Source organism: Nicotiana tabacum, chromosome 4, assembly GCF_000715075.1.
Source record: "Nicotiana tabacum cultivar K326 chromosome 4, ASM71507v2, whole genome shotgun sequence".
In the NCBI taxonomy this organism is placed as follows: domain Eukaryota; kingdom Viridiplantae; phylum Streptophyta; class Magnoliopsida; order Solanales; family Solanaceae; genus Nicotiana; species Nicotiana tabacum.
In genome coordinates this window covers 7,315,286-7,459,464 of record NC_134083.1, presented here as the reverse complement: position 1 = coordinate 7,459,464, position 144,179 = coordinate 7,315,286, and the positions used below count along the sequence as shown (strand labels likewise).

The 144,179-nt window shown below is 36.4% G+C and overlaps 6 protein-coding genes and 1 pseudogene across 10 annotated transcripts; 2 read left to right on the top strand and 5 right to left on the bottom strand.

Annotated features, from left to right (window-relative positions):
- Positions 1 to 18,392: 18,392 nt before the first annotated feature.
- Positions 18,393 to 19,698, bottom strand: LOC107830619 (acid phosphatase 1). Its single transcript, XM_016658241.2, has 3 exons — positions 19,254 to 19,698; positions 18,858 to 19,067; positions 18,393 to 18,778 (listed from the first exon to the last, which is right to left on the bottom strand). Exons 1-3 carry the CDS (start codon positions 19,640 to 19,642, stop codon positions 18,604 to 18,606), a joined length of 774 nt encoding a protein of 257 aa, XP_016513727.1. The 5' UTR covers positions 19,643 to 19,698; the 3' UTR covers positions 18,393 to 18,603.
- A 19,463-nt stretch (positions 19,699 to 39,161) lies between these two features.
- LOC107830622 (acid phosphatase 1-like) lies at positions 39,162 to 40,182 on the bottom strand. Its single transcript, XM_016658243.2, has 3 exons — positions 39,808 to 40,182; positions 39,520 to 39,729; positions 39,162 to 39,432 (listed from the first exon to the last, which is right to left on the bottom strand). Exons 1-3 carry the CDS (start codon positions 40,131 to 40,133, stop codon positions 39,255 to 39,257), a joined length of 714 nt encoding a protein of 237 aa, XP_016513729.1. The 5' UTR covers positions 40,134 to 40,182; the 3' UTR covers positions 39,162 to 39,254.
- Positions 40,183 to 43,800: 3,618 nt separating this feature from the next.
- Positions 43,801 to 46,805, top strand: LOC142179780 (uncharacterized). Its single transcript, XM_075250654.1, has 6 exons — positions 43,801 to 43,954; positions 44,368 to 44,629; positions 44,744 to 44,933; positions 45,282 to 45,553; positions 45,690 to 46,246; positions 46,723 to 46,805. The coding sequence occupies exons 1-6, from the start codon at positions 43,801 to 43,803 to the stop codon at positions 46,803 to 46,805; spliced, it is 1,518 nt and encodes a 505-aa protein (XP_075106755.1).
- A 14,716-nt stretch (positions 46,806 to 61,521) lies between these two features.
- Positions 61,522 to 65,623, bottom strand: LOC107830620 (pentatricopeptide repeat-containing protein At1g51965, mitochondrial-like). 4 transcript variants are annotated; one of them, XR_012708482.1, is made up of 4 exons: positions 64,724 to 65,623; positions 62,130 to 63,659; positions 61,885 to 62,040; positions 61,522 to 61,762 (listed from the first exon to the last, which is right to left on the bottom strand). XR_012708482.1 is itself a non-coding variant. In XM_075251332.1 (2 exons), exons 1-2 carry the CDS (start codon positions 65,492 to 65,494, stop codon positions 62,454 to 62,456), a joined length of 1,977 nt encoding a protein of 658 aa, XP_075107433.1. In that variant the 5' UTR covers positions 65,495 to 65,623; the 3' UTR covers positions 61,522 to 62,453. The 4 variants fall into 4 exon arrangements, 1 of the variants encoding a protein (XP_075107433.1); XR_012708483.1 differs by having other exon boundaries at positions 62,243 to 63,659; XR_012708481.1 differs by having other exon boundaries at positions 61,885 to 63,659.
- A 352-nt stretch (positions 65,624 to 65,975) lies between these two features.
- On the bottom strand, positions 65,976 to 77,861 carry LOC107830621 (uncharacterized). Of its 2 annotated transcripts, none has more exons than XM_016658242.2 (15): positions 77,074 to 77,861; positions 76,823 to 76,878; positions 75,448 to 75,506; positions 75,273 to 75,344; positions 74,239 to 74,322; positions 72,821 to 72,928; positions 72,434 to 72,496; positions 71,933 to 72,013; positions 71,272 to 71,337; positions 69,070 to 69,225; positions 68,504 to 68,581; positions 68,072 to 68,110; positions 67,807 to 67,889; positions 67,113 to 67,185; positions 65,976 to 66,333 (listed from the first exon to the last, which is right to left on the bottom strand). In XM_016658242.2, the coding sequence occupies exons 1-15, from the start codon at positions 77,694 to 77,696 to the stop codon at positions 66,163 to 66,165; spliced, it is 1,812 nt and encodes a 603-aa protein (XP_016513728.1). In that variant the 5' UTR covers positions 77,697 to 77,861; the 3' UTR covers positions 65,976 to 66,162. The 2 variants fall into 2 exon arrangements, with proteins under 2 accessions (XP_016513728.1, XP_075107434.1); XM_075251333.1 differs by having other exon boundaries at positions 71,879 to 72,013; positions 77,074 to 77,847.
- Positions 77,862 to 86,536: 8,675 nt separating this feature from the next.
- Positions 86,537 to 91,974, bottom strand: LOC142180181 (uncharacterized; annotated as a pseudogene).
- A 28,023-nt stretch (positions 91,975 to 119,997) lies between these two features.
- LOC107804567 (protein CHUP1, chloroplastic-like) lies at positions 119,998 to 123,404 on the top strand. The gene is made up of 4 exons (XM_016628484.2): positions 119,998 to 120,357; positions 120,466 to 120,566; positions 121,313 to 122,071; positions 122,154 to 123,404. Exons 1-4 carry the CDS (start codon positions 120,213 to 120,215, stop codon positions 122,991 to 122,993), a joined length of 1,845 nt encoding a protein of 614 aa, XP_016483970.2. The 5' UTR covers positions 119,998 to 120,212; the 3' UTR covers positions 122,994 to 123,404.
- The last annotated feature ends 20,775 nt before the right edge of the window (positions 123,405 to 144,179 follow it).

Genomic DNA, 144,179 nt, shown 5'->3' with positions numbered 1-144,179 from the left:
AAATGCCCTACTAGCATTCATGGATTTGATGAACCGAGTGTTCAAACCCTACTTAGATTCCTTTGTGGTTATGTTTATTGATGATATCTTGATCTACTCCCACAGTCGAGAGGAGCACGAGCAGCACCTTCGGATCGTTCTTCAGACTCTGAAAGACAGCTAGTTATATGCTAAGTTCTCAAAATGCGAGTTTTGGTTGAGGTAAATTGATTTCTTGGGTCATGTTGTATCAGCACAGAGTATTCATGCAGATCCTAAGAAGATTGAGGTAGTCCAGAACTGGCCTAGACCTAGATCAGCTACAAAGATCCGTAGTTTCCTGAGTTTGGCGGACTATTACCGTCGATTTGTGGAGAGGTTTTCATCCATAGTAGTCCCGTTGACTAGATTGACCTAGGAGGGTGCCCCGTTCAGGTGGTCAGATGAGTGTGAAGCGAGCTTTCATAAGCTCAAGAGAGCTTTGACCACGACACCGATATTGGTGTTACCCACAGGTTCAGGATCTTATACAGTATATTGTGATGCATCTCGTATTGGTCTGGGTGCGGTATTGATGCAGGGTGGAAAGGTTATCGCATATGCTTCACGGCAGCTGAAGGTTCACGAGAAGAATTACCATGTTCATGATCTAGAGCTGGCAACCATTGTTCACGCGCTGAAGATTTGGAGGCACTATCTTTACGGCATGCCATGTGAGGTATTCACTAATCATTGGAGCTTACAGTATTTGTTCAAGAAAAAGGAACTCAATTTGAGGTAGAGAAGGTGGCTGGAGATATTGAAAGACTATGATATCACTATATTGTATCATCCCGGGAAGGCCAATGTGGTGGCCGATGCTTTGAGTAGAAATTCAGTCAGTATGGGTAGCCTTGCATATATTCCAGTTGGTGAGAGACTGCTTGCATTGGATGTTCAGGCCTTGGCCAACCAGTTCGTGAGGTTGGATGTTTCTGAGCCCAGTCGTGTCCTAGCTTGTACAGTTGCCCAGTCTTCTTTGTTTGAGCACATCAGAGATCGGCAGGATGACGATCTTCATTTACTTGTCCTTAGAGACACAGTGCGGCACGGTGGTGCCAAGTAGGTTACTGTTAGAGATGACGGAGTATTGAGGATGCAGGGTCATATTTGTGTGCCTAATGTGGATGGGCTTCGTGAGATAATCCTTGAGGAGGCTCACAGTTCTCGGTATTCTATTCATCTAGGTGCCGCCAAGATGTATCATGACTTGAGGCAGCATTATTGGTGGAGGCGAATGAAGAAGGACATAGTTGCCTATGTAGCTCGGTGCCTAAATTGTCATCAGGTGAAATACGAGCATCAGAGACTCGGTAGTTTGCTTCAGCAGATGGAGATTCTTGAGTGGAAGTGGGAGAGTATCACTATGGACTTTGTAGTTGGACTCCCACGGACTCAGAGGAAGTTCGACGCAGTGTGGGTTATTGTGGACATGCTGACTAAGTCAGCGCATTTCATTCCTGTGAAAGTTACCTATTCCTCGGAGCGGTTGGTAGAGATTTCCAATCGTGAGATCGTCTGTTTTGATGGTGTGCCCATGTCTATCATTTCTGATCGAGGTACGCAGTTTACCTCGCACTTTTGGAGGTCAGTTCAGCGTGAGTTGGGTACGCGGGTTGAGTTGAGCACAACATTCTATCCTCAGACGGACGGGCAGTCCGAGCATACTATTCAGGTCTTGGAGGATATGCTCCGCGCATGTGTTATAGACTTCGGAGGATCGTGGGATCAGTTCTTGCCCCTTGCAGAGTTCGCCTACAACAACAGCTACCAGTCGAGCATTCAGATGGCTCCCTATGAGGCATTATATGGTAGGCGGTGTCGGTCGCCAGTTGGGTGGTTCGAGCCGGGAGAGGCTCGGTTGTTGGGCACAGACTTAGTACAGGATGCCTTGGATAAGGTCAAGATTATTCAGGATCGACTCCGCACAGCTCAGTCCAGGCAGAAGACCGACCATAGAGTTCGTGATGTTGCATTCATGGTCGGAGAGAGAGTGTTACTTTGGGTATCACCCATGAAGGGTGTAATGAGGTTTGGAAAGAAGGACAAGTTGAGCCCTAGGTATATCGGACCTTTTGAGATTATGGAGAAAGTGGGAGAGGTGGCTTACAGGTTTGCGTTGCCACCTAGTTTAGCAGATGTTCATCCGGTATTCCATGTGTCCATGCTTCGAAAGTATCACGGTGATCCGTCCCATGTGTTAGATTTTAGCTCTGTCCAGTTGGACAAGGATTTGACTTACGAGGAGGATGGCAATTCTAGCCTGGCAAGTTCGCCAGTTGAGATCAAAGAGTTACCCTTCAGTTCGAGTGCAGTGGAGCGGTCAGCCTATTGAGGCAGCTACTTGGGAGTCCGAGTCTAATATGCGGAGTAGATATCCCCACCTTTTCACCGGCCCAGGTACTTTTCTATGTCCGTTCGAGGACAAACAGTTGTTTTAGAGGTGGAGAATGTGATGACCCAAAAGGTCATCTTATGTTTTAGAACTCGAAGCTGCACTCTTAAGCCTTAGAAATCTCATTTTTACCCTCCTCGATTTGCGTGTGCAGTCCGGACAGGTTTTCGAAAAGATTTTATGTTGAAAACTAATGAAAATAAGAATTTTATCCTTAAAAGTTGATTTTAGTTGACTTCGGTCAACATTTTTGGTAAAGGGACCCGGATCCGTGCTTTGATGGTCCCGGTAGGTCCGTATCAAATTATGGGACCTGGGCGTATGCCCGGAATCGAATTCGGAGGTCCCTAGCTTGAGTTATGAATTTTTTATGAAAATTAAAAGTTTGGAAATTAATTATTTTTAAAAATTGATTGATATTTGGCATTGTTAGTATCGGGTTCGTATATTGGTTCCGGAGCCCGGTACAGGTTCAATATGATATTTAAGACCTGTATGTGAAATTTGGTGAAAAATGGAGTTGATTTGACGTGATTCGGACGTCCAATTAAGAAAATAGTAACTTTAAAGTGTTCTTGAGAATTTCATTTGATTTGGTGCTAAATTTAGAGTTCTAGGTGTTATTTTGGTGATTTTATTGCGCGAGCATGTCCGTATGATGTTTTTAGACATGTGTGCATGTTTGGTTTGGATCCCCGAGGGCTCGGGTGAGTTTCGGATAGGCTACGGGATGTCATGGATTTTGGAAATCTGGTTTTTTCTACATAGTCTGGGTTCTGGCATGTCCTTCTTTGCGTTCGCGGAGGTCCTCTCGTGAACGCGAAGAGTAAACTGATAAGGCAGGGATTTCTTCTTCACAAACGTGAAGTCTTGGTCGCGAACACAAAGCGATGGGGGCGTTACCCTTCGTGAACGCGACAAGCCCGTCGTGAACGCGTAGTGTTAGGCACTAGGGAGGGGGAGTCAGCCTTTTCTTCATCGCGAACGCGAACACTGTCTCGCGAACGCGAAGACCAGGGAAGGGTAGCCTACGCGAACTCGAGCACTGTCTCGCGAACGCGAAGGCTTGGCAGCCTATACTCTTCGCGAACGCGATGAACACTGTCGCCCAACACTTAACAGAATCCAAACACAGGATTTAGCCAAAAATTTATTTTTCTCAAAAACCAAACGGTGTGAGACGATTTTTCAAGAGAATTTCTTCCACAAAGTGTTGGTAAGTGATTCTAAACCATTTTCTTTCAATTACCCATTATATTTCTTGAATTTTCAACCTAAAATCTAGAATTTTCATGGTAGAATTAAGGGTTAGGGTAGAAACTAGGGATTTCGAGAATTTGGGGATTTAGACCTCAATTTGAGGTCGGATTCCAAAACCAATTATATATTCGGTCTTGGGGATGAATGGGTAAATGGATTTTGGTTCGAACCTCGGGTTTTGACCAAGCGGGCCCGGGATCGATATTTTGACTTTTTGGAGGTAAATTTGGAAAATTTAATTTATGCTATAGAATTGATTCTTTTAGCAATATATGATATTATTGAGTCATTTTTTATTAGATACGAGTGGTTTGGAGGTGAATTCCAAAGGAAAAGCTGTGATTGAGAATTAAGTGGCATTCGGAGCGAGGTAAGTGTTGTGTCTAACCCTGACTTGAGGGAATTAGGAACCTTAGATTACTTGCTAAGTGAAATTCATGTGAGCGGAATATATGTGAGGTGATGAGTAATTATGCACCGCCAATTTACCTATTTGCCATGTTTCTCTATTTTTCTTATATTGTCTCTTTCCGATGCCAAATTGTTACGTGTTATACTAGTGTTGTTCAATTTATCGTTCTTATCATGTTTACGGATTTTCTGGTGATAATTGAGTTTTTATTTCAAAGATGAGATCAATATTATGGAACCAAATGTTGAAGTAAGGTTTGTACTTGTTATTCTATCTCCATGTTGTTATTTATGCATTGCATTATGGTAAGAAAGAGTGTTAATGCACGAAGGGTGATGTCGTGCCATATTGTGAGTGTTAATGCACGAAGGGTGATGCCGTGCCATATTGTGAGTGTTAATGCACGAAGGGTAATGCCGTGCCATATTGTGAGTGTTAATGCACGAAGGGTGATGTTGTGCCATGATATGAGAGTTAATGCACGAAGGGTGATGCCGTGCCGTTTCTATTAATTTTATGGTGAGATTGAGAGTAAAAGCACGAAGGGTGATGCCGTGCATTTTTCCTTACTATATTCACTATTCTTGTTGATTCATGGTATATTGACTGCTTCGGTGATCATTATGTTTTAGTTCTTTATCTTGTATTCCCCTTAGTATGTTCCCTTCCCGACAATTCCTGTTTAGTTCTTCATTTTTGTTATTTGTATATACACTGTTAAATTGTACAGGTTGATTTGTAGTTGCTTTGCCTTAGCCTTGTCACTACTTCGTCGAGGTTAGGCTAGACACTTACCAGTACATGGGGTTGGTTATACTGATGCTGCACTTTGCACTTTCTGTGCAAATTTTGATACCAGCTCAGGTTGATCGAGATTTTGTTATTGGTCCGCTGTCCGGAGACTCAAGGTAGATCTGTCGGCATTCACAGACCTTGAAATCCCCGTCTATCTTTTATGCCATACTATTTTCTTTCATTCAGGCAGTTGTATATCCTTCAGACTATTACTTGTAGTAAATTCTAGAATGCTTGTGAATTGTGACTGCAGATCCGGGTGGCAGTAATTAATACAGTTTTATGATATTCTGCACTTATTATATTTCATCTTGGTTAATTATTGTTAATTACTGAATGGAAATAAGGAATTGGTTTACTGATTCTCTAACGTTGGCTTGCCTAGCAAGTAAAATGTTAGGCGCCATCACGGTCCCGTCGGTGAAAAATTTCGGGTCGTGACTTTACACCTCAAGTGCTCAATTATCACATCAATCACAAATTGCACTATAAGTGCTCAAATATCACAACATATCACAATCTACACCTCAAGTGCTTAAATATCACGTCATTCACAAATTGCACTACAAGTGCTCAAATATCACAACATATCACAAATTACACCTCAAGTGTTCAAATATTACAACTTACCACATAAATCAAAAATAATATTATTTTCCACAATAAGGAGCCCACGATTCGACCATAATATGCACAACATCTTAACAAAATGTTCGGGAGTGAACAACTCAACTGAATAATAGTTCGCAATTTGGCACTTTGCCTCAATATGATTCACGGCCTTTATAATTCAATACCAAGTTTTCAACAACATAAACTGAAAGGTAATTCATCAAGGAACAATACCTATTTTAAATCACAACTTCAGAAAATAAATAGATTTATTCATCTTATTAACTAAATTTCCCATTTAAATTATCTGTAGATAAAATCAATAATGAAAGTATTTTCCATAAAAATGACATCTCAAACAAACACAGAGTTCACATAAAGGTCAAGTGGCAATCACCAAATTGTCATATAAAAACAACCTCGGCAAACAAGGAATGAGGCATGACAAATAAGGGATTTAGTAAGTTCCAAAAATTTTCCAATTTAATATATAAGGGTGTCTACGAATTTTAACCGATATAATTTGCACATATAAACCAAGTACGTACTCGTCACCTTGCGTAGATGGTTTTTAATCACACAATTTTCACATAAGAGTCAATGCCTAAGGGGAAATCCCCCACACATGGTTAGGCAAGATACTTACCTTTTTGAATTTATGTCGATATTCCAAAATAGCATTCTTGCTTGAATTGACCTCTGTACAGCTCAAATCAATCCAAATTAATTGTATAACTTCATTAAAATTCATCGGAAATAATTCTAGATAATATAAAATCGATTTAAAATTTTATTTTAAAAAGTCAACGCTGGGCCCGACTCTTGGAACCCGACATAATTTTTACGAAATTCGAATACCCATTCCGATACGAGTTCAACCATACTAATTTTACCAAATTCCGATAACAACTCTACCTCCAAATCTAAAATTTCCGTTTTTTTTTTGAAAGATTTTGCAAAAATCTTTATTTCCTCCATTTAAATCTAAATCAAATGATGAATATAACCATGGATTTATGAAGTATATACACATTCGGATATAGGACACTTATTGGAGTTGAAAGCGTGAAGAAATCCTCAAAATCGCCCAAGAATCGAGCTCCCAAAATTCCGAAACGAAATGAAAGAGTAATTGATTTTTGGTGCCTTATGTTTCTATCCATTTCCGCTTCTGCGGATAAATTGGTTGCATTTGAGGGCTCGCTTTTGCAAGAAAAATTCCTCTTCTGCGAAGGTGCACTGTCCAACCAAAGGTTGCACCTGTGGACAGAGTGCCGCTTCTGCGCAATCGCAGAAGCGATGGCCAAACGCGCACCTGCGAAGCTCGTCGCTTCTGCGATCCAACCTCCGCTTCTGCGGTCCCGCAGGTGCGGAACATGCATCGCACCTGCGACCTCTGCCCAGACTACCCAACGTCGCTTCTGCGACCTCAACCTCGCTTCTGCAAGGTCGCTTCTGCGACGAGCCTTCCGCAGAAACGAAAACAACAGCAGCAGATTTCCAGCAGTTCCTTCAAGTCCAAAATCAATCTTTTAAACATCTGGAATTCACCCGAGGCCCTCGGGTCTTTAACCAACTATACCAACATGTCCCAAAATATAATACGAACTTAATCGAGGCTTTAAACCACATTAAATAATGCCAAAATTACGAATCGCGCATCGAATCGAATTATGAGTTTTCAAATCTTTCAACTTCTATATTTTGCGCCGAAACGTATCCAATCAATCCGAAATGACTTCAAATTTTGCACGCGAGTCATAAATGACGTAATGGTGATGTTCCAATTTCTGGAATCAAAATCTGACCTCGTTATCAAAAATTCAACATTCGATCGAACTTTCCAAAATCTTTTATTTTCCAACTTTCGCCAAAATGCGTCGAATTGTCCTACGGACTTCGTTTGCTCAAAAGTCAACTCTCCGATCAACTCTTTCCATTTAAGCTTCAAAAAAATGAGAAGTTTTCTTTAAATTTAATTCTGAATCTTTCTAAAATTAAACTCGACCACACCCGCGGGTCGTAATACATATTACGAAACTGCTCGAGACATAGTCGATGAATGGGGCATAAATTCTTAAAATGACAAGCCGGGTCGATACATTCTCCCCCTCTTAAACATACGTTCGTCCTCGAACGTGCCAAGAATTATTCTGATGACATTGAAGTTACTGAGTGCATTTTTTCACACATACTCATGGGTGATTCTAAGTCACCGTAAATTTAACAGGGGTCCGATCAATTTCTTTTATCCATACTTATATATTTTAAAGCCAATTCCTTACACTCCGATCAATTTTAAATTTCTTACATCAACACACGGTATTAGTCTCAACCGGTTATAGCAACTCGTGCGTACACACACATCATACGTATGTCCATAACCATATCTTTGGTCATAATAGCTGTTTATAATTAATTTCAACATCCTCAATTAATCTCATCTTAATCAAAATCTCATATCAAAATTTTTGCAACACTGACAGCAACACGCGAGGCATGAACACTTCATAATTATTTATTCGAATTAACGAGTCACATTTAACTCCACCTGTGCACTCACCTTATAGGCTAAAACTCAATGTTTACAGCACGAATATGGCTAAATATGCACAGAAACATATAAAAGCATTACCAAATAAGCCTAACAGGCATGACTCCCTATTAATACTATAGTACAAATTTAATTTCACAAAGGGAGGATTTAAACTCATAAATTTTATTTTTCACCACAAGGACCTCGTCCTTATATAACTTCCATCACGGCTTGTAGCCCAGTTTAAATATTTTACATCATATAAAAATGCGAGAATCTCGTCTTCAACTCCGAATCACAAGTATTTTGCACATTGTGCCAACTGAAATTTTCAATTTCATTTCTTTCTTCTTTTCAATAAATTTCGTAAATAATTTTCACAACACATAATGAACCCCCATTCCAATAGGGCATATAATTCATAAAATTAAAATTATTTATTCCGAAATCACATCAAAACCTAATGTAGTGAGTAATAAGAAGTCACTTTTGAACTTATAGCCCTCAATGGTGTACAAAAATAAAATGATAGACACGGGCTAACATCATCAAACCTCCCAAAAAGGATAAACATATAAGTGGGTCACAAAATTACGAAGCTCACCCATAAGCGGAGCATAATAGGAGGACTCACCTCATTATTCAGAATCGAATCAAATTAAGAAAAAAAATCCTTTTATAACAAATCAGGATCATACCTGTAACGACACCATCTGGTGTAGTGGCCTCAGTCACACCATAGCAAATATATCAACGGGCTGGGCCTCCCCCTCTAGGGCGCCCTCTACCCATCTGTCCTCCACTTCTAACTGGTTGTGCACGTGGGGTAGTAACTACATTGGGGCCCATAGACTGAGTGTTCTGATAAAATCCGCCCCTCCCAAGTCTGGGACAATCTCTCATGATGTGCCTAGTATCACCAAACTCATAACAACCCCTCTGAGGTTGTGGCTGTTTGTACTGAGTCTGTGCCAGATAACTAGAATAACAATTATAGGAACCTTGTGTCGGTGGTGCATTAAAAGAGCTTACTGGAGCACTCCGAGTATTCTAAAATTGTTTCCATGACCCCGCTGATACTGAAATATGGAATTATTAAGGACGCGGGAATACCGCAAGTCCCAACATCATCCTATACAAATCTCAGCTCTTAATCATATACAAATTTCGTAGAACTTTTCAATACCACATGAATACATCTCAGGCCAAAACTGATATAACACGTGACCCCGAAAACTGATCGTTGATAGTGGACTCCCTTCACTTGGCGCAAAGCCATAAGACACCTTCCGATGATCCACAATTCTAACCTTCATCGCTCGTACGACACCGGTCATAAGACACCTCAAGCCATTTATTTGGCGCATATCATCCTCATGACAGTTAAACTCGCTTCCTCCAGTGTCTTGGTTGCTAGTATGTACCCTTCGCTAAATAGAAGTCCGATACGAACCACATAGTCTCTAATACCACAAACTATCTTCAAATCTACATCCATCTCGTGATCCTACCACGATTGTGATGATTAGGCAACTAATTAAACCTTCTTAAGATCGTACTTATCAACCAGATGTCAGAACATGTTGCACCCCCATGTGCACAACTGAATGGTCTATCAATACTTCTGCATCCTCGATCTGGTAACAATGGTTGAGCAACCCTAGCTCCCTTATAACCCTTCTGTAGTAACACGAACCGTTGGCGCATAGTTGATACCGAGTGCGAAATTTCATACACGAGTGGATGCAAAAGAACATAAGACACATGCCTCAAGCTGAATTAATGTTGCATGATAAGGAATGAAAGAAGTGGAAATTTTCCTACTAGCTCTGAAGCCTCTCGAAGATAAGTATATACGTTTCCGTACCGATCCGCAAGACTCTGCTAAACTCATTCGTGACTCGTAGGACATATGAACCTGGAGCTCTGATACCAACTTGTCACGATCCAAAATCTCATCACATGCGCCGTGATGGCACTTAGTTTTTAAGACTAAGTAAGTCGATTATAATAACAATTCAAGCCTTTTTTTATACTCGAAACCAATAGTGGAAATAATGATACAACCTCCCAAGACTGGTAATATTGAGTCACGAACTCTAACTGAATACATAAAATGATCTCAAGGAAATCGAATATACAATACTGTTCGAATAATAATTGACAGAACGAAAAAATGGAAAGACTCCAAGGGACTGCGACGACCAAGCAACTCTACCTTGAATCCTTGCGATCACACTCTAACTCTGACCGAGTCTGATATCTCCAATACATGGCTCTGAATAAAAATGTGCAAAAGTGTAGTACGAATACACCACAGTCGATACCCAGTAAGTATCAAGACTAACCTCGGTGGAGTAGTGACGAGGTACAGTCAAGACACTCACTAATCAACTACCTTGTGCAGTGTAGAAGTATATAATAATAATAGAAACAAATAGCAATGATATAAACAACAAGGCAACAAGAACACCATAAATATTGCTTAAACGAATAAGGATCACAAATACAACCAATCAATCAAGTCCCTCAAATATACGTCTTTCAAATGTAAGTACTTCAAGTATAAATCTTTCAAATATAAAATTTTCAATAAAAATTCTTAGAATATAATCCTTTCAAATAAATATATACTTCAAATATACTCCCTTTCAAATAAATATCTTTCGAATATAATTCTTTCAAATAAAAGTCCCCTTGTGACACCTCATTTCATAATCATAAAAAATGGTCTCAGCCCACTTTCATATTTCCATGGCACCTCGTGCCCATATTTCTATCACGACTGCACGGACAACTCACGTGCCAAAAATATCAATATATAAAAATCTGCACGATCAATTTGCTTTAGAAATAGTTTGAGTGGAAAAAATGACATTTGCACTTAAATTAAAGCATCAGATAATCTACTGACTTGGATGTAAAACTTATTAATTTAAAAATAATAGTAACTTCATTTATTTAAAACAAATTAGTCATCGAAAATGAGTAAAAATCAGAAATATAAATCTTCAGAGTCTCATACAAAAAAGCCAAAGCCAACACAATACAACAAGGAGCACAAAACACATAATAATAAAGTCAACTAGTACATCACGGAAGAAGACAAGAATTTACATATCACGAAAAAACATAATAACCAAAGGCAAGTGCAGCCATAGAAAAATATATCAACAAAGGGCACTCCCAAGATACCGTCTCGTAGTCCCAAAAGTAAATGCTCAACAGGGGATCTCATAAGGTATCGCCTCATAGTCCCAAAAGTAAATGCTCAACAGGGGATCTCCCGAGGTACAGTCTCGTAGTCCCAAAAGTAAATATGCAAGACAAGGGGATATCCCAAGGTACCGCCTCGTAGTCCCAAAGTAAATATGCAAGACAAGGGGATCTCCCGATGTACCGCCTAGTAGTCCCAAAAGTAAATATGCATCAACAGGGGCACTACAAGTGCTCAAATATCACAACATTTCACAAGTTACACCTCAAGTGCTCAATTATCACATCATTCACAAATTGCACTACAAGTGCTCAAATATCACAACATATCACAATTTGCACCTCAAGTGCTCAAATATCACATCATTCACAAATTGCACTACAAGTGCTCAAATATCACAACATATCACAATTTGCACCTCAAGTGCTCAAATATTACAACTTACCACATAAATCAAAAATAATATTATTTTCCACAATAAGGAGCCCACGGATCGACCATGATGTACACAAATTCTAAACAAAACATTCGGGAGTGAACAACTCAACCGAATAATAGTTCACAATTTGGCAATTTGCCTCAATATGATTCAATGCCTTTATAATTCAATACCAAGTTTTCAACAACATGAACTTAAAGGTAATTCATCAAGGAACAACACCTCTTTTAAATCACAACTTTAGAAAATAAATTGATTTATTCATCTTATTAACTAAATTTTTCATTTATATTATCTATAGATAAAATCAATAATGAAAGTATTTTTCATAAAAATGGCATCTCAAACAAACACAGAGTTCATATAAAGGTCAAGTGGCAATCACCAAATTATCATATAAAAACAGCCTTGGCAAACAAGGAATGAGGCATGACAAATAAGGGATTTAGTAAGTTCCAAAAATAAATTCAATTTAATACATAAATGTGTCTACGAATTTTAACCGATATAATTTGCACATATAAACCAAGTACGTGCTCGTCACCTCGCGTACATAATTTTTAATCACACAATTTCCACATAAGAGTCAATGTCTAAGGGGAAATCCCCACACAAGGTTAGGCAAGATACTTACCTATTTGAATTTATGTCGATATTCAAAAATAGCCTTCTTGCTTGAATTGACCTCCGGACAGCTCAAATCAATCCATATTAATTGTATAACTTCATTAAATTTTATCGGAACCAATTCCGGATAATATAACTTCGATTTACATTTTTATTCTAAAAAGTTATCACGACCCAAATTAACCCTCCATAAGGTGTCGTGACGGCACCTAGTCTTTACGACTAGGTAAGCCTAATATTACGAAAAATAAAAAACAAAACACAACATTTTTAAAGATAAACAGCATATTGTGAATAACCAAAAGTAGTACCACTCGGCATATACAAAATAATTTTCCCAAGACCCGGAATATCACTAAGTCACAAGCCGCTATAATCTATATAGCTCTATACAAAATTCTGAAGATAATAAGGAATATCTCTAGGCGAGGGAGTAGAAGGAGACTCCGAGGATCTGCGGACACAAGCAGAAGTACCTTGAAGTCTCATAGAATCAGCAGCACACACTAATCCTGAGGCTCATAGCTCGCACCTGGATCTGCACATGAAAACATGTACATGAAAGGGTATGAGTACTCCACAATGGTACCCAATAAGTGCCAAGCCTAACCTCGGTCGAGTAGTGACGAGGACAGGTCAAGGCCCTACCGGAGTAAATATAATAAATTAAACAGTAAAAGATATAAGTAAAATTTATATAACACAGTTAACGAAATTTTTGAAAATTTAACAGTTAAGGGAGCCCTCGGCTCAGAACAAGGTAAACACAATGGGAAATCTCCCGGGATACCGTCCCGTCTTTCCGAATGAATATGCAGTACATGAGGGATCTTCCGGAATACGTCTGTAGTCCAAAAGTAAATATGCAGTGCTGGGGGATCTCCCAAAATACGTCTGTAATCCCAAAGTAAATATGCAAGACATGGGGATCTCCCGGAATACGTCTGTAGTCCCAATTTAAATATGCAAGACGGGGGATCTCCCGAAATACGTCCGTAGTCCCAATTTAAATATGCAACGCAAGATGAAATAACAGGTATGGCATCGAGTTATACAGTTTATACTGAACACAGATAAGGAAAGTAGGGACTTAACTAAGCATGGCACACAGAATGTCAAATAGGCAGTTAAAACATATAAGTATGCTTCTCTAATCTAAGCTAAACAATTAAACGTATTAGTGCAATTTAATAAGGGAAAACAGTTTATGATTTAGAAAAGAAAAATGGGATTTTGCAATAATAGCATGTGTACGTACCCTTCACCTCACGTACACGGCGCCCACACATCAATTAATATCAAACATCATAAGGGGAAAGTCCCCAACACAAGGTTAGGCAAGCCACTTATCTCGAACCGCTCAAATCAACTCGATATCACGTTCTTGCCACAAGTATCTGACTCCAAATGGCCCGAATCTATTCAAATTAATTGCATAATATAAATATAACTACAAGTAACTAATTTAACTAATTAATTGGAAGCTAAAACGTGAAATTAGGAAAAACGTCCAAAAAGTCTCCCCGAGACAACTTCTCGGAATCGGGTAAAAATCACAAAGTATGAACACCCATTCACTCACGAGTTCACTCGTCCAAAATTTATCCAATTCCGACACCTAGAACTCGATCAAAATCCAAAAATTCAATTGGGGAACTTTTTCCCCAAATTCCCACTCTTTCACTTAAATCCCTTGATTAAATGAGGAAAATTGCTATAGATTAATGAAATATACACGAATTAGAGTTAAGAATTGTTACCCACTGATTTTCTCTTCAAAACCCTTGCAAAATCGCCTTCTCCCGAGCTAAAATTCGAATTTGTGAAAAATGAGGAATGAACCCTCGAATCTGCCTCTTCAACCCAGCGATTTCCGCACCTGCGGTCATGCACCTACGGACAAACCCATCGCAGGTGCGAAGTCTACTTACTTGGGTTGGGTCCGCACCTGCAACCCCTGGGCCTCATCTGCGGTTCCGCTTCTACAGACAACCAGCCGCACCTGCGAGCCCAGCTTGACAACCCATTTCTGCACCTGCGAGCTCGCGGGTGCGGTCAAACTTGCGCACCTGCGCTCCATCACCAGCCCCACCAGTTACGCATCTACACACTCCCTACGCACATGCGGCTCACGCATTTGCGGCTCTCACACCTGCTGCCTCTCTTCCGCAGGTGCGAAATACCAGAACCAACAAAGGCACCGGATTTTCCTAAGTCCAATTTCATTCCGTTAAGCATCCAAAAAACACCTGAGGCTCCCGAGACCTCAACCAAACATGCCAACCAATACTAAAATACCATACGAACTTAGTCGAGCCTTCAAACCACATCGAACAACACCAAAATTATGATTAAGCATGGATTCAAGCCTAAGAATTTAGAATTTTCCAAATTCTACAAACGACGCCGAACCACATCAAATCTAGTCCGAATGACCTCAAATTTTACACACAAGTTACAAATGACACTACGAACCTACACCCACTTTCAGAATTCTATTCCGAGCTCGATATTAAAATTTCCATATCGGCTGAAATCGCCGAAAAACTAACTTTCGTCAATTCAAGCCTAAATCTACTACAGACCTCCAAAACACATTCCGGACGCACTCCTAAGCTCAAAATCACTCAACAGAGCTAACAGAGTAGACGGAATTCCATTCCGGATCTGTCTTCACACACTTTTGACTACGGTCCAAATTCTAAAACTTAAACTCTCATTTAGAAACTAAGTGTCCCAAAATACTCCGAAACTCAAAATCAATCATACCCGCAAGTCACAATAGCAGAAATGGATATGGGAAAAGCATTTACTAGGTGTTCGGGGCTCTAACTCTTAAAGCGATCGGTCGAGTCATTATAAAAGTCAACACAGGGCCCGCCTCTCAGAACCCGATATAATATTTACGAAATTCGAAAACTCATTCCGATACGAGTTCAACCATACTAATTTTATCAATTTCTGATAACAACTCGACCTCCAAATCTAAAATTTTCGTTTTTTGAAAGATTTTGCAAAAATCTTGATTTCCTCCATTTAAATCCGAATTAAATGATGAATATAACCATAGATTTATGAAATATAAAAACTTTCGGATATAGGATACTTACTTGAGTTGAAATCGTGAAGAAATCCTCAAAATCGCCCAAGAACCGAGTTCCCAACATTCCAAAACGAAATGAAAGAGTTACTGATTTTTGGTGCCTTATGTTTCTATCCATTTCCGCTTCTGCGGATATATTGGTCACATTTGTGGGCTCGCTTTGGCGAGAAAAATTCCTCTTCTGCGAAGGTGCACTATCCAGCCAAAGGTCGCACCTGCGGACAGAGTGCCGCATCTGCGCAATCGCAGAAGCGATGGCCAAACGCGCACCTGCGAAGCTCGTCGCTTTTGCGATCCAACCTCCGCGTCTACGGTCCCGCAGGTGCGGAACATGCATTACACCTGCGACCTCTGCCCAGGCTGCCCAACGTCACTTCTGCGAGCTCAACCTCACTTCTGCGAGGTCGCTTCTGCGACGAGCTTTCCGCAGAAGCGAAAACACCAGTAGCAAATTTCCAGTTGTTCCTTCAAGTCCAAAAATTAATCCGTTAACCATCCGAAATTCACCCGAGGCCCTCAGGTCTTTAACCAACTATATAAAAATACAATACGAACTTAGTCGAGACTTTAAACCACGTCAAACAATGCCTAAATTACGAATCTCGCATCGAATCGGATTATGAGTTTTTAAATCTTCCAACTTCTATATTTTGCGCTGAAACGTATCAAATCAATCCGGAATGACTTCAAATTTTGCATGCGAGTCATAAATGATGTAATGGAGCTGTTCAACTTTCCGGAATCGAAATCTGACCTCGTTATCAAAAATTCAACCTTCGGTCGAACTTTGCAAAATCTTCTATTTTTCAACTTTCGCCAAAATGCGTTGAATTGTCCTACGGACTTCCAAATCCAAATCTGAGCATACGCCTAAGTCCGAAATCATCATACGAAGCTATTGACACCATCGAAATTCTATTCCGGGAGCGTTTGCTCAAAAGTCAACTCTCCGGTCAACTCTTTCCATTTAAACTTCAAAAATGAGAATTGTTCTTTAAATTTAATTTCGAATCTTCCAAAAATCAAATTCGACCACACTCGCGGGTCATAATATATATTACGAAGCTGCTCGAGACCTATAATTACTGAATGGGGCGTAAATTCTTAAAATGACAAGTCGGGTCGTTACACATGTCCTGACAAATTAAGGTACGAGATGAAAAACTAAATGACCACATCTTGTTATGATTGATCAAATAACTTGACACTAACATATATACTATACTAGACATCGTGATATTTCTTCAAGAAGAAAATTTTGGCAAAAATTGTATGATAAATATAAGATGAGTGACACTTGTACAATGTAACTTATAAAGGTCTAGATTATATTAATTTAACAAGCATTCTAGCCATTGTAAAAGGATAAGTCTTGGAAAGCATTGGTATGCAATAGGGTCAATGGTTTGGTTCGACCTGTTATTTGATAAAATTTATACTATACCAAATTTTTGATTATTTTATTTTGTATAACTAAATTAAACTTTTCGAAATCGTCCCAATTATCTCGGTCTCTCTTCGGTATCGGTACGATTCGGTTAATTTTTCGGTATCTTTTTTAAAATATCATGCAAGAGTCGCTAGTCCAAGTTAGAATGCGATAATTTGTACTTGCATAGGACTTTGGCAAAACTCTCTCGATATTTTTATAATTTTAAAAGTGATAATCAAAGGAACATGAAAGATGTCTAGAATAGAGATTCATTCGAGTATTCTATGGTAGCGTAAAATAAATTAAGTAAAGATAAGAGAAATATAAATTATACGAGTGGAAAGATACTAATCAAGTTGGAACTCAAAAATAGAGTTTATTAAAAGATTATTATCCAACAAGAGAAATCTAAATCATACGAGCGGAAAGATATCCAATACCTTGTGGCTTATCACTGAAGATCGTTGGAATACCTAGTGGCTTGCTACTCAAGATGTTAGAACTAATTTAGTTTCGATGAGTAGTAAAATAGGTTTGAAAGTTGGAATTTCGGATATTAATCCCAAAACCCAAGGAAAAAAAACTTAATGCTTTGTTAATTTTAAACTTAATACATAAAATATATTTTTCGTATATAAATTTATTCGGTACAGTTATAAATTTATATTAAAATAAACCTAATAATTGGCTCGGTACGATAGGTTTAGTCGATTTTTAACTCAAATAGACGTCTACCTAATCTGTTAAACTAAAAATAACCGGTAGATGTATAATATTTATATAATTCATATATAATATATGTATAACCATATATATTCTATCTATATCGGCTATAAAATATAAATATTGAATTAGGCCGGCTATTTGTATAACAATCTCAATATCGAGAATATCAATCTCGGGGCTCATCTAATAGGCCTTTTACGCATCTCTTTCTATGAGAAAAATCCAGACGTGGGCCTTTAACGTGTACTGTACACTAGGAGGAAAATGCTAGCTAACCCTATTTTATTTTATCACGTAAAAGTAACAAATGAAAGACGAAAGGGAGGCCTCAATTGGAATAGTCTATTTTAATTTATTTGCATAAACGTGAACTTGAGATTTGTTCATGGTAATGTTAGTTACAAATATAATAATGCTACTTATATATCTTGAAAATTAATATTAAAAAAAATTAAATGTACGAATATATTATAAAAATAATAAATAAAATAGTATTAAATTATTTTAATTATAAGTAAAATACCTGGGTAAAAGTATATTATATAGCATATAATATAGATGTTATTACATAAATGAGAAGATTTATAATGTCAAGGGAATAATAGACTTTTCGGATGAAAAATTTATAAAATCTGACCAAAGTGATTATTATGATAATTACAGCATAGTAAAATAATATTTATTAACAAAAGAAAAAAAAATTACTTTGAATATTAACACAAAGTTAAATGACTTTTACGTAATAAAAAAAAGTGACTCTTAAAGCACAATTGAATTATCACCTATAAATTTACTCGATTTATTGGCACAATTGTTATGAATTAACTGCACTTGTCATTTCTTCACCCAAATGAGATTACACAAAGAAAACACAAAAAAAGGGGATTGGGGTGTAGAACATTTGAAGAGTCAAAAAACCAAATACATATCCTAATTAAAATCAGGAAAGCTAAATTACTTGACATTATTAGTATCAATCATGACATTCTGAAACATAGACCCTAATAATGTCGAAGTGGGTAATTAGTTTTTCAACCAATGTAGTACATTGGATCCGGCAATTTGAAAGTGCGGTCACCAACAAAATCACCAAGCAAATCACTCCACTGGTCTCCTATGTTGCCAACAATTCTGTATCCAGCTTTCACCAACTCTGCCCTTTTCCCGGACTTGTACATTACTGAGGATCCTGTATCATTTACTCCCCTGCACCCAAATACTCATGTCATATCAATTACAATATGCCTAAAATGCTCAGTTTTAGACAGTCAATTAATATTCTTACTTCAAGATGAGCTTCACCCAAGAATGGTAACCAACTTTCTTTAGGTTAGCAATCCTGACTTGTCTGAATTCTTCCTTAGTTCCCGTGATAAAGACTGGTTTAATACCCATAGCCAACAACGTTCTGTACAGAAACAGAGCGCCTGGAACTGCTGGTGCTTTTCCTTCTCTCGTCCACTCGTCAAACTTCGTCCCGTTGAATTTTGTTGCCCTGATAACAATTAAAAGTACACTTTATTAGTCAAGAACTTGAGTTTTACATGGCTACTTCAATAGAGACGATCCATGTGTTTACATCACTGAACCTATTGCGCATTTGTAATTATGGGTTCAGAACATAGTATTTGTTGAAATTTTACACTATATCTAAACAAAAGTTGTATTTACTAAAACTTACCCAAAGGCGACATCAGAACGAGCATAATAAGGAAGGTTAGAGAGAGTGGTTTCATCAATATCAAAGACCCAAACATCCTTGCCGTCTTTGGCAATTTTGAGGGTTTTGGCATACTGAATAGCCGCGACGACCACAGCGTTGCAGTCGTCGCGGTACTGCTTGCCAAGCATGTAGTGCCCCACGTAGCTTTCGCATTGAAGGGGCACTAATTTCCAGTTTTGGATGTTGTTGGTTTCAACTGCCAGACGCCAGCTCAGGCAGTTGATTTGAGGAACGTGGCGGCCGGCGGAACCAGCCGTCGGCCGCAGAGGGTGGATTTGGTTGGGAATAGACGCTTTGGCAGCTACCGCTGCCATGGAAATAAGGAGGAAGAAGAAAAATGCCCTCATGTTTTTGGTATGTTTGTTACTCTAATTAGTAAGTAGGAGGTACTAACATGGTTGTGTGATTGGCCCTTTATATAAAGTTTGAACTGACCTTTCATCTCATGACAAGTTAGTGAATTACATTTCTAGCATTTCTTCCGCGTGCTATTTATCCATATTTTTTACTCTTTTCGTTTTTGGTTTTCTAGTATATTTATTGTGACCGGCATTTCAAAAAAATAATAAGGGGTCGATTTGATATACATATTAGTTATGTGAGGATTATAATATAAAAATTATTTATATGTGATTAATATAAAGAGATTTTTATGCGATAATTAATAATAAAAAATAATATATTTTTTTTAATTACTTATGTTTAATCTCACAATACTAATATACGTATTTTTAATTTATATTTTATCTCGTACAAAATAATAAATAGATGCTTACATAACTTAATATAAGTGTTATTTAATACCATCTGCTAAATGTTACATTAGTTATGCGATAATTATTTTATTTCTTTTGTTATGAGACCAATCAAACTGTATTATCTTGCGAAATTTTAAACCACCAATCGAACAACCCCTAAATGAGAAGATCATTATATGAGCTAGAGTCAAAACATCCAAATTTTAATATGAAATGAGGCATCATCTTTATTATTTTTTTAAAGAGTAACATTTACATACTTAAAAGCTAACAAAGAGTACTTAAAATTACAGGTTATTATAATTTCCAAAAAAAATACATGACTTGGTGGTTGTGCTATCCAAATAAAGGTAAAAAGTGTATTAAATTATTGACTTTCAAGTACAAATTTTTGTAGTATTTTATGTGAATTCACGTGAGGCCTATAGTCAAACAGAGTAAAGACTGGCTCATTTTCCGTATTTTATCTGTCACTATTTACATCGTTTTATACAAGGTATGTAAAAGACGAAGTCCTTTTCTTTTTCTTTGTCCTCTTTACTTTTCCTGTAAAAAGATCATGAAAAAGGGATCTGGATTCGCTATGATAATCACCGTCTCCCCACTCTCGCTAAGCTGCATTTGATTAGAAATAGAAAGTTGCTATATATAGCCTTTAGGATCGGAGAGAGAGCTAATTAATTGTGTCAACTTAAATTTTGACTAATAAAGTAAAACGGACGGAGTATTTATAAAAGATAAATATCTTGTATTCATTGATTTAATGTAAGCATCAATGCAAGTAAGTGTTTACTATTTGACCTAAAATTTAGATATGGGTTTAGACAATTAGATTTACTAAAATAGAGTCAATCTTAGCAATATTAATGTTCAAAAAATATATTAACTAATTTTGTAGTAAGATAATACATATATTATCTAAGTACCAATAAATGTTGATAACACTAACAATATTCAATGATCCAAAAAGGAAGGGGATGACATTAAATAACAATAAATAGTAATAAATGACATTTAAGTAGATAAGAACATGTGAGTCACCCAAAAAGAGTGATATCCGTAGATATTCCTTCAGACACTGATGAATGATTGATGAGCCTTTGAATATTCATAATGTTTTTGGATCATGTGGAAAAGTTAGTCAAGAATCTTAAGAAAAAGATATATTTTGTATGTGTGCAATAAAGCAAGATTCTACAGAGAAAATCAATTTATTATCTTACAAGTGAATATCTCGTCCACCATAACTATGTCTCTTTTTATTTATAAGGGAACATATGTCTAAAACCCCTAATATTACAGATCCAGTCTTATCTAAAACTAGCCGTTATTATTCCTTTTTAAGAGGAGTGCTCGTCCTCGTCCTCGGCATGTGATGATTAGGGGCGGCTCAAGGGCATTTGAGGCCTAAGTCCAAAGTCAAATGTGAGGCTTAAGTATAAATTTTAAAAAAGAAAAAACTTAAATGATATGTATGGAGTAAAATTAATGAAATACCAAATACTAAATAAAAACAATACTAGAAAGATATTACCCGATTACTGATTCAAGAAGTTTGAAGAATGAAGACTTTGAGTCCAAAATATCTAGTTGTTGCTTGTCTACTTCAAATTTTTTGTTGTAAATCTTGAAAACTATACTATATTTCTTATAAAGTAATAGAAGTATAGAACTATTGAAATCTTAAAAATATTATTAAACACTTGAATTAATAAATTTTTTGAGAAAGAAGGTGAAAAATAAAATTTTGGAGAAAGAAAAAAATATTGGAGAAAAAATTCAAGAAGGTGAGCAAGAATAAAGAGAAAGGAAGAAGATATGTAGGTTCTGGAATATGAAGAGTAAAATTGAAACATTGGAAAAGAATGAGTAAAAAATGGAATTATTAAATCAACTCAAATTGAAAATTATTCATCTATCATTTTTAAGTAAGTCAAAATTTTATTTTATTTACTCTAAAAGGTTTTTTTTTCATTTATATAAAAAACACAAAAGTAGTAATACATATTATTTTTTTAAATACCTAAAAAATATATATTATTTCTAAAAAATAGGGTCCCTCAAAATTGGGGGCCTAAGGCACATGCTGGTGATTCCTCGACCAAATCCTTCGCCTCTCGTTAGATCACTTCGACCTTGAATTCGCTTCTTGCTGAAGTCATACCGAGGACACGCGTGGAAGCTCTCGAAGGCCCTCTTCATACTGATATGATATAATTCATAACTAAGTTAATTTTTGGCCATACATTTACCACGTTGAAACCATGTTTACAAATAAAAAGTATATATACACAATTTTTTTAACACCCTAAGTAAGAGATCGCTAACTTTCAAATTTATCTAAGACATAAAACTGGACAACCATTTTTGATTTACGTTTTCAATTTTACTGCTAGGAACAGCCCCCCTGTCCACCATATTTTGGCTTGGACGTACCTAATATCTACTCCATTCTCTTTATTTCACACCTCTCAGTTATTGCAGATTAAAAAAAAATACAATTAGCACAATTTCCTTGAGTTTTGCTTTTCCATTTTATTTTATCATCAAATAGATACAAAGTTAGAGACAAAGAATCGTTAAAAGATTTTTGCACGTTTATTAAGAAACGTTTTGTTTAATATTAAATTCATATTCTTATTTACAAGATTATACTTTATTTCCTCAAACATTATCTGAAAACTGATAAAACTTTTTAAAAAGTTGTAAATATAAAAACAATTAAGGCCTTGTTCGTTTTCAAGAATTATTTTAATTAAATATATTTGCCTAAAGCGATGGCCAATCGATGGGTCGCTCGCCACACCAACCGCAATAATCAATATTCCTTATTTTTGCAGTATCTTATGTGAATTCACGTGAGGTGTATAGTCAAACAGAGTAAAGACTGGCTCATGTTCAGTATTTTATCTGTCACTATTTACATCTTTTTATAAAAGGTAGGTAAAAGACAAGGTCATTTTCTTCTTTTTTTTCCCTATATACTTTTCCTGTAAAAAAAAAAAAAGGAAAAAGGGATTTTGTATATCAATGTAAGGAAGTGTTTACCACGTTGAAACTATGTTTACAAATAAAAAGTATATATACGCGATTTTTTTAACACCCGAATTAAAGAGATCACTAACTTTCAAATTTATCTGAGACACAAAACTGGACAACCATTTATGATTTACGTTTTCAATTTTACTGCTAGGAACAGCCCCTTGTCCGCCGTATTTTGGCTTGGACGTACCTAATACCTACTCCCTTCTCTTTATTTCACATCCTCTAAATTATTGCAGATAAAAAAAAACAAAGAGCACAATTTCCTTGAGTTTTACTTTTCTATTTATTTTATCATCAAATAGATATAAACAGTAAGGGACAAAGAATTGTTTGAAGATTTTTTGCACGTTTATTAAGAAAATTTTAAAATATTAATTCATATTCTTATTTTACTAGATTATATTTTATCTCCTAAAACATTATTTGAAAACTGATAAGACTATTAAAAAAGTTGTAAATATAAAAACAATTAAGGTCTTTTTCGTTTTCAAGAATTATTTTGAATCAAATTTATTTGCCTAAAGCGATGGCCGATGGATCGCTTCGCCACACCAACCACAGTAATCAATTATTATACTTAGAGAATAAGATACACAGTAATTATTCTTGTCACGACGACCAAGTCATCTTTTCCTTTTCGGTCTTTTCCACATTATTTAAATTCGATATTTGTTATTGTTCACAATAAGTGATCATTTTAAAAAAATACATTTACTTAATTAACTGTTACCCTAACACATTAAAATATATAAATAAGAATAAATTTTAGAAAAATAAAATTAATTCTTTTTCTTAATTATGTAAATGGAGGAAGGAGTAATAAATAACAATTCTCATAAGCTATAATGTATTTTATCACAAAAGTGAGTTACAATAAAGTAAGAGCCATGCAAGTCGCATGTCTCTGCTTTTGCGCTATACGAATAGAAAATAGAAAGTTGTATCTTCATTAAGAAGATTAGGGATGTACAGCGAAAATATAAAAATCTTACCAAACGGATAATCCGAATCAAATCGGAAAAAAAAAATACGATGTGGTTTGGTATTAGAAAATAAAATTCGACCATAATTATTTTGGTTTGGTTTTAACTAAAAAAAGTCAAACCTAAACCAAACCAACCAGATAGTATATTTACGTAATTTTAAAAATATTTTATACATATAAATTTTTATTGTAATGTAATTTATAAATATTTCTTAAACTTTTTCACAATTTTATCTTTTAACGTATTATTTCAAATTTAGAGTTAACATTCTTGAATGGTAAATAAATTTTATAACCCATAAATGTAATAACTCAAATAAAATTCAAATCAATACTAATGCTAACAAAAGAAATTCAATTCAATACTAGAAATGACGATAGTGTTGGATAATTATTTTAGTTTTATATTGGTTTAGCATAACTTAGATTATCTTTTTCTTTAGTTCTTAGTTATGTAATTAATATTGGTACTTATTAGCTATACTTATTTTAGCATGACATGTATAATATTTTTAGATTATGTTAATTTTTATTATGGCTTATTAATTAGCAATATTTATTTTATGTAATTTCATTATTTTATCTTTGTTATTGAATATTTTAGTATAATGCTATGACTTATCTCATATTATTGTGTTAGTTTCTTGGAAAATACATTATATAATTGTATTTTACTAGGACTAAAGAAATATTTGGAACACAAGTTACATATTTTATGTTATAAAGAATTTATCGGAAAAAACTCAAAAATCCGAAAAACCCCGGGAAAAAAAACTCGAGAAAAATCGAGATTGAAACCCCGACTTTGTTGGCTTGGTTTGCTTTATAAATTTAAAAACACCATTGATTTGATTTAATAATTGAAAAATATGAACCAACCCGACCTATGTACACCCATACTTACAAATTTGGACTAACTTAGTTCTAGTTTTTTTTTTCCAACGCCTCATCTTGCAAACTGAATATAGAAAAGAGAATTTATTTGATGACTATCGTGTGTAAACTTCTGTCGTTGAAGACCTCGCAAATAGTGTGGAGCATAAGCAACAAATGCGAAACGGGAATTACTAAGCACAATCGTTATGAATATTTAAGAATTGTGCATTTCAAGAATCAAATCGAAATAGAAGTCTTAATAAAAATACAGATAAAAATTGCTCAATTTCGAATAGTATGAGATATATTTAACCCTAATGAACACAATTACTTGTTTTTTGCTTTCTCCGTTTTCTTATCAAATAAATACGAAAGTAAGAATCAACTGTAATGTCGCTGTTGCTTGCAACACCAACCACTCTAATCAAATCCAAATATCAAATAGAATATTTCCTGGCCCATCAATTATTCTTGTCCACATTATTCTTCGCTTTTTTTTAGAATCTGTCACTTGTCCACATCATTGTTCTAATTTTCAAATAAAAGAACTATTCTTGGTAGTAGGATTAGTGGTGGCGAAATCACAAAAGAACCATTTTCTATCCACATTATTCATTAAAAATAAATTAGATAATGAACTTTTTAAACGGGTCAAATATGGGTAAGAAACATATTATCCACTTACAAAATAGATAACTAATGAGTTTAATTTTTATATTTATAAAACCTCAAATTGGAGGTTCCACGATTTTGGGAACTAAGAATTCTCTCAATAGTAATCATATTCAAGAGACAGAATACCTAAAAACCTCCCTAAACTTGATACGGATTATCAGTAACAACCCTAAATTATTTGTGGTCTTAATTAACCCCCTCAACTTGGCTTTTTGAGAGCCATTACTTCCCTAGACGCTGGTGTGGCAAAGAGTGTGGGTGCACTCTCTTTTAAGTGCATGGGAGTGAAGAAAAATTGAAAAATCAGCTTCCAAATAGATTATTTTTTAACTTTTAATTATCATATAGTCATATATAATGATTTATTTTTTACAACTATGTATTTCTTCTTGCTTCATCTTAACATATAATGTGGACTTTACTCTAACTTTTATTATTTTTAATTTCTTCTAAGATATAATGTCTATTTGTTCCAACTGTATATATATATATATATATATATATATATATATATATATATATATATATATATATATATATATATATATATATATATATATTTATTTGTTTTTGGCCAAATTTGTAGAACGTTTGGTAAGAACTCCGTCATGTTAGCCAAATAAAAAACTTTTAGCAAAAATAATGGAGTACATGTTGTGTATATTTTCTGTTTTTTTCTTTATATGTAATGTCTATTTATTTTAATTGTGTATTTTATTTTCGAGTCAAACCAATAAAAAAATTGGTCATAGCTCCATTATTTTTTACCAAATAAAAAAGGTATAGCTAAAATAATGAACGTGCAATTGTACACTCTTTATATTTCTTCTTTTGATGCAATGACTATTTATTTCAACTGTGTATTTTTACTTTTTTATGTAAAATCTGAAAACAAATATTTTAGAGCACCATAATTTAGAGCTATATAAAAAATTATAGCCAAAATAATAAATTTCAAGCTATGTATTTTTATAACTTTTTAGATGTCTTACTATTTATTTCAATTGTATAAATATTTATTTTCAGGTTAAATTCAAAAAAAGAATAACTAAAATTTTATTATTTTTAGCCAAATAAAACAAATTAGCCTAAAGAATGTAGTTCTATCCAAGTTTTATTGTAAATTTTATTCGAAAAAAATTATCTAAAAAAGTAACATACTTAAAAAGATAAAAATATATTTTAATTTTCAAAAAATGTCACATGGACAGAAAAATGCTATATAAAAAATTATAGCCAAAATAATAAATTTCAAGGTATGTATTTTTATAACTTTTTAGATGTCTTACTATTTATTTCAATTGTATAAATATTTATTTTCAGGTTAAATTCAAAAAAAGAATAACTAAAATTTTATTATTTTTAGCCAAATAAAACAAATTAGCCTAAAGAATGTAGTTCTATCCAAGTTTTATTGTAAATTTTATTCGAAAAAAATTATCTAAAAAAGTAACATACTTAAAAAGATAAAAATATATTTTAATTTTCAAAAAATGTCACATGGACAGAATAATTCACGTGACAGGCGAATGCATGCCACTTTCCTGATATGAGATCATCCAAGGGGGTAACAACTATCGAATAACCAAGTATATGGGGGTTTAAAGGTATTTATCCTATTCAAGAAGCCATAAAATATCGACTAACCTATTTTTTATCCATATTAAATATGGATCGGATAGAATGATTTATTCTTTTTTGCATTATACATTTTTTAGGCATCTCATATCCTATCCGACCCGGCCGTTTACCATGGATATACGAGTAGTTTTAAGTGGTGCCCTTTAACACGTGACTAATATGATTGACCTCACTGCCTAATGCTATATTGTAGTTTTTGTACTTTTGACAGCGATTCATAGCATGCTCTATTACTGACAATGCCAAAGGAGAGACACCAGTAATGGACTAACCACCCCTCCAGCGGATCGGAGGGAAGGCAATCAGGCTACGGATGTTCAGACTTGAGTTGGTGGAGTAACGAAATTTGATATTTCATTTTGTCTGTGAACTCTTGCTCGTGTATTGGTTTACTAGATACGATTAGCCCGGACATATGTGAACTCTTGTTCGTGTATCGATGTACTAGTTACGATTAGTCTGGACTTGCCCGGGCCCAATAGCAATAGACAAATATTTTAATCTATAAGTTTCAAAAAAAATTCTAAAGAAGTATTTTAAAATTAAAATTGATACAATCTTATTCAAGATCAACAATTCTCAAGAAAAATAAAAAGAATTAGCTATATTATCATTCCGAAAATAAATATTAGAAGATATCGATATTTTAAAAAAATTATTAATAATTTTGCATCTCAAAAGTTAGAACAATAGTTTTTTGGAGGAAAATTATTTTTTATTTTTTAAATTTAAGACCTCCAAATAAATTTTGACTTTAGGCCATTAAAGTGCTTGAGCTGTCCTTGTATCGTGGCACAGTTACTCTAATCTCAGTAATATCATCTTTTTTATTTGTTTAATTATAATTGACGTAGTAACATTTACTTTATAATTTTTTGAGAGTGCAATTTCAAAATAACAGCAATAGCTCAATGTGGATAGAGTTAAACGCAAATGTAACATTGACTTCTTGTTGACATCTTAAGAAATTAATTGGAGAAATATGATAAATTTGATTTCTCTTTTTAGTATACTATTAATTTCAAATCGTGTTTGCAGGCACGGAACAAAAGTTTCAAAATGTTGCAGACGAAGCGCTTGGATTAGCACTCGTGCTTTTCTCAGTTATTGCCTGTTTGAGCTGGGTATTTTCTAATTTTTGGAAATGTTATTCCTTTTTGGTAGAGTTCTAGACAATATATAAGTTCACTTTAATTACCTAAAAAATTAAATTCTAATATAAAGTACCAAATAAGGCAGCAGTAGTTAACTTTTATTTGGAGAGAGTTGGTTATGAAATGGTAAAATTAACTAGATTCATCAAAAGGCTGCTAGTAGAGCCCACTTTTGAGTAAATATGAAATGATCTTCAGGTGGGGCCCATAAGAAAAAAAGGTACTCACATTATTTTACTTAGAACATCATAACTTAGCACATCATAACTGAAGCATGAAAATATGTTGAAATTCCAGAAATACTCCTGATGGGCAAGCTAGCATTTTGCTATTCCCAAAATACCCTTACTGCCCCAAGCTCCTCTCTTTAGTAGCTTCTATAATAAGTATATATCTACCCACTAGTTAGGGATAGCCCGTGTTGAGTATGGGCCCAACAATACCATATATTAAACATGAGAAATTTTCAAAAATCACGATTGTTTAGCGGCTATTAACTTTCTATAGCTATCATATACACAATTACTTCTTATAGCTACTATTTAGTTGTTACGGTAGTGTATTCATATGTATTCGCGTTGTTGTATTCATGAATACAACAACAAAAAACTCCTAAAATCAGGGCAGTCCATCTGTACGCGCATGTATTCACATGTATTCGCGCCATGTATTCATGAATACAACAGTAAAAATGCCTAAAATTAGGGCAGTCCAGATGTACGCGCATGTATTCACGCTATATATTCATGAATACAACAGTAAAAAATACCTAAAATTATGGCAGTTCAGCTGTATGCGCATGTATTCGCGCTGGTGTATTCATGAATACAACTATACACGCATGTATTCACATGTATTCGCGCAACATATTCATGAATACAGTAACGACAATGCCTTAAAAATAGGTATGTCCAGGTGTCTAAGAGAGAGGAAAAACATAAATAGCGTATTTCATGCCTCAATGGTAGTATATACTATAAATTACTTATTTTGCTATAAAATATAAAAGGTAGCTATAGAAAATAATATTTTAAAATAATTTTGGTTTATAATAAATAGGGTGTATACCTTTGCTATAGGAGGTAAAATTTCCATTAAACATTAGTGTGTAGTTTAATTATATGTGATAATGTGCTTTTGTATTTTTACAAGATCTTCATTATCTCAACCACAACACTTCACATTATGTGATTCTTCTTTCTAATTTCTAATTAAGTTTTTAATTTGTTCTATATATACAAATAATTTTAAATTGCATGTATTTTGAGAACCAATAATTTCAACAACATTATGGTAACAACCATGACTACATTTAAATGCATTGTGATACTTAAACTTACCAGTAAACATTGATTAAAATAGCATTCGGTCTTTCTATATATAGAAGTGATATTTTTTAAATGCACTAATTAATTTTTTTCCACGAGAGCTTCTCACTACGGTCAAAGTTATGGGTGTTTCCAAATAACTACTATATAATGATATAATAAGTTTAAAAAAAATATACAAAGTGATAACTTGTCAAAATAGTGGATCTTTGAAAGAAACAACATGTAAACTGTAAATAGTAATTAAGACAAAGTGTATCAATAATTCTATAAACAAATATGATACACGCGGCATTTTCTTGCAATTTCTCAAATACCTACTTCAAATTAATTTTCTCAACAACTATTCATAAGCGATGATATAATATTTTGTTACATCATCTTTCAATTAAAAGAGAAGAAAGTATAAGATGAAAAATACTACTATGTTATTTGATTGTATGGTATACCATTTATACATATATGTACAGCAGATGCAATAACATGATAGACTTGAAAAAGATAATCCCTATCAGAAAAGAGCCTAAATAGGAGGAGAGAGTTACAACAACTTCCTAAAGATCACTAACTACAAAATAGAATTCTACAGTAATAAAAAATCTTAGAGTAAGCAGTAAATAGCCATTATTATGCCCCCGCAAGTTAGTGGTGTCAACAACACCTAACTTGAAAAATTGCTTGACAAACGAGGCTCTTTGAAGTGGTTTCATAAGTATATTTGCCACTTGATCAGCCGAGTGAAGGTGTTGAACTTCGATTTCCTTGTTTTGAACTTGTTCACGAACAAAGTGAAAGTCAATAGCTATATGTTTCATACGACTATGGAACACCGGGTTGGCGCAAATGTAGGTGGTACTAACATTGTCACAAAAGATCTGAGAAGTAGCTAATACACTGAAGCAAAGATCATGGAGTAAATTTCTTAGCCAGTTGGTCTCAGAAATAGTAGCTGCATCAGCTCGATATTCTGCTTATGTGGAGGAACGAGAAATAAATCTTTGCTTCTTAGAGGACCATGATATCGGAGAGTTGCCAAGGTAAATAACATAACATGCAGTGGAGGTTCGATCAAGAGGATCTCTAGCCCAGTCAGAACCCGAGTAGGCTAGAATACGATGATCACGTTCTTTAGCAATTCGGAGACCAAACCAGATGTCTGGTGAAGATACCGAAGGAGACGCTTTATGGATGTCCAATGAGATATTAAGGGTTGGTGCATGGACTGTGAGAGTTTACTAACAGCAAAAGCGATGTCCGGACGTGTAAAGGAAAAATAATGAAGTTTACTAATTATCCGCCTATAAAGAGAGCCATCTACTAGAGAATCTTCAACAGATTCTAGGAAAACAACACTAGAAGCCATTGACATTGGAACACCCTTGCAATTGTGCATATTAACTTCCTGTAATAGAACTGTAATGTAATTGTTTTGAGACAATAAAAGACCACCTCGATAAGAAAAGACTACAACACCAAGGAAATAATGAAGTGGACCAAGATCCTTTAGTGAGAATGGGGTTGCAATATTTTTAATAATGTTTTGAATACCACGAATTTGATTGCCCATAACATGTATGTCATCAACATAAACTACTATATATGCAATAAACTCATAAGTATGCATGATGAACAATGATGAATCATATTGGGATTTAATAAATCCCGAAGTAACAAGATAATTTTTGAGTTCAGTGTACCAGGCTCCAGGAGCTAGTTTGAGGCCATATATAGATTTTTGCATCTTGCAAACATGTGTAGGATATGTAGAAGCTTCGAAACCGGGTGGTTGACACATATAGACCTCTTCGTCAAGACGACTTTGCAGGAAGGCATTATTGATATCAAGTTGATGAATGGTCCAACTCTGTTGTGTCGCAATTGCAAGAATAAGTCGAACAATTGCGAACTTTACCACAGGATTAAAAGTACATTGAAAATCTAGGCCAGGTCATTATGTGAACCCTTTGGCAACAAGACGAGCTTTGTACTTTTCAACAGAACCATTAGGATGATATTTAACAAGAAAAAGTCACTTACAATCCACCACGTTTTTTGAAGGATCACATGGTACCAGATCCCATGTCCGGTTCCGAACTAAGGCTTCAAATTTATTTTTTATAGCTTCATGCCAGTATGGGACTTGTTGAGCTTGCTTAAAGGTTCTAGGTATGGAAGAAGTGGTTTGGACAATAATGTGAAATTGTTTGGGCTTAAGGCTGTTGGTCTTAGACCGAGTAATCATATGATGAGTGGGTCACTGTAGAGTAAGAGGCAACAGAGGAAGGTTGTGAGGCGATGGAAAAGGGGGACAAGTGACGAAAAAGATGATTGTATCATAGGGTTCTGGGTCAAAGGTCCAGTGGACTTATTTCAGCGCTGGTAAGGGATTATTGTAGATTGAGGCTGAACTTTTAAATGGGGAAAAAGGTGAACTGGTGAGGCAGAACGATTTGGTTGGGGGGAATCATGGTTGGCAACTGAGTTTGGTGTGGCTAGAGGAGGAGGCAATATAGATGTTGGAAAAGGAGAGAAAGTGTCAGATAAGCGAGAAACTGAATTACCTGATATGGTGGCACCTGTTGGGGGAGAGGAGACGAGTGAATGAGTGTCCACGGGTTGTACATTCTGAGCAGGAAGCTCATAACAGACTTTTGGACTCAAAGTATTATCCATTTGTGGTTGTTCAATTGAACAAATCTCTCAAGATACATTTTTATTGAGTGTAATTTTCAAATGGGAAAAAATATTTTCAAATGGGAACTGATTTTCCAGAATATATGACATCACATGATAAATAAATTTTGAAAGTTAAAAGATCAAAACATTTATGGCAGTAATATTTATTAAAAAATCCTAAATAAACACATGGTGTCGAATGAGGCTCTAATTTATTTTTGGCATATAGTCTGAGCCATGGATAGCACAAGCATCCAAATACTTTAATGGAGTCATACTTGGGAATAATTTGAAATAAAATTTCAAAAGGGATCTTATGTTGAATATTGGGTGTAGTGAGCCTGTTTATAAGATAAACAGCTTGTTGATAAGCAAAACTCCAAAACTGTGAGGGTAAAGATGCTTGATGTAGCAAGGTTCTAGTAGTTTTAATAACATGTCGGTGTCGTCTTTCGACTAGAGCAACTCTTTGCGGAGTATATGAGGGTGACACTAAGTGTTCTATGACATGTGTTTTGAGATAGAACTGAAAACTTTAAAATTCACCACCACCATCAGTGTAAAGAAATTGAAATTTGGTGTTGAATTTGTGTTCAAACAATGGATGCAAAGTTTGAAAAACTTCAAGCGTTTCATTTTTTTCTTTCAAAGTGAACAACCACATGTATTTTGAAAATTGGTCAACAAATAACACATGATATCTTCTTTTATCAATTGACAAAATCGGAGACGGACCCCATAAATCGCTATAAAAGATTTGCAGTGGCTTATTACTTTGCAATGAATTTTCGAAAAAAGTCAACCTATGTATTTTATTTGAATAACAGGAATTACAAATGGAACTAGCTTTAGGATCTGAAATAGGAAGGGAAACATTATTCAAGATAATATTTAAAACACGGCGACTAAAATGACCTAAACACTGATGCCACAGGTGAATTGGAACAACTACATTGCATTGAGGAGGACGATCTGCACAACTCGATGGCCACTCGTACAACCCATCTTTATTCTTCCCGCGAAGTAGAGGCGTCCCTGTACTCAGATCCTTCACAAGATACTGAAAAGGAAAGAATTCAATAGATGAATGATTATCACGACAAAACTTAGGAACAAAAATAAGGTTACTTTTTATGACATGAGGGCATAAGGTATTGAGAAGTTTGAAATTATGATTTGAAGCACTTATGTTAGAGTTACCGGCATGGGATATTGGTATGGTGTTACCATTGCCTATAGTTATCTCTTCGATATTGTGGTAATCATGTACAGTGGTTAGGCTTTGAACATCAGATGCAATATGATGAGTGGCTCCTCTATCCACGATCCACAAAGTCTGTTGAGGAGAAAAGCGAGCAACAAAGTTTGCCTGGGCTTGCAGACAATCATGTGATTGCGATTTACATACTCTAACAGAATGACCTACACGATCACATAGTTAGCAGCGAAGGTTTTTGTCAAAGGGCTACTGGTGGTTGTTTCTTTGTAGGCGCCATGATTGTACTTGCCATTGCTTATTATTGGCAGGTGCATTCAAATATGGACGACGATTGCTGGAGTTAGGATTATTACCCTTACGAGGAGGAGTTGGTGTAGTCTTTTGTGCTACATCAACGTTAATAGGTGTTGACAACGACTTCTTGTCTTCCTCGTGCTTTAGGAAAACTCATGTTCCAAAAGCTTTTCATAAAGCTCTTCATAGGAAATTGTAGAATCCAGAGCACAATTGGCAGCAGAGAGTTTGTGAAATTTAGATCCAAGTCCACTAAGTATTTTAACGATGAGTGCGGCGTTTGATCCAGGGGCACCAACAGTTGCAAGTTCATCATAGATCGATCGAACTTGATGAAAATAATCGGTGACCGGACGAGAGTCTTTAGTGAGGCGAGCCAATCGATCTCGCAAGCTGAAAATTCTTGTTTGAGATTTGTTGGCATACACACTATGCAAAGCATCCGAAACAGCTTTGGCGGAGACTGCAACAACAATAGTAGGGGGCAAGTGTAGGATCAACAGAGGCAAGTTATCCACATCTTGATTGTTTTGAGAGATGGTGCGTGTAGGGAAAAAGATGGAGCCATCGAGTTACCCATAGAGATTGTGACCATGCATAAGCATTGAAACTTGAGCTTTCCACAGGGAGAAATTATGACTTGTTTTTAATTTTATGGGCAGTTGCGTAAGGGATTGAGAATTGGACAATAGTAATGGCGTTGTTGACTCCATCAACATTGGTCACAGAAATATTGGTGGCCATTTTAGTGGTTGGGCTAATAAGCGGGAAAAAAGACAAAGGATCGACTCGTGGGAGTTTAGTGTCGCTCTGATACCATAAAAGAGAAGAAAGTAGAAGATGAAAAATACTACTATGTTATTTGATTGTATGGCAGACCATTTATATATATATTTATAGCAGATGCATCAACAAGATAAACTTGAAAAAGATAATGCCTATCAGAAAAGAGTCTAAATAGGAGGAGAGAGTTACAACAAATTTCTAAAGATTAGTAACTACAAAATAGAATTCTACAGTAGTAAGGAATCTTAGAGTAAGCAATAATTAGCCTTTATTATAACTCACCAAGTTGTAAGAAAAGATATACTTTACTAACACACTTGAGATATAGGGAATACATCACATTATAAGTGGAAGGTTAGTTACATGTTGTTGACCATACAATCTAAAATAATTAGTGAAGTTCTTTTCTTGTTTTTGTGGTGCAGTATGTTGAAATTTCTATGAGATTTTAAAGTACCAAATAGTTTCAGTAGATTTTCAAACAGAATCAATTATAATAGCAAAAGAAAATAAAGTCTTTGATGTTATGCTCCACTTTGCACAGGAAATTTTGGGAGAGAACAAAAATTGAACTCAAATATTTTTTTAACTTAGTCAAGCGAAACAACTCAACGAACCTTAAACTATTTCATCATCTTTCTTTTCTCTAACATTGAAAAATAAATCAAATCAAAGTTAAAGCAGGGAAAATACAAAATTCTAAAAAGAGCCAGGCATACAATTCTTTACAAAGCTAGGCATATATTGTTGAAAATCCAAAAGCTTAATGAAGGAGCTTAGTTGCATCAGCTTTCCAAAAGTGAAATTTTCATCAACTCAAAAGAGAAACTATAGTGTAGACTCATCCTTTTTGTGGACCCAGCGTAAAGCAGCTAATGCCACGTGGTAGAAGCTTTAAATTAATGGATACCAAAAGATCGACAAAATAGTCCGGCCGACAAAAGTTAATGGAAAAGTTACATTACCAACACAAAGTAAACCAATCAAAATTACACAAGAAAGTCAAATGTCGACTTTGTCCTGAACGGCAAGCTCTAACTCTCCCTTATTAATACTCCTCTGTACACGGTAAGTGATTTTTGATTGTTTTCACGTAGATTAAAAATTTTATTTTTTAATATTAATTAGTAATAAAATTAATTATATTATCCTTTACTATTTTTTTTTTTACATAAATACTCCTAACATATACTTCAATAATATTTACTTTAAGGACAGCGTAGAAAAAAAATAATTAATTTATTCTTAAAATTTGAAAAAATTACTTATTTTGAACAAGAAAGAAACCAAAAAATTACTTATTGTATAGTAGGAATACAAATAGGAATATAGTAAAGTAAGGTACAACTTAACCTTCAATACATTTAAAAACCGACATATTAATATTGCTTTCGAAAGGAGAGAAACCAGTACCCCACTAGTTTAAGTTTGAGTTTAAATGAGCCTTTTTGGAGTACGAAACTGACCAATTATTTTTTTAATGTGAATTTGAATATTTTGAAACAAAAAAATTTACTATAAATTACAATAGTTAAGTATTTACAGAATAAAAGAAAATCTTGTTTGATTCTCCAAATAGTTATAGATTCACATAAATTTGAATGTGGATACTGATTTATAGACAACCAAATTAATTAATTTTTTTTAAAGATGAACTTGAAGCATGAATAGTATCCAACTTTCTTTAGGTTGGAAATTCTCACTTGTCTGAATTCTTCCTTTGTGCCAGTGGTAAACACTGGTTTAATATCCAAATCCAACAATATATTATACAGACGGCAATGGTGTTGATTTCCCTTCGTTAATCCACGACTCAAACTTCCTCCCGACGTTGGATTTTGTTGCCCCGACCACAGTTGTATATATGTACACTTTATTACTTAAGTACTTGAGTTTTATATGTATAGTTAGTGGCATAGCAGGAATTTTAATAACGGAATTGGAAAAAAGAATTCAAGAATGCCACATTTGAAATCTTAACCACTTTGACACTACATTAGAAACCTTTCACTTTTGGTCTCTCGGTTCTTATTGGGATAGTACCACTCCTAAGTAAGCACATTTAACTTTTCAAAAATGTCTACATACTGCATATTCCTTACACAAAGGGACAAAAAATACACATTTTAATTAATTGAAAGTTGAATATGCTTAATCATAGTATACCATAATTAAGAATTATAATCATAAATTATCAATAATTTTGAAGGACCAAAATTGCTATCATCCCTTCCTTATTTTTAAAAGGTATCACTAATTGTTTTAATTACCGTATAATATTAATTCAATTGTGCGTAACTGAAATCATTGCTAAGATATGAAAGGTCCTGTAATTTTTTTTAAAAGTTACCAGTGCGCATCTATTGGCACATAAAAACAAAGCACAATTAAGCAAAGAACTCATGCAATTTGTAAGCAGCTTAATCTGATTTATTATGGAACCACTTTGAAACGTATTTATTTACACCGTATGACCTTTTTTTTTTATGCCATTCTTTAAGTTTTGTCCCGGTTAAGTCAGTGGACTAAATTTCACCTTTAAAATTAGTTGGATGATTTTTTTTTTTTTACTTTTACAAACAAATTTAGCCAACTAAACTTGGGAGGGATTGAATTTAAATAGTGGCTAAAAAGGCCATTTGTGCAAATATCCTCTTTGTAACATTTCAAGAAAAGAAATGTGTGATTGAGTCCACCTCTAACTCATGTTCTTCCAATTTGGCAAATAGATTCTTCTCTCGAGGCAATCAAATAAAATAATAACTTATCCGTATCCTTGTTTATATCAAATTAATGTATGGGATAAGGTTTGGTACACACTACTATCCTCCTCAGACCCCACTTATGGGATTAAACTGAGTCTATTGTTGTTGTTGCACATCAAATTAACGTATGCAATACATTTGTCTTTTATTCACATATTTATCACCTAATCATAAGTATTTTACTCTAATTTTAACTAATAAAGTTAAATTAATTGATATAATGTAGAGTAAGTTTTTACCGTAAAGTAGCTTAGCTCGTGGTAAGCCTAGTCCATAAATAAGAAATTAAAATTACATCGAGCAAGGAAGTAAACGAGTGGGCCATTAAAAGGAAAAAAACAACCAGAAAGCAGACCCTATCTCTTTGTTAAACAAAGCAAGCTGTAAAAGATCTTTGGTTATTTATTTAATCCCTTTAGTTCAAATTTTCATTTTGAGCTATATATATAGCGGAAGTGAGCAAGAGCGGATGCAACTTTACGTTATTGGGTTCATCTTAATTTAATACTTTTGACGTGAAACATAAATTTATATAATGAAAATTTACCAAAATTTTAACAAATTCTATGCTCATAATATTAAAAATATAATGAGTTCAAAGTTAAAACCTTATAAATTGAATTTATAGAGTTCAAATTTTGAATTCGCTGAGGAACTAGTACCTCGACAACGAGCCATCGTTTGGACTCCCTTAGTCCCTCGGATACCAATTCCCTTTTTACTGTTATATATCCTCACGATTATTGCATTTTTTACTAAAATATGCTAGCACAATGCGCGTGGTTTTCGTTTTCTAATTTATCTCAAATAAGTTATTCATCCCCTTTTTTATATGGTGTTATTTGTTTAAGTATTAAATTTAAAGAAAAAAGACTGGCTCATACTCGATCCAATTTAAATTATGTGAACTTAATCAACTTATTTCTCGTTTAGTTTGTTTGGAAAAAAATGAACTCTCTCTAGAGTTGTAAAGAATCGAACTTAAACTTTCATTGCCACACAAAATGCTATGGCATATTTAACATTACTTTTTTTCCCTTTATTTCTCACTCGGTATTTGATACATGCTTTTGAGATCCCGATTAATCTAGATTCGTGCCGCATAAGGATCATTAAAGGGGAAGTGCTCGCGCAGAAAATTTTCATTCTTAGGGATCGAAGCCGGGTCTTTAGTCAAGGGTGGAAGAATTTTATCATCCTACCACAATATTTGGTGGTTCTTTATAATCACATAAATGTTATAACATGTTTAATACCACTAGTATCAACAGATCTTTATTTTTTTCTTAAACTTCGTGACCAGTAAAATAATTTCACATAAATTGAAACAAATAGAGTAACAAATATACGCTTAGAACTTGTATCTTATATATACCATGATATTTTTGTGATTATAAATATATGTGATCATTATGTATATAGTCAAATCTCTGTATAACAGTCTCGTTTGTTCCGAATATTTTTGTATGTTATAGCGAAATGCTGTTATAGAGAACATATATTATAACATAACATGGAAATTGATTCCACAAAAACTTGGCTTTTATAGTAAAGTGTTGTTATATGGGGATAATGTTATAGAGAGGTTTGACGGAAGAATTTAAATAGAGTAAAAAAAAAGAGTCGCATAAAACGGATGAAAGAATACAACAAAGTGACGATCATACGCCTCAAATCTTTGCTTGACATTAATATCATGGCACTTTGAAACATTTCAGAGACACCTTATTTCGAAGTGGGTAATTTAGTTTCAACCCTTAAAAGTAGTACATGGGATTCGGCATTTTGAATGTGCGCAACAAGAAATCTACAATAATATCATCCCATCCTCCTAAGTTGCCAACTAGTCTGTATCCAGCTTTCACCAATTCTGCCCTTTTCTGAGTTTTCCAGTTACCTTTATGTTCTGTATATAATTCTGAATCATTTTTTCCCCTACATGCAGCCACAACATTAATTAATTAATAATATATATCATAAATATACCATATCCATATGCCTAAAATCAAGATTAATTCTTACTTGCAAATGAACTTGAACCAAGAATGGTAGCCAGCTTTCTTTAGGTTTGCAATTCTCAGTTGTCTGAATTCTTCCTTTGTGTCCGTAATAAAGATTGGTTTAATACCCAAATCCAACAATATTTTATACAGTAACAGAACACCTGGCACTGCCGGTGATTTTCCTTCTTTAATCCATGACTCAAACTTCTTCCCGCTTGATTTTGTTGCCCTGACCACATATAATGTATACACTATCTTAGAGGACAATATAATTTTTCAGCTAAGGAGATTCAATTGAACTGCTTACCCAAAGCCGACTTGAGGACGAGAATAATAAGGAACATTAGATAGCGTGGTTTCATCTATATTAAAGACCCAAAGGTCCTTCCCTTCTTTGGAAATGTTAAGGGACTTGGCGTACTCGATAGCAGCGATGACCACAGCGTTACAATCGTCGCGGTATTGCTGGCTAGTCATGTACTCGCTCACGTAGCTTTTGCATTGAGCGGGTACTGTTTTCCAGTCACGGATGTTGTTGGTTTCAACTGCTATACGCCAGCTCAAACAATTGATTTTAGCACCAGCTTCTGCTGCTCCAGTAGCTATAAAGAGGAGGAAGAGAATGACCTTCATGTTATTGATATTTTATGTTACTCTATTTCTTAGTAAGTGAGTATGTGTGTTGGTCCTTTATATAGAGTTTGAACTTTGAACTGACCCCTTACCATCTTATGATAAGTCAGTGAATTACTTCGTGCCATCTTTCTGTATTTTTTTTATTGTTTTAATAAGTAGTACTAGTAAATTATTGAAGGTGTTTGGTATGCTTTCTTCCTTAAAATTATTTATATTTATCATGATCGTACGGAGAAATAAATTATTGTTGTTGGTCCTAACAAAAGATGCCCAAAGGCAAAACGCAACCCCATCTTACAATTTTTGTTTGGTATCACTCTAAAAATGCAGCAAGCGGGTGTGGGGAGAACTTGAACCATTGGACCAGCACAAATACGAATCTAAAATTTCTATAATATATGTGCATTTTCAAAAAGGAAAAAAATAACTATTTTGTGGGTATTGAGTTCTCTTTTATTGAGTAACTCATCATTCAATTAAGTGTATCATTCTTCTTTTTTAGAGCATAATACTTCATCCATTTCAATTTAGATGATGTAGTTTAATTTAACACTTTAAGGAAAAAAAGTCATGGCCATAGACAGTACAAGGCCTTGTCCAGGGCACTGTCATTGGCGCCCCTGATAGTGCCTCGCGCAGAATCATTGGCGCCCCTGACAGTGTCTCGCGCAGAAACAGTGGCGCCCCTGACAGTGTCTCGCACAAAAATGTTGGTGCCTCTGACAGTGCCTCACACCGACACTGCTATCTGAGCCAATTTTATTTCCTCACTATTTTTGGACATGTAGACTTCGGCCCCAACCCTATAAATACCTCGTAAAGTTAGTGTTTGAAGGGTTAGACATCATTAGAGAGGCAATAGGCTACAGAACACTTTGGAAGCACAAATCACTCGAGTTTTTCACTCCGCCTTTCTTTAATTTATAGTTCAATGCTTTTAGATATTACTATGATTATTTACACAGTTATGAGTAGCTAAACCCGTCATCTAGGGTGGATGGAACTAATTGTTGGATGAAGTCTTGATTGCGTTTTGATAAAATTTAGCCGTTTTTACGCTTTAATTGTTCAACTATGTGTTTCTTATGGTTAATTGAAGGGTCCTTGATTAAACGTGTCTAGTTATCTTTTGTTGCTTGAGAGAGAATACTTGATAAGAGATTAATTACTTGAATTTAAAAGTATGATTAGAGATAACGAAACTTTGGCGCGATATTTATGAGTTATACGAATTATCATTTAGAGTAGTTCGAGAGAATACTTCTAGTAAATTATCGTAATTGATCGAGAGATAATTGCGGTAAACAAGAACTCATCATCTTTAGAGAGAGTTGCGGCGAGATTATAGCTAACGTGTGAGGAATTAATCTGGAAATTGGAGAAATCATAAATCCTAGATCTTTTTATCCTTGATTCAACCCCATTCTTGCTAGTTGATAGTTTTTATTGTCATTTCTTCTTAGTTAAGTAATTTTTGTTAATTCGCAAATCATATCTTGAACTCTGAAAGTTGTCTAAGCTTATTTTTAGTGATACTAAAAAGTTGTAGCAAATAGATTAGTTCTCTGTGGGATTCGATACCGGACTCTTAAACCAGATTATTTTTGCAACGACCGCTTAGTCCTTTTTATAAGGCATAGTTACTCGTGATCAAATTGTAGCATCGTTGCGGGGGAACTAACGGTGTTATTTGTTACAACTTGAAAGAATTGTTAGGATTTTTAGTTTAGATCAATTTTTCATGGTGCAAAAAATATTTTCATTAAAATTCTCACGTTTGAATTCTTCTGTGCCTCAAGTGCATGCCTAGAAGCTCCTTGAGAACTGGTGAACTATTTGAAAGTCTCTCAGATTCCGAGAAAGAATTGATGACATTGAATCGGGCTAACAAAAAGGGCAAACAGCAAAAACAGAACGAACAAATCGAAATTTAAATGGGTGACGTCGAAAACGTCAACGGGAACAATAGAAATAATCAAGTTGACCCAAACATCAGAGTGGTAACACCTATTGTACCAAAGGCTGCTTTATATGATTGGGCGCAACCAACTGCTGACAATCTGGCAACTGCAATTGCAGTCCCTCTGATACAAGCGGAGACTTTTTAAATTACAAATAACATGCTGCACTTGCTATAGAATAAAGGGATGTTCTCCGGGTCTTACATCAAAGACCCACAACAACATTTGAAGAATATTCTATCAATTTGTGTCACTCAAAGACAACCGAATGTGACACCCGAAGCAATCAGATTGTTATTGTTTCCATTCTCAATGACTGGGGATGCTCAAACTTGGCTGAATTCGCTCCCAATAAACTCCATTGCTACTTGGGAGGAACTAGTCAAGAAGTTTTATCCACCCAATAAGACTGCAAGGAAATTTGATGAGATACTGCAGTTCAGGTAGAAACCAACTGAAATTTTGCAAGAAACCTGGAGAGGTATAAGGATATATTTGTGAAGTGTCCACACCATGGCATCCCAGATCAGATGCTAGGACAGAGATTCTATATTGGTTTGGCTGACAGTCTAAAGGCCAATGTAGATGCTTCAGCAGTGGGTGCATTCTTGAGCAAATCATTCACAGAGTGTAAGATTCTTCTTGACAATATGGCTCAAAATTCAGGTTGGATGACGAGGGATACAACACTCACTCCAATAGTACATTCTGTTTCTCTTGACCCAAACAATACAAATGCATAAAACATAGTCACTCTCCTGACCCAGATGAGCTTGTTGACAAAGAAAATTGATGATATGAGCACGAAACAGGTTCATATTGTTGACACGTCAAATGGAGGCCTATGCACTCATTGCATCAATCAGTCGTATATTTGCTCGTGGAGTGGAGAAAATGATAACCATGGCTTCAGAGAAGACATGAATTACGTAAATAATTTTGGGGTTCAGAGGCAAGGTGGACAACAATGGGGACCTCAAAATCAGCAGTAGTGACCAACCCAGCAACATTACAATATCAATCCTCGGGGAGCACGACCACAAGGCTAAGTTATGCCCTATCAAAGGCAACAGAGTTACAATTAGCAGCACCAACAACAACTGGCTTACCAACAGCCTCATCAACAGCAGGTGACCAGACATGGCGACAATTATGTGATAGAAATCAAGGGCATATTGCAACAAATCATTGGGACAAATGGAAGGAAGAAAGAAAAGTTAGTCGCACATGACTCGGCTATTAAAGGCATTAAAACTCAGTTAGGCTAGTTGTCCATGGCTTTGAACAATCGCCTATAAGGAACGTTGCCTTCAGACACAAACATCGATCCAAAAGAGCAGAAACCGAATCAGTTAATGTCAGTGAGTCTCAGGAATAGAAGGGATTTGGACAGAGAGCAAAAAGTTGCTCAATCTAATAAAGACACAGGGCCATTTACTCCGGTGCCATTCGATATTGATGAGTCGATGGAGCTCACAGAGGTTGTAATTGAACAAGCACAAGTTGACAAAGGCAAGAAGAAAGAAATTGAATAGTTTCCAGAACAGGTAGTGGAAACGACTTCTAATCAGGAAACAACACAAAGCAGTGGGCAGAAGCTACTTCCTGAACCATTCCATCAGAGGTTGTCACAAAAAAAGAAAGATGATCAATATAGTAAATTCATGGAAATGCTCAGACAGATTTAATTGAATATTCCGTTGATGGATGCTTTGAGGGAAATGCCAAGTTATGCTAAAATGATGAAGGATTTAATGTCTCGAAAGTTTGATTTCCAGGACCTATCTACTGTAACTCTGACTCAAGCTTATAGTGCGGTAGTGACAAGTCCTATGGCTCAAAAGTTGTCTGATCCCGGTAGTTTCACTATGCCATGCACTATTGGAAGTTATGTTTTTGCTAAAGCATAGTATGACTTGGGAGCCAATATTAACTTGATGCCCTTGGCAATATACACAAAGTTAGGCATTAGCAGAGCTAGACCAACCTCAATGTTGTTGCAACTAGCTGATCGCACAATGAAAAAGCCAACAAGAAGATGATGTGCTCGTCCAAGTGGGGAAGTTTGTATTTTATGCTAATTTCGTTATTCCTGACTGCCAGGTTGACGAAGAAATACCCATAATTTTGGGAAGGTTGTTCTTAGCCATTGGGAGAGCATTAATTGACTTTGAGATTGGAGAATTGAAAATGAGGTTGAATAATAAAGAGATAATATTCAATGTTCAACAATCTATGAGGAGGGCTAGTGAATTTGCAAATTGTTCTAGTGGAGGCAGTTGATGTTATACTACAAGAGGAGGATGAGACTCTCTATGTCAGAGACCCATTAGAAGCTTGTTTGATGAATTTGAAAGAAGTGGATGGTGAAGAGTTGACAGACTGGGTTATGGCTCTCAAAGGTCAAGGGTTATGGAAAAGGGAACCTCAATTTGAACCACTACACTTAGAAGAAAGAGAAACACCACTTGTGAAGCCGTCAATAGAGGGAGCACCACAGTTGGACCTGAAACCGCTTGCAGCTCACCTCAGGTATGCTTTCTTAGGGCCTAACTCTACTTTACTTGTTATTATCTCATCTGGTTTGTTAGTTGTGCAGGTAGAACAACTCTTATAGGTGTTACAGGAATGTAAGATTGTTATTAGTTGGACCATGATAGACATTAAGGGTATTAGCCTAGCCTTTTGCATGCATAAGATTCTTTTGGAAGAGGGGCAAAAACCTTCCAGGGAACAACAAAGAAGGCTGAACCCGAATATGAAGGAAGTGGAGAAAAAGGAATATATTAAGTGGTTGGATGCAGGCATCATCTTCTCGATTTCGGATAGCGTCTGGGTAAGCCCAGTCCAATGTGTTCCGAAGAAAGATGGCATGACTGTTGTGCAGAATGAGAATAATGAGTTGATCTCTACTCGTACAGTCACGGGCTGGCAAATTTGCATGGATTACAGAAAACTGAACACTGCCACCCGGAAATACCACTTTCCCTTACCATTCATTGACCAAATGTTGGATAGATTGGCAGGGAGGTCTTACTTATGCTTTTTGGATGGATATTTGGGGTACAATCAGATCACAATAGCCCTTGAGGATAGAGAGAAAACGTCATTCACTTGTCCATATGTCATCTTTGCCTTTCGGAGAATATTGTTTGGCCTATGCAATGCACCGACCACTTTCCAGAGGTGTATGCTAGCCATTTTCACTGATATAGTTGAAGCTATTATGGAAGTCTTTATGGATGATTTCTTAGTGGTGCGGAATTCATTCAATGACTATCTTACCAATTTGAGAAGAGTGTTGAAAAGGTGTGTGGAGACAAACCTGGTGCTAAATTGCGAGAAGTGCCATTTTATGGTACAAGAAGGTATAGTGTCGGGCCATCGAATGTCAAGTAAGGGTATTGAGGTCGACCATGCTAAAGTTGACGTAAAAGAGAAGTTGCCACCATCCACGTCAGTCAAGGCAATAAGAAGTTTCCTCGGGCACGTTGGTTTCTACGGGCGATTTATAAAGGATCTCTCTAAAATTTCTAATCCCTATGTAAACTGCTTGAAAAGGATCACCCTTTGTGTTTTCTGATGATTGTAGGTTAGAATTTGAGGAGTTGAAGAAGAGACTAGTGATTGCACCAATCATCGTTACACCCGACCGGGAGCATCCATTTGAGCTCATATTTGATGCGAGTGACTATGCTATAGGAGTAGTTTTGGGGCAGCGAAAGGACAAAATGGTGCACCCAATTTACTATGCAAGTAGAACGCTAAGCGGTGCACATCTCAATTATACTGTGACTGAGAAAGAGATATTGGATGTAGTGTTTGCATTCGATAACTTTAGGTCTTATTTCATAAGTTTAAAAGTGATTGTTTATACTGACCATATAGGACTTAGTTACTTGATAACAAAGAAGGAGTCAAAGCCACACTTGATCTGTTGGGTTCTTTTTCTACAAGAATTCGATTTGGAGATCTGCGATAGAAAAGGAACGAAGAATCAAGTGGCAAACCACCTTTCAAGGTTGGAGGGAGCTGAAAAGAAAGTAGAGGTTGAAGATATAACAGAGACATTCCCGGATGAACAATTACTAGCAGTGGCAATAGAGGAGACTCCTTGTCATGCTGATATTGCTAACTATTTAGCAAGCGGTATTGTACCTTATGAACTCTCTTCGACTCAAAAGAAAAAGTTCTTTCGTGATTGTCGGTCTTATTATTGGGATGAACCTTTACTATGAAAGTCTGGGAGAGAGTGGTAGAACTAAGGTTGAGGAGGATTATGTCTATTTTCGAGAACTAGTTTGGGTTTATGCCGAGGCGTTAGACTACACAAGCCATCCACCTTGTTAGGAGATTGATGGAGCAGTATAGGGAGAGAAAGAAGGACTTGCATATGGTGTTCATCGACTTAGAAAAGGCGTACGATAAAGTTCTAAGGGAAGTTTTGTAGAGATGTTTGGAGGCTATATGTATACATGTTGTCTACGTTAGGTTGATTAAGGACATGTATGATGGAGTAAATACCCCAGTGAGGACGGTGGGTGGGGACGTGGACCATTTTTCGGTTATGATGGGGTAGCATCAGGGGTTGGCACTCAGCCCTTTTTTGTTTGCTCTGGTGATAGACGTACTAACACGCCACATCCAAGGGGAGTTGCCGTGGTGCATACTATTTGTAGATGATATTGTATTGATCGACGAGATGTGAGACAGTGTGAATGCGCAATTAGAGGTATGGAGGCAGATCCTGAAATCTAAAGGTTTCAAGCTAAGCAAGACTAAAACAGAATACTTGGAGTGTAAGTTCAGTGGCGAGACTCAAGGAGGGGAAGGGGTGGTGAGGCTGGACTCGTAGGTCATCCCTAGGAGAGGGAGTTTTAAGTACCTTGGGTCTATTATTCAGAGGGATGGGGAGATTGATGAAGATGTCACACATCATATTGGAGCGGGATAAATGAAATAGAGACTCGCTTTCGGTGTTTTATGTGACAAGAAAATGCCACCGAAACTTAAGGGTAAGTTTTACAAAGTGGTGGTCAGACCAACAATGTTGTATGGGACTGAGTGTTGGCCAGTCAAGATCATTCATGTCTAGAAGATAAAGGTAGCAGAGATGAGGATGTTGAGATGGATGTGCGGGAACACCAGGTTAGATAGGATCAGAAATGAGGTTATTCGCGACAAGGTGGGTGTGGCCCCTATTGAGGACAAGATGTGGGAAGCGCGACTTAGATGGTGTGGTCATGTGAGGAGGAGGAACACAGATGCACCATTGAGGAGGTGTGAGAGGTTGACATTGGAGGGCCTAGGGAGAGGTAGAGGTAGGCCAATAGACATGGCGCAACTTCAGCTCACCGAGGACATGAACCTTGATAGGAAGATATGGAGGTCGAGGATTAGGGTAGTAGAGTAGGTAGTCTAGAGTGTTCATAACAGTAGTATTGGTACCAAGTCTCGCTTTCTGTTGGCAGTAGGTTTTTATGACTAACCATTGTTTTCTTTCATTATTGATCACCTTACTGTTTTGTTGTTTTTATTCTGCTTTTATATGGCTTTTTGGTATTATCCCTTTTAGTCTATATTTTCATTAATGTGGTGCTTATCTGAGCTGAGGGTCTATTGAAAGCAACTTCTCTATCCTCACAAGGTAGGGGTAAGGTATGTGTACACACTACCCTCCCTAGACCCCACAGTGTGGGACATTACTGGGTATGTTGTTGTTGTTGTAACCTTTACTTTTAAAAATTTATGTGGATAACATGATCCAGAGGTGTATCCCCGAGAAAGATCATTCTTCTGTTTTGCAGGCTTGCCACGCTTCACCATATGGTGGGCACTTTGGAGGAATTCGGACAACTGCGAAGGTGTTGGAGTCGGATTTGTATTGGCCGACTCTATTCAAGGATGTCCATGCCCTGGTGAAATGTTGTTATGAGTGCCAAAGAGCCGGCAATATATCTCTCTGTCACGAGATGCCGATGACTACAATTCAAGAGGTAGAAGTGTTTGACATATGGGAGATTGATTTTATGGGACCATTTGTCAGCTCGTATGGTAACAAGTACATATTGGTACCAATTGACTATGTCTTCAAATGGGTTGAAGTTGCGGCTCTTCCAACAAATGATGCCAAAAGAGTGATAGGATTTCTAAGGAAAAATATTTTCACACAGTTTGGCACTCCGAGAGCTATAATCAGTGATGGTGGAACTCATTTCTATAATAGAGCATTCACAAGGCTGTTAGAAAAGTATGGAGTTCTCCATAAGGTTTCCACACATTACCACCAACAAATGAGTAGGCAAATGGAAGTGTCCAACATGGAAATCAAAAGTGTCCTGACCAAGACAGTGAATGCGACTCGGACTGATTGGGCAAGGAAGTTGGATGTTGCATTATGGGATTACCGCACAACATTTAAAACTCCAATTGGTATGTCTCTATACAAGTTGGTGTTTGGAAAATCCCGCCATCTTCCGATGGAGCTTGAGCATAAAGCCTTATGGGCATTGTGGCAGTTGAATTTGGATATGGAAACCACAGGCACAAGTAGAGTTTCAAAGTTACATGAACTCGAGGAGTTCCAGCTACAGGCATTCGAGAGTACAAGATTGTACAAGGAAATGATGAAGATGATGCATGACAAGCACATTCTAGACAGGAACTTCAAACCCTGAGATCTAGTGTTGTTATACAACTCGAGATTGAGATTATTTTCGGGTAGGCTGAAATATAGATGGTCGAGACCATTTAGAGTTATGCAAGTGTTCCCAAGTGGAGTAGTAAAAATTGAGTCCGAAGATGGAACGAACAGGTTTAAAGTGAATGGGCAAAGGTTGAAACACTACCTTGGAATGATTGAACAAAAAAGGGAGAAAGATGTGACGTACTTGGAAGAGCCTCAATATGTGAGCGAAGTGTAATCCTAAAAGCATGCGTCTTGCCGTGACGTTAAATTAGGCGCTTCCTGGGAGGCAACCCATGGTCGTGTTGTAGTCGTCATGACATGACGTTAACTAAGGTGCTTATTGGGAGGCAACCCAATTTGTAGCGTAGATTTAGTTTAGTTTTAGTTTTCGTTTGATATTGAGGCGGATTAACAAGTGAGTTTTGTGTGGGTTTGTCGTGTTTTTGTAGGTAGTGGAGCTACTTGGAAGATTGATGTGCTCGAGATCCTAAACAAGCTAAAGGGGTGCAAAACAAACAAGAAGACATTGAGCAATCATGGGGAGAAGTCTCCTCTTAGCGCACCTCATGTCTCCTAGCAGCATCCAAACATTGCCCCGCCCCGTGCTAAAAATCCAGTGCCCCAGATGCTGCCTTGCGATGTCTGTCACGCTAAGCTTAGCGCCCTAGACTCTATGATGCAACCTATATAGCATCATTATTGGCGCGCCTCATGCCGCTTCACAGCATCCAAACGCTGCCCTCACGCTGCCTCGCGACTTCTAGCTCGCACGCCTCACACGGCCTGGCGCTGTCCAACGCGCTAAGGCCCTATGTAAGTCTCTCGATTTATTTTTTCTTTTGTTTTTCCCATTCAACCAAACCCATTAACAAAACAACATTCCCCTCTTAATTAATTACCAGCCCCACAAACATCCCGCTCTTGTAAAACCCAAACGACCCCAGCATCCACAACAAAATAAGAAACAAAATCTTCTACCTAACTCCCTGCCCCCACTGTCCCGTGTTCAAGGAGACACCAAAAATCCCAACGCCTCAAGCCACCACCTTACCTCCAATGCCTCGTTCTCTTTCTCAAGCAACATGTATGATTTTCTCTCTCCTCTATTATCTTTTTTTCCTTGTAATTTCTAGTGTTAGGTGATATGCTATACAAGGTGCAATTGTGCTAAAAATTTCCAACGCCAAATACCCCTTAGGATATGTTGTGATTGTTGTAACGAGTGTTTCACACTCGATTCCCTAGCCCATTTTGGGAGGATGGAGCAATCCTTCACCCACAAAGAAACTCACACACAAATAATGCATACAATGTGTTTGATAAATTGCCTCATTGGCGATTTTAGTCCCAATGGGAGCCCGAGTCTCCGGGATTGGTTGTTTTGTATTAGAAGTGCATAATTGATATAAAAACCTAAGTGTGGGGTAACTCTACGGAGTCGATGTGGATTGATAAAGTGTGTTTGCAATGACATACGGGCTATGTGTAGTGCCGAAATTTAGATACTAATACACTGAGTAGCCTATGGTTTAAAGTAATTAGCATATCATAGAGCATTTAGTGTGGGGTCACTCCGACCTTATTTTTGTGATAGTTGTTGTTTCCTTGCATTGACAATTGTCATTGTTGACAGGTACGTGCAATATGGTTCGTGCAACAGCTATTTCTGAGGCACCGGCTAAGGCCAAGGCACCACCAAAGGCAAAGGCCACCTCGTCAGGCCCACCGCCAAAGAAAAAGAACAGAGTTGAGCCTATGTCTGGTAGTCACAGTGGTAAAGTAAAGCAAGTGTCTTATGCTTCTATCGGGGCACAACCTCAAGAGAGAGCGACTCGTAAGTATGGCATCAAGAGTGTGCCCCCATATGGGAGGGGATGGTACACGAAGTGTTGCCCAAACTCATATCTCCCTGATTTTGCAGTTGATGAGCACAAATTGAAGTCCTGTGACCCTCAGATTTGGGAAAGAATACATGAACTAGGACTGGGTTTTGTATTTAAAAATCCTGGAGAGGCAAACTTTAGCTTAGTGCGCCAATTCTACGCCATATGGAACATTGAGAATACAAAGCAATTGGTGCCTATTCGTGGAAGGCTTATTGATATTTTAGCTAGTGCATTATGTAGATTTTTGGATGCCCCTGATGTCCCATGTTGTCTGTTGTGTGACTTTTTTGACCGGCCTGCTTACACAAATATTAGGCACACACTGTGAGGTGTTAATTCGAATGCGGTGTGAACACGGGACAAGATACAGAACACCCGTACTTCTTTGCTGAACGTGAAGTTTATGAAAATTGCTAAAGTGTGGTTGCGCTTGCTGAACACGAGACTACTTTCGTGTGATTATGATTCTGTTGTTGTCCGATAGAGAGTATGTCTAGTGTATTTCTTAATGAAAGGGTGGTCGATGAATGTAGGCCAGTTGATACGTAGCCAGATGGCATAATCTAGAAAGGTCACTCTAACTAGAATATTCTTATGCAATATTTGTGTAGAGAGCAAGTGGATGAGGAGCCCAAGTTTGACATATTGATTCCATCCACATCTCGAGCTACCGACATAGCGGTTATCCGTGGGCCAGATAAGGGAGATGGTACGACATTGACTACAGCGGAGCGTCAGGCTCGCGATGAGAGCATCCTGGCTTATTTGTATAGGATGATGGATTTGCAGTTGAGGATTAGGGGTATGCCTGCTACTTCAGAGGAGAGGACTTAGTTGACTGAGCGGTTCCCGCTCACCATACCTGCACAACGATTAGTTGGTTTATCTGTGGGCTAGGGGTGCCACAGAGGAAAATATCAACAATCTAGAGCATTCGGTACAGGGTGACGAGGAGCAAGTTGATCTAATGATTGATGCCACTGGTAAGGATCTGGGTAATGACGTTGATGATTGGGATGAGGATGACCAAGCCTTATTCGATGAGGGTCATCGTCTCGAGGATTGATCAAGGAGTTCTTATTCACCCTTTCTACTTTAATTATGCATTGGGGACACTGCATTTTTAAGTGTGGGGTGGGTAACTCTCAATGTGCATAGTAGTAATAGATTAATAACCATATTAGCTTCTTCTTCTTTTCTTTTTTTAATTTCTAGCTTATTATTTACTTTTTTGTTAGCTTCTTGTTTTATTATTTTAGGATACTTTAGAATAGTATTGAGTAGTGTAGTAGTTTTTATTTTATATTTTATATTTTATAAAAAGAAAAAGAAAAAGAAAAAAAATTTGACTTTTCCCGATGATGGATCTCCTAGACAGTTTTCTTGAGGGATTTAAGTCTAATAAAAAATACAAAAAAATAGATAATAGAAAAAAAATACAAAAACATGTCTTTTATTTTTCTTAGGTAGTAATAATCCCCCGTGGTTTTTCTTCATTCCTTGGTTCTTTTCCGTGGGATGTAACTTGAATCGGGTAATAGTTTTAATTTATTTATTTTTACTTTTATAGTAGTATGTAGGAAATAAAGGAGAAACTGATGTGATTTGCACCCTTTGACTTGTTTGATGGTTGCATATTTAGGTTCTGGCATGCGTTTCACCTTCCCTTAACTTTAAATATATGATGATACCTTGGTAAAAATAAATAGCATGTGGTATAACTCCTATGTCTCGACTACTTGACTTGTGTTCACTTTGTGCTTTATGCTTAATATATCTCTTGGATTTGTGAATACTTGCTTGATTGAGAGTCCGAATGAAACCGTCCTTAGGGAGTCATGTGCCATGTGTGAAGTGAGTTCTTTGCATAGTCCATGTTATTGTATTTTAGTCTAGAACTTGCCTATAATGTGAATTGAATCGAAATCCTAGGTATTGCTTGGTTTGAAAAGTGATGTTAGACTTTCTTTATTCTTTTTGAGTTTTGTTGCCTATCACAAATAAAATCGTCCCCAGTTACCATTTTTGAGCCTATAAGCTTTTCTTTTGGCACCCGCATTGCAAGCGTATCCCCGTTTATTCTTAATTGAATCATTTTGATCCTTAGACCTCTTAAAGCACTTGAATTGTAAAGAGAGCGCTAGAAAGAAGTAATGAGGAAACTTGGGGTAACTTTTGATTGGAACCAATAGAAGGATGAAATGTGCACTTGTGCTGTAAATAAAAATCCATTAGTGGCAAGGCAAAAATACAAAAAAGGGAATAAATGAATAAATAAAAGTTTCTTATTTTTGCTAGTGGATGTGATCTAAAGCAGTGCATAAAGAAGAAGGAAATATATTCTGGGGTGAGCTATCTTGTGATGATTGAAGTGGATTGAAGGAATTTTGCGCCTAAAGTTGAATACGTGATGTGTTAAAGTGCTTAGGAGGGTTAGCCACTATATCTTAAATATAGTCTACCCATCCCTTAGCCCACATTACAGCCATAATAAAGTCCCAGTTGATTTCGGACCGAGCGGGCCTACATTAGTAGATGTTTACATAATGGGCAAGCCTATGGTACCTTTTGCGTGCATGTGACTTCTTTGAGAAAGTGGATGATTTTTCTTCATATGTATGAGTCCTTAAAATATATTGGATCATGTGATTCAGATGTGTGGACTGCTTACTCTTATTTTTATTGTGAGGGCACATGGTTTCACAAAGGATATGTAACATTATTAGACTTCTCTATTAGATTAAGTATTCAAGCCTCAGGTGCATTGTGACATTGAGTTAGTTTTCAAGGCTAGGATTGTTATAATCATGTTGTTCCTGAGTTGGATGTTTTGAAATTGGGCATGAGTATGGGAAGTGTATTTTGATCGCATATGCTAGAGCTTAATTCTTACTATCAACCATGGTCATAAGTGTAGCGTGCTGTGAATGTGTGGCTTATTGGGTACTTGAAGAGGAAGTGTTTGGTTGGTTGACTCAAGGGCGAGCAACATTTAAGTGTGGGGTAATGATGTCGTGCTATAATTTCATATATTTTGACGTTATTTACCCTACTTGCTTGTTGTTTGGATGCTAATTTGTGCGACAATTGAGCTTATTTCATGTGTAGGAATGCTTAGACATAAATTGGAGAAAGGTTGCACGAAATGGTACCTTAGAGCTACAAAATGGAGCAATAAAAGAAGACGTGCAAGACATTGAAAATTCATGGCCATAGACAGTGCAAGGCCTTGTCCAGAGCACTATCATTGGCGCCCCTAACGGTGCCTCGTGCAGAAATATTGGTGCCTTTGACAGTGCCTCACGTCGACGCTGCTATCCGAGCCAATTTTATTTCCTCACTATTTGTGGACATGTATACTTCAACCTCAACCCTATAAATACCTCGTAAAGTTAGTTTTTGAATGGTTAGACATCATTAGAGAGGCAAGATGCTACATAGCACTTTGGAAGCACGAATCACTTGAGTTTTTCTCTCCGCTTTTCTTTAATTTATAGTTCAATGCTTTTAGATATTACTATGATTATTTACACAGTTATGAGTAGCAAAACCCGTCATCTAGGGTTGTGGAACCAATTGTTGGGTGAAGTCTTGATTTCATTTTGATATAATTGAGCCGTTTTTAGGCTTTAATTATTCAACAATGTGTTTCTTGTGGTTAATTGAATGGCCCTTGATTATCATGTCTAGTTATCTTGTGTTGCTTGAGAGAGAACACTTGATTATATTGTTGTTGAACAACGCCACTTTTGAGAAAGTTAAGAGTTTAATTACTTGAATTTAAAAGCGGGATTAAAGATAATGAAGCTTTGGCACGATATTTATGAGTTATACGAATTGTCAGCTAGAGTAGTTCGAGAAAATACTTCTAGTAAATTATCGTAATTGATCAAGAGATAATTTATTACACTCTATGTTTTCGTACGTGAAATGTTACATCTCGCAATTTCATACATTAAAGTTTCGTCGTAAGTTAATCGACGTAAGTTTGGGAATGAGATTATTTTGAGATTATAAGCATTTTGCTATTTCAAAATAAGTGATTAGTAAATTCGTGAAGGTGAGAGGGTAAACAAATCGAAGAAAATGCGTTTCGTCGAGGTTTGACAATTTGGGGTAAAATACGGTCCAAGCTATAATACCCCATATTTATGGACTAGTGCCATATAAGGTACCACATGACCATGATAGTAAGGTGTATAATGTATGTTAAAAGTGAGTAGTATTTTAAGTAAGTGGAAATAATTGATTAAGTGAATAATTGATTAATTATTGAGTAATGGAACATTACCTAGTTAATTAAGGATTAGTAGATAATTAATTAAGGTGTTGGATAAGGCCTAAAGGCCCCCAAACGTGGCAACAATATATGTTCCATTTGGTGACTTTTAAGTCAAATTACAAGGTGGCGTTTGGAGAATTTTTTGTGGCCAACTCATTACCTTAGTGGGGCCCACACCCACTAAGGTAAAAGACATCTCAAAAATCCAAAGAAAGACATATCAATTCTTCATAGCAAGATATAGTGCTTCAGCAAATTCGCACAAGTGATGGAACGTGATTTTTGCTTCAACAAGAATTTATCCGAAGTTATACTACGAGGCTTCTTAGAAACAATAACGGAATTTTGCGATTCTAAGAGAGTACGGTACAATCTTTCTCAAGAATATCACATGAATTTTCCCATACTTCGATCTGCCGTTACATGTTATCGCAATTGACGTGTGTTAGAAGGATTGTCAAGAGAATCAGTTCAGGTATGTTAAGGCTAAACCCTTCCTTCATTTTGGCATGATCTCGTAATTACATGTGTTTGATAACGAGGCATAAAGAGAAGTTCATACTCCCGAATTTATATATATTATCATAGTCTCATAAATTACAGTATTCTCTTTATCGGTACTTCATATTTAATTGAGTATTGTCTTCTTCCAGTCAAGAGAGCAGAGAGCCTATATATACAGTATTACAGTATTTTTATTACCATCGAGCTATAATCGATGGGCAGGCCCATATTGGGCAACCTTCGATCAGATGGTAAGTTATATACCGAGCCTACTGTGGCCGAGCGCCTATGAGCGAGCCCAGTTGGCCGAGATACAAAGCCTAGTATGGGCGAGCGCCTATGAGCGAGCCTACTACGGCAGAGCAGTTGTATATATACCGAGCCTTATAGGGCCTGACAGTTATTTTACTTACTATATTGAGAGAGTTGAGTCAGTATCAGCAGGTAAGCATATCTTCAGGTTATCTTTGACTCCCGGTTACTTTCAGTTATTATATTATCAATTCAGTTTTAGCTTTCAGTTATTATGTTGCCTTACATACTCGGTACTGTATTTCATACTGACGTCCCTTTCTCTGGGGACGCTGCATTTCATGCGTGCAGGTTCATACAGACAGGCGGGTAGACCTCCTCAGTAGGTGTTGCCCGAGTTCAGCTTTATCGGTAAGCTCAACGTCCTTCGGAGTTGCTGGGTCTAGGAATTTTGTGTACATCTTGTGTATATATGTATATAGGTTATGTGTAGGTCGGGGCCCTGTTCCGATCACGGTACATCTATCAGTAGAGGCTTGTAGACATATCCTGCTAGTTAGTGCAGTATGTTGGGCTTGTAGGCCTTGTATGTATATTTTGTTGGTTTGTCAGTTGTAGTAGTTATGACGGCCTTGCCGTCCCAACTTTATATTGATGTTTAGTCAGCTTTGGTATCCATTCAGTTTTATACTTTGCTTCGCAAATTGTCTTGCAATGTGGCCCATGGCCAAAGTATGACATTATATGTTCAGATTCCCTTAGTCGCAAGTTGGTACGCAATGATAGGTGAGGCACCAGGTGCCGGTCTCGCCCCCTAGGTTTGGGGCGTGACATAATTGCGGTAAACAAGAACTCATCATCTTTAGAGAGAGTTGCGGCAAGATTATAGCTAACGTGTCAGGAATTAATCCTGCAATTGGAAAAATCATAAACCCTAGATCTTTTTATCCTTGATTTAACATCATTCTTACTAGTTGATCATTGTTATTGTCATTTCTTCTAAGTTAATTTTGTTAATTCGCAAATCAAATCTTGAACTCTAAAGGTTGTCTGAGCTTATCTTTAGTGATACTGAAAAGTTGTAGCAAATAGGTTAGTTCCCTGTGAGATTCGATTCCGGACTCTTAAACCGGATTATTTTTGCAGCACCCGCTTAGTCCTTTTTATAAGGCATAGTTGGGCGTGATCATTAACATAGTAAATAAATTTGTCAGTAACACAACATTGGGACCCCTAAATTAAAAATGCCACGTAATTAACCTCACCACCCCCAATACCTTTTTTCCCCTTCGAATTCTTCTTCAACCAGCAGTTTCACCACTCAAAAGACTCAATTTTTCACCACTAAAAAGAGCTTCAAAACCAGAATTTACTCAATAATTTTATGCCTCAACAGTATATTCAAGTAACTTAGAATGAACTTCAACACCTGCTGTAGAACATGACAAGCCCATTGGATATTCTTCAAACTTTTCGAAACCCTTTAATGGTGATTTTAGTCTCCTTTCAAATGCATCTCCCAAATAGGTAAGTAAATCTAAAATAAAGTACAACAAATGATTTTTTTCAAATGATTCTAACAATGATTAATCTCCAAATTTCATTTCTCAGATTTCGAAATTTGAGATCCGAAATTCTTGCGCAAATCCATCAGCAATATAAAGATATGGCCTTTCCAAATTTCAACAAACACATGATGAGAATGAAAATGAAAAAAAAGGTGATTTAGAGAGTTTGGATAAAGCGTACAGTCGCTGATGACCTCCAGCGAAGATGCCGATGAAGATGAAGAAATCAGCAAGCCTCAAATCGCCAACAAACCCAGCTAACAATTTCGCTCAAACTTCAATGAATCTCAATACTTTTATGTTCTCAAGCTTTCTTTACAAATTCTTCAATGGTGTCGTCACAGTAATCAAGCAAGATATGAAGAAAAGAAATATTTTATATGACATAAAGTGGGTGTTGAGTAAAACTAAGGTAGTGATACTTTGGTGGCTTTTAATCTTATCGACAATTTTTGTCTGTGTGAGTTAGTTAATTTGAATTTCTTGCTGGAATTGGGGAAAAAGCAGGCAGGTGACGGTGGACGATAGAGATGGAGTAAAAATTCCAAATGAGAATGTTTTTTTAATTTTTTTTTTGATTTTGTAAATCTATGCAATAAATAAGATATTGTAAAAAATGGTAACATGGACTCCAACTTCCATTTTATTTAGAGGTGGGCGTCTCGGTTCGGTCAGTTATTATGAAAGTAAAGTTCGGTTTATCAGTTTTTGGTTTTGTAATATTAATAACCAAATCAAACCAAAGTATTTACGGTTCGGTGCGATTTTTTCAAAGTTCGGTTCGGTTATTTTCGATTTATTTTTTGGGTTATTAACGGTTCAAGATTTTTATATCTTGGATTTACTTCCAGTGGTCATAAAATGCGAGAAACTTTGTTCTAAATCAAGTCTGGCTAATATAGTTTGGACGCATTAATGCGGATTGAGTGATTTCAGCTACTCTAATCTAGAGAATCTTGGAATAAACAAACACAAATCTAGCTGTACTGGAACAAAGTTCTATTGTTAATTATTGGATTCAGTTCCTTTTAGAGCAGCCCACTACTACTGTTTCTAGTAGCAATATGAACAAAATAACAATTAACAAAATAACAATTAATCTACTAGCAGGATTTCACGTCCAAACAGAACACAACAGCTACCAAAATTGCTCAGAGATCAATGAAACTTCAAAATAACTTAGCAGAAAATTACAGAAAGTCAAGTCCATGTACCTATTTAACAAAATAACGTAGCATAGAAAGAGATCAATAGAAGAAAGTTACATGCTGACTTTCACTTAGCGGAATAATCAACACAAGAAATTTTCACCAAAATCGAATGAGCTAGGAACATAGAAAAGGAACTCAGAACTTAGAAGAAGTCGCAATAATCTGAGGAAGAAGGATGAGCGACGAGCTGAGGAAGAATGCGTCACAGTCGAGCTGAGGAAGAAGACAGTAGTCGCACAGAGCTGAGGAAGAAGGCAGCAGTCGCACAGAGGAATCCTAAATCTAATTTTTGATTTAGATTTGGGAAATGAGAATGTATATGTAAGACTAAGTCTTAGGTAATTAGGTTTGGGTAAATTGGGTGGGCTTCAAATGGGTATTGGACTATTGGGCTTAGCCTTCAGATGGATAATAAGTTTTGGACTCTCAAAAGAACCCATATGTTCAAACGTATTTTTCTCAACTAATACCCAAAATTTCGGTTTTTCGGTTTAACCGAAAACCGAAACACCAAAACCGTAAACCGCACCGAAAAATCGAAATTTAATAATTTAAAAATCGTGCACCGACCGAATAACCGATTAAACCGAAATCGAAAAATCGAAATTCACGATTCGGCCGGTTTTTTCGGTTCGGCCGTTATTATGCCCACTCCTAATTTTATTTGCGGAGTGTGGTGCCACAATGGACATCCGTTAGGGTTAGGGGCAAATTTGTTTAATATGTTAATGGCGGGATTAAATTTGAACGGAAAGTATAACGGATGATAGATGTGAACTATTTAAGATAGTACATGGATATATTCGGCACTTTTTCCGTTAAATATACTACCAAGTATCAATCAATTGAGCACGATTTTTATGGTTTTTGCTTTTCCATTTTTTGATAACTGAATTCCGTAACACCAATCTCACGAATCAAATCCCATGGAACTGCTTGAGGTGTATGTAAGTTGGCTCGAATATTATGATTATAAAAATAAAAAATACAAATAAAAAAGGAACTCCAAACAGAGGAAAATTTAGAGGATTGTTTATGGATTTTTCGTGAATCCAGTAATTTATACCTAGACTTTTTATATATATAGAAAATTCACTAAATATTTATAAATATCTAACTCAACCATCATTGTAATATTAACTTGGGTTACTGTGAAAACTGATAGTTTTCACAAACCTCAAATTCTAAATGTCCTCTTATTTTAATGCCAAAGGAGAGACAACAATTATGGTAGAATTTTGCACAAACCTCAAATTCTAAATGTCCTCTTATTTTAATGCCAAAGGAGAGACAACAATTATGGTAGAATTTTGCTTTCTCACGTCATGAAACGCAACTAAGACCCTTTTTTCCTTTTCCCTTTTTGTGTACAATAACTGAGATCATTCTCTAGGATATGAAGAACAGATAATAAGTGACTATTTCAGGGTTTTACTCTAACTGAGATGCCAAACTTGTAACCATTTTACTTTCTTGGAAGTAGTAAGCTAGAACAAAATAAAACAAGATCCAATTATTTTTCAAATTTTTAGGCCACTCTTTAAATTATGTCCCGATTAATCAAGTGGGCTAAAATATTCTTTTAAAACCAATTTAGCCCACTAGACTAACAAGAGATAAGATTTAAATGGTGACTGAAAAAAGGCAAAAGAAAGCAGACCTACATCGATTGATAATGTTAATAATATTAGATTAGATGCACCAAGCTGTTAAAGATCTTTGATTATCAGTTTTATCTGAGACGACAGAACTGGACCAGTGGACCGGACCACCCCCTTTACTTCATGTTTTCATTTTGGGCAACAAAGGAACTGGTCCACCACAACGAGCAATCGGTTAACCTCAGATAACTACTAATCCATATTTTATCCTCACATTTATTGCATTTTATTAGAAAATGATGACCATAATTTGCCTGATTTTTGCTTTTCCATTTATCATCAAATAGATTACAATACTATCCTTCAGCTTTGTCCTTTTGATTAGATTCCTTAATTGTCCTATTATCAAGTCCGGGGAGGCAGCAAAAGTTAGCCCATAGGTTAAAGAGGTTGCCAAGATCATATAAAAAGATGAACAGGAGCACCAATATTGAACTAAACAAGATTTTGGATCTGACTCTAATATCCTACTATTAAAAGATGAATATTGAGACTAACTCAACTCGAAAAACTAGCTCATAAAGTAGAGATTCCTTAAGACAATATAAGGAAACAAACAACCCATTCCTCAACTAATGTGGGACTTAAACAGCTACTCCAGCTGATATAGCAAAACTTGTAATGTTTTCGTTTATTTCCTGAAAGTAAGCTCGTAGCGTAAAACAAGATTTGTAACATTGGAGCTTAACTCCGCTCGAATGATTTCGATAAGATACAAAGGTGCAGCATTATTGCCAGTTAGAAAGATAAAAGATTAAAAAAAACTATTATAATCTATTTCACAATCCAGGAGACTTTTAAGTGAGAAAGAGACGGACAAGCTAAATAACAGCAGGGCAGCCCCATCGGCTTTGCCTAAAGCCAAAGTTAAAAAGAAATGTCAATCAATCATAAAGACAAAATTTCCATAAAGTATACAGTCTGGAGAGAAAACTCTCACTTATTTCACTAACTCACAAGCCTTTTAACGAGGGAGCGACAAGCTAAAACATAGCGCACCTAAAGACAAAGTTAAAAGAAAATCAATCACAAGAACAAAATTTCCATACAGACAGTTTATTCTTCAAGGAGGCAAGCATGTTCTGTAATCATAGTGATAAACGGGTTCTATAACTAAATCTAAAATTTGAATTTTTTTTTTGGCAAGAAGCATTATTCTAAAATTTGCAATGACAAGTCATGGAAAGTGATAGATGCATAAGCATGGTAATTGCGCTTACTTTCAAGAGAATTATTGCTGATAAAACAACCGTTTTCATTAACCTTTAAGAGGAAACAATCAGGGTTGAGTATAGACATTTGAGGGAAGGTTCCCAATTGAAGAAATTAGTGTTTCTTATAGACAGATTGGCAGCAAAAGGTTAGAGTCAGGTTCACTTGAATTCCATTCTGGGAACTTCAAATTATGAAAACAATTTGAAGGAAGTTAATCCATTTCCAAACCACTATTAATTTCGGTCGCTATAATATTACAAATAAATGCAGTAAGAGCAGCACTACAAACTAATACTAGTATCACTTATCTGGAATCTGGACAAGAATACAATTCAGGATCTGTTGTCAAACACCAGGCATCCAAAGTCCATGCAGTATATTCATGCGGAAGAATTTTCCTAGCATCCAAAGTATGAATACAGACATCAACAAAACATCGAAGACAGTTAAAATAGATGATTTCCAGAAACTGTGTTAGTTGCTAGAAATAAGCAGCTTTGCACTTGCCCCAGCTTCTTACCATCTTCTATTCACTTTTCACCCAAACATGGTAAGACGGGTGATCAGCTCAGTTAAATAGTTGATTTCCACAAAAGGGTCCCAGTTGTACTAGAAATAAGCAGCTTCGTTCTTGGCCCAACTTCTTACTGTCTTCTATTCACTTTTCACCCAAACTCTGTCAACACAGATGGTTAGTACAATATCATGCTTCCACACTCCAATCTCTAAAGCAAGGCATCTATATATTTCATCTAGAGTGGTTACCACAGCCAAATAGAATTTTGAACATTAAAGTAACTGTGGAAGTAACCATTCACCGAGGTGTATTTTGTAAATATGCACCAATAAACAGACTAAAAGATCAGATTTGGAACTACTTCCACATAAAAAGGATTCATGTCTTCAACAGCTGATCGGTCTTCAAGGCAGCAGCTTAATTCATAATCATCAGAGTTATAAATGCCAACTTGTCCTCGATTTAAATTCAATTTAATGTCGCTTTAGCACCATGCTTTGGTCTAGGAGATAGCACAAGTAAATCCTTAAAGCGTACAACCATGAGCAGCTTAATCCCATCCCTGTTTCCTATCACCTTAATGGGCTAACCACCCAACCGGTGATTGGATGTTGTCTGCGAACTCTAGTTGTTCTATGTGAACCACTTTGTAAACGTTCAAGGATGGTATATGTGATTGAATCAGCTGTCAAACCCTGTTCTTTCAATTTTGCATATAAACTAACAGCTTCTGAAGTTCTCCCACTTCTCTCCAGACAGTCAAGTAGGATATTGTATGTCACTATGTTAGGATAACAACCAGCTGCAAGCATTTCATCAAAGAGGCGATATGCCATCTCAACTTTTTCTGTCTTCCCAAAGCATTCAATGAGAGTACTATATGTTACAACATCAGGATTCAAGCCCTTTTCCTGCATCTCAATGAATTTCACGTGCGCTTCATCAATGTCACCATTCTTCCCCAGACAATTTATTAAGGAGTTATAGGAGACAATATCAGGTTTACAATTGCTATTCTCAAGTTCTTCAAAAATCTTGAGAGCTTCCTCAACCTGTCCTGCTCTACCAAAGCTAGAGATCAAAATGTTATAAGTAAATATGTCTGGTGAAGGGCCATCCAGTTTCATCTTCTCATAGAGATCATGAAGATGAGAAATCTGCTTTACTTTCCCAAGAGCAGAGAACACAGTATTATACATGAAGGTATCTGTTTTTACTCCCTTTTCATTCATCTTATTCAGCAAGTCAATAGCCTCAGTTACTTTCTTACTGTTGCATAAGCTCTCTAACATGGATAAGAAAGCATCACGATCTCCTCCATCATGGAAGCTCCACATATTGCAAAACAGCCTGTGAGCTTTGTTTGCATGGCCTAGTTTACTCAATGTTCTAACAAGATATGCATATATTGGTTTATTCATGTATCTCTTAGATATTTCCACAACTTCATCAAGTCTTCCAAGTTGCCCTTCTGCAGCCAATACATTTAAAATAATACTGTAGGTAAATTCATTTGGACGGCAACTATTCTCCACCATCTTAGAGAAGACAAAGATAGTCTTATCAACCATTCGGCCTTTGGCAAGAGCTTCGATCATAGTATTATAAGCCATTAAATTCGGTGATATGCCCTTTGACAGCATTTCCTGAAAAAAAGACAGTGATTCGCCGGGCTTCCCTAATTTCCCGGTCATTCTGATCAGAATGGTATATGTATATTCATCTGGTTCGCAGTGCCACATCTTCATGTCCTCAAAAACCTTGTAGCCCTGATCAACCTGGCAAAGCGCTGCACATTAGAATCATTAGACAAGCAGAACCATATTCATCATATATTTCAATACACACTCATGGAGTGGAGTCAAAACAGCTCTGTAGCATAATGCATGTATACTGTTTATTAAGTATTTTAATCTTAGAGACAATAAATACACTAGCAAACTCAATATCAAGACATCTGACCATACTTGTATTATTCTCATACCAAGAAATAATGATAGCACCTGTGACTAGAACTCTTCCTATCCGCTTCAACAATAATCTTAATTGAATGACTGCACCTTGCAAAACTCAAAAGTCGAAATAAGCGTAAAACACCTTTTTTAATATCGGTGGTGTTGAGCCAATGTGTGCACCTCGACTAATTCACCAGGTACTTGCTTATCTCCCACTACTACGATACTGACAAACACTATACACCAAGGTTTAAAATACTGAAAAGATTCACCTAGTGTCACCTTCGTCGGAGATCAAACTTCCGTACGCAAAGTTGTTACTCCAGATTCTCGACTACTAAGCCAAGACACACTATACACCAAGGTTTAGAATACTGAAAAGATTCACCTAGTGTCACCTTCGTCGGGGATCAAATTTCCGTACGCAAAGTTATTACTCCAGTTTCTCGACTACTAAGCCACCCATTTAGAGGTAAAGGTGATGATGCACTTCATTTGCATTTCCTATTTTTAATAACTAAGACAGCTCATTTCCATTGAATTTGGTGTACCTAGCTGCACCACTAATTTGAAACCTAGATATAGAAATTAAACTCGATTCAATCTCATAAAAAACTACAATAATAGAAATTAGACACAACAACCGAATGAAGTGGTCCAATTTGGAGTGAAGGCAATCTGGTTTCGTTGATATCTAGACTTCAAAATATTTCATAAAAGGCGCCATCTTTGTTCCACAAAGACAGTAAGGTTTACCATGTGAAAAAAAAAAAAAAGTAATTCATTCATCTCAATTTCACAATTGAAAGACAGACTACAAATATCTTTTACACTATAATTTTTCTTCCCAAAAAGAATACTTTAGTTAATAATGCCAAAGATCAAACCTTTTGGTCCCTAGCAAGAGCATCAAGAAGCATGTTGTACGCAAATATATCCAATCTATAGCCACGCCTCCTCATTTCTTGGTAAACTTCTAAAGCCTTATCCGAATTGCTCAATCTAATATAAGCTTGTAACATACACTTGTAACTGTAACAATTCAACCTCAAATCCCATTTTTGAACCAACCCCAAACACTTCGTCAGCTCATTAAGCCCATTCCCTTGTTGGCCGTCTCCGAATATTCCAATTAGAAGATTAACGGTGGAGATGTTTCCACTTATACCAGACCGTTCCATTTCATCGATAATTTCGCGGACGCAATCGAGCCGGTTCGGTAGAGAAGACTTGGAGAGGATGAGAAGGATGCGATTGTAAGTGAAACAGTCATGGCGAAACTTAGGGATTTCGGAGGGGCAAAATCGGAAGAAACGAAGAGCTAAGGTTGGGGATTTGAGGTTTTTGAGGATTTCGGAAGCTTCGGAGGGAGTTAGAGTTAAGGTTAATGTGTCCAAGTAGTCGGATAGGTCAAGGAATGGATCGGATGAAGCGGAAGGAGGTGATTTTAGAATTTGGGAGATTTTACAGATTAGGTCACGGCGGGGGAGAGCATAGCCTCTGGAGTCTGCTTGGAGGGTTGGAGCATCGACTTCGACGGCAAAGGAACGACCATCTTCTGCTTCGACTACCACTCTGCCGCTGTATTTGGTGCCGAAGCATCGGAACTGCTGCCGGAATGTCTGCCGGAGCCGGTAGCAGGGATGCCGGAGCTTCATGGACTTTGTTATGTTCAATTGGACACAGACGGAGTGACACCATGGGAGCTCATTCAACTACCTCGACAGGCCCTCTTACTTAGCGGCCCATTGGGCCAAAGCCTTTCAATTGACGTATGTTATATTCCAATTTCCAAGCAACATATGTTTACTTACTTGCATCCGGTATTTACATCATACTAAATAATTAAAGAAAAATATATATTATTCAACCATGATTTGCATCCATTAATTTTTTTGTAAACATGAGCGCAAGTAAGTTTTTACCTTTTGTATTTACATAATAAGAGGTTATGGCACTAATCATTCATCAGGTATCTTAATTTTTGACATAATGGCTTTGTGTCGGCGTTTCTCGTTTAACATAGGTTACTTCACTCCTATTCCACCTCCAAGTTGTCTGTGTTTCTGTCGACGCATTGAAAAAATTGAGCGAAACACTTGCTAATGGCATTCAAGATGTGAATGAGCAAAACTACTATTCCAAGGGGCTTGAGATAATTACCTAGTAAATTAGAGGATTAGACAATCTGTCTATGTTCATATACGCAAAATGACACAACTCTGAGCCAAAAACACACAGCATAAAGTCCAACCTAGATAATATACAGTACTGACATCTGCGTAGACTGCATCACCATTTACAAAAACATTCACTATAACCCATCTCAGCGTTTTCTGAACACAATGTTTATCATCTCTTTCAAATTCCTGCAGGCCACTATCTCAGTATCTCCGAGATCTAAAGCTGCCATTGATGTTTCAGCTGATTTGGGAATAATACACTTCTTATATCCCAGCTTCGCCACTGTATTTATCCTTTTGTCCATTCTTGGTACCTAATAATTTTGCAAGGAGAACAAAGAGAAGTGAATCAGAATGGCAGGAAGAGGAAAAGAATATCAGAATATGTCTTGTGCATGGTGAGCAAGTATGGTTAAGCATATACAATCTCCAACTTAATGCCTTTCGAAAACCCATAGGCCTACAGCTGGATGGAGGGGGGCTATAATATTCTTTTTCTCAACTTTGGAAACCAACAACCAACAGGCAACATAATGAATGACCAACTCCAAGCAACAGCACCTATAAGAAGAAGCTACATGGCTTTTGTCAGCCCGGACATTAGAAAGGTGAGATAGGATGCATGAATTATGGTATTTATGTTTGATAACCGAGGAAATGGAAGATCATAAAAGTAGACGGCTCATAAAATTTGGAAAAATAAAAACATCACAAGTGACAAAAGTGCAGTTTTTTCCACCTCATGACTATAAAACAACAAAAGGATAGAGAAAAAAAGGAAAAGGAGAAAATCACAAGAAAGAGGTACGGTAGTTACAAGTAAATCTCAACTGGCTTTTCGAGGTGGAGCCAAAAGCAACATTTATAGTTAGAATCATGTTTTTGCCTATTTGGAAAAATATTGATATCAACTGGCTTATTCGAATTTGAGGATGCTATTATTTAATCTTAATTGCATTGTGTGAGGCCAGATAGCATCCTCAAATTCGAATAAGCCATGTTATCAGGGTGCAAATCCCAAAAATTTCACAAGAAAACAATTAATTTGGGAAGTGTACAGAAAGTAAAAAGGGGGATGGGGCAAGTATAATACCGTACGAATTTCACCACCAAGGCCAATTTCCCCAATGAATGCTATGCCCACAGGAAGAGGGAATTCCAAAAAACTGAAAAGGATACAATGCACATGCTTACAAACATCTATATACTTGACAAGAAATATAAAAATAATTACAAGAATATAAATAAATGCAGAAATCCTCTAGTCCATTTCACATTCTCAAGATTGGACAGCCAAGCCAGGCACACATCGGTTTGCTTTTACTTAAATAGACATTGGTTATGTGTTACAGCTAAGTAAATGTATCTTCCCAGTCACAAGAAGCAATTCCACGCCATCAAGAAAACTGCATGCTTCTTTTTTCTTTTCCTTTCCTCTGTCCATTCACTCCCTCCTTTGTCTTTCACATAGTTTGGTATTAATGTACAGAAAACATCCACAATAATCACATGTTCATTCCGTCGCACTTTATGTGACACTATTTAGCTCAGCACGAAGTTTAAGGTGTCTATTTGACTTCTATGTTATACAAGAAGTAAAACTAATAAATACTTTGAAAGTTAGTTACAGGAAAAAACACCACATTAATTTTAAGCTTGATTAACTAAATGAATTTGAATTTTTAAATTATGTAAAGGTTCTGTAAAATAATAATATGAACTGGGAGAGAAAACTATATAGGCGCTGACCTGCGAAGACAGATGACTAATATACATGAAAAATATACCTGCTACAAATTGCCGCTGCTACTGCAAGATCTCCAGCAGTCTCTGACAGGCTAACGCCACTGACAACATTGAGAAAAATTCCCTATAATCAAATAGAACAGGAACCACATCAAGGATCTAAAGAATATGTCAAATTATAAAAGAAAACACAAAGTATACACTGAGAAACCAAATATATATAAAGGAAGATCAAATTGAAAAATATCCTGAGGAGAAGCCATAAAAGGAAGAAAGTATTCGGGGAATGTTCATTAGAATCATTACATTCTCTTGCAGCTTGAGACCAGCTTGCTTTATAAGAACCTGTATACAGTAGTAAAGAAACCAGTTAATTTGCATCTTCAGCATACCTGATCGCCCCCACAAAAAAAAAAAAGTAGCCCATGGCATCTGAATTATTCAGTTTCAGGAAAAGGACATATCAACGATTTTCAAGAATATTAAATTGGTTTCTATACAGTAGTAAAGAAACCAGTTAATTTGCAATCTTCAGCATATCTGATCCCAAAGAATGTAGCCCATGGCATCTGAATTACTTAGTTCAGGAAAGAAAAAAGGAAATATCAACGACTCTCAAGAATTGGCATGTGAACCACAAGTTTCAGCAGTAGATTGAAAGCAACAACTTGATCCCTATTAGAAGAATCTACTAATTTCCTTACGAGCTCATGTAAACTTTGAAGGAGTAATACTCACTGAAATTATCATCTCAGCTCTGCCAGCTTGAACACCATTTACTTGTCTTGAGACAGATGAACCAGCGACACACAATGCCTACATGGATATAGAAATTTATTCAAATGACAATATTTGAGAAAATGTTACATTAGAAGAGCAGATTCATGGGGAAGTAGCAAGGGAGATATTTAGGTTGCTAAAAAACAATAAAACCGCTTAAATCACAAAGCTCTCTTCCTTCCCCTCATCGGTACACCTGTGCAGCTGTCATAGCTTTTGGCAAGAGAAATTGAAAAACGTAGAGAAGACATTGCACAAGGGATTATCACTGCACCATCTTTTTTCCAGGACCTGACCATTTACCCACTTGACTCTGATGTTTGTCATAGAAATCATCCCATATCTTCGTTATAGCCCTCCATAGGCCTTACCCCATAAGACATGGTAATTTGATCAGTCCTTCACTCACCTTCTTGGGCCATATTTGTCTATAATGAAACTTCTCCACAATGCTTGGTTCTACTTGAGCATAAACTAATAAAGACTTGAGAATGCCCAAAACAAATTATTGCATGAAGACATACCTGAATTTCAATAAGAAAGGCTCGAGATCCATCCATAATTACAGCAACAGCTAATCCAGCCAGAAACTCAGAATCCGACTGCTGCTCACTTAGAAACATTTCACTTGGGTTTGAAACAGCCTGCAAGCCTGATTGCGACATTTCAAATACTCCAAGCTGCAAACAAAAGACACTAGGTTAGCTGATTGCACCAATTTGCAACACAAACAAACATGTCAGAGCACACAATAAGAAAAAATACATAAATCAGAAAAAAAATTAAGAAATCATTATTAGGGATGGTCCAAAACTTTCAGTATGATGTTCCACAGAATCATAACTTGAAAACACTTCCCTGATATGAGAATCCTACAAAGATATAAGCATAATCCAGACTAAAAAGGTTTGGGAAATCCTATGGCGATTTTACCCTAGAGTAAGTCACGTCTACATATTGACTTTTGACAAATCTTTAACCAACATCAGAAAGGGATAACCATTATCAATCAGAATATGCTGACCAGATAAGAAGGATAACCTTCTTGGAACACCAGTAGCCCAACATCATGAAATGAAGCCGGAAAATCAGACTCCAAATGAAATATGAGCTTGTTTCTGGCAAGACCAGAACATACCTCTAACAGCTACTCGCCTACATCACTAAACATGAATAACATTGTGACTTCCAGCAGTGAAAAGAAACTTGGGACATATAAACCCGAGGAGAAAAGGCTAACGAGTTGAATGTCAAATGCAGCGTTAGTTAAGTAAGATAACTCAAGCAAACAAACACTGCTCAGTCAATAGCGCTTGAGATTAAAAAACCTCAATTATAACTTACTTGTTTTTTAATCTACATATTACCTCTGGGAAGGAGATAATAGAATAAATAGTTTTTCTTTTTTTTAATAACTGAGAAATCCTGGAAGGCCAGTGGCGCACGGTTTGAAACTTGGTGGATAAAAGATCTGGACCTCTACCCTTCTCCGCTTAAATACCGAGCCTTCGTCATCGAACCATGACGTGCGTCTAATCCACACTCACACGATGCGCTTTTACCACTAGACCAAAACCCTGGGGCAATAATAATTGTTTGGTTTAAGAACCAAACAACTTGATTTTGGAAAAAACAAGTCGTCATTAGTTTCCAATAATAGTTAGAAGCCAATGTTTCCTGGGAAAAGGCAATGAGCCTTTTTTCAAAGAGAGAAGAGTGGAACGCATCATTGTCAAGCGCGGGGCCACTGTCTGTTCAGTCACATTTCTGCTTCAACAAATTGCCTTATGACCCCAGAATAATATTTTTCTGCCAGAATAACTTTTTCTTTTGTTTTCCTTCAACAAAGTTTTTACTCAAAAGTATCGTAGCAGCAAAATAAAGATGCTTAGTCATATTTAATCTTATTACTTCTACCCATATGAAGGCCTCCAAAATTGTTTTAGAATTATAGACAGCAGCGAAATATTAGAAAAAATCTACTTGAGCTAGATCCAGATACTCACTTTTTTTTTTTGAGAAGGTAGATACTCACTTTTGTTTTCCAAAAACATAACCAATACCACTTCTCCCAATATCAAAACATATTCTGATCCATACGCAATCAAAGAAAATGAACATCTATGTAAAAATTCTTTTCAAGTTCAAACATATGTGTCGCATATGTTGTAATAAGTTTGGCACCTTTCCATGTTGGAATAAGTTTGGTACCAAGAGGCGACACAGTTGAGGATGACATTAAAAGTTTTTCACATATTAAATGTGGTGGACCAACCATCTTATGCCAGTTTTTGTAAAATATGTTCTATAAATATACGACAACTAAATACGTTTTCAAATAAAGTGCAAGTAATACCTGTCAATTCTCTCCATTTCTTTTACCCCCCCCCCCCCCCCCAAAAAAAAAAATCTCCAAACTTGACAGTAAGAATGAAGCCCTATAACTAAACGATATTCACTACTCCTAGCAGAGAAGCCTGAAAATTCCAAGAAATCAACATTCTAATAAACTCAAAACTAACTCTTTATTAATAAAATAAACTCAAAACTAGTTAATTGATGCAACGCATAGATCCTCCATTAAGTTGCCCCTTATCTTCTCCCTCTTCAAACAATGAAGGGGATGCTCTGTCCCACCAGACTAGCACTAAAATCATATAGAGCATTTCAACGAAAACAAAAGAAAAAGAAAAAGGAGAAGGGGGAGAGAGAAAGCATCTGAATACCTCATCTGTGGATCCAAATCGATTCTTTACTGAACGAAGTAAACGATGAGATGAATACTTCTCTCCCTGCAATTTCAGGGTTTGAACCCGGGCATTGATGAGAAAAGGATATGGAATAATACAAAAAAAAAAAGAATAAGAACCTCCTAAAGCAAAAATGCACAGAGAAAATTGTTCTTCTACGAAGGATGCCTAGTGCTCGGTCTGGAAGAACTGACTCCGAACACATTAGATTCTAAATGCAGCCAAAAGAAAATATGCACAGACATGATAAATTACTATCTCAAATGAGTAAAACGGCCATACAGAGAAGCCAAAAAAGCCATACAAATTATAAAGGATATGCCCACATTTTCAGGGGCTCTGAATAAATTGACCAAGCACAAAAAAAGCATTCTACAAATTATCACTAAAAAGAAACATGCACTTTACGATACAGCATCTCTAGCATAAGCACAATGGTTTACCTTCACTGTAAAAAGCCATATCAAAACCTCTTTTTCCTCTTTGAGATAAACAAAGGCCACAAAAAAACATGTGTACTTACATGGCAAATAACATCACAGGAGGAGATACTACTCAAAACTGAAATTCAGACAGTACTTACTTCCATATAAAGAACAACATCAACTATGTGTTCCAAGACGCGAACAGTACTTACTTCCATATAAAGAACAACATCAACTATGTGTTCCAAGACGCGAGGCCCAGCTATTTCTCCAGATTTAGTCACATGTCCAATCTGAAGATTCCCGAGTTTAATATCAGATCAACAGATAAATAACTGGCAAAGAGAAGGAAAGAAAATTTCTATAAAACCAGACAAAGATTCTGGCAGCTGAAAGCATATGAATTCTAGTTACGCATAAGTTCATAACAGAAAAAGAAAATTTCTCCATCAAGAACAATATATCCTCTGATAAGTTCGAATGACAAATAAAGGTGAAACTCCTCTTATTAATTTTACCTCCGTAGTTTTCTTTTAAATCAATTGAAAGAATTTAATTTGCTTTTTGCAAAGGAGGAGAGGACAAGAGGGTAATTAAATAAAGCCATCCAAAGTGACAAAAAAAGATGAACAACCTTGAATTAAATTACTGCAAGAAATTTAATCAACCAGATGTATTTAAGTTAAAGCACAACGTTAATAGTCCACCCTCACCAGAAACACAGGGATATTGGTCTTCTTGGCAAATCGCAGCAATGCTTCTGTGCATTCTTTTACCTGTCAAGAATGAATCAGTATCAAGTATAATGACTCAACACTGTTTTGACAAGCAACTAAATGGTTGTCTATTTCATTATTTACAAAAGAGTAAACCAGAGCTTTATCAAGTCATCCTTAAGAGACAGATTCTATCCTGAAAATTCTGGTAGAACAGCTGCCTTGAGACAAAAAGACTTATTTATAGGAAACTCCCTCACATGAAAGCTATTAATAACAAATGAATAGAGAGCAACCCTTCCCATTCAAATGGATAAAAAACTTGGATGAACTCTCAATTAAAATTTACTATGACAAAAGAAAGCATAGCACAAAACAGTGAACCTGCGATAGACCTCCTGCACTTCCAGTTACTCCTCTCAGATAAACTGTCTGGATGGAATCAATTATCAAAGCTCGCAGTGAGAGGGTTTGGGCCTTCTCCAGAATATCCTGAATAAAGACAGCAACATGGGATAAAACACAAACGCATCAGATGTATTCACTTTAAGCATATGTTCAGTATTATATCTCAGTCTGCAACCTTCAAGTAGTCCAGGTTATTTTTTGAACAAATGCGCGAAGGACCTAGCTTTTCACAAGAGAAGACGAAGCACACAAACTAATACAAAGATATTTTTTATCATTGACATAGTTTAACCGACCTACATTTCATTAAGTGAACTTTTTTTATCTGCGACATTTACACATTATTCTTACAACAAATTGCATTTTTAAAGATTAAAAAGATAAAAATATCGATCTATTCTCTTCTTTCAGTTAGATGTAGAAATTTCGGCTAAACGTCGGTAACAACTAAGAATATCAGAAGTTTGTTCAAAAAATATAATAAAAGTACAACTACTAAGATATTTTGGTAAATACATGCAAGGTAATATACTCCCAACTTTATGTTCTAGGGTAGGCAATATCAGTTTGTCTCCAACTGAACAAAGACTGCAATAACAAAGAGATAGTGGATGATTTATGTGATGAAGTATCGAGGATGATTCCTAAATTCAAGCTTTTTAATTACTATGAGCCTTAAAAGAATACTAAAGGCCTATAAGGTGAAGTGCTTGCATAGTATAACAAAGAGATATGAGGAAATCACTAGCAAGGAAAACATGGTTTGTGTTCTCATTAAGACCTGCAATTGTTAATCAAAGCCTCTGCAATAATAAAAGGGTAACTATGTACATAGCTGAACAATGCACATTAATCAAACTGAATTCTTAGAACCACTAATCAGTTCCCATCTAAAGGTTCAACTTAGAATCTTCTTCTTCTCATATCTTCTGCTGTCTACCCTGCATGTTTATGCTAATTAACCTAGCACCCAAGTTTGCATTGTCGAAGTCAGGCTAGTTGTCTAAGGCTCAACTTGCTACGCTTTCGAAGGGAAAAGGGGCGGGAAGGGCCTCATACTTCATATTTTAAACAGCATGTAAACACAAGCCAATGGGAAAGATTATGCAACACCTTAAGAACAAAACCTATTTTTAAGAAACACTGTTTTCTCAAATCAGCTCTATTCATATTTCACTGATTAATAACCTTCCAAAATTTTTAAAGATAGAGGTCATTCAATTGGCAGCCACAACCAGTTGTACTAACTCTAGGCATAGTTGTCGGCCAGTTTAAGAATATTAGTCAACAATCAATACAAACAACACATTAAAACAGATTAATCATGCTAAACGAAATTGACATTCATAATAATTGAAACGAAATTGACATTCATAATAATTGAAAGGGTTAACCTCAATATCTGTACTTGCATAAAGAAATAATTCATCTGTCCCGATTCTCATCCGATCAGCTCTGTTTCCAATTTGTTCAACACTCTGCCATGAAGAAGACTCAAGACGGGACGTTACCAACATTTTTCATGAGCATAAAATTGCATGCAAGAAAAAAAAAAGACTATTTAAACAAGAAAGCTAGGATAAAAATTTGGAAAAGTTTACAAGCCATCGACATTTCCCCTATTTTGTTTCCATGCATTACAAAGCCAAAACACAAGCATAATTTTCCAAAATTGAAACCATGTAGATCTTTATACACTCCCTTTGTCCAAATTTATGTGGTCTAGACATGGAGCTTCAGAAAGAAAGAAAGATTTTTGAAACTTGTAGTCTAAAACAAGCCATACACATTTGTGTGGCTACAAATCATCTCACAAAGAGCAAAATGGTAAGTTAAAGTTAAGTTGTTTCTAAATATAGAAAGGTATCATTCTTTTTTTAACAAAATAAAAAGAAAAGTGTGCCCCATAAAATGGAACATAGGGAATAATTGCTATTCACTTTCCCGTTTTCCAGTTAAACCAATCACTTTTCCTTCGTAGACATGTTTCTCAGTCAAGTAACCATATGCTCAACCTGCATGAGAATCAGCTACCTCACTGAAAAGGTGAATATGGTAAAGCTACAGAAGTGATTTATGCATCAACGAAGATATTACTAACAACAGTTACTCAGAACCAGCCCAATCAAAACTCAATTGACAATTGTAACTACAATGGCAGTTACAGATAGCACCTAAGCCTTCATAAACCATCAAGTTTATCTATAGACATACAATATATGTCATTTATCAAAAAGAGAATCTGTTATGACAAAGTAAGCTTTTAAATTGGTTTATGTTTTGCCAATGACAGGAATAGGAATAGGTTCTATGTTGGAGTATTTCTACATTCATGCCCATGGTAGAATTTCAGTTTTAGCAAATACAGCGCCATTTTAAGCTGTAAAAGCAAAAAGGCACTGCTCAATTAGGAATTATAAACACCCACCTCTTCACCAGACACATAGAGAACAGGTGCTGGTCCCCCCATATCACACCCCTCTGCAACTATGGCTGCAATCTTGCAATAGAGAGTAACATAGTCAAAGTGATTGGAGAATATTAGATAACTTCAAATGATATGACTTAGAACCAAAAATTTATGTCTGCACACAGCATCATACCTGTAACAATAGCGTGCTCTTGCCAACACCCGGATCACCGCCAACTAAGACTAAGCAGCCTGCAACATAGGGAAAAAAAAAAAAAAGAATCAGTCCGTATTGAGAAGGTAGAGACCAAATAGCTCCCAAATAAATTAAAGTCAAAATGCTCCACGAAAACAATGGGGATAATTCTTAAACAGTGAGAAGCAGAGACCAAAGACGGCCTAGAGAGTGACTGTACATATAGCAGCAATTATTTATCTGCAGGCACATATTATTTTGGTTGAGGCTCCTAAGTCCATCTGTGGCAAGTTCAATGCATATCCTTTTACACTGCTCACCACAACAAATACAGTAAAAGCAAAATACAGAATGAACAACTTCTGGAAGCTTGCATTTTCTTTTTTTATTTGCAGGTGGATAACTTTGAGTGCTATACAGAAAACATTCAGGCTTCTCAAGAAATTTCAAGGTTAAAGTGAACATGTTACACGTTAGTAACATGATCTCATTAATAACAGAGTAGTAGGCAGGCTACATTACTTAAGTTATTTTTGGAATTTTTCGCGGAATAGTATAGATATTTGGGTATACCTGTCTAATGCAGTACTGCTGTCAAACTAGAGATGGAACTTGGGTAATGAAGGTTGTTACCATCAGTACTTGGGCTTCTCCTTGAATTCTATGATACAGATGTAACCATACGGTGTTGTGCCCACTGAATAAAGGAGTCATCAATTAATTGCGCACTTCCTTTTTTGATAAGGCTAATTTTAATTCTATATTTCTCTTTTCCTCCTTATTCCAAATTAGCAAGTCGAGCCCTAAAAACCACCCCATTTCTAAGCACTTAACATAAATCATTATAAGTCAAGAATTTCCTCAACTATAGTGCCTCAACCCTAAACATGTGGGTGAGTTCTCCTCCTTCGTTATAATTTAGCTTCAGCCAGTTTCTACCAGGATGCATACTGACAGATACAATAACAAACTCAGTGAAATCCCATAAGTTGGGCGGGATGCATACTGACAGATGTTTGATTAAATTGAAAAAGTTTACTTCACTATCCACAAAGCGTCAAAATGACAACAAACATTAGGAAAACCTGCAGCCAAACTACTAGCAGTAGACATATAGCCAAAATTTAGTGACACTAGAAGGAACCGCTTTAAATGATTTCCTAAATAAGAACTTGTTCTGAATAGATTTTAACACATTCCGCACTTCAAACATTCTGTGAAACCTGATCTCTTTTTTTTTTTGGGTTAATTTTTATAAACCTGAACTATCTTTATGAAATTTTTTGACTGAATACATTTTGAATTTTTTCAGTTGAGATTGCGAGTCATAATGAACTTCATGTATAAAAATAGGGACAAAACAAGGCAGTACCCGGCACAAGACCACCACCAAGTACTCTTCCAACTTCAGCTCCAAAGAGGCCAGACCTATACAAGTACAGTATTTCGAAGTGTTCATTGACATTTTGCAACCATCTTCACATATTAATGTCAAAGTCAAAAAGGCATACTCATGCAAAGATATGAACTAGATAAAGACAAGCAACATTCATTTTTTTATATTATTATGAAATTCAAAGTTCCACTTAGATCAAATTCATTTATGACTGCCACTTTACTTACATAGGGATTCGCCAATTTAATTGATTGATCCCTTTATTTACATCCGTCAATTTCGTAGGCATGGCTTTAACAGACTGATGAGGCAGCCACGACCTTGTCACATTCTCAGTGACCTCAAACCCACTCGTAGGACGCTCTATCCCTTCCGAAAATCGCTTCATTGTATTAACACCATTACACTGCTTACAAATCCCCCACCATTGCCCATCATCATAACCACAATCACTACACACCCACACTGTTTTACTACTCTTCCCACCCTTCCCCTTTTTCTTGGTACCATTCCCTAGAACTTCATAAACCCTAGTCTTTACACCGTTGGAATAATTTCCATTTACTGCAGTCGAGTTAGACTCTGTTTGCGGGGTGTGTTCGTCACTAGGGTTTTTTTGACTTGTTGAAGGGGCAGCCCAGCCTTGTACGGCGGCGTCGGTGAGAGAGGTGGACTCTTTAGGAATTTGTTGACGGGGAGTTGATCGGAACTGGCGGGATTGTTTAGGGTATTGGGAGGAATTGCATAGAATGGTGAAACGGAGGGATGAGAGGGGGGGTTTTGGAGGGAGATTGAAAAGGTGTTTTTGGAAGTGGAGGGCTCTCAGTGCTTGCATGTCTGCTACTTGCATTAAAGAGAAAGAGGGCGCTGGGATTTTTATAGGCGCAAAATTTGAACAGACCGCTCCCCCTGTCCGATAAACGGTCGGAAATGGAAACCTTTCTTTTTCCCGGGGTCCGAAACGGAAACTCACCCCTCTTGGCTCTTATATCAACACAATTGCAATTAATTACTCACACGGTTCGCTTTTATTTGGTATCTTTACTAAAAATATATTTTTACTTTTACTTATTTATTTTAGTAAATCAAAATAAAAAAAAAATAAAAAAATTTGTTTTACCTTTACCGCTAATTACTAATTTCCAAAATTATTTTTTAAAACTTTTTTATCATTATTAGAAATTATAAGGTAAAATATATACTATAATAATTATATTTCTGGAGCGTGAAAAATTCAAAATAGAGTAAAGGGAGTGAGTACTTCCTAATCGCCGACTTGTTAGGAATAGTTGTACCCGTTTTACATAATGAATTTAACTTAGAAGTATACTTTAAATAGTGTAAAGAATTTTTTATCCAATTAAAATAATTTAATAATATGTTGTGACAGGTAGTGTCTTCTTTTATAGTAGATAACAAATACAATCTATTACGGTTAGTGGCCAAGCGAAAACTCTCCAAAAGTGTAAAATTGAAAAAAGTAAAAAAATCTTCTGATTCACCAAGAGCCCATGAGATTTTTTTATTTTTTTCAATTCTTTTCACTCTTAGATATATATATATATATATATATATATATATATATATATATATATATATATATATTACTTATAATTATAATTTATTTGACTTTTCCAACATTATTAATGCATAAAAATTAAACTATTACATAAACTTTAAACAAATTAATTAACGTATACCTTTCCTAAAAAACACTTGCATGTATTGTACAAAATGCATTATTTTGCACTTCTCAAGAGGTAAACAAATTAATACTGGTATACTTATTAATTTCTAAAATGTATATTCATTGGAGATAATTAATTTGGTGTCTTTACTCATTAATAATAACAGTTAAGCATTTCAGTCCCTTCACTATGAAAAAGATTTTAATAGTCGTGGAAGAAAAAATAATAAAAGAAATTGATAAACAAGAAATTAAAACCTGAAGACATATAAAATCTCTCTATATATATAGAGAGAGAGAATGAGCACACAGGAAGTCAACATACCTGCTTGGCATGGCTGAGGGTATTGCAGTAATTTCATGAAAATTGAGCAACATGATTGGCCGAAAAGCAATTTTACTGTAGTTATAACATAAATTATTCAGTGCCTTGACGAAACTACCCTCGGCTGTCAAACCTCCTTGTTCCCGAAAGGATAGGGGATAGGGGAGTTTTTCCAATTAAAGTGACAATATTCGAAATGAGATTATTTATTCGATTAGAGTCGCCACTTGGAATAAGTTATGGTGTCCCAAGTCACCAGTTTATTTTAAATCCCAAATCGAGGAAATTTGACTTTATTTATGGTCTGCGAACACAGAAAACCGGGTAAGGAATTTTGTTAACCCGGGAGAAGGTGTGAGGCACTCCCGAGTTCCGTGGTTTTAGCACGGTCGCTCAACTATTAATAATTGGCCTAATTATCTGATTTAATACATGTTTTAAAACCTAATGTGCATTTTTATCTTCTAAAACGCTTTTAATTATTTATGGAATTATTTTCGGAACAAGTCACGATGTCGTACACTTGTCGTTTTGGCACACGTCACAAACCGCGCCACATGAAATGCATCCACGATTGACGACATGCTTATTTTTATTATCATTTGAAGTTACGGTCAAGTCGCGTGAAACGCGCACTTGAGTTGGGATTCATGTATCGTGACCATGCCACGGGAACCGTACCCATGGTCACGATGATTTATTAATCGCGTCTAAAGCAAACTGGCGTATTTAAATTATTTCCCTAAGATCTAAACTTTGAGATTATTGCAGAGGCACATATTATGGAAATGGAGTTGTTTGGATGTCAAGAAATATTTTATTTACTTAGAGTATTGACAAGTTATTTACACTTAGAAAACTTTATAACTTACTACTCAATCTTTGAAATTACAAGGCATTTATCTATTATGGAAGAAGTGGGCTAGCTTTATCCTAAAAAAAGACATGGTCTAGCAAGGTTCATTTGACCCAATTCTATTAAAAGTATCATGATAAAAATCAATCCAAAACCAGGATAATGGGTTATGCACTTAAAGTCTAGTGAATTGAATCCAGCCCCAAAGTTGCCCGTTAAACTCTAAGAAAATCTTTGAAAGTAATCATCTGACCTTAGTTCCTTCATATCATTATTTTATAGCTCCTAAGATAAATCTAACCAGTTCGGGTTCATGCCGGGTCGTTCGACTACATAAGCTATACACCTTGTTAGAAGGTTGGTGGAACTATACAGAGAGAGGAAGAAGGATCTGCACATGGTGTTTATTGACCTAGAGAAAGCGTATGACAAGGTTCCTAGAGAAATTCTCTGGAGATGCCTGGAGGCAAAAGGTGTGTCGGTTCCATACATTATGGCGATTAAGGACATGTATGATGGGGCTAAGACTCGGGTTAGGATAGTAGGAAGCGACTCTGAGCATTTTCCGATTGTAATGGGGTTACACCAAGGTTCTGCGCTCAGTCCGTTCTTATTCGCCCTGGTGATGGACGCGTTAACACACCACATTCAAGGGGATGTGTCATGGTGCATGCTATTCGCCGATGACATAGTTCTGATTGATGAGTCACGAGCCGGAGTTGACGAGAGGCTGGAGGTTTGGAGACAGGCTCTTGATTCTAAGGGTTTCAAGCTGAGCAGAACGAAGACGGAATACCTGAAGTGTAAGTTCAGCGCTGATCTAGGGGAAGTGGGCGTGGATGTGAGGCTTGATTTGCAGGTCATCCCGAGAAGAGGCAGATTCAAGTAACTTGGTTCGGTTATCCAGGAGGGAGGAGAGATCGATGAGGATGTCACACACCGTATTGGGGTAGGATGGATGAAGTGGAAGTTAGCATCTGGAGTCCTGTGCGACAAGAGAGTGCCACCGATACTCAAAGGTAAGTTTTATAAAGCGGTGGTTAGACCGGCCATGATGTATGGGGCTGAGTGTTGGCCCGTTAAGAACTCACATATCCGGAAGATGAAAGTAGCAGAAATGAGGATGTTGCGGTGGATGTGCGGACACACTAAGATAGATAAGATTAGGAATGATGATATTCGGGAGAAGGTGCATGTGGCTCCTATTGATGACAAGGTGCGGGAAGCGAGGCTTAAATGGTTCGGACATGTTCAGAGGAGAAGCCTAGATGCTCCGGTACGGAGGTGTGAGCAGTTGGTTGTGGAGGGCACCAGAAGAGGTAGATGGCGGCCTAAGAAGTATTGGGGAGAGGTGATCAGGTAGGATATGGCGAGACTCCAGATTTTCGAGGACATGACACTAGATAGGAAGATGTGGAGGTCGAGTATTAGGGTTGTAGGTTAGGAGGTAGTTGAGTCGTGCCTTACTTCATACTATTGTGGGACTAGTCATGTAGGATTTTTGTGTGAGATAGCTAGTGGCAATGTTGTGGATTACTATTTCGCTTTTCAATGCATGTCTTATTTACTAGCTATCACTTTTTCTTTGCATCTTTCTTCTAGATTTCATGGTGTTCCTATTGTTCTTATGATTGTCGTGGTGATACTAATATTTACTAATATTGTCTCCCTTTGCTTTTTATCCTTCTTCTGGATTTCATGGTGTTTCTATTTATCATATGATTGTTGTTGTGATACTAATATTGTCTCCTTTTTGTCCTTTTGTATTTTTGTTTCTTTTTGAGCCGAGGGTCTTTCGAAAACAGCCTCTCTACCTCGTCGGGGTAGGGGTAAGGTCTGCGTACACACTACCTTCCCCAGACCCCAGTAGTGGAATTTTACTGGGATGTTGTTGTTGTTGTTGTTGTTGTTGTTGTAAGATAAATCTAATGAGAAAACCAAAACGACAAAAATACTAATGAAACAAATAATAGTAATGACGTAAGCCCACTTAACTAATTACATCTGGCCACCATGAGAGATACTGTTCTCAAAATAATAATTAAGAAAAAAAATAGTTTTTCTAACATGGATAAACATATCAATCAGGACAACACATTATAAATCAAAATAAAATAACTAAAATATTGACATAAGAAGCATCGTGGAAATCAATAGACAAGTTGTTAAAGAAGAACAAGACGGTCCTTTTTGGAATAAACTTTTCACTTTATTAACATAAAAATCTCCAAGTTCGAATTACCGAAGGATGGTGCCGGCTACAACTTGAAGGCAGACAGGTCGTCAGACGGAGTTCAAACAGCCTCGACGGATCTGGATCGCGGATGAACGAGAACCTCACTGGAAAAGATCTCGAATAGGAGCTTTCTCGACGATAAAACTCGACAGAAGACCTTATTGTTTTGAGAACCTCTGGACGTGTTTGTGCGAGAGGTTCTGGGATGGGCTTGGGCGATGATTTGGTGACTGTTTTCGGATGGTTTAGCAGTTGGTCGTCGGGCTGAAACAGTGGAGTTTTAATGAAGAAAAAGGGCTGCTTTCATGGCTGTTTGGACAGCTATTTTGCTGGAAAAATGAAGCTCTTTTTTTGCTGGTTTTTATGGAGTTTCAAGGCTCATTCGTGGTGGTTTTAGGTTATTTTTGTAGCTGGGTTGGGGTAAAGAGAGAGGAGCTTTACATGGCTATAAAAATGGTGTTCAATGAAGGAAAGGACGTGAAGAAGATGGGGTCGAATCCAGCTTTGTTGGGGGAAAGCTTTCTCTTTCTCTCCTTCTTCGTTTCTTTCTCTTTTTTGTTGTTTTTTTTCCCTTCGTTTTTCAGATCTCCCTCCTCTGTTTTTGCGTCTCTGTTTTTTTTTTCTCTTGCCGCTAAAGTGGGGGAATTAGCTTAGGGTTTTTGGGTGTTAATTTGGTTTTTATATGGTAGTGGGGAGTGAGTATTGGCCTTTGGATGAAAGTAGATCAATGGCTATGATTAAGGGAAGGGTTTGATGGGTGAGAAAAGGGTTTGGGCTAAAAGGGATTGGGAAGAATAGGACTTTGTCTTGCTGGGCCACTAAAATACGAAAATGAGCTCCCAATTGGCCCAAATTCAATTCTTACTCATTGAGCAAAAAATAAAAATAAAAATACTAATACTATCAAAATATACTAATTAATACAAAATTATTTTTTTGGTATTTTCAAATAATAATAAAAATAATATCTTTCTAAAAATACCTAATACCTAAATTAAATAGAGAAAATGAAACTATTTTTGTATTTTTTTCAATTTTTGTGCTTTAAAAAATAGAATTAAAATTAATAATAAAGTAAAATCCTATAGAAATAAACTCAAATAAATATTCTAAAAAAATACTAGGACTATTAAAGGTAATTCTAATGTATGGGTCAAAAATTACGTGCTTACAGCTGCCCCTCTTTGCTTGGAAACACAAAGTATTTTTGAACAAAGAAACAAGTAAGCGGCGTAATTGATTTCTGACCCGACACTTAATTCAAAAAGATTGTGACCGAGCCCTGGTATCTGAACTGCCTACATATCCTTGGCTATAAAGGAATCATGCCACGTGTAGTTCAGAAGTGATGGAGTGTGTGGAGAGGATCAGAGAGTCGAGTGAGATACCGTTCCGTCGAGGTTCCAGTCCGCGATCCTGTTATTACATCAAAATCAAAAATGAAAAAGACTAACTAAGCCTGTCAGCTATGAGTTACAAGATTTCCTATCTATAAGTCTTCTGAAGCTTGATCTTGAGTCTTGAATGGTTCTTCATGCAGACTTTTGATTTGAACCTTGATGCTTGCTAGCTGCAGGTGCAGATTCATCTCTTTAGCTTCTTCGGATCAAGACGGGGCATGCAAAGCTTGCGACTTCAGTCATGTCTTGAGCAGCCCATATCTTTTCATCTGCTTCTACATTTTGAATTCACTTTTTTTTCTTTTATTCTGGATTGAGACTTCTTCCTTTGGTCATCTCGGACTGCCAGCTCGCATTCTTAAGGCGACCTTCTGTACTTCTAACTTGAATTGAAATTTGAAATGGCTTCCCTCGTTCTTCAGGTGGACGCCTGCAACTGACTTGAAATTTGAAACGAATTTTCTCGTTCTCCAGGTGGGCGCCTGATGACTTAAAACTGAAATGAATTCCCTCGTTCTCCAGGTGGGCACCTGATGACTTAAAACTTGAAATAAATTCCCTCGTTCTCCAGGTGGGCACCTCATTTTGACTTAAAACTGAAATAAATCCCCTCGTTCTCCAGGTGGGTGCCTGATGACTTAAAACTTGAAATAAATTCCCTCGTTCTCCAGGTGAGCGCCTGATTTTGACTTAAAACTGAAATGAATTCCCTCGTTCTCCAGGTGGGTGCCTGATGACTTAAAACTTGAAATAAATTCCCTCGTTCTCTAGGTGGACGCCTGATTTTGACTTAAAGCTAAAATGAATTCCCTCGTTCTCTAGGTGGGCGCCTGATGACTTAAAACTTGAAATAAATTCCTCGTTCTCCAGGTGGGCTTCTAACTTGAATTGAATTCTGAAATGACTTCCCTCACTCTTCAGGTGGGCGCCTGCAACTGACTTAAAATTTAAAATGAATTCCCTCGTTCTCCAGGTGGGCGCCTGATGACTTAAAACTGAAATGAATTCCCTCGTTCTCCAGATGGGCGCCTGATTTTGACTTAAAACTGAAATGAATTCCCTCGTTCTCCAGGTGGGCACCTGATGACTTAAAACTTGAAATAAATTCCCTCGCTCTCCAGGTGGGCGCTATGACTTAAAACTTGAAATTAATTCCCTCGTTCTCCAGGTGGGCGCCTGATTTTGATTTAAAACTTGAAATAAATTTCCTCGTTCTCCAGGTGGGCGCCTGATTTTGACTTAAAGCTAAAATAAATTCCGTCGTTCTCCAGGTGGGCACCTGATGACTTAAAACTGAAATGAATTCCCTCGTTCTCCAGGTGGGCACCTGATTTTGAGTTAAAATCGAAATAAATTCCCTCGTTCTCCAGGTGGGCGCCTGATTTTGACTTAAAGCTGAAATGAATTCCCTCGTTCTCCAGGTGGGCGCCTGATTGACTTAAAACTGAAATAAACTCCCTCGTTCTCTAGGTGGGCGCCTGATGACTTAAAACTTGAAATAAATTCCCTCGTTCTCTAGGTGGGCGCCTGCTATCACAACAACACAGACAAAACAGAGAAAATTTTCTGCCCCCGTTTGTACCAGGAACATTCATTGATTGTTAGTTGCATCCCATTATCCAAGAGGGTCCTGAAAACTTAAAACTAGATCTCATTATCCAGGAGGGTCCTGAAAACTTAAGACTGAACTTATCTGGAACATGCTTTCCTCATGGGGATTTCCTGGCAAAGCGAAAAAGATTTCTTGCCCCTTCTTAAAACAAAGAAAATTTTGTCAGTTTGAAAATGTGGCGGTTAGTTTGTGGCATCCTTGCTGAAAGTGTCTGCTTCTTCCACTATCCCGCTTCATTCTGATTAGATGCTTCGGGCTACAAAGAATTGTTTGACCTTTCAATAGGACCTCGACCACAAAACCTGTGAATGACTTGAATCCCTTACACTCAACTCGTCGTATGGCACTTTCATTCTGACAACTGTTGAACCTTTGCATTTTCTACAAATTCATGAATCACTTGACCACCCGAACTTCAGTTACTACCGCATTGCTCATTCTAAATCTTGTCCCTTGTGATATGCCTGGCCGAATTTCGCTTGGTGCAAATAAAAAGCTGGTAATGAGCTTTGAAGTCCTTTCTTGCTTTCTTAACAAAAGACTAATTTGACAGAGACTTAGAAAAATAGACCCAAAAGAAACGAAGCGAAGTGACTTCGAGAATTAGGAATAAAAAAGAAAAAATAGAGATGACTATTTGAAGAAAAATGGAAAAGAGACTTATCTGAATGAAGCAACTGGCTCCAATGATCATGACATGCATTTCGGACTGATCAGCCTAATCCATCCAACTAATCACATTTCAGTTCATGCCATGTCTTCATACTTCAAAACCAGGTTTTCCATAATTCAATTTCTCTGTAAAGTCATGAACCTCATTCGGCTTGTAATGCCCCGAGGGGTTTTCACCAGCAAACCTCTCTCATTTTCTCCTCTCTCAACTCATTTTCGCCTTACAGTGCCCGTACGGGTTTTCACCAATAAGACTCTCTCATTTGAATTTTCTCTCGACTCACCATCGCCCTATGGTGCCCTGAAGGTTTTCACCAATAAGACTCTCTCATTTGAATTTTCTCTTGACTCACCATCGCCATATGGTGCCCGTGAGGGTTTTCACCAATAAGACTCTCTCATTTATTCACTTTTCCTTGTGCCCATGAACAAAGGTGCTACCCATGATATAAATAATACCTCCATCTCACTTGACTTGGCATCCTCAAAGTTGATCAGAAGGTCTTTCTTTGGACTGTAGTGTAGGTTTTGGACAGGGTTAGAAAGAAAGGGTGGCATGCAGGCTCAAAATAATTTAAGATGAAGGGGTTCAAAATTACAACTTTTGGAATCAGATCCTTTTACAAAACTAAAACTTTTGCCCCAGTTTCTTCGAATCTGGGGAATTTTAAATTTTTATTTTGATGGGACCGAACCGTGTAAGGCTGCCTACGTATCCTTAAAAGGTATCAGGTCGAACGTAGTTCAAACATAAGAGTTTTGTTTTTGTTACCTTGCTTTTCTTTTTCTCCTTTCTTTTCTCTTTTCTTTCTTTGCTTTTCTCTTTTCCTTCTCTTTTTCCTTTTTTTTCTTTTTTTTTCTTTTTTTTATATTTCTAACTCTGCTTCTAATTCCAAAAGAAGGGTATGAAAGAAAATAAATAAGGCTCAAAAAGGGGTAACAAATGATAAAAGTGTTTGGGATAGCAGAATAAAATGCCTTCGTCATTCCAACTTTGAACATGCCTAGTACAAAATGCGATTGAAGATAAGCAAAGAAATCATACATAATATCTCTTGACTGCATCAGAATTGATATCCATATCCACACATTTACCTTCTATGTCTGTTAAATACAAAGCACCATTGGGCAACACCTTTGTCACAATGAACGACCCCTTCCAGTTTGGGGCGAACTTGCCTTTAGCTTCAGCCTGATGTGGAAGGATGCGTTTCAACACCAGCTGACCCACCTCAAATTTCTGGGGACGCACCTTCTTGTTGTATGCTCTTGCCATTCTTTTTTGATACAATTGACTGTGACATACTGCTGCCAATCGTTTTTCATCAATCAAACTCAATTGCTCTAGCCGGGTCTTGACCCACTCATCATCATCAATTTCAGCTTCGGCAACGATCCGCAAGGATAGAATCTCAACTTCCGCAGGTATAACTGTCTCGGTTCCATATACCAGCAAATAGGGAGTTGCACCTATTGAAGTGCGAACAGTAGTGCGATAACCCAGTAAAGCAAAAGGTAACTTTTCATGCCATTGCCTGGAACCTTGCACCATCTTACGAAGTATCTTCTTTATGTTCTTGTTAGCAGCCTCAACAGCTCCGTTTGCCTTAGGACGATACGGAGTGGAGTTTCGATGCATAATCTTGAACTGTTGGCATACCTCTTTCATCAAATGACTGTTGAGGTTAGCAGCATTATCTGTAATAATTACCTTGGGAATTCCAAACCGGCAAATGATGTTTGAATGAACAAAATCTACCACCGCCTTCTTGGTCACGGACTTGAAAGTTACAGCTTTGACCCACTTAGTAAAGTAATCAATGGCCACCAGAATAAACCTATGCCCGTTTGACGCTGCCGGCTCAATTGGTCCAATGACATCTATGCCCCAAACAACGAAGGGCCAAGGTGCAGACATTGTGTGCAACTCAGATGGCAAGGAATGAATCAAATCACCGTGCACCTGGCATTGATGACATTTGCAAACAAAGCTGATGCAATCTCGTTCCATGGTGAGCCAATAATAACCTGCTTGAAGAATCCGCAAACTCCGGAATGCACTTCGGCCATGATAGTCGAAGCTTGTTTAGCATCTATGCACCTTAGTAATCCTAGATCTGGAGTTCTCTTGTACAATATTCCCCCACTTAAGAAAAATCCACTAGCCAGACATCGAATGGTTCTCTTTTGATCACCTGTGGCATGTACCGGATATACCCCCGATTTGATGTATTCCTTGACATCATGGAACCAAGGCTCACCATCAGGTTCCTCCTCAACCACATTGCAATAGGCATGCTGATCACGGATTTGGATATGCAGAGGGTCGACATAAGTCTTATCCGGATGGTGTAGCATTGACGCAAGAGTAGCCAAGGAGTCGGCAATCTCATTGTGAATCCTGGGAATATGCCTGAATTCTACCGACCTGAATCGTTGACGAAGATCATGCAGACATTGTCGATACGGTATGAGCTTCAAATCTCGAGTCTCCCATTCTCCCTGAATCTGGTGAACCAACAAATCTGAATCTCCCAAAACCAATATTTCTTGAACTCCCATGTCTATAGCTAGCCTCAAACCCATAATGCATGCTTCGTATTCAGCCATGTTGTTAGTGCAATAAAATCGAAGCTGAGCTATTACGGGGTAGTGATGCCTTGTTTTAGAAATGAGTACAACCCCTATTCCGACACCTTTCATATTAGCAGCTACATCAAAGAAGAGTTTCCAACCTGGATTTTCATCATGATCAGCCTCGTCAACATACATCACTTCTTCATCAGGAAAATAAGTCTTCAGTGGCTCATATTCTTCATCCACCGAATTCTCGGCCAAGTGATCGGCCAGGGCTTGGGCTTTTATCGTGGTCCGAGTCACATAGATGATGTCAAACTCTGTGAGTAAAATCTGCCACTTTGCCAATCTTCCTGTGGGCATAGTCTTCTGAAAGATATACTTTAGAGGATCCATGCGAGAAATGAGGTAAGTAGTGTAGGATGAGAGATAATGCTTCAACTTTTGTGCCACCCAAGTCAGGGCGCAACATGTCATTTCAAGAAGAATATACTTAACCTCATAAGGAGTGAACTTCTTGCTGAGATAATAAATGGCTCGCTCTTTTTTGCCTGTGATGTCGTGTTGACCCAACACACAACCGAAAGAATTATCCAATACCGTCAAATAGAGAATTAAAGGTTTCCCAGGTTCTGGCGGGACCAGCACATGTGGGTTTGACAGGTAACTCTTGATCTTATCAAATGCTTCCTGACACTCATCAGTCCACTTAACCGCAACATTCTTCTTCAGCAACTTAAAGATGGGCTCACAAGTTGTCGTGAGTTGAGCAATAAACCTGCTGATGTAGTTTAACCTTCCGAGAAGGCTCATTACCTCGGTTTTGTTCTTTGGCGGTGGTAATTATTGGATGGCTTTGATCTTTGATGGGTCCAACTCAATACCGCGTCGACTGACTATGAATCCCAACAGTTTCCCGGACGGGGCACCAAATGCACATTTTGTCGGATTGAGCTTGAGGTTGTACCTGTGGATCCTTTGGAAAAACTTTCTCAAGTCTCCAACATGGTCGGACTGCTTCTTTGACTTTATGATCACATCATCTACATAAACCTCAATTTCCTTGTGTATTATGTCATGAAATATGGTAGTCATTGCCCTCATGTAAGTTGCCCCAGCATTCTTCAAACCAAATGGCATTACCCGGTAGCAGTATGTCCCCCATAGTGTGATGAATGCTGTCTTTTCTGCATCTTCCTCATCCATCAGGATTTGGTGATATCCTGCGTAGCAATCCACAAAAGACCCAATCTCGTGCTTGGCACAATTGTCGATCAGAATATGGATGTTCGGCAATGGAAAGTTATCTTTTGGACTTTCCTTATTGAGATCACGATAATCAACACAGACCCTGGTCTTACCATCCTTCTTTGGTACTGGCACGACATTAGCTAACCAAGTGGGATATCGAGTGACCCGAATGACCTTTGCGTCAAGATGCTTTGTGATTTCTTCTTTGATCTTCACACTTATGTCAGTCTTAAACTTCTTTAACTTTTGCTTGACTGGAGGGAATGCCGGATCAGTTGGCAATTTATGAACTACCAAATCAGTGCTCAAACCCGGCATGTCGTCATACGACCATGCAAAAACATCTTTATATTCAAACAATGCTTTGATTATTTCTTCCTTGATTTGTGGTTCCAGATGCACACTTATCTTGGTTTCCCTGAGATTATCTTGATCTCCTAAATTGATTGCTTCAGTTTCGTTCAAATTAGGCTTGGGTTTTTCTTCAAAGTGATTTAGTTCTCTACTGATTTCCTGAAATGCTGCTTCTTCATCATATTCTGTTTTATCATCACACTCTACTTCTTGGATTGTTGTTTCGGAATTAGATTGGCTTTTAAGATTTGGCTAAAAATTCCTCATGCATGTCATGTCATTGAAACCAGCATAAAAAGAACTGTACAGAAAAAAGAAATAAAACAAAAATGAAACGCTATTAGGAATAATGGAAAACGGGAAATTGTATTTCATTGAAAATAAAGGATAGAATGGTTTGTACATCAAAATAAGCAAAAAATAAAAAATCTAGATTACAACCCTGGAATAACCCAGATAACAGAAAGGAAAACAAAGCAAACTACCAAAACTCCTTCCGGGTGGGGAGAGGAGTAGCTTTCCAATTGCTAAGCTTCACATTTGGCCCAACGAGCTGCACATCGACATTACTGGAACCTTCCCCGATTTCCACCATGTTAACTTCATCAAACAAACTCTGGAACCTCTTGATCAACTCTTCATCAAAGTCGACCACAGGTTTTGGGACCGCTGATATTGGGCGTTTTGCGACCCCTAGCTTGACAAAAGATTTGGAGATATGTGGAACAGGCTTAGGAAGTGACCATGCCTTTCTTTTCAAATTTTTAGCCTTTTTCATGTCCTTCCCTGTGAGTGTGAATCCCAAACCAAATGTACCGAAACTTTCACGTGGACACACCGGATGTGCAATACCCTGCAGAGACGAACCCAGTCCTTTGCCCGGCACAAAACCATTCTTCAACATTTCATTTGCTACCATGACGGACACGAAGGATAGCTTTGGACCTGGAATGCATTCTCCTTCAGGAATCTTCTCGACAGACACTGTTTCAAACATTTGGTACACCCAAGGCCCTTTATCATCTTCAACTTCAATAAATGGAACAATTATGTCATTGTAAGCAGATAAGTTCTCATCACCGTGCACAACTATTTCCTGCCTGTCCCATTCGAACTTTACCATTTGATGCAGAGAAGACGGGATTGCCTTGGCAGCATGTATCCATGGCCTGCCCAACAACAAGTTGTAGGAGACAACCACATCTAGCACTTGGAACTCCATAGTGAACTCAACTGGCCCTATTGACAATTCGAGCATTATATCACCGACAGAATCTTTCCCTCCTCCATCAAATCCTCGAACACATACATTGTTCATGTGGATCCTTTCAGTGCCGATCTTCAACTTTTGCAAAGTGGACAGAGGGCAGATATTTGCACTAGAACCATTATCAACCAATACCCTTAAGACAGCAGAATCCTCGCACTTCACTGTAAGATAAAGAGCTCGGTTGTGCTCCGTACCCTCCATAGGAAGTTCATCATCTGAGAAAGTGATCCTGTTTGCTTCGAAAATTTTGTTAGCAATCTTTTCCAAGCGGCTTACCGTGATCTTATCAGGAACATGGGCCTCATTTAAAATATTCATCAGGGCTTTGCGGTGTTCATCTGAATGTATCAGCAAAGACAAAAGAGAGATCTGAGCTGGTAGTTTCCTTAACTGCTCTACAATGGAATAGTCTTGCATTTTTATCTTTTTCAGGAACTCTTCAGCCTCTTCTTCGGTGACCGGCTTCTTTACTGGGATGTGGCCATCCTTGAATGGCTTAGCTTTCCTCAGTTCTTCTGGGGTAAAACATCTCCCAGAACGAGTCAGTCCTCCGGTTTCATTGACTTCTTCCTCTACTTCTTTCCCTTTATATGTTACTATCACCTGTTTGTAATTCCACGGGACGACTTTTGTGTCAACCATTGGTAATTGGGTCACTGGCTTAATAATAACGGGGGTAATACGAGCCCCTTCCACGATTATGACAGGCTTGCCCGAGACCCCTGGTACGATCACTTTTTGCTTTTCCTGGTTCGCTTCAACATCAATCAGAGGCCCTTTCACAACCAATACAGATGGCTTCACGTTGAGCGTGCTTAGTTTCTCCGACACCCCTTCAACTGTCAAGGGCATTGCTTTTGCAGAATCTGGAGCTTTAACTGGATTACTTTCGCTAGCCCGGATCATCGTGACAGACTTGGAAGAATTCTTGGACTCCTCATCCTTATGAACTATCTCAATCATATGTGCCTCTGCATGGGCCGGCAAAGGATTTTGGTTGATGTTTGGTGCCTCCGGGTTCTGGACCACAATTTGATTTGTATCAATAAGCTCTTGGATCGCCCTCTTCAAATGCCAACACTTCTCCGTGTCGTGCCTTGGGGCATCAGAACAATATGTGCATCTGAGGGAATAATCAAGGTTCCTTGGATGTGGATTTGGTGTATTTGGCTCAATCGGCCTTAAAACGTCCAACTGCCTCAACCTTTGAAACAAACTGGTGTATGACTCTCCAAGAGGGGTAAAGGTTTCTTTCCGCTGCTGCCTCTCTTTTCTATAATCCGGCCTTTATCGAAAGCTTGGACCAGTAGGGTTTCGATATGGTTGTGGGGGTGGATAAGGATTTTGTGGAGTTGGAGCATGCCATTGCGGGTAAGGAGGGGGTTGCGCATATGACTATGCATGGTGAACATGGTATTGGGGTGGTCTGACTGAATATTAAGGGTCTTGTGGTGGGAAATAATGTTGGGATGGATTATATGGAGCTTGGGTGTAGGCTTGAAGTTGGGGTCGAGGTTGGGTGTATTGGTGAGGCGAACCCCTTGGGCCACGCCCTGATCCAGAGACAAATATAGTGACATCATCTTTCTTCTTTTTGCCTAACAGGCTTCCGGTGCCACTTTGAATTGCTTGTGTGGTTGCTTTTATGGCGGAGTAGCTCATGATCTTGCTTGACTTGAGTCCCTCTTCCACCATTCCTCCCATCTTTACCACATCGTTGAAGGACTTACCTATGGCTGAGATCAAATGGCCAAAGTAAGTAGGTTTTAAGGCTTGAAGAAAGTACTTGACCATCTCATCTTCTTCCATTGGAGGATTGACCCGTGCAGCTTGTTCTCTCCATCTGAAACCATATTCCCTAAAGCTCTCACTGGGCTTCTTCTCTACCTTGGTCAAAGATAGGCGATCCGGGATAATGTCTATATTGTACTGAAAGTGCCGAGCAAAGGCCTGAGCCAAGTCGTCCCATGTGTACCACCTGCTAGCGTTTTGGCGGGTGTACCATTCTAAAGTCGCACCACTCAAACTCTGACAGAAATATGCCATTAATAATTCATCTTTCCCACCGGCGCCTCTCATCTTGCTGCAAAAGCCTCTCAAATGGGCCACGAGATCTCCATGTCCATCGTACAGGTCAAACTTGGGCATCTTGAACCCAACGAGCAGTTGGACATCAGGGAATAAGCATAAATCCTTGTAAGCCACACTTACTTGGCTTCCTATCCCTTGCATGTTCTTCAAAGATTGCTCTAGACTCTTCACTTTCCTGAATATCTCATCCTGCTCCACGTTCCGGGATGGTTTCTCAGTTTCAACAGGAGGTTCAAAGTGAGGGGTGTAGGAATAAGGAGCCGTGACTTTGAAAGTTGGTTCCGGAGCATAATATTGGGTATCTGGAGCTTGGAACGCGGGTTCACTAGAAGATCGGTGGAGGGTAGCTCGCGGAGGGGCTACGAAAACAGGAGCAGATATCAGAGCCGGGTATGCGGTTGTTTTGGCTGGTGGAGCATGGAAAGTTTGGGACGAGGTGCCAGGGTAGTGGTGGAAAGGGGTAAAACCCGGTGCATGCTGAAGGGAAAGATCAACGGTAGTGGGATTCTGGGCTTGTTCCAGTGGTGGGATGAAAGCGGGATTTTCTGTGTAGTTAGCGGGAAATGAAGGTGGAGGATGCCCCCTGATCCAGGCTTGATACATTTCAGCCATTTGATGCTTCAACCTGTGGACCTCCTCTTTCAATTCAGACTCTGATTCTACAATCTCCCTCGGCGGGTCAACAACACCCGTGTCCGACTCTTTGCTAGTCATGACTGCCTTGCGCTTTGATCTGGTATTATAGGGGTGACTTTCCAGGATGCCAACAAACTAACCACCTGAACAAAACCTGTCTTATTATGCACACACAATAACTTGGTCAGTTTTGAAGCATTTAACAGATAGGGAATCGCATATTGGGGATGTAATGCACCTGAGCAGTTAAACATTTCTAAATGCTTTGCGACGGCTTATGTGCTTCATCCCGGCTCTTTTCCCAAATTTCGAATCCTGATTTTTTCCTCTCTCATTTTGCTGTGTTTCGCTCTTTTAATTCTCTATCTTTTTTTTTCCTTTTGTTTGGCCCCTCTTTTCTTTCTTCCCTCCTTTTATTTTCCTCTTTTTTTTTCCTCTAATTTCTTTTAAGACTATGATCGAATCCTATAGGGATTGCCTACGTATCATGACGCCGCATGAATCAGATCATTACGTAGTTCAGGGAAATAAATGCAAAATGATTTTTTTTTCAATATTTTATTAATAAAAGACATCTTTTTGGATTTTCTATTACAAGGACTTAAAAGTAGTGATGACTACAAAAGACAAATCTACAGACTTGAAATAAAGCAATAAGCAGCCTTGACAAGGACGAACAAAACTTGAGGAAAGTAAAATACAGACTCAAAAACTAACTAAAAAAATCAAAAATACATAAGAGCCTCCACTGGTACTTCGGGGGCTTGCGGGACATCAGCCGGTCTCCGTACGGGCCTACGGGCAATATCTTTTTGAAGGTGGTCTAGGTCAACCATCACCTGTCGAACGAATGTCATTACAGAAGCAAAAAAACATAGACTTGGTCGTGTCTTCACATTCATGGCATTTCATTACAATATAATCAGCTATCTCTTTAATCCTCATTCTGATGACACCCTTTTCTTGAAGCAAACGTCCAATCTGCTGGGCCCGAGCCTCTAACACTTGTGTATCTGTGTTGTTTTGGTCTTGTAACTGTTGCAGGCTTTCTTGTAGTTGGTAAATCAATGCATAGCAATGCTCTCTTTCTATCTTGAAATCCTTTATTTGCTTGACCATTTCATTTTCCAGGGCAACCAACTTTTTCTGTAAAATTGCTACTTCTTTGTCATATTTCTGCTTCAACTGGTGGGCTAAATCTAGCATGTTCTTCTGCACTTTTGGCCAACTTTGCTTGAGCATTTAAAAAGTCCTTTTCGGCCTTTGTTAAGTCAAAACCATAATCATGCACTTTTCGCCTTAGGTTGGTTATAATTTTCTCATCTCTCTCACTTCTTACCGGTGTCTCGGCGGCTATTTTCATTCTCTGGATTTGGGCTCGAAGGGCTTCATTTTCCCTAGCCAACCTCTTCTTTTTCCCTTATCTTCAGCTGCCTGCAAACTACTATCAAATTTGATTTTTTCAATTTGTTCTTCTAGTTTGTTTATAGTAGTCCGGTATTCCTTTTCTTTAGCTAACCAAACCCATTGCTCTCGTGCTCCATCGGTGAATTGTTGGACATGGGGCCTTTTGACGGGCTGTTCTGGCTCTTGATCGACCCGACTTCTTTTACTATACCATATGGCGTAGTTGGATCCTACTTCACCCATGGACAAATCTCGTACTTGAGTCTGTGGTTCCAAGAACCTACATTGGTGCCAAATCTGACGAACCCTTTCTTCTGGAAATGTGGCTTTTGGGCATAGTTCAATAACCTGTGGACTCAAATCTTCGTCATAGGGGACTGTTTGGTATCTGCCCAATTGGCGTAGGACCCGATGCGGGGCATATAGCTGAATACTCCGAAGACCCATTAATAAAAGAAAGTACACTCCGGCGGACATGTAAATAACTTCATCGACCGGGAGCCAACCGAAAGTCCACTCAATTTGTTTTGCGTTTAAAGAACCCAAATACACGAACCATGCCTCAGTACCTTCTGGCAACTCATGACCGTTTACTCGGTTTTCTTATTCTTCGATGCAATTGAGTCCGGTCAGACCATAGTTCATGTAACATGGGCGATGACAAAGATGTTCTACCAACCACATTTGTAAAAGCAAGTTGCAACCCTAAAAAAACTTTGTCTCGGCTCGACAAGCGGTTAAAGCTCGGTAAATTTTTGCGAGAATCATCGGTATGATAGTGCCATTGGCCTTTTTGACCATAAAGTCGACCACTCTTGCGAGCCCCAATTCTATATGTCTGTCACTCCTTGGGCATATCAGAGTGCCTAAAAATGCCACCACAAAGGCCAAACCCCTACGTGCTTCCCATTTGTCTTTATTTCCCTGATGATTCAAACCAGTGTCCGGAGCCTCAAATCCGTGGGGGTCCCCATACCGGCTGTATAAGAAACGGAATGTGCAGAATCCTCCGGCTAAATTTTCATCTTTAACATGCCGGCTAATACTCAAGAGGTCCAAAAACTTATGAGGGGTTACAGTTCTTGGTGCTACTGGATATTGATGCCTTTGCTTCCCTTCGAAACCAGCATAACCTGCTATTTCCTCTAGTGTAGGGGTCAACTCGAAATCAGAGAAGTGGAAAACATTGTGTCTCGGGTCCCAAAACAGTATCAAAGCTTCGATTATATCAACCCTTGGTTTAATTTCCAGAAGACCAGTGAGCCCACCTAAAGCCTTTGTCACAGAATGCTTGCTGATCTCCCCCAGGTCGTTCCACCACATATGGAGTCCTAGTGAAATCTCGTCTACGACTCGAAAAGGTATATTTTCAACAGTGCTCATCCTGCACATTTTATTTAAGGCGACTGGTTAAAAACAAGTAATTTTTGATTTTTGATTTTATTTTTTAACCCCAAAAGAAAGATTATTTGTGCAAAATAAAACTCAAACAACTCAAGGCCACTTTGCAAATACGGCCCTTCAGCCCTTCAGAAATGAAGATTTTAAAGTTGTGCTTGCTAAGTGGCCAAAATTAGGAAAAGAGCCATAGGTGACTATTCTGGTAAAACAAACTTCCTGCGTCCCGTCGGGACGTTTCTGGCTATTTGGACAGAAAGTGATATCCCCTAAATTTATTTATGACAAAATGATGCATTTTCATATTTTCTGGTTATTTTTGCAAAAACGGGGCCGGACCCGATGAGGGTTGCCTACGTATCTCACATCCGGTGAGAATCAAACCCGCGTAGTTCGGTCAATTTTGATGCACAGAAAAAAATATGATTTGTTTTGAAATGATTCTCTTTTTTTTTTTTGAAATTTTGGCAGAGTAACGGGATTTTTGAATATCAGGATTATCAAAATCGGGCATTTTTCTATCCTACCTCACTCTTGGTTTTTCTTTTTCTTTTTTTCTTAATTTTCTTTCCTTACTCTAGAAGCCGGTCAACATACAAGCCAAGCAAATTAATGCACAAGTAGCACGTAAAGAATGCATCAGGATGGTCTTTTGATTTTCGGGTGCACCTATCCTAGACGGACCCAACCCCTGTGTTGAGTCCCCTAAGTCAAATGCACGTGATGCAAACAAACGTGCCTACTATGGATCCGTCATGAGGTTGTGTTATTCTAAGTTTTAAATCCTGGGTGTATTGTTCTAGACCTGGCTTACCCGAGCGGACAACTCGAGCCGGGGGAGGGGGCATCGTACCGGGAATACAGAAGCTTCACCGGCTTTGCAACTTGTCCGAACCTCATTCTAAAATTAGGATATGACTCTAACAGAAAAGAAGTCACGCGAAGCGCACACTCCCCAGAAGATTTAGAAGACTCAGAGAGAAAGAGGGTTTCGTAGCAATTTATATACAGTTCAAACAATATGAAAGCGGTAAAAAGCGGCATTTAGCACATTAGGTTCAAACACGTAAAAATCAGATAATAGACAAAAACCAAGTATAACAGTTATTCTAAGCTCGAATTCTGAACCCTGAACCAGAAGTTTTGGGTTTTTTTCCCCAGCAGAGTCGCCAGAGCTGTCACACCTCCTTGTTCCCGAAAGGATAGGGGATAGGGAAATTTTTTCAATTAAAGTGACAATATTCGAAATGGAATTATTTATTCGATCAGAGTCGCCACTTGGAATAAGTTATAGTGTCCCAAGTCACCGGTTTATTTTAAATCTCAAATCGAGGAAATTTGACTCTATTTATGGTCTGCGAACACAGAAAACCGGGTAAGAAATTTTGTTAACCCGGGAGAAGGTGTGAGGCACTCCCGAGTTCCGTGGTTTTAGCACGGTCGCTCAACTATTAATAATTGGCCTAATTATCTGATTTAATACATGTTTTAAAACCTAGTGTGCATTTTTATCTTCAAAAATGCTTTTAATTATTTATGGAATTATTTCTGGAACAAGTCACGATGTCGTACACTTGTCGTTTTGGCACACGTCGCAAACCGCACCACATGAAATGCACCCGCGATTGACGACATACTTATTTTTATTATCATTTAAAGTTACGGTCAAGTCGCGTGAAACGTGCACTTGAGTTGGGATTCATGTATCGTGACCATGCCACGGAAACCGTACCCATGGTCACGATGATTTATTAATCGCGCCTAAAGCAAACTGGCGTATATAAATTATTTCCCTAAGATCTAAACTTTGAGATTATTGCAGAGGCACATATTATGGAAATGGAGTTGTTTGGATGTCAAGAAATATTTTATTTACTTAGAGTATTGACAAGTTATTTACACTTAGAAAACTTTATAACTTACTACTCAATCTTTGAAATTACAAGGCATTTATCTATTATGGAAGAAGTGGGCTAGCTTTATCCTAAAAAAAGACATGGAAAGGTTCATTTGACCCAATTCTATTAAAAGTATCATGATAAAAATCAATCCAAAACCAGGATAATGGGCTGTGCACTTAAAATCTAGTGAATTGAATCCAGCCCCAAAGTTGCCCGTTAAACTCTAAGAAAATCTTTGAAAGTAATCACTGACCTTAGTTCCTTCATATCATTATTTTATAGCTCCTAAGATAAATCTAGCGAGAAAACCAAAACGACAAAAATACTAATGAAACAAATAATAGTAATGACGTAAGCCCACTTAACTAATTACATCTGGCCACCATGAGAGATACTGTTCTCAAAACAATAATTAAGAAAAAAAATAGTTTTTCTAACATGGATAAACATATCAATCAGGACAACACATTATAAATCAAAATAAAATAACTAAAATATTGACATAAGAAGCATCGTGGAAATCAATAGACAAGTTGTTAAAGAAGAACAAGACGGACCTTTTTGGAATAAACTTTTCACTTTATTGACATAAAAATCTCCAAGTTCGAATTACCGAAGGATGGTTCCGGCTACAACTTGAAGGCAGACAGGTCGTCAGATGGAGTTCAAACAGCCTCGACGGATCTGGATCGCGGATGAACGAGAACCTCACTGGAAAAGATCTCGAATAGGAGCTTTCTCGACGATAAAACTCGACAGAAGACCTTATTGTTTTGAGAACCTCTGGACGTGTTTGTGCGAGAGGTTCTGGGATGGGCTTGGGCGATGATTTGGTGACTGTTTTCGGATGGTTTAGCAGTTGGTCGTCGTGCTGAAACAGTGGAGTTTTAATGAAGAAAAAGGGCTGCTTTCATGGATGTTTGGACGGCTATTTTGCTGGAAAAATGAAGCTTTTTTTTTGCTGGTTTTTATGGAGTTTCAAGGATCATTCATGGTGGTTTTAGGTTGTTTTTGTAGCTGGGTTTGGGTAAAGAGAGAGGAGCTTTACATGGCTATAAAAATGGTGTTCAATGAACGAAAGGACGTGAAGAAGATGGGGTCGAATCCAGCTTTGTTGGGGGAAAGCTTACTCTTTTTCTCCTTCTTCGTTTCTTTCTCTTTTTTGTTGTTTTTGTTCCCTTCGTTTTTCAGATCTCCCTCCTCTGTTTTTGCGTCTCTGTTTTTTTTTCTCTTGCCGCTGAAGTGGGGGAATTAGCTTAGGGATTTTAGGTGTTAATTTGGTTTTTATAGGGTAGTGGGGAGTGAGTATTGGCCTTTGGATGAAAGTAGATCAATGGCTATGATTAAGGGAGGGGTTTGATGGGTGAGAAAAGGGTTTGGGCTAAAAGGGATTGGGAAGAATAGGCCTTTGTCTTGCTGGGCCACCAAAATACGAAAATGAGCTCCCAATTGGCCCAAATTCAATTCTTACTCATTGAGCAAAAAATAAAAATAAAAATACTAATACTATCAAAATATACTAATTAATACAAAATTATTTTTTGGTATTTTCAAATAATAATAAAAATAATATCTTTCTAAAAATACCTAATACCTAAATTAAATAGAGAAAATAAAACTATTTTTGTATTTTTTCAATTTTTGTGCTTTAAAAAATAGAATTAAAATTAATAATAAAGTAAAATCCTATAGAAATAAACTCAAATAAATATTCTAAAAAAATACTAGGACTATTAAAGGTAATTCTACTGTGTGGGTCAAAGATTACGTGCTTACATCGGCTTATCTCATCAACAATCAACACACCACTTTTTAATGTTTTGTTTTTGCCCCTGTTTTCATCATTTATTGCGTAGTTGCCTGCATGTGTGTTTGGTCAATTTGGCAAAGTTTGAGCACATCTTATATAGTGAAAATCAGTTAGGGCTGTGCATAATTTGGTAAATACCGAATTACTGTACTAAAACCGAAAATTTTGATATTTGGTATTCGATATTTTGGTATTCGGTATGGTATTTGGTTTATGTTTTAAAAATAATTTGGTATTTGGTATTTGAAAATAAAATACCAAAATACTGATAGCGTACCAAAATATATATTATATTACACAATACACATATTATTAATTATAACATAAATATAAAAAATCTAAAATTTAACTTTTCTTTATTTTATAAATTTATCAATTAACTCTAAGCTAGTAACAAGACATTTCTAATGATCAAATTTATTCCTTTATGTATAATTTTCTCTCTCTGGGTTGATATTTGCCGGTTTTGGACAAAACTTTTGTCAACAAACATTTTTAGTTTTGTATTTTTGAGTGCTTTAATTAAGAATATTACAGTTTATGACTCTACGCACTAGTTAGTATTCAAACCGAATAAATCGAAATTATCGAACCGAATAAATCGCAACCGAAAGGAGAAAAATCGAACCATACCGAATTTAATTAAGTACGGTATTGGTATAATATTTTAAGAAATCGAATACCAAAAATATCGAACCGAAATGTCTAAATACCGTACCGTACCAACCAAAGAACATCACTAAAAGCAACAGATGTGGTGTCAGAACTTTTTGAAGTTTTTTGCCCTTGTTTTCATCTTTTATTGCATAGTTGTTTGTATATGTTTTGGTAAATTTGGCAAAGTTTGAGCATACTTTTATATCCAGAAAAGTAATAGATATGGTATAGGAGAAACACCTAGCAATTGTTTGTGAAATCTTCTATGCTCATATTTTCTCTCTTTTTTCCAATCCCTTTTTCACGGAGCAATGTATTCTTAGCTAGCGTTTGGTCATAGATTCTCAAATTTGTTCTGAAAAATCTGATTTGGGTGAAGTTTAGTTTGAATATGAAAATGTGTTTGGACATCAGTTTTCAAAACATATTTCTTAAATTTATTTTGGAAAAATATGAAACATGACTTATACCCACAAGTTCTAAAAACTATCACAAATACCCAACAATATCATTATCAATAACATTCATTATATTATCGCAAACCATAGTTTTGAACATAAATAAATTTGATACAAAATTATCATTTTTATAATGAACTACATGATACACTATCAGGTGACCGAGAAGACAAAGCAACATTGTTACAAAATAATAAATTGTGGGCTCTTTTATAAAATATAAAAGTTTAGGGCAATTTTTTAAAAATTTAATAGTGATATTTTGGCCCAAAACCAACTATTGAGCTGGTTTTGGGATTTGGAATTTTATCAAAATGTAAGCAAAATCTATGGCCAAACATGTGTTTGCCAAACAAAACCCAAATTTATTTTGGCAAAATCTATGGCCAAACGGTCCTTAGTTTTTAACTTTTTAAAATTGCAGGAACACTCAAGCTTTTATTTTATTTTCTTATTGGACATACAATCTCTTTATTTATACCTCTACTTTAAATAAATAGAGCAACAACAAACTTAGTGTAATCACACATGTGGGGTCTGGAGAGGGTAGTGTGTACGTAAACCTTAACCCTACCTTGTGAAGGTAATGATGTTGTTTTCGATAGACCTTCGGCTCAAGGAACAATAAAAATTAAGTGACAAATAGTACCAACAATAATATAATAGGAACAAATATCACAACATGTAATATAAAGAACCAAGAAAAAATATAATAATTTTATAACAAATTATATATGTACTGATATACACAGTTGAACTATAGCGAAAGACTAAAATCTATCTACACAAAAAATAAAGACTAATTCTATCTGTGAGTATTAAAATGGAAAATACTCAATGTTTTAAAGGAGCTTAGAGTAGCAAGCTGATTTTCATTGCTTAAAATGATAATTTATATTTAAAAACATAACTTTAACAATGCAATGTAAAGTTACGATAAGCCGTAATAGTTCAAAGACGAATTTTTTATTTTTATTTTAAATTAACATAGTTTATTTCATGATACAACAATAATTGTTGCATATAATATTTATTCTTGCACGCCAAATCTCTTTTTTTACAAATAGTGGGTTATCTAATATTTGATCTTCAGTTAACAAGAAAATTTTCATGCTTTTGTTAGAGGTCACATTAGACTTCAAGAAAATTACTTTCTAAATACTATATTAAAAGAAATGAATTTTTATTGTGCATTTGCAAATAAAATAAAATAAAAATATATTCCACAACTTTGAGGTACTTTGGATGGTATAATTATGCTATTTGGTCCTCTAATTATCAAAAGTACTACAACCATGCATTGCCTCTTTTAAATATGCTTAAGCAGAAAAAATATAAAATTATAACAAAAAGAAACAAATTAAACTGAAAGTTCGGAATATCATAAAATAAGAATGATAAGTAAGAATGAGCCTTGCATGTTTTCAGCTATTGAATATTTTTAATATTATTTTGTGTAATATTAAAATTTTTTAATACTTGATGATTACTCTCTATTCTTTTGCTATTTAAAATTTCAACCTTTGATCCTAATGGTCCACCCAATGATATATATACATGTGTGTGTTGTGTGTGTGTTAACATATATAATTTATTTATACGGGCTCGAAAAAGTAAATTGTAAATCTAATTATCTTTTTATGTAAGAATTTTAAAAAAAACTCGAAATGTAATATAGTACTTGGACCCATGCTCAGCATGGGCCATCTTTTATCTTCCTAAGGTGCATAGGGAATTTTCTCCAATAGGAACTGAAAGGGATCTTTAGCGGTAGGTGCATACTCAATGATTCTATCAATAGAGTCAAACCTCTGCTCTCTATACCATTTACAAGCTGTAGGGTAAGTATCCAACTTTTTATAATGAAATGAGGCTGACGCATATAACATTGAGTAAACCTTGTTATCGTATTCTTTAGTATGAGAAGGATTTGCCTTCTTAGCATCATTAAATGTACGCTTAGAGAACACTATCAAAGACCTTGCTAAATCACGCTCATGGAAATGTAATACTCCCTCGCGATAAATCCTACCGCCGAAGTCGACGAATGCTGGCAGATAAAATTTATACCCCTCGTAAGCTGACACTATATCAAGTATAAAGGTTTCATAACGGGCTCGCTGGATATCTGTCATGAATTCTTTTAGCAATGCAGGATAGAGGTAAGGCGGGCACTTATCACCTCCATTTGATAGGTAAGCTTCTCTCAATACCTTGCATCCCTCGGCTACATTTAAGTAGGTTAGAAACTTCGGCATCAGTAGATCTATTTCCACTAATCTATTATAATTATTTTTAATGATATCTAAGACACCCACATTTATCTCATAAGCCTCTTTCTGTAAGGTATTCATGGTGTCACACATTTTCGTAGTTTTCACCCAATAAAATATTAAAGTTATTCTTATCGCGGGATGTTAATAGATTATAGCGATTATATAAATATAAATTCCCGTCATGTTCGCTTAAATAACCTCCAGTAATATCAGATAGTGATTTAGGCGCCTCTCCCCTCACTTTAAGTTGTTCTACAACACCCACTCCTTAGGAGGGCATACCATAGGTAGACTTAACTGGATCGGTAGAATGCTTATATCAAAATTGCAAATTACAAATTACACATAGGCTTTTATTTTAATACTTACCCTTCTTTTTTTTATCAACCTTTTGATCAGGAAAAGATAAATCGTTAGATATTGTTATCAATTCTCTTTCTAATAAAAATTCTACCAATAATACACCTATATTCTTACTTATACAACCAGAAATTTTATACATTGCAGGTTTGTTCCCAACTCGTTGATAATTCCTTTCAAACAGCAATTTAGGATGAACTCTAGCCATTCTATATAGTTGGTCTACAAGGGTAGAAAGGCGAACGACTGGGCTCTCATTAATACTATTGAAGAGGCAACCAAAGATGTAAATAATAATGCCTTCCAATGTATACTGATGAAAGACGTTTAGAAGATCCAACTCATCGGAAGTGAGTTTCTTACTAGCTTTAAGATACTCCATAGCAGAGGGCGCATCCTTCTTAACCAAAAGATTTATCATCATAGGTGTAGCCTCAAACATACTCTGTATATCATCATATGGATATGCTTGTTCTTCAATCTTTTTTTGTAATTCGTATAATTTATCACTTGAGTACATGTCTACTTTCGATTTACGCAACAATTCCAAGACAACACTTTGGTATTTGCAAATATTAGTTTGTTCGGTCATATTTAATCCATTATCTTTGGAAATATCATTAAACTTCGATTCGAGCACCAGTCTATAAATTTCCTTTAAGATATTTATCAAATCAGGGTTTGCATCCGCGTTATAGGAACGACTCAAATAAAGGGTCCTGGCCTTCCTAATATCATTCTTTCTATCATTTTGGTAACGGATACAAATGATTTAATATTAATTTTTATATTCTGTATGTATTGCTCATCCTGCGCCAAATCGGTAGCGTAAATCTATGATAGCTAAATGGCGTAGGTATATTAATTACAGGGTGATCGAGTTTTATTTCCTATAGAGTTCTAGATATGTTAGTACCAAAAGTACTGCAACCATGCATTGCCTCTTGTAAATATGCTTAAGCAGAAAAAATATAAAATTATAACAAAAAGAAACAAATTAAACTGAAAGTCCAGAATATCATAAAATGAGAATGATAAGTAAGAATTAGCCTTGAATCTTTTCAGCTATTGAATATTTTTAATATTATTTTGTATAATATTAAATTTTTTTAATACTTGATGATTACTCTCCATTCTTTTGCTATTTAAAATTTCAACCTTTGATCCTAATGGTCCACCCAACGATATATATACATGTGTGTGTTGTGTGTGTGTTAACATATATAATTTAATTATACGTGCTCGAAAAGGTAAACTGTGAATCAAATTATCTTTTTATATAAGGATTTAGAAAGAATTTCGACATGTAATATAGTACTTGGGCCCATGCTCAGCATGGACCATCTTTTACTAGTATATATATATAAAATAGGGACACAAGGAGGTGACGTGGCACCTCCCATTGATCAGGATTTATATTTATCTTTTTTTTTTGATTTTTTTCCTCATTTATTTCAATTTAGGTGCTTAAAATACCCGAGTGAAAAGGCACGTATTTAATTCTCTTACTTAGTGTCCCTCTCCTTTTCTTCTTTCTTCAACTTGCCAGTTAACCCATGTAATCTCCATCTCTTCAATTCATAAAAACTCCTATTCGTACCGGACGCATAATTACATATATATCGTGCCTCTTGATGGACAAATGAAGAGACACTTTCAGCAAATTCTATAAGGACCTTGGTTCTCCATTTCACCATAAAAGATATTATCCGATTTGCATATTAGGTGTCAAATTGATGTTAACAATTCTTATGCATCTTAAGGATCAGCATGATCAACGGTACAAAATTTTCTTTTTCCTTTTCTTTGCTTCTTGGATTATAAGTTTTACGCCAAAGATTGTTGGGCTTTAAGTTTGGTGTAGCTTAATTTTAAGCTTGGTGTAGCTTAAAGAGGGTGAATGGGAAATGGAGGGAAAATGAAATATTTGAGTTTACCAACTTGGCAAAGAGACATTATCCCATATTGAAGGAAGAAAAGACTTTTGATGGGTATTTAAACAATTGCTCTTCTTCTGGCTCTTAAAAAGATAAGAAGAAGGTAAGTCTCGCGCCGCCGTCGTCGCTCAGCTTTGGCTTCGGCCAAACATCAATTGATTGATTAATCTTTTTGGACAAAAATCCTTTCAATTATTTAATTAATTAATTAAATTAATTAACGAAAATTCAATACGGAATAACCCGCGATCCGGTCCGATCCGGTCCGTTTTTTTTCCCGGATTATTTTAAATCCGTTTGTTGTTTCCCGCAATTTTCCCACATGTTCCAACAGATATGTATTCTGTTTGTGGAGATTAAAACCTATGTGATTTTTTACTCCTTCTGAATTTTACTATTCTGGTTTGAAGATATAAAAACTTCATCAGAGTATTAAAATTCATAAAACGATTTGAAGAACATAAAAATTTTATCGTTTTATGTGAAACAGTATATAAAAAACTTCAATTTTATTTATTATACGTACTGTTTATTGTTAATAACAGTATTGTTTACTGTTCTGGTTTTGCCATTAATTGAACTCTTCTGTTGTTGACAGTGAGAAATGACAATTGATAACGAAAATTCTTCTATGACTGTTGCGGCAACGACGATAGCCTCGTCAAGCCGAACTGCTGTTCCACCGGCAGAGAAATCGGGGAAATTTTCTGGAGCCAACTTCAAAGGATGGCAGCAAAGGATGTTCTTCTGGCTTACCACACTTGGCATGTAGAAAATTCACTAGTGAAGAACCTCCAGTGCCTGCTGCGGACATGCCGGACAACGAGAAATTCATGATTGTTGAGGCGTGAAAACAGGCAGATTTTCTTTACAAAGAGTATATCTTAAGCGCTTTAGAGGATGACTTGTACAATGTGCACAGTGCGATGAATACTTCGAAAGAATTATGGAACGCACTTGAGAAGAAGTACAAGACTGAAGATGCATGCTTGAAGAAGTTCGTGGTTGCCAAGTTCCTAGACTATAAAATGATAGACATCAAAACTGTTGGAACCCAAATTCAGGAGCTTCAACTTATTTTTCATGACCTTATTGCTGAAGGTATGGTCGTGAATGAAGCATTTCAAGTGGCTGCAATAATTGAAAAATTGCCTCCTTCGTGGAGAGACTTCAAGAACTATATTAAGCACAAGCGCAAAGAAATAAAGTTGGAAGATCTTGTGATTCGTCTCAAGATTGAGGAAGATAACAAAACAGCCGAGAAGAAATCTCGTGGAAATTCAACGATCATGGGAGCTAATATTGTTGAGAAGACTGCTCCAAAAAGTAAGAAGAGAAATAGGTCTTCTGGATAGACTAAGGAGCAGAATAAAAAAAAAATTCAAGGGCAGCTGCTACAATTGTGGAAAAACCGATCACAAAGCCCCTGATTGTCGTCTCCCGAAAAAGGATAAGAAGAAGGGACATGCCAACATAGTGGAGAAGAATGATGACATTGATGATCTGTGTGCAATGCTTTCGGAATGCAACCTAGTTGAAAATCCGAAGGAGTGGTGGATTGACTCTGGAACCACTCGACATGTTTGTGCTGTCAAAGAAGCATTTGCGACTTACTCTACTGTTGGTCCCGAAGAAGAGCTTTCCATGGGAAATACTGCAACAACCAAGATTGAATATTCCTGAAGATGACTTCCGGCAAGGTGTTAACACTCAACAACGTTCTTCATGTTCCTACTATTAGGAAGAATTTAATTTCTACTTCTTTACTTGTTAAGAATGGATTCAAATGTGTATTTGTTTCTGATAAAGTTGTTATAAGCAAGAATGAAATGTATGTTGGAAAGGGCTACCTCACATAGGGCCTTTTCAAACTAAATGTAATGGTTGTTGACAGTATGAATTAAATTTCAGCTTCTTGTTATTTATTGGAGTCAAATGATTTATGGCATATTCGTTTAGGACATGTCAATTACAAAACCTTGCGGAAGTTAATTAATTTAGAAGTATTGCCTAAATTCGAGTGTAATAAATCAAAATGTCAAATATGTGTTGAATCTAAGTTTGTAAAACATCCTTATAAATCTATTGAAAGGAATTCAAATCCTTTAGACTTAATTCATACTGACATTTGTGATCTGAAGTCGACACCATCTCGAGGTGAAAAAAAGTATTTTATTACTTTTATTGACGATTGTACTCGATATTGTTATGTTTATTTGCTTAATAGTAAGGATGAGGTAATTGAAGCATTTAAGCAATACAAGAATGAAATAGAGAATCAATTGAATAAAAAGTTCAAAATGATTAGAAGTGATAGGGGGTGCGGAATATGAATCTCCGTTTGCAGAAATATATTCGGAATATGAAATTATCCATCAAACTACTGCACCTTACACACCTCAATCAAATGGAATTGCGGAAAGGAAAAACCGGACTTTAAAGGAAATGATGAATTTTTTATTAATAAGTTCCGGATTATCGCAGAGTTTGTAGGGGGAAGCTATCCTTACAGCTAACCGAATACTCAAAAGAGTATCCCACAACAAAACGCAATCTATTCCATATGAAAAATAAAAAGTGTTGCGACCAAACACACTCACGCAAGTATACGCGGTCGTCAAGTAATAAAGTGACTCAAAGTCGGATGTCGAACCCACGAGGACTTATGATTAGCTATTAACTAAATTAGCCTATCTTAATTATCTAACTAAGAATTAAATCTAAAAATATTTTATTCTAACTAATTAAATAAGAAAAATATAAATAATAAACTTTGAACAGAGGAAGAGCAGATTTTAATGATATCAATGTAATGAAAACGATCTAGGGTTATGGTCTATCTAACAATCCTATTGTATTCTTCAATTGAATTGACCGACTAATTTATCTAGCTTATTGGTTGACAGGGTTAATATTGCTCATAAGAATCTGTCGAGTTCTTACTCGCCTATTCAAGCTAACCTAACGCCTATATGTCTATGGAGTTAGAATCAGCAAGAACGCATTTATAATTCCTGTAAATCAACCAAGCAAGGTAATTAGGTATATGTCTATCCTAACCACGAATCCGTTCCCCGATGCCCGAGTTCAAGAACTTGCCCTACTCAATCCTATATGCAATATAGAATTCCCACTTTCGAGTTCAATTCTAGATTCGTAGATAATATTCAATTGGTGATCAAGCAATTAAATAATTAAGCGCAAGATTGAATAAATAACTTAATATGATAAATCAAGAAGTCAAAATCAATATCCGAATAACAATAGTCATGAAAGAACCACAACCCTAGAACGTGAAGTTTAGCTCCACATAGACATGGTAGCCAAACAACAAATCATACAAAGAAACATAAAAATTACTAAGTTTGGTGGGAGAAAGATGAAACTTGATGAATTCCGGCCTCCACAGCTTTTTCGTGGTTTTTTTTTTCTTCCCAATATGTTAGATAACCTAAAAGAGGCGTTTTTAGCTTATATATTGCGTACAAAAGTCGTGGGCCAAAGCTCTCCTATTCCTAGTCCAATTCGGCTTCAGGGATTGATGCTAAGGTGGATGCGACGCATCCACCTTGTCCTCCATTTCAATTTTTTGCCTGCGAAGGTGGATGCGACGCATCCACCTTGTCCTCTATTTCTCAGCTTGCATGCGATGGTGGACGCGACGCATCCAGCTTCACTTCTACTTCCCAGTTTCGCACGCGATGGCAGACGCGATGGCCCAACTTCACTGCTAAGGTTGCATGCAGGATGATGTTTTCCTAGGTTGGATGCGACGCATCCAACCCTTCTTCCTCTAGCTAAACCACCTTTTCTTCATATTTTGCACTCCGAACACCTTAAATCGTCACACATAACTCAATTAGTCATAAAACCAATAATTAAACCATATTGGGCATTTTAAAGATCAAATAGCATCAAAAAGCGGTTAAAATATGGGTAAAGTAACATCAACACATATCGAAATATGCCAAACATCACTATCCCACACTTAAACCTTTGTTCGTCCTCGAACAAACCATCCTATAGTAGACGAAACAAAATTAAGCTCTTATCATTCAAAGCACACTGCACCTATGACCGTGGTTATTTGCAACAATTAGGCTCTAGGCTATGCATCACATACCCTTCCCTTTACTTATGCCCTTCTTTAAACATATTCGAACAAAGACAACATGCTCACAACAATCCTAACCTCAAAAACCGACTCAGTGTCACAATGCACTCATGGCTTGAACAACCAACATCATAGAGAAGTCTAATAACGTTACCTATCCCTCGTGAAACCATGTGCCCTCACAACAAAAGCAGAGAGAGTAAAATCAATCCACACATTCATGCTCACAAAGAAAATCGCTCACTCTCACAAAAGAAGTCACATGTATGTAATTGGTACCATAGGCTTGCCCTTAATGTAAATCTCTACTAATGTAAGCTCGCTCGATCTAAAATCAATTAGGACTTTTTCATGGTTGTAATGTGGGCTAAGGGACGGGTAGGATATATTTTAGGAATAGTGACTCACCCTCCTAAGCACTTTAATACATCACAAAATTACTTTAAGCGCAAATTCTTCAACACCACTTCAATTTCACAAACAATATCACCCCCAAAACAGTCCCTTTTTCTTTAAGCACTACTTTAATTCATACCCACTAGCAAGAACAAGATAACAATTTATTCATTTATATTTTTCTTTCTTTTTTTTTCCAGATTTTTCTCTTCTTTTTTTTTCTTTTAATTTCCGCTAGTGGTGTATTATTTTACAAAATAAGTGCACCCTTCTTTCTTTCATTGGTTCCACTCAAAAGTCACCCCACACTTAGTCCCTTCTTACTTCTTTTAGCGCTCATCTAACACTTAAAGTGCTTTAAGAGGTAAAAGGATCAAAACAATGTCAATTAAGAATAAAAAGGGTATAGGCTTGTAATGTGGGTACCAAATAAAAGGTCTACAGGCTCAAAAAGGGTTAACTAGGGATAGATTTTATTTGTGATAAGCAATAAGCTCAAAAAGATCAAAGAAAGCCTAAAATCATTTTTCAAACCGAGCATCACCTAAAATTTCGCTTCAACTCACATACCGGGCAAGTTCTAGACACAAGTACACTACATGGACTACACAAAAACCTCACCACACATGGCACATGACTCATTAAGGACGGTCACATTCCGACTCTCAAACAATGCAAGTATTCACGGAGCAACGAGATATTAAGCATTAAGCGCAAAGTGAACACAAGTCAAGAAAATGAGAAATAGGCTGCAACAAAACATGCTATCCGTTTTAACAAGGCATCATCAATAATTTCAGAGTGAGAAGGGAAGATATTACATATGTAAAAGCTTAAATATGCCAGTATCAACCAAGTCAAGGTCACCTAGGTTCATCATTCTTCCTCCTTTTATTCCCTACATTCCTACTCTACTCTAAAAAGAAAACAAAATTACCCGGTTCAAACTACATCCCATGGAAAAGAACCGAGGCACAAAGAAAAACCACAGGGGATTATTACTACCTAAAAAAAGCTAAAAGACATATTTTGAATTTTTGTTTAGACTTTAATCCCTCAAGAAAACTGTCTAGGAGATCAATCGTCGGGAAAAGTCCAATTTTTCTACTTTTTCGTTTTTTTTTTCCTTCACAAAAGCTACTACACTTAAGAATGAGTACTACAACTAAGCTAAAATAGCACAGAAACTTATCCAAACGATCTCCTCACCCCACACTTAAAATTTTGCAATGTCCTCAATGCACATTATAAATAATAAGAGGGTAAACGAGACTCCCTGGTAGGCCAAAGGCCGAAGCATTAGCGGCTCACGAGGTACTCAGACTTCCCCCAGACATCGTCCTTTGTGTGGGCACCCCACACTTAGTCCTCACCATCTAGCTCACTTTTGCACTCTTCTAATGGCTTTGCTTCCTATGCTCATAATCCTACAAAACAAAAATAAATACTACAAAATAATAAAAATAAAATAAAATAAAAAGTAAACAAAAATAAAAGAAAGCAGTAACGCTGGGTTGCCTCCCAACAAGTGCCTGATTTAACGTAGCGGCACGACGTGAACCACTTTTTGCCTCCACCTCGAACTTATGAATTGAGCCCCTAACATGGCATCCAGTTTGCGGCTATGCTCCAGTGGTGGGGCTACAAAGATAACCAGGCCAAGTAATAAATTTTTCACTCTACACTTCTCGGCCTTTAGATGAGGAATGTATTTTTTGCTTTTTGGCATGACAAATTCAAAAATATAGGCATCATGTTCCTCTTCCATTGACTCCTCCAAAGGCTTAGATGACTCGATTTCCATGTCATCATCCAAATACAATGTCGAAAAATGTATGGAATGGGGACCAATACACCCTAACTTTAGAATTGTATTACTCTTTACATCCTCATATGTACAAACACTAGAGTCTTCACATATAATATTATTTACTTCCTCACATGACTCTAGAGTGCTTTCCTCGACATGGACATCATCAATACAAGTATGGACGAATGATTTACTCTCTCCTTTTAGCTCCTCAATTTGGCGTATAAGCTCCTTTTCAGCTTCACACAACTCAGAACTATTTTGTTGGGCGTTAGACGCATCAACCTTTGCAATTAATTTAGCTCCCAAGTCGTGAATATCAGTGCCAAAATTTTCAATCTCCTGTCCCAGTTCAGCTCTTCCCTCTATAAAGTGTCTCATCCCATCAGTAAGTTCCTCATATTGAGTTTCATATATTTCTAACTTTTCAGCCTGTTCTGCCAGCCAAGTTTGGCTCACAATCTCCTCTTTTTCACAAATTTTCTCTTGCTGGTACTCGCTCTCTTCATTCAATTCTTCCATATTGGCCTTCATTCTTGTGATTGCTGCCCTCATTCTTTTCATATCTTTTTTGAGTTCATCCTGTTGCTCTGCTACTTGCCTCAGAATATCCCTAATATATGCATCAGGCTCCATATCCTGCACTTCATTGCCCCTATCAAACTCAGAAATATCATTAGAAAGATCATAATAAGGGCTCAGAGAAGGATGAACAAAATTAGGACAACCATCCCAATGGCCATCTTGACCACCACACATATTACAAATATTCCACTCAAAGGATTGAGATTGTGCGCACAACTCGCTCCTGGGAACATTCTGACAATTTTTCCACCAGTGGGGTCCTCCACAATATGGACAAGGATCATCAAAATAAGAATAACCATCATTCGAACAATTTTTATTCCAAGATGCCATGCTAAAATAAATAAAAAATACTAACTAAAATAAAATAATAAAAAAATATGAATAGATAAAAAAATGTCTAATCTAGAAAAATAGCAAATTTCTAAGTCCCCGGCAACGGCGCCAAAAACTTGTTGCGACCAAACACACTCACGCAAGTATACGCGGTCGTCAAGTAATAAAGTGACTTAAAGTCGGATGTCGAACCCACGAGGACTTATGATTAGCTATTAACTAAATTAGCCTATCTTAATTATCTAACTAAGAATTAAATCTAAAAATATTTTATTCTAACTAATTAAATAAGAAAAATATAAATAATAAACTTTGAACAGAGGAAGAGCAGATTTTAATGATATCAATGTAATGAAAACGATCTAGGGTTATGGTCTATCTAACAATCCTATTGTATTCTTCAATTGAATTGACCGACTAATTTATCTAGCTTATTGGTTGACAGGGTTAATATTGCTCATAAGAATCTGTCGAGTTCTTACTCGCCTATTCAAGCTAACCTAACGCCTATATGTCTATGGAGTTAGAATCAGCAAGAACGCATTTATAATTCCTGTAAATCAACCAAGCAAGGTAATTAGGTATATGTCTATCCTAACCACGAATCCGTTCCCCGATGCCCGAGTTCAAGAACTTGCCCTACTCAATCCTATATGCAATATAGAATTCCCACTTTCGAGTTCAATTCTAGATTCGTAGATAATATTCAATTGGTGATCAAGCAATTAAATAATTAAGCGCAAGATTGAATAAATAACTTAATATGATAAATCAAGAAGTCAAAATCAATATCCGAATAACAATAGTCATGAAAGAACCACAACCCTAGAACGTGAAGTTTAGCTCCACATAGACATGGTAGCCAAACAACAAATCATACAAAGAAACATAAAAATTACTAAGTTTGGTGGGAGAAAGATGAAACTTGATGAATTCCGGCCTCCACAGCTTTTTCGTGGTTTTTTTTTTCTTCCCAATATGTTAGATAACCTAAAAGAGGCGTTTTTAGCTTATATATTGCGTACAAAAGTCGTGGGCCAAAGCTCTCCTATTCCTAGTCCAATTCGGCTTCAGGGATTGATGCTAAGGTGGATGCGACGCATCCACCTTGTCCTCCATTTCAATTTTTTGCCTGCGAAGGTGGATGCGACGCATCCACCTTGTCCTCTATTTCTCAGCTTGCATGCGATGGTGGACGCGACGCATCCAGCTTCACTTCTACTTCCCAGTTTCGCACGCGATGGCAGACGCGATGGCCCAACTTCACTGCTAAGGTTGCATGCAGGATGATGTTTTCCTAGGTTGGATGCGACGCATCCAACCCTTCTTCCTCTAGCTAAACCACCTTTTCTTCATATTTTGCACTCCGAACACCTTAAATCGTCACACATAACTCAATTAGTCATAAAACCAATAATTAAACCATATTGGGCATTTTAAAGATCAAATAGCATCAAAAAGCGGTTAAAATATGGGTAAAGTAACATCAACACATATCGAAATATGCCAAACATCAAAAAGGAAGAAAACTCAACTTGAAATATTTTAAAGTGTGGGGGTGTCGAGCAAAGGTACAAGTTCCTTTACCTAAAAGGGTTAAAATCGGACCAAAAACTATAGATTGCATTTTCATTGGATATTCTACAAACAGGAAAGCATGTCGGTTTTTGGTTCATAAATCCGATAATCCCGAAATTCATGTTAATACGGTAATGGAATCAGATAATGCTGAATTATTTGAAAGCATTTATCCGTATAAAACTGAATACAAGTCGTTAAGTGAAAGACCTAAATGACCTCGGGAAGAACCAAAGGAAAATACTCCAAGTATAGAAGATCCAAGGCGTAGCAAACGTCAAAGAACATCTACTTCCTTTGGACCAGATTTTGTGACATTTTTGCTTGAAAATGAGCCTCAAACTTTTAAAGCAGCTATGTCATCTTCTGATTCAGCATTTTGGAAAGAGGCAGTCAATAGTGAGATTCAATCAATTTTGGATAACCATACATGGGAATCAGTTGATCTTCCTCCGAAAAATAAGCCTTTAGGTTCGAAATGGATTTTTAAACGGAAAATGAAAGCTGATGGCACTATTGACAAATATAAGACAAGACTTGTTGTCAAAGGTTATAGATAAAAGGAAAGCCTTGATTACTTTGACACTTACTCGCCAGTAATGAGGATAACATCTATTAGGGCGTTAGTGGCACTAACAGCCGTGTATGGTCTTGAAATCCATCAAATGGATGTTAAAACAGCTTTCTTAAATGGAGAGTTGGAGGAAGAGATTTACATGGAACAACCTGAGGGTTTTGTGGTTCCTGATAAAGAAAAGAAAGTGTGCAAACTTGTTAAGTCGCTTTATGGACTTAAGCAAGCACCCAAACAATGGCATACCAAATTTGACCAAACAATGTTGGCAAGTGGATTTAAAATCAACGAGTGTGACAAATGTGTTTACATTAAAAACACTCCAGGTCATGAAGTCATTGTTTGTTTATATGTTGATGACATGAGCAAAAGTATGGCAGATATAAATGCTACTAAATGCATGTTGGCTAGCAAATTCGACATGAAAGACTTAGGAGCCGCTGACGTGATCTTAGGAATCAGAATTCATAAGAGTCCATAAGGTCTAGCATTGTCACAGTCTCACTACATTAAAAAAGTACTTGACAAGTTTAAGTATTTGGATTTCAAGATTGTCAAGACTCCAATTGACGTGAGCTATGTACTTCAAAAGAATGAAGGTTAAAGTGACTCACAACTGGACTATGTAAGAGTATTGAAAAGTTTGATGTATATCATGAATTGTACGCGGCCAGATATAGCATGTGCTATTAGTAAACTGAGTCGGTTTACAAGTAATCCCAATCACATACATTGGATGGCAATAAAACGTTTTGGGATATCTGAAACATACCCAAAATTATATTTTGCATTATAACAAATATCCCTCAGTGATTGAGGGATATAGTGATGTAAATTGGATCACTGGATCATCTGAAGTTAAATCCACGAGTGGATATGTTTTCACAATTGAGGGTGGAGCAGTGTCTTGGAAATCATCCAAACAAACATGCATCGCCCGTTCTACAATGGAATCTGAATTCATAGCTTTAGATAAGGCCGGTGAAGAAGCTCAATGGCTTCGGAATTTCTTGAAAGATATTCCATTTTGGCCCAAACCTTTGGCACCTATTTGTATACATTGTGATAGTCAAGCGGTAATAGGCAGGGCAGAGAGCGCAATGTATAACGGAAAATCTGGTCATATACGACGGAGACACAATACCGTTAGACAACTACTCTCTAGTGGTGTTATCATGATTGACTACGTAAAGTCAAGAGATAACGTGTCGGATCCACTTACAAAAGGCCTATCTAGAGAGGCAGTTGAAAGATCATCAAAGGGAATGGGATTAAGGCCTAGGACAAGTCATCATGGCGGTAACTCTACCTAGCAGACTGGAGATCCCAAGAGCTAGGTTCAAAGAGATCAAACAAAGTTATGAATGACGGTTCAACATTGTCAAATAACTTAACCCATTCTCGTGATAAAGACAATGTTCAGAAATCGAGGTAAAGCATTAAGGCTTTTTGATGAGTCAATAAAGCTTAAAGCTTTTTAATGATTTGCTATGTCTGGCAGGATATGATCAGATAGTGTGTCTATAGGATTATACGTTTAGAAATCACCTATGTGAGTGTGAAGTGTAAGCCGCTTCAAGGGATGAAAGTAAAGGCCCATTCTCTAAGCACTCATGAAACCAGGCGGTGTTCATGGCTGAAACTAACACAACCATGAGAACCATAGATGGTTAAGGATTGATTGTGTGACTTATGTTGTCTAGGTATACAACAAAGCTCGACGGTTCAAAGATATCAAATCTACCGATTGGCCGAGTATATCCAATATAAGTTCACTACGGAAGGTTCAAAGGGAAATCTACTTATTCAGATGCAATTAATTCTTGCATGTAAAACACACACGCGTCCGTGCATTCCTTTATTTTATAGTCATTCCCCATTCATGTTGGGGATTGTTGGGCTTTAAACTTGGTGTAGCTTAAAGAGGGTGAATGAGAAATGGAGGAAAAATAAAATATTTGAGTTTCCCTCCTTAGCAAAGGGACATTGTCCCATATTGGAGAAAAAAAAGACTTTTGATATGTATTTATACAATTGCTCTTCTTCTAACTCTTAAAGAGTTAAGAATAAGGCAAGCCTCACGCCGTCGCCATCGTCGCTCGCTCGGTTTCGGCTTCGGTCAAAGATTGATTGATTAATTTTGGACAAAATTCCTTTCAATTATTTATTTAATTAGTTAAATTAATTAACGAAAATTCAATCCGGAATAACCCATGACCCGCGACCCGGTCCGGTCCGATCCGTTTTCTTTCCCGGATGATTTTAAATCCGTTTGTTATTTCCCGCAATTTTTTCACCTGTTCCAACAGATATGGCTTTCGAAAGATTGCAAACCTTTTCAGAATCAGTGCCAAATGGTCTATAAATATGCCTTGAATCCCAGAATATTTACTTACTACATTTTCTGACTATCTTCTTCTTCTTCTGCACAATATTTTTCAGTGTGTTTTACAACCATTGAGTGGTTCGCCGTTCACCAGAGTTTTTGGTACCAATACGCTGGTGAGTTAAATCGTTTTATCCTGGGAGGATAATATTCCAACACCTCGGGTACTTAAGGACACATTGTGCATTCAGTGAGCTCGATTTATTCCTATACTGTTTTTCAGAATTTATTTCGTTAAACTAGTGTTACTAACTTTCTATTTTTGTTTATATATTTCAGAAAGTTTAATGATTTAATTGTTTATTATATCAATACAGGTTAATAACAAAGATTACACAACTTTTTCTAACATATAGTAAAAGAGCTCAGGCATAATGATAATCTCACTTTTGTTTAGACCTATATATAACTCCTTTATATTTAAGATCTTTCTTCAACAACAGATCATTTGAATCATGCAAGATATATTATAAAGAAGAAGTTCACGTGAGGAAGAGAAAAAGTTGTGTCAATCTTAGTGAGTGAGAAAGCAACAATGTAGGAAAGGCCGAAGAAAAGAAGAAAAGAGAAACTAAAGGGAAAAAAGAATCTGGATTTGTGCCGTTTTCTTCTTCTTCTTCTTTCATTTTTTTCAATTTCCACCCTCTTTCTTATTCTTCCTTTTTTAAAGCTTATTTTCCATTTCTCTTTCCTTTATCATTAATACATGAGAATTTGAAAAAAAAACACAAAAAAAGGTGTACAATGTAGATTTTACATAATTCAATATATCTTTACACATATAACTGAAATTTTTATGCTAACATGTAGCGGAAAGAAATAAAGAAAGAGGAAAAAGAGAAAAATAAATAAGAAAAATAGTGATAGAATAGCAACTTGATTCTGTAATTGGAAATTTGTGGCCGAACACTTTGAGAAAAGTGTGACGTAACATTGGGATTGTCTTATATATCCTCTATTGTGAATTGCCTTCACATCCTCCATTTTGCATGAATCACATCACTCACATATAAAGAGTGATTAAAGTGAGTAAACTTTTCTTTTGTTCCTTTTAGTACTGGAGAAATGAAAGAGAAATTATATTGGATAAATTATTTATAGTCGTCCTTCAATGAAGAAGTATAATGATGGTGGATATATAACTTTCTATGATGATTTAAAGATTAATTAATTTACCAAAGGAAAAAAGCTTCATAATCTAACGACAAAAATGACAAAGAATTTTACCAAGGATGAACGACAACAAAGTTTTTATCTATATGCTTTACTTTATGTTTGTTACTTTTACCAAAAAATATTTATTACTATTGCATACATGTAAAGTTATTAAGTATATATAGTTGTAGTCTTAATATAACTTTTTTCTTTTGGCCTTTAAATTATTTTTTGGGCAACTGATAGTATGACAAGAATTGGAGCTAACCAAAAATAATATTAACATGTATAATTTATTAAACTTATGTAAAAAAAATAATAAAATTCGTTTTTAAAATTAACTAATTTATTTTTGTGACCGCGCGAAGCACGGAAAATTCAATAGTAAATACATAAAGCTTGACTATTTATTTGTATATAAGTGTTCAAATGTATCTCACCCTCACAAGTCACAATGTTCTTCTCAACCGTAGAATGTGATACTGTGTAAAGAATTTGAGTGGCAATGCTATTTCATAACGGATCAGAAAATATTATAAGAATAATGATACATACAAGATCAGCAGTTCTTTGATGTAACAAATTTTACTCGATATAACTGCTTAAAATTTGATTTTAATCTGCCCTCTGCCCGTAAGAAAGCTGTTGAGAGTATTACAGTGAGTATAAGTGTACAACTAAGTCATATCATTATCTAGGCCTAAGAGATAAACATTAACCTATAATAACGCCATTAGCGCAATATTCGTGTTGATTGTCTCCCTTTTTAAATGTATATAAATAATTGGATGGTGGACGAAGTTCTTTAGAAAAGCTTAGAGTATATAGATATTGTAATATCACCAATTAGAAAGCTAGTCTATAAACAATTATTTAGTTGTAATAAGTATAATAAATCTTCCTTTTGGATTATTAGAAAACTTGTACCGTTGAATATAGAAAAGTTGGTCATGCAACAGTTTACCCAAGTGAAGCAGAGCCGGAACCCAAACATATAAATTGTAACCGGACAATCCACATCATATTTTACGTACTCTAAAACTTTATCCCTGTTTAATCTTCAATGCCCAGAACAATATCCCCCTTTTCATCATCTAATTCCCATTCCCCTTCCTTTTGGGACCATTCATATTTTAAACCGGATTTCTTATCCTTTATTAATTCAATCACGTATTTCTTGTTGGTATTTTGGGGTATTTTGGATTTGGATGACTATGATAAAGATGAGGGAAACCCATGATTTTTCTCACAGAAACCAATAATGGTGAGAGACAATAGGAACGTTAGGCCCGTGCTCTTGAAAATTGGGGTTGTTTTGGTTCTATCTCTTGGTGGGGTTATTTATACCATTTTTAGAACCAAAAGAATCAAGCCTTCTAATTCATTTCCCCCACCGTGCTCTGCAGGTAATTAATTTAATTAGAGCACCATTTTTAGGTGTTGCTTTGATTTTTGTTTCATCCTTTTCTGGGAGTTCCTTTCTAATATTTTTGAATTTGTGGTTTGAGTTACAGGTGGTGAAAATGGTGAGCTCACAAATGATGATCGCGCCTCCCATGCAACTCCAAGATCACCTTCCTCCCGCAAATCAGTTTCTACTGTGTCAGACAAGCACGTAAGATGGTTGTTCTTTGATTTTTCAAGCATCATAGTTGTTCCTGATGCTCACCCCTTTCCAAGTTTTGAGCTACGATAAAATTTTGCGCAAGAACTTAAGAAAGGATGTAGTTGTTATATCGCTTTGGGTATTAGTTAGAACAGTGGCAATGGAACAATTAATAGTGGTAATAGTTAAGCTTCCGGCGAGTTATTTGATTGTTTTTCCTTTATGGAGAAAACAAGGATGGTCTTTTTCATGTCCTTATTCTTTTTTGTTTGGGACACAAGCTCTCGTGTACAGTAATTCATTGCAATTGAGAGCCTGGAATCCAATGGGGCTTCGTAAAATGTTAAAAGCATCTTAGATTACCTTTTTTGTATCTCTTAGCATTTGTAACTTTGAATTACTTGATCAAAAGAATTTCCTTTTATTTTCAGTTTTCCCTCTCTGCTTTTTAGATGTGCTTAATGCACGTCACTCTTTTGGTGATCCAAAAGCATGCAACAACAACAACCCAGTATAATCCCACAAGTTATGTCACTCTTTTGGTGATCCAAAAGCATGCAACACTAACAACCCAGTATAATTCCACAAGTGGGGTCGGCGGATGATAGGATGTACGCAAATTTGCTACTTTCTAATCTGCTAAATGAAAGAAGCTGTGATGAGCGGAATTATAGTGAATCTTTTTATTTGTTCCTATAACATATGTTGGTTGTTGTCCTACTTGTGAGCTTATCACTTTTTTGCTTCTCTTGCAGGAGGGCCTCCATATCGCTAAACTCATTATTGAGAATTCTTCGGGTGTTTCATCTAGCAGTGGTATATTCAGCAACGATAGAGATCGATTATTTCTCCTGCCAGAGTTCAATGAACTTGTAAAGGAACACCGTTTATCTACCTCAAAGAGCGACATTGAAACACTGATGCAAGATTCACCCAGAGAATATAGAATTGTTGAAATGGTTAACCATGAGCAAGAGATTAAGAGCCTGAAAAATATTGTTAAAACTCTCGAAGAGAGGGAGAGGACTCTAGAAATCCAATTGCTCGAGTATTATGGTCTTAAGGAGCAAGAAACTGCTATCATGGAGCTTCAAAATCAACTAAAAATAAACAATATGGAGGCCAAGCTTTTTGGTCTCAAGATTGAGTCATTGAGCGCAGATAAGATGAGGTTAGAGGCTCAAGTGGCCGATTATGCAAAAGTTGTTTCTGAGCTCGATGCTGCAAAAGTCAAGATAAAGCAACTCAAAAAGAAATTGAGATCAGAAGCTGATCACAGTAAGGAACAGATTTTAACCCTTCAAGAAAAAGTTATGAAGTTGCACGACGAGGAAAAGAAGGCTGTTGAAGCTGAATCCGATGTTCAGTTAAAGCTCCGAAAACTGAAGGATTTGGAGAATCAGGCTGATGAGTTGAAGAAATCTAATCACAGTTTAAGAAAAGAAAATTCAGAACTGGCTCATAGATTAGAATCTGTTCAGATCATTGCTGCTTCTGTGTTGGAAGATGAAGAAGTAATTCTTTTGTTCATGTTACATTTCATTTTCCATATATATGTCTAGTTAGCGTGTACTTATTAAATGATTCTTGCCGCAGACAGAAGCACTGAAGGAAGAAACTCTACGGTTGAGAAAGCAAAATGAAGATTTAGCGAAGGAAGTTGAGCGGCTTCAAGCAGATCGGTGCAATGATGCTGAGGAACTAGTCTATCTCCGATGGATAAACGCTTGCTTGCGGTACGAGCTGAGGAACTTACAGCCTGTTGCAGGAAAAACAATCGCAAGAGACCTCAGTAAAACATTGAGCCCCAAGTCGGAGGAGAAAGCTAAGCAACTAATTCTTGAATATGCAAATAAAGAAAGTCAGGGGGAAAGGGAAATTAATGTTAATGATTTCGATTCTGATTGGTCATCCTCTCGAACATCCTTTCTTACAGACTCTGGTGAATTTGATGACACTTCTACTGATAATTTATCACCCCGTAAGACTTCAGGCAAAAAGAAGGTGTTTAGTAAGCTTATGAGATTACTGCGGGGAAAGGATAGACGTCTTAGTCGGAGTTCTTCCATGGACATGGTGCACAATGTTGAAGATAATGTGGCAAGACATTCTAGTTATTCTCCAGGGTACAGTTCTGGTTCATCCAAACAATTTCTGGAGTTACATTCGGCGTCTCAAAGTTCAAGGAGCGACAAAGGAGAAAATAACAACTATTCGATAGATAGTACGAGAAATAGTGATGGGGGTTCGTCGTCAGGTTCAGGAAGATTGGATTATATCTCAAATCGTCTGACTGATTCACCTCAAGAAAATATAACTAAAAATGAGTCAGAAAAAGTCCAGAAAACCGACTTAGTGAAATATGCAGAAGTGTTAAAAGGGTCTCGTTCTAAAGCTGGATTTTGCAGGAGATCAGCATCTGTTAGTTCCTTCTAACATTTGTGTAAATAAAGTTTATACCAGTTTTCTCAAACGGTTACTATTTTCCTTCTATGTTTCCCCGACCTTCTTAGCCTTCTTGATTTGAGGTAAAAAAAGGTTCAGAAGTTGCATGGTTTACCTTCCCAATCAAATTTTGCGTGTGAACAGATGGATGTTGTGGCAACAAATTTCTCAAATCTAAACAGCTCAGTGAATGTTGGGTTTCTAAGCTCTGTGATCAGGCCAAAGCTGAGATGTTAGGACCTTCATTTATTTAGGGAGTATCTTTGGTGGGTATTACAAGATTTAAGTAAGAGGTATACAGTAATTCAAAAACTTGAAAAAGTTTGATCATATTTTGAGTTGAATTTGTAATTCGAAGTTACTGGGTCCAAACAAGATGGGGGTAAAGCTTTGCTCTTTCAATTGGGTCCAAGCTGCTGGATCACCATACATTTCTGTTAACAGAAGCAGAAGAATTAAAAGTAATGTTATTGGATTAATTCATTCCAGGAAAGAACGAAACAACTATTTTGTAATACTAGCAATGTCGAACTCAACAAACCGTAGGTTAAATCACAACGAACAATTTTTGTAGTATCGAAGATCTGAGATATTACATCGAGTATTGAAGCCTTTTGAAAGGATTAAAGTAGTCTTATTTTAATTAAAAAATATTATTTTTAAAAATTTAGTTTAATTAAACATGAGGTTTTTTCATTTCTTTACACAGTACGCTCAATCTATTCATTTTTTCTTATTTGTAGTTTAGTAAAAGGGCAGCCTGATGAGTAAGCTCCCGCTACGTGCGGGGTCTGGGGAAGGACCAGACCACAAGAGTTTATTGTACGCAGTTTTACCCTGTATTTTTGTAAAAAACTGTTTCCACGGCTCAAACCCGTGACTTCTTGGTCATATGGCAGCAACTTTACTAGTTATACCAAGGTTCCCCTTCAAATATTTTGTAGTTTAGTGAATCTGTTTATTTATAGATTTATTCATTCAACACTTTTAATTATTTCTAGTTTTAAGTTTTGTTTTGTTGTTTAGTCCATATATAGTTGTAGTATTTTAGCACTACTAGTCTTTAGGTACACGCGTTGCGCGTGTACTCGTATTAATAAATATAAATTTTGGATTGAAAATTATTTGAGTTATTGTAACAAAATTTAAAGAAAGGTATAAGTTTTTTAAAATAATAGTTATTGTGTCCTATTTATCTAATTACTCAATTTAGGAAGAAAGTTTGCACTGTGTATCTTCCTATAAATAAGCAGTATTAATTATGAGTGTGCTTTTATTTTAGAACTCATATATTACATATTTAACTACAATTTTTATATACTTTTACTTATGTATGGTACATGACTTTCGTAAAAGTTCAAATATTTACATTAGTGCTCAATTTGATGTGTTTATTTCGATTGAAGTGGTAGAATCAAAATAAAATTTAAAATTTTAATATTAGGACTTCCTATCTAATTTTCATTAGGAAAGATTCAGTAAATAAAATTTAGTTGATTGCAAAGTCCTAAGAATTAGGGAAATAATTAAATATTCTTAGGAAAATAATTAAATGACTATTTTATCTAGAGTTAAACTTATTAAAAAGGTTAAAAAGGCAAATGACATTTCACTAAGAGACTTTGTGTTTTTAATATTGTGCTAGTTTTAGGATACACGCTTGCCATGGATCCTATATCAATAAGTATAAAATTTTAAAAAACTATATAAGTATTTTTAAGCTATGCATACTTAACGTGCAATTGTTAAATGTCATTTCAAAAGTATTTCTAAAATTCGATGTTGAGTTAAAGAGTATTAATAGAATATGACAATATTAATTAGCACACTCCGTTACCTTTGCAAACACGGAATCTACAATTACACGCCTTTGTAAAATTGTCCAAATCTTAGATAAATTTAAAGTTTTAAATATTAAGCAAGAAATTTGTAATTTTAGATTTTTAAATATTAAGAATTTTTACCTAAATAAAATAATTGGAAATATTTAATTGCCAATAAACTTTAGCTAACCTAACTCCTAAATAAAGGAGGGTTTTTGTTTAAACTATTAGAGATGTAAGATGCATAATTCTTGCATTTCAATTTTCAAAACCATAATAAGAGTCTAAAAAGAAAAGATGTTTCATTAAACAACTATTGAAAAAGAGCCAAAATTTGTTTTTTTTTTTTTTTTTTTTTTTTTTTTTTTTTTTTTACGTAAGTTGTGCATATCACAATGCTAAATTATACATTTCATATTTCAAAATCCTAAATATTAGAAATTTTATCATGAAAAAGTATTATGGTTATGTTATTGTTCAGTGTTCAGTTAAGGAAATGATTTATACAAGGTAAAGTTATAGTGAAAATCAAAGTCCTAAATCTTAGGAACTCTTACATAGTTTAAACAAGGAAAGATTTAATAATAAAATATTTTAATTATTTTTGAAATATTAGGAAAATAATCTATTTACTACTTGTCCAATATGAATTCTACTTTTAAAGGGAGAAAAAGACGAATGATATTTTGCTAAGAAATTTCGTGTTTTTAATATAATATAGATTGATAGATTAATCTATATAATTCCTTAAAAACTCACATAAGTATTATATTAAACAATATCTTTGAGTTATAATAAAAATAAAATATATAACTTTCTAAAAGTATATATGTTGATCCCAAATCCAACCCAATGAAAGTCCTTAAGTTTTGTAAGAGTATCTTATGAAATTTTTTGTTACTTTTATGCCTTAATATCGAACAAACAAGTAAACAAATTACTTTTATCACGACGAGGTTGGCCTGTAACTCCTATAAAATTTAATAAGTGAAAATTTAAGTTTTAAAATGACTATTATTGAGTAAATAATTTACAATAATAAACTAATATATAAAAATATGTGGAGTTGTCATTTGCTAGAATATCTGCAAAAAGAAAAGAAAAATAATTAACAATAACTCATTTAGAATATATTTTATCTTTTATTATTTCATCCTCATTGTTCAAGTTTTCATACGTCATAGAAAAATAATTATTGATTATATATTATTTTACAATTATTGACTAAATTCTGTACATTTATAGATGACGTTTGCAAGTCAAAATAATTATTGAGTTAGTTAGCACAAATAATTATATTATACATCCAAAATCTATGAGACATGAGCATAATGCGAGGCAATATACATCAAAATAAGCCTACATTAAGCCGAATATCATGATTTCCCCCCCCCCCCAAAGATTCCCCATAGGAGGTAATATTGTGTAACGACCCGACCGGTCATTTTGAATATTTTTCACTTCGCTCGGTTGTTTGAGAGTATGAGTAGCTCCGTATGATATACTTTGACTTGTGTGAATCGTCGGTTTTGGGTCGCAGGTATTTCAGAATCGAATTGGAAGAAAGAATTTTATTGTTGAAGCTTTAAATTGGGAGAGTTGACCAAAATTTGACTCTTTAGCATTTGACCTCGGATTAGAATTCTGATGGTTCCGTTAGCTCTGTTAGGTGATTTTGGACTTAGGAGTGCATCCGAAATGTGATTTGGAGGTCCGTGGTAGAATTAGGCTTGAATTGGAGAAATTAGAAATTTGGCGATTTCGGTCGGCAGTGGAAAATTTGATATCGGGGTCAGAATAAAATTTTGGAAGTTGGAGTAGGTTTGTAGTGTCATTTGTGGTGTGTGTGCATAATTTGAGGTCATTCGGACGTGGTTTAGTTGGTTTTGGCATCGGTTGCCGAATTTGGAAATTTAGAAGTTCTTAGGCTTGAATCCGAGGGTAATTTGATGATTTGATATTGTTTTGAGTGATTCGAAGGTTCGACTAAGTTGGTATATTGATATATAATTTGTTGGTATTTTTGGTTGAGGTCTCGAGGGCCTCGGAGTGATTCCGGGTGGTTAACGGATTTGTCGAAGTTGGAAAATGCTGCTGAAGCTGCTGCTACTGCTATTTTTGTACCTGCGGAAGAAAGAGTCGCAGGTGCGAGGCCGCTGGTGCGCGTGGGGAGTGCGCAAGCGCGGGCAATGCTAAGCTAGGTAGGTTTCGCAGGTGCGAGTTGTAGGTCTCATCTGCGAGCTCGTAGGTGTGAAACCTGGGGCGCAGATGCGGAAAGGGGGATGCTGGGCATGCTTCGCAGAAGCGGAGGAAACACGCAGGTACGCCTTCGCAGGCACGGGGTTTTGGGCCGCAGATGCGGAAGGTGGGCTCCTAAGTGAGTTCCGCACCTGCGATGGATTTTTCCGCAGGTGCGGTGGCACAGAAGCGTGAAAGTTTCCGCAGGTGGAAAAACCTGGGCAAAAACCATAAATAGAACCCTTCGCGAATTTGGTTCATTTCCACCATTTTCAAGTCGGTTTTTGGAGCTTTTGGAGGGATTTGTGAAGGGTGATTCAAGGGCTATCAGTGAGGTAAGTTGCTTGAACCCTAATACTCGTATATATGGTGATTTTCCGTTGTTTAATCATTGTAATTAGTAAAAATGAGGGGTTAGGGCTTGGAATTTTTGGAGAGTAATTTAAGGATTTGGAGGACCAAACGATGTCGGATTTTGATGAATTTGGTATGGTTAGGTTCGTGAGTGAATGAGCTTTCTAGTTTTGTGAATTTTGTTGGATTTCGAGACGTGGGCCCGGAGGCCGAGTTTGAGCCAATTTTGGGTTTTGGTCTAATTTTGTATCTTTTCTTGTGGAATTCATTCTATTAACGCGTATTGATGGTATTGTACTGATTTTGAATAGATTTGGAGCATTTGGAGGCCGAGTCCAAAGGCAAGAGCATTGCGGGGTAGAGATTTGACCGGTTTGAGGTAAGTGACGATTGTAAATTTAGTCCTGAGGGTATGAAACCCCGGATTTCGCATCATCCTACTATTTTGAAGTGACGCACATGCTAGGTGACGGGCGTGTGGGCGTGCACTGTTGGGGATTGTGACTTGGTCCGTCCCGTAGCAACTGTAAAGTTGCATACTTTGTTGAAACTATATGATACTTATATGTTTTAGAAAGAGTTTCTGTAAATTGGGCTGAATGCCATGTTTGGGCCTTGTGCCAGTGTTGTTTGGACCCTTAGGGGCCTTTTCTTACTATCCTCTCATTGTTTTCGATTGAAAATCTATACTCAGTCATGTTTATACTTGTTTACCGCATAACTCAGTTTTTGTGACTCTATTTTGATGCATATAAATGTTTTGGGCCGAATGCCCTATTGTACTGAAATGCCCGAGTGGCTTGAGAGGTTTATGTCTGAGTGAGGCGGGGGGCTTGATTTGTGAGGATATTTATGGGATCCGGCTGTACGCCGCAGCATGTTGATATCGGCCGAGGGCCTGATTGTGAGGATGAGTGTGGATCGGGGCTGCCCGCCTGCAACATACTTTATTATTATAGCACGTGAGTTGTCCGTGCAGATTATAGCGCTTGGGCTGAAGGAGCCCCTCCGGAGTCTGTACACACCCCTAGTGAGCGCAAGTACCTACTGAGTGCGAGTGCCGAGTGCTAAGTAATTGGGAGGCATGAGTGATTGTGAGGTATGCCCGAGTGGCAAGGGTGATTGTAAGGTTTTCCCGAGGGGCTGTATATGCGTGATGCTTTGCCCGATGGGCTATTTATGATTTCTTCATTTTTTTCTCACCTTTGCATTTTTCCTCTGTTTGAAAGCTGTTGAAAAATATCCTTAAATGATTTTTATTGGAACTGGGTTTAAACGAGATATTTTGATTCAAATCCTGATTTTAAAAGCATGAGGTATTTTACTGAGATTTCATGATATGAACGTTAATATGCTTTATTGCTCGTCACTATTGCTCATTCTTTATTTATTGTTGTTACTTACTGAGTTGGCGTACTCACGTTACTCCCTGCACCTTGTGTGCAGATCCAGGTGTAGCTGGTCATGGTAGCGGTTATTGAGTGTTCTGGTTGCAGATTTTCTTGGAGATAGCAAGGTAGCTGTTTGGCGATCGCAGCCCCTGCTCTTCTCCCTCTTATCTTCCTCTAGTTGTATTTAGCTATTTTTCAGGCTGAGTTAGCCTTGATATTGTTAGACAGATTGTAGTAGATGCTCATGACTAGTGACACCCCGATATCGGGCTTTTTTCGCACTTTTGTTTTAATTTGAACTCCTTTGCGAAGTTTTTTTTATGTAATGTATTATAATTATGGTACAAACTTCAAATGAGTAAATAATTTATTTAAAGTAAAATATTAATTGATTCAAAATTTAAAATATTAGAATTTTTTATCTAATTCAAATAAAGAGTTATTTAATAACTAAAACTTTAGTTGATTTAAAAATTTTAATATTAAATAAATAATTAAATATCGTGAACAAAATTTGTATCTAAAAATATAAAATAATTAATAAAGGAGATAAATCAATATTAAACTAACATTGAAATACTTATCAAATGCTCATTCCTAATGTCTATATACGTTGAATAAAAAGGGGAATAGCACACAGGAGGTCAACATGCCTGCTTGGCACAACTGGGGGTATTGTAGTAATTTCGTTAAAACTGAGCAACATGATTGGCCGAAAAGTAATTGTACTGCAGCTGTTACATAAATGTTTTAGTGACTTGACAAAACTACCCTCGCGTATCTCATCATCCATCAGCAGACCACTTTTTGAAGTTTCAGTTTTGCACCTGTTTTCATTCTTTATTGCATAGTTACCTGTATGTATTTTGGTAAATTTGGCAAAGTTTGAGCACAATTATATAGTAGTGAAAAGCAACAAATGTGGTTTCAGTTTAAAGTTTCGTTTTCTCTGTGAAATCTCGAACGCATTACATTTCCTCTCTCTTTCTCCCAATATCTTTTTCTATTTAATTTTTTTAATGATATGATCATCCATCAGCAGACCACTTTTTGAAGTTTCAGTTTTGCCCCTGTTTGCATTCTTTATTGCATAGTTGCCTGCATGTATTTTGGTAAATTTGGGAAAGTTTGAGCACAATTATATAGTAGTGAAAAGCAGCAAATGTGGTGTTAGTTTGAAGTTTCGTTTTCTTGTAAAATCTTCAGCCCATTACATTTTCTCTCTCTTTCTCCCAATCTCTTTTTCTATTTTAATGATATGATTGTATAACCTGTTATACTATAAGTATTACTAGTAGTTTATAAATTATTTCAATTTTCAAGTAATTATCAATTAATACTTATTTTTGATGTGTGTTTGAAAGGCGATGCGCAAGACGAAAGCAGTCGGGAATACAGTGAAGGGAAAAGCTGAAGAATCCACAAAGGCTATAAAGGAAAATGTTAATAAGAGCATGAACACCACGAACTAAATTTAAACTTTAACATTTTAATACATAGAGACATTAGCTCTTCCTAATTATATCCCCTTTTAAAAAGAAATAATTAAGAATTGTTTTTCTTTTTTAGTTTGCTGAAACCGCAAACAAAAGTTTACGAGTTTGATGTATTTCGATAGTTGGGAATATGACTTCATTATGTTATTTTTTTTAGTATGGAATAAATGTACACCGATTAATTATTACTCTCTGGTTTATTTTATGACTTCTTTTTCTCTTTTTGCTTTATTAAAAAAATGACATATTTATAAATTTAAAAATTATTTAACTTTAAACTTTTTATAATATTTTTAGTGATATATTTTTATAGCCATAAAAATGTCATTTCATGTTTAACAACAATTATTCTAAAGATACTTGATATGCGTCAAAAAATGTTCTTCGAAGTACATTATACATTTTGAACTTAAAATGTATTAATTCAATGTGTGTAATTGAAATTTTGAACTCACATCAATACTCTACTCCTAACTATGTAAATATGCTTAAGCAGAATGACAAAACAATATAAAGGAAAGAAATAAATGAAATTGAAAATCCAAAACACCATAAAATGAGAATAAGTAAGATTGAGCCATGCATCTTTCCAACTGTTGAATACTTTTAATATTTTTTTGTGTAGCATTGAAATCTTTTAATACTTGATGATTATTATTTAATAATTTGCTATTTAAAACTTCAACATTTTTTCTTATGAGTCCACCCAACCGATTAAATTAAAAATAATCGATTGTATGATTTATTTATACTGGCTAAAAAAGTAAATTTTAAATCCAATCGGCTATATATGTATAATTTAGAAAAATAAACTCAACATGCACTATAGTGTTTGGGCTCATGCTCAGCATGGGCCATCCTTACTAGTACGTTGAATAAAAGGGCAAAATTTATTTTCTTGGAAAATATTTTCCACGAAAATATTTTCTTGAAAAACAAGTAGTAATCTTATTCATTTTTCGGTGTTTGGTACGCAAATTAAGGAAAATAACTTCTCAAGAGTATTCATAAATAATTTAGATATAATAAATATGAAGTCATAAACTTTCGAACCAACAACCTTTTGAACCCACAAATTTCATAAACTTCCGAACCGCTAAACTTTCGAAACCGCATAATTTCTAAACCCGTAAACTTCCAAACACATAAACCTCCGAACTCATAACTTTGGAACTTGTAAAATTTCGAACCTGTAAAACGAAAGATGAAAAAACTAAAACTGAAAATATATATAAAAAATATTTTTTATCCCGGGGTGCAGAAAAACGAAAAAACAGAGTAACCTAGTGCTCTGATACCAACTGTCACGACCCGAAATTCCCACCTTCGGACAGTGATGGCGCCTAACATTTCACTTGCTAGGCAAGCCAACGTTAGAATACTATTAACCATTTTAAAAACAATTTTAAATTTATTACTAATAAGAAAACAAATGCGGAAGCAAAGTTTGAAATATAGTGAAATAATGTATCAAAACAACGGCGTCTAAATACCACCCCAGAATTGGTGTCACAAGTGCACGAGCTTCTAGAATAAATACAAATAAAGGTCTAAATAAAATAAAGCTGTCTGGAAACAAACACACAGCTAAAGTAAAGTAGACGAGGACTTCAGAACTGCGAACGCTGTGCAGTTATACCTCAAGTCTCCTCTGAATAGCTGAAATCCGAGCAATTCTACGGTACGCCACTGGGACCAACTCCAAAATCTGCACAAGAAGTGCAGAGTATAGTATCAGTACAACGGACCCCATGTACTGGTAAGTGCTGAACCTAACCTCGACGAAATAGTGACGAGGCTAAGGCGGTTCACTTATATTAACCTGTACGCAGTATTAATAACAACCACAAATAATAGAAATAAATCAGGTAACTTATTTATTATAATTGAAGCCAACGCAGCAGTCATAATCAATTATCATTTTCATCCATTCTGTTGCAGCATGCAACTCGCTCTCACAATATATTCACATTCAATTCTGTTGCAGCGTGCAACCCGCTCTCACAATATATTCACATTCGGTTATGTTGCGGCGTGCAACCCGCTCCTCCAATATATTCATTTTAAATCAAGTATGTTGCGGCGTGTAACCCGATCCCCCAAAATCTGTACAAGAAATGCAGAGTGTAGTATCAGTACAACCGATCCTCCAATATATATATATATGTATGTCGACTTTTAAATAAGTCTGTTGCGGCATGCAACCCGATCCTCCAATATGGACTTTTAATAAGTCTATTGCGGCATGCAACCCGATCCTCCAAAATGGACTTTTAATAAGTCGTGCAACCCGATCCTCCATTATGGACTTTTTAATAAGTCTGTTGCGGCGTGCAACCTGATCCTCCAATATATTCATTATAATCAATTCTGTTGCGGCGTGCAACCCACTTCTCCAACATATTCATTTACCAATTCTTATAGAAGAAATTTTCCAAAAAATCGCAACAATTGATATAAAATTATAAGACAACAAGCATACAATAATTATGATTTAATTATGAAACAAACAATGTTAAATAGCAAATTATTATGAAAATCGGGGAGAAAATAGGCCGTTTAATATTTAATATGCTAAATTTTAAATAACGATTAAAACACAATTCAAATAGCATGTAACAATTAATTCAGGAATTCAAGAATTAATATTTGACAAAGAATAGGAGAGAAATAATTATTATAATAATTAATTTATGATTTAAAATAATTTATGATTTTTCAAGTAAGCAGGCAAACAATTAATTTGACGACATATAGACACTCGTCATCTCGCCTATACGTCGTTCACATGCAATTCACATAACAAATAATTTAAGGATTCTATTCCCTCAAGTCAAGGTTAACCACGACACTTACCTCGCTTTGCAAATTTCAATCAATTACTCAACCACAACTTTTCCTTTTAAATTTGCCTCCGAAAGCTTCAAATCTATTCACAAACAATTCAATATATTCAATACTAATCATAGGAATTAATTCCATATGAATTTACAAATTTTCCGGATAAAAATTCGAAATTTATTAAAATATTCGACAGTGGGACCCACGTCTCAAATCCCGAAAAAACTTGCGAAATCCGAACACCCGTTCCGATACGAGTTCAACTATATAAAATTTATCCAATTCCGATATCAAATGGACCTTCAAATCTTAATTTTTCGTTTTTGGAAGATTTTATAAAAATATGATTTTTCTTCCAAAATTTCACGGATTCATGATAAAAATGAGTATAAAATCATGAAATATAATCAATATAGGATAAGGAACACTTACCCCAATGTTTTTCCGTGAAAATCGCCCAAAAATTACCTTACCCGAGCTCAAAAATGGGAAAGAGTTGAAATGGGTCGAAACCCCATTTCCAGAACTTAAGTTCTGTTTCTGGGATTTTTATCCTTCGCGAACACGGTCAGTGCCTCGCGTTTGCGAAGCACAAATTTGTGCTGTCCAATTTTACTCTTCGCGAACGCGAGGGCTACCTCGCGAACGCGATGCTTGCCTAGCTTGACCTTCGCGTTCGCGAAGGAAAGTTTATAAACAAATTGTTTGAATGGTACGAGGTCAACTTAATTGATTACTCGTTTAAGTAAAATGTCAAAATAAAAAAATTGACTAATACCTTAAGTCATAATGTTAACTACACACGTTTATAAGACAAAACAATTGGGGTGGGATTATTCTACATAGTTAAAATAAGGAAAAAGTTACTAATAAGTCAAACTTTAGTTAATTTTAAAGTCCTAGATATTAGGAAGTTCATTAAATGACTATTCCTAAATAGTAGGGAATTAATTAAATAAATATTTCTAAATATTAAAAAAATAATTAAATAACTATTTTGTGTGGTGTAAACTTTAATTCTGAAGGGTAAAAAAGGCGAATGACATTTCGCTAAGGGTGTTCATGCTTTTAGGGTGTGTTTGGTATAACGGAAAATGTTTTTCGTGGAAAATGTTTTCCATGAAAATGTTTTCTTGGAAAACAAGTAGTAATCTTATTCATTTTCCGGTATTTGGTACGCAAATTAAGGAAAATAACTTCTCAAGAGTATTCATAAATAATTTAGATACAATAAACATGAAGTCATAAACTTTCGAACCAACAACCTTTTGAACCCACAAATTTCATAAACTTCCTAACCGCTAAACTTTCGAAACCGTGAAATTTCGAACCCATAAACTTCCAAACACATAAACCTCCGAATTCATAACTTTGGAACTTGTAAAAAATCGAACCTGTAAACCGAAAGATGAAAAAACTAAAACTGAAAATATATATATATATATATATATATATATATATATATATATATATATATATATATAAAATCTCGGGGGAAGGGGGGGAGGGGAGGGGGCAGGGGCGACGACGGGGGAGGAGGGGGGGTGTCACGACCCGAAATTCCCACCTTCGAACAGTGATGGCGCCTAACATTTCACTTGCTAGGCAAGCCAACGTTAGAATACTATTAACCATTTTTAAAACAATTTTAAATTTATTACTAATAAGGAAACAAATGCGGAAGCAAAGTTTGAAATATAGTGAAATAATGTATTAAAACAACGGTGTCTAAATACCACCCTAGAATTGGTGTCACAAGTGCACGAGCTTCTAGAATAAATACAAATAAAGGTCTAAATAAAATAAAGCTGTCTGGAAACAAACACACAGCTAAAGTAAAGTAGACGAGGACTTCAGAACTGCGAACGCTGTGCAGTTATACCTCAAGTCTCCTCTAAATAGCTGAAATCCGAGTAATTCTACGGTACGCCGCTGGGACCAACTCCAAAATCTGCACAAGAAGTGCAGAGTGTAGTATCAGTACAACGGACCCCATGTACTGGTAAGTGCTGAGCCTAACCTCGACGAAATAGTGACGAGGCTAAGGCGGTTCACTTACATTAACCTGTACGCAGTATTAATAACAACCACAAATAATAAAAATAAATCAGGTAACTCATTTATTATAATTGAAGCCAACGCAACAGTCATAATCAATTATCATTTTCATCCATTCTGTTGCAGCGTGCAACCCGCTCTCACAATATATTCACATTCAATTCTGTTGCAGCGTGCAACCCGCTCTCACAATATATTCACATTCAGTTCTGTTGCGGCGTGCAACCCGCTCCTCCAATATATTCATTTTAAATCAAGTCTGTTGCGGCGTGTAACCCGATCCCCCAATATATATATATATATATATATATATATATATATATATATATATATATATCGACTTTTAAATAAGTCTGTTGCGGCGTGCAACCCGATCCTCCAATATATTCATTTTAAATCAAGTATGTTGCGGCGTGTAACCCGATCCCCCAATATGGACTTTTAATAAGTCTGTTCGGCGTTCAACCCGATCCTCCAATATGGACTTTTTAATAAGTCTGTTGCGGCGTGCAACCCGATCCTCCATATATTCATTATAATCAATTCTGTTGCGGCGTGCAACCCGCTCCTCCAACATATTCATTTACCAATTCTTATAGAAGAAATTTCCTAAAAAATTGCAACAATTGATATAAAATTATAAGACAACAAGCATACAATAATTATGATTTAATTATGAAACAAACAATGTTAAATAATAAATTATTATAAAAATCAGGGAGAAAATAGGCCGTTTAATATTTAATATGCTAAATTTCAAATAACGATTAAAACACATAATTCAAATAGCATGTAACAATTAATGTAGGAATTCAAGAATTAATATTTGACAAAGAATAGGAGAGAAATAATTATTATAATAATTAATTTATGATTTAAAATAATTTATGATTTTTCAAGTAAGTAGGCAAACAATTAATTTGACGACGTATAGACACTCGTCATCTCGCCTATACGTCGTTCACATGCAATTCACATAACAAATAATTTAAGGGTTCTATTCCCTCAAGTCAAGGTTAACCATGACAATTACCTCGCTTTGCAAATTTCAATCAGTTACTCAACCACAACTTTTCCTTTTAAATTTGCCTCCGAAAGCTTCAAATCTATTCACAAACAATTCAATATATTCAATACTAATCACAGGAATTAATTCCATATGAATTTATAAATTTTCCGGATAAAAATCCAAAATTCATTAAAATATTCGACAGTGGGACCCACATCTCAAATCTCGGAAAAACTCACGAAATCCGAACACCCGTTCCGATACGAGTTCAACCATACAAAATTTGTCCAATTCCGATATCAAATGGACCTTCAAATGAGTATGAAATCATGAAATATAATCAATATAGGATAAGGAACACTTACCCCAATGTTTTCCCGTGAAAATCACCCAAAAATCGCCTTACCCGAGCTCAAAAATGGGAAAGAGTTGAAAATGGGTCGAAACCCCATTTTCAAAACTTAATTTCTGTTTCTGGGATTTTTACCTTTCGCGAACGCGGTCAGTGCCTCGCGTTCGTGAAGCACAAATTTGTGCTGTCCAATTTTACTCTTCGCGAACGCGATGCTTGCCTAGCTTGGCCTTCGCGAATACGAAGGCTAATTTTCCTGGCCAGCCTCTTTCTCTTCGCGAACGCGGGGATTCGATCGCGAACGCGAAGCTTTGCACCTCGACACTTCGCGAACGCATTCCCTTAGTCGCGAACGCGAAGCACAAAAAGTGCCAGACCAAATTTCCTTTTCGGGAACGCGAGACTCCCTTCGCGAACGCGAAGAAGGAAACCAGAAGCAGATTTCTGCAGTTTTCTTAAGTCCAACAATGATCCGTTAACCACCCGAAATCAACCCGAGCCCTCGGGGCTCCAAAACAAACATGCACCCAAGTCCTAAAACATCATACGAATTTGCTCGCGCGATCAAATCGCCAAAATAACACCTATAACTACGAATCGGACACCCAATCAAAGAAAATTTTCAAGAAAACTTTAAAACTTATATTTTTACAACCGGGCGTCCGAATCACGTCAAATCAACTCCGATTCTCACCAAATTTGGAAGACAAGTCATAAATATTATAGTGGACCTATACCGGTCTCCGAAACCAAAATACGGACCCGAGGTCAATAAATCCAACATCAGTAATTTCTTAAAAATCATTAAGCTTTCAAGCTTTTAATTTTTCATCAAAATTCCATATCTCGGGTTAGGGACCTCGGAATTCGATTCCCGGCATACGCCCAAGTCCCAAATCATGATACGGACCTACAGGAATTATCAAAATACTAATCCGGGTCCGTTTGCTCAAAATATTGATCAAAGTCAACTTAGTTGAGTTTTAAAGCTCTAATTCATATTTTAATCTATATTTCACATAAAAACTTTCCGAAAAATTGTACGGGCTGCGCACGCAAGTCGAGGAATGATAAATGGTTTTTTTCGAGGTCTTAGAACACAGAATTACTTATTAAATTTAAAGATGACATTTTGGGTCATCATAGGGGGGTGCACAAAAACGAAAAAATAGAGATTTAAAATTACAAAAAATAAAAAACTTTTTTTGTGCATGGGGTGGGGGCAGTGGGGTGGGGGGTGGGTGGTGCAAAATTCTTTTTTTGAAAATTACCAAAAAATAGTATAAAAAAATTGTGCGGGGTGGGGGCAGTGGGGTGGGTGGTGGGGTGGGGGTGGGTCAGTGAGGGTGGCGAAGGTTGAGAATGGGTTTTGGAAAATATTTTTCCTTCTCTCGATAAAAAAAATGAGTTCATAAAGAAAATGTTTTCCAAAACATTTAAGAAAACCAAACATGGGAAAATTGAAAACAATTTTTCGGAAAATATTTTCCTTCATACCAAACACACCCTTAATATAGTATAGATAAATTTTGATATCTAACTCGAAAATATATTTATGTTCAGCGATAAATATAGTGGATGTATATTTATTTAAGGGATATTTTTCTTCTTATACAATATTTGAAATTTATTTACCAAATAGTCTTAGTTTTGTATATATACTCGCCATAAACAAGGATTACTTATAAATTATTTACAATCCATTAATAGTGCCTTAAATTAGGGGATTTAGTTACACCTTTTTCCTTTTTTTTCTCCTCTTCGCTTTTCTTATTTTTCTACCGTCTTAATTCCTAGTAACATTTTCTTAGTTGTCACCGTCAAGCAATGTAATTGCTGGAACCTACTTTTTGGGTGTGTACTCCTTTTAGTTTTGCCAGTTATTTGCTCCTTACTATAAAGCTAAAGGGAAAGAAGAGCAATGACCATCACCTAACAACATGGATACATGTTTATCCCGAAACAAGTCCAATATTACCGCAAACAGAAAATAAAATTGACCCAGTTAGTTGCCTAGGATTAAGTGATAGCAACATCACAAATTTGTATGGTATAACAATATATAAATTAAAAATAAATTTCGTACAAATTTGATCATCTACAATAGTATATTGAAAGTACAAGAGAGGGGTGAATTGTGGACTATTAAAACTTAGTTGACTAAGATTTAGTTTAGTCGACTAGCTTTCGTACAGTACACAGATAAGATAGAGATGAATGCAATGAATTTGAAGGCAACACAAGGCACAATAGTTTTTATAATGGTTCAATACCGGTGTGGTACTTACGTCCAGTTTCCCTTGGGTCACAAGGGTTCTTTTAGATCTTGATAAAGAATTATAACGGTGATGGTTTTGGCTCGTTCACCACCAACGATATTTAGCAACAATAATTTCTGGAAGTTGACACAACTCTCTTTTGTGTTCTAACTCCTTCTATCTTTTATGACACTTGTAGACTCAAGAATACAGTATTTGTACTTAGATTTAGAGAGACTTAGAAGGCAGTGTTTGTAGTTGTGCACTGCAGTCCTTGAGTTCGCCAGTGACCTTATGGGCAAGTATTGTTATGTGTTTGTGTCTGATTCCAGCAAGGTGTCTATGATTCTTTCAAGGGAGATGTCTCTGATTTCTTCAAGAGAGATGGGCTGGAATTGTTTAAACCATGGAGTGCTCTGTTCCATGCTGAGATGCTTCATACTTTCTTGAAGAGATGAGCGCATGTCAAATGGTCTTCATTTGGTGGGGTGGATTAATTAATCCAAGGAGTGCTTGATGATAAGAAGCACCACTTTCAATTGTCTCCCACTATGATGTGTTTCCCACCCAACTTGACTCCCATTTCTTTTGTCCTTTCTTCTTGATCTTTGTTTGATTTGAGTTTCTGCTTCCTTTTTGATAGCTTGCATCAGCTCCTTCAGTTGATGCCTTGATCTCTATAGTCAAAAGTAGATAGGTATTGGTTTTGTACACTTGTCATCATTGAAACTTAGATATAACATATATAAACTAAAAATAAATTTTATATAACTAATTTTATAGTATAAAACTTATTTATAACTTATCTACAACTTTCATACATCATTTTTATACGATTGAATACAACTACAACATCATACGACTTAAATACATTTTTCATACAAATTTTATACAATATGTCTTTTATATGTATTTTGTATATGATTTGTATATATTTTGTATGTAGTGTGTTCTTCTTACTCTCTGAAATTCTAATCAATACTTCCTCTCTTAAATCAAAATTTTCTTTCTTAATACAATTTTGATACATATCAATAACTTTATGTAAAAAGATAGTATTTATAACTTAAATACAAGTTTCATACAACGATTCATACATTATACAATTATTTTTTAACTTTCATACAACATTCAAATAAAAAATGTTGAAGCGGAATTCATAAATAACTTTAAGAATTTGAAACGCCTATCGAAGATCTGTTCAAAAATCTCGTCCGAGAACTTGTATAGAGAAGGATTTCTCGCGGCGCAGTTATATATAACTACAATATAATACAACTTAAATATAATATAAATACAATTATAATATAACTTTAATATAATTTTGTAAGTATATTGTATGCCATGTCTTCTTCTTCTTCTTCTTCTTCTTCTTCTTCTTCGAGTTTCAATATGAAATTTAGCCAAAATCAAGTCTAATCTTTACCAAACACCCTCAAAATTGTGTCACGACCCAAAATACGCATGTCGTTATGGTGTCTATCTCAATACTAGGCAAGCCGATAACCTCAATAAATCACTATAATCTTTTAAGATTGAAAACATAAAATTTAGACTTAATAGAAAATCCCACAAATACTGATACAAATACACTCTCAAAACTTGATGTCACTGAGTACATGAGTATCTAAATGATAATATAGTCTGACTAATACAAACACTGTTTGGAAATGTAGAACATTACAAATAACTGAAAGAAAAGAGAGTCAAGGTCTGCGGACGTCAAACAGCTACCTCGATAGTCTCCAACAGATAATCTCCCAAAAACTAGCAACCGCCGTATTCGAAAGTACCTGAATTTGCACACGAAGTGCAGAGTGTAGTATGAGTACACCCGACCCAATGTACTTAATAATTAACAAGACTAACCTTTGGGCTGAAAGTAGTGACGAGCTCAACAACTACAGTCTAGTATAGAAATAACAGTACAGAAATGTAGGCATGCTTTCAAGTTCAACAGATAAACTCAACACAATTAAAATAGATCAAATCTGAATGGTACGAGGAATGCGACATCTCTATATCTACATGCCAATGTACATGCTGTATGTGGTGCACTACAATGGAAGCCTCACGCACTCACACTCTTAAAATACTCAATCACTCAGTACTGTATATGGCCAAGCGTGCAACCCGATCCCCCAATATATATATATATATATATATATATATATATATATATATATATATATATATATATATATATATATATATATATATACACACACACACACACACACACACACACACACACAGGCCAATCCAACCCAGGGAAGATCCATCCCAAATATAAAGAAATAAGGCAATTCCATGCCTAGGGAACTCCATCCCGAATATAAACAAATAAGGCAACTCCATGCCCGGGAACTTAGTCCCGAATATAAAAAAAATTGCGCTCACTGTGGGGGGTGCACACTTCGGAGGGGCTCCTTCAGTCCAAGAGCTATAATAAATAAATAAATAAAAATATATTACGGCGTGCAACCCGATCCTATAAATATCACTCAAAATCATCAGTCTCTCGGGCTCACAATAACACGAAACTTGGCCCGACATGATGATATGATGTATCAATGAATGATAATAGAGACTAGGATATGATGTGCAAATGATGGATGTGACTGAGTACAAAATTACATTTTAAACAAATAATTCAATAGCAACACAACTCATGTGGGTCTCAAAATATAGGCACATAGCCTAAACATGATCTTTAATACGAGTCTCAGCTCAATTTCTCTAACACGTGGAGGATATGTGGATAATGACATCATTATTTGATTATGCAACTCCACGGAAATAATTAAATCGTAATTTCTATGGTGCACGCCCACACGTCCGTCACCTAGCGTGTGTGTCACCTCCAAACAAATCATATAACACGTAATTCAGGGATTCATACCCTCAGAACGAAGTTTAGAAGTGTTACTTACCTCAAACCGTGCAAATTCTTTATTCGAATAAGCCTTTTCCTCGCGATTCGGCCTCCGAACGCCTCGAATCAAGTTACAAATAATTCGATACAATCAACACAAATTATAGGAATCAATTCCATTTGAAAATACTAAATTTTCCAACAAAAATCCAAAAATCAACTCAAAAATCATCAGTTGGGACCACATCTCAGAACCCGACAAAAGTTACAAAATATAAACGCCATTCAACTACGAGTCCAACCATACCAAATTTACCGAATTCCGACACCAACTCGACCTCCAAATCTCAAATATTATTTTCAAATCCTTAGGCCGAATTTCTCGAATTACACCCCAAAAACACATAATCTAGTCGGAGTATTCGATGATAATTCAATATTATGGAGTAAAAATGATCACAAGTGACTTAACTCAAGAATTTCCGTGAAATCACGCTCAAAAATTGCCCCAACCCGTGCTTAAAAGGTCTAAAAATGATAAAAGCTCGGAACCCCTTTGAAATGTACACTGCCTAGTGGTTCCGCACCTGCAACTCACTTAGCAGCTTCTGCAGTCTCGCAGGTGCGAGAGAGGACTAAGCTTTTGCGACTGCTCACGCTTTTGCGAACTTGCTTCTGCGGTCACCACTGTCGCTTCTGCGGAACCAGATGCCCTCCCATTTTTCGCTTCTGCGATCGACCCATCACAGATGCGTGTCCGCTTCTGTGGTCAACCATGCACACCTGCGATCCCTGCCTTCCCTAGACCAGTCCGCTTCTGCGCTGTCATGCTCGCTTCTGCGAGCAAAATTCCGCAGGTGAGATTGCACCGGAATGCAAAAATTTTCAGTAGCTGTTTAAGTCCAAATTTTGATCCGTTAACCATCTAAAATTCACCCGAAACCCCCGGGACCTCAACCAAATACACCAACAAGTTCTAAAACATCATACGAACTTAGTCGAGGCCTCAAATCATATCAAACAACGCTAAAAACACGAATCACACCCCAATTCAAGGCTAATGAATATTAACAAATTTCCAACTTTTACATTCGATGCCGAAACCTATCAAATCAAGTCCGATTGACCTTAAATTTTGCACACAATTCATAAATGACATAAGAGACCTATGAAAATTTTCAGAACTGGATTCCGACCCCGATATCAATAAGTCAACTCCCGGTCAAACTTTCAAACCTTCCATTTCCTAATTTCGCTATTTCAAGCCAAAATCAACTACGGACTTCCAGATAATTATCCGGACATACTCCTAAGTAAAAAATTACCATACAGAGCTATTGGAATCGTCAAAACTCTATTCTGGAGTTATTTACACATAAGTCAATATCAGGTCAACTATTTCAACTTAAGCTTCAAACCTTGGAACTAAGTATTCCAATTCATTCTGAAACATCACCGAACCCGAATCAACTACCCTGACAAGTCACATAACAACTGTAAAGCACAAAATGAGCAGTAAATGGGGGAATGGGGCTGTAATACTCAAAACAACCGGCCGGGTCATTACAAATTGAGATATAAACTCCAAACAATATTCTCAATTATTTGCAACAATACCCAATCCAAACAAATAATGGTGTTTAAAAATCCAAATTTGAATTCAAAGCTTTTTAATGGTTGTCAATAGTGGAGAGTCAAACACCTTCAAAATTTATTGATTGACAATTTCAATTTGAACACTAATTGTGCAACATGAAAGGGAAATTGCTAAGTTAAAACTCTATAGTAAAAAGATTGAAATCCATTAAAATTATATACAACATGAAAGGACAAAAAGTAGAGAACATCAAAGGAAGAAAAATTAGGGAAAGAACAGAGAAGGAGAGATAGAGAAACATATATAGAGAGAGAGACAGGGAGAGAAACAGAGAGAGAGAGAGAGAGAATATGGATAGGAAATAACTGATTCCTTGTTCAATTCCTAATTTAAAGGGATACTCATTTAAAACTAATTTGTATATAATTGGTAAATTGTATATGGCCATATAATTAAGTTAAAACTTGATTAGAGAAAGTAATAAAGTTTCATATGTAATATAGAAAGGTAAAAATCCCTTTATTTAATATCTTAAATATATTTTGTGCAAAAATAAAAAATATTCTATTGTCTTAAGAAGTAGAACATAATATAAAATTTATTAAATAGGCAAAACAAGAAGGACGTACTCAATACAGATAGAATTTCTATTAAAATTATTTAAAATATTCTATTTTCTTTCTTTTGTTACACAAAAAATATTTTACTTTGCTCTGTTTATTACAAAAGTCACCTTGACCGGATTTTATAATACTTTTACTTGAAAAGTCTATTATGCCATTGACATTATATATCATCTCATTTATATAATACCTTCTATATTATATACTATATAATACTATATTTTTAACTAAGTATTTTACTTATAACTAAAATAACTTTAAG

Excerpts from the sequence above, each read along its gene's own strand:
- LOC107830619 (XM_016658241.2), bottom strand. The coding sequence starts at position 19,642 with ATGAGGGCATTTTTCTTCTTCCTCCTTATTTCCATGGCAGCGGTAGCT. Across the intron at positions 19,068-19,253 it reads CGTTCTGATGTCGCCTTTGG|GGCAACAAAATTCAACGGGA; the intron begins GTAAGTTTTAGT and ends AATTGTTATCAG. Across the intron at positions 18,779-18,857 it reads TGGGTGAAGCTCATCTTGAA|GGGAGTAAATGATACAGGAT; the intron begins GTAAGAATATTA and ends ATTTGGGTGCAG.
- LOC107830622 (XM_016658243.2), bottom strand. The coding sequence starts at position 40,133 with ATGAAGGTCATTCTCTTCCTCCTCTTTATAGCTACTGGAGCAGCAGAA. Across the intron at positions 39,730-39,807 it reads CGTCCTCAAGTCGGCTTTGG|GGCAACAAAATCAAGCGGGA; the intron begins GTAAGCAGTTCA and ends ATATGTGGTCAG. Across the intron at positions 39,433-39,519 it reads TGGTTCAAGTTCATTTGCAA|GGGAAAAAATGATTCAGAAT; the intron begins GTAAGAATTAAT and ends GGCTGCATGTAG.
- LOC142179780 (XM_075250654.1), top strand. The coding sequence starts at position 43,801 with ATGGATGCTTTGAGGGAAATGCCAAGTTATGCTAAAATGATGAAGGAT. Across the intron at positions 44,630-44,743 it reads CCGCTTGCAGCTCACCTCAG|TTGGACCATGATAGACATTA; the intron begins GTATGCTTTCTT and ends GATTGTTATTAG. Across the intron at positions 46,247-46,722 it reads TGCTAACTATTTAGCAAGCG|ACGTACTAACACGCCACATC; the intron begins GTATTGTACCTT and ends CTCTGGTGATAG.
- LOC107830620 (XM_075251332.1), bottom strand. The coding sequence starts at position 65,494 with ATGAAGCTCCGGCATCCCTGCTACCGGCTCCGGCAGACATTCCGGCAG. Across the intron at positions 63,660-64,723 it reads CTCTTGCTAGGGACCAAAAG|GTTGATCAGGGCTACAAGGT; the intron begins GTTTGATCTTTG and ends GCGCTTTGCCAG.
- LOC107830621 (XM_075251333.1), bottom strand. The coding sequence starts at position 77,696 with ATGCAAGTAGCAGACATGCAAGCACTGAGAGCCCTCCACTTCCAAAAA. Across the intron at positions 76,879-77,073 it reads TTAAATTGGCGAATCCCTAT|GTCTGGCCTCTTTGGAGCTG; the intron begins GTAAGTAAAGTG and ends GTACTTGTATAG. Across the intron at positions 75,345-75,447 it reads AGAGCACGCTATTGTTACAG|ATTGCAGCCATAGTTGCAGA; the intron begins GTATGATGCTGT and ends CTCTATTGCAAG.
- LOC107804567 (XM_016628484.2), top strand. The coding sequence starts at position 120,213 with ATGGTGAGAGACAATAGGAACGTTAGGCCCGTGCTCTTGAAAATTGGG. Across the intron at positions 120,358-120,465 it reads TCCCCCACCGTGCTCTGCAG|GTGGTGAAAATGGTGAGCTC; the intron begins GTAATTAATTTA and ends TTTGAGTTACAG. Across the intron at positions 122,072-122,153 it reads CTGTGTTGGAAGATGAAGAA|ACAGAAGCACTGAAGGAAGA; the intron begins GTAATTCTTTTG and ends TTCTTGCCGCAG.